Source organism: Papaver somniferum, chromosome 11, assembly GCF_003573695.1.
Source record: "Papaver somniferum cultivar HN1 chromosome 11, ASM357369v1, whole genome shotgun sequence".
NCBI classification, from domain to species: domain Eukaryota; kingdom Viridiplantae; phylum Streptophyta; class Magnoliopsida; order Ranunculales; family Papaveraceae; genus Papaver; species Papaver somniferum.
Window position 1 is genome coordinate 78,184,615 of NC_039368.1, and position 144,179 is coordinate 78,328,793.

Genomic DNA, 144,179 nt, shown 5'->3' on the forward strand with positions numbered 1-144,179 from the left:
TGACAGGCGCCGGAACCGTAAGATATACTTTCCTATTTCTTCTCCCATCCGCTTTCCGTTCTTTCTCAAGTCTATTGTCGTAATTTTCCTCTTGGCTGAATAGAATTTTCGAAGAAAGAGTGTGGACATAGTTTGCCAGGAATCCACGCTTTCTTTCTTTAGGTTGTCATACCAGGTGAACACCGTACCTGTGAGCGATTAGGGAAATTCTTTTAGGCATAACTTTCCGTCGGAGGCTGTATCATTCACTGCTGATAGGAATCGGCTAAGATGTTCCTTTGCATTCTCCTGTCTGTCATAAGTCTTGAATTTCGGAGAAGTGTAGTCCTCGGGATACTGGTATTCTCGGATGTTTGTTGGGTATGGACTTCTCACGCGACAATGGTTATCTTGTTTTACCAACTGATAATTCTTCTCCAAGTACCTCGCCATTTCTTCCTGGGACATTGTCGTTGTCTTGTTGTTTTTGTGCTCCTCGTTTTTCGTCATTTCTTCTGGAGTTTTTGGTCCTGCCATTACCGCTTGTGTTATCCAGTCTTCGATCTCCTGCCTTCTACATGAGATCTCCTCTAGTTCCTTTTGCATATTTTGCAGAGTTGGTGATGTTGATACATGAAAAATATTACCCCTTTAACCGGGTTAGTGTGCCCTCAAAGGGGAGGAAAGCTCAACATGAGACATGGGGACATAGGGAATAAATCCCAAGTCCACCAAGAAAGTGTCTATTAGATGTAAAGGACAAAGGAAGAATTAATAGGAAAGAATGAGGTTTTATTAGGGAAGGAATGACATTAGTAGTAATTAAAGAAGTTTAGGATATATGGCATGATGTCATAAAAGGAATGGGATTTTGTAAAGTTTGTATAAAGAAGGAAAAGGTACAATGGAAAAACAACTCTCTCTCTCTTACTATTCTTGGTAAAGTGAGGTCATTTGGCTAGATAGGACGGGTAGAACCTCAAACCTAAATTCACCCCTCAACATTTGGCGACCATACCCGGAGACTCGTGCTTAACTAACCATGACACACACAAGAGGCGCTAACTCAAGCGCGACAGAGAGTCCACCGAACATCCCGCCACTTAACACAGATGGAGAAAGAGTAGGGATAGTATCAGATCCCATCACACAAACAAAGAAGCCAGATGACGCGCGCGAAAAGGATAAGCAACAGGAAATCGAGGAAACACCATTCGCCCAACCTTCCCTCAAAGAGATCCAGGAGGAATTGGAAAACCACATACGAAGAGAGAAAGAATTTAGAAAACTCATGAAGGTAGCAAACGCCGAGAAGAATGCTAAAGACGCGGCGGAAGTCATAGAAGAAAAGGAAGAACCTATATCCATGACGCAAAAAGCGATGGCTAAGTACTTGGAAATGAACTACAGAATTTTCAAACAAGATAATTATGATTTCATGGCTAGCCCCTACTCCTCGGACATTACATAGTATCAATACCGGTAGGATTATATTTCACCAAAGTTCAAAGTCTACGACGGGCAAGGAAGTGCGAGGGAACACCTTAGTCGATTTATGTCTACCATGAACGACCGTGCATCGATCCGATGTAAAACTATGTCTAAAGGAATTTCCAAAGTCACTAACTGATACAGCGTTTACCTGGTACGATAACCTAAAGACGGGAAGCATTAGCTCATTGTCAACCATGTCCACTCTTTTCCTCGGAAAGTTTTATTCAGAAAAAAGGAATGTTACGACTATCGATCTAAGCAAATGCAACCAGCGCCCAGGCGAGGAAATAGGAAAATACATCACCGGATTCCGATTGCTCACTCTGGATTGCCATGAAAGGAGGAGCGCTAATGGAAATCTGTGCGGGGGAATGACTCCGTCCTTTAAGAAAAGCCTGGTCAATTTTCCGCTTCCCCACGTTCGTTGAGCTAGAAGAAGTGGCGGCAAGAATCGCCGATTGTGTTGAGGAACACAACTTAGATTATATCTGGCGCAACACAGTTAACACCATATCAAGTGTACCAAGAAACACACGCGCCAATAATAACCGAGAAGATTGGAGTACCCAGTCGCTTCCCTCACCTTTTAGCAAGGAACATATCATAGGTTTGTTAGAGCAGTGGATAGCAAATCAAGAAACTTAACTTCCGCCGACAAAGACGGATCTCAGCACCATTGACAAAAACGACGCCAGGTACTGTCACTTCCACCGAAGGATACAACACCCTACAATCGACTGTTATAAAATTTGGATAATGTTCCAGAAAAAGCTGGAGATAGGCGAGATCGATATTGGCAACCCGGAGAATGGTAAGGCGGTCTAGCACCAAGTCATGATGCTCTCCCATGATCCAAGTGGGGATGTTTGGAGGCCTTGGGAAGATAACGAGGAAGCATGTGAAGTCGAGACGGAGAACCCAGTGTTCGAGAATACATAATGCGTGGCTAATTACTTTGCAAAAATGGTGTTGGCTCAACAGTTCTTCGACTCCCTCGGTTTCAGTGAGAATCAGATCAAAGAAGCATCTAGAGCTATAACGGCTATTGCGGCAGGAAAGCCCTTTGGTATCCTTCCCAAAGAGGCAATCATGTTCAAAGACGAAGATATTTGCTACCCATGGGAGAACCTTAGGCCCTTATACTTGACAGCGTACATTAACAAGCAACACCTAAAAATAGCTTTTATAGATGGAGGCGCGTCCCTAAACTTAATTTTTATGCATACGCTAGACATCCTAGGTGTACAAAGATCCGCGATCAGAATGCGAGTCACAACAGTGAAAGGATTCAGACGACATGCTCAGAAAGCTATTGGGATCGTTAACTTGGTCATGAAGATCGGCCCTATCTGAGCACCCACGCCATTTTATATGCTAGAAGATGACACCACGTTCCACGTATTGCTAGGGCGAGGATGATTATCCATCACAAGGTAGTGTCGTCAACATACCACCAATGCGTCAAGACTAACATAGGAGGAAAGCAGTACCGGATTCCAGCCACTAGCAATCCTTTTGACCTAGAGGAAGCTTACATGGAGGACGCGATATTTTATGACGAACCTAAGGAAGCAGATGAAGTACCTGAAGTACAACTCATGCCGCTACCTAAATGGGAAGAAGAAGAACCGAAGCCATCAAAGTCTGTGTTTATCCCATCCAGGATGGTATTCCCATCCGAAAGAAATAGGAAGCAAAAGGAACAGCCCAGATTCCAGCGTTTCTCTAAGACAGATGGGGGGGTATGTATATCGATTATAGAAATTAACTGAGGGAGTGACCGCAGATGAACAAGATTGTGCAGAAATAGACAAAACGGAAGCTCCCTATGAAAGTATAGAACAAGGTTTGGCTGAGCTACCCTATAGCATGGTTAATGACGAGGAATTGCAAGATCAGCTTACAGATGCAACTACTAGAACCACAGAAGAATGAACGCCAGAGACCTTACCATAGATGGAATAGAAGAAATTGATATAGGAATGGAAGGAGACAAGCGCCCTATCATGATAAGCAAAAGCTTAGAAAAAGAAGAAAGGGAAGCACTAATCGCTCTACTGAGAGACTACAAAGATGTCTTCGCCTTAAACTATGATGAGATGCCAGGACTCGATAGAGAGCTCGTAGCTCACACCCTTGGAGTGTCACCTGAGTTCAAACCAGTAAAGAAAAGGAGTAGGGAGTGCCCCAGGGTCACGACTCTAGCAATAAAGGAAGGGGTGGAGCGCTTACTGAAGGCTAAATTCATCAAACCCATCCAACATCCGACCTGGTTAGCCAATATTGTGCATGTGACGATGAAAAATGGAAAGATCAGGTGTTGCGTTGACTATAAGGATCTAAACCGAGCGTGCCCAAAAGATGACTTACCCTTGCCTAATATCGATATGACGCTAGATGCGACGGGGGGAAAGTGGCGATTCTCCTTCATTTATGGCTTCAGTGGGTATAACCAGATAAAAATGGATCCGTCAGATGCAAAGAAGACGACGTTCCAAACTCCGTATGGAAATTTCTACTACGTAGTAATGCCATTTGGATGAAAAATGTGGGCACCACGTACCAACGTGCTATGACCTCCATATTCCATGATTTACTACATCAAACAGTAGAAGTTTACGTTGATGATATCATGGACAAGACGCAAGCAACCGAAAACCACGTCTCCCACCTAAAGACGGCTTTTGAGAGGTACAGAAAGTTCAAGCTAAAAATGAATCCTTTCAAGTGCGCCTTCGGCGTGGAATCGAGAAAGTTCTTAGGCTTTATGGTAACCAATGAAGGAATCCAGGTAGACTTGAGTAAAGTCGAGGAAATCATGACCATGGCTCCCCCAACAATTGCAAAGGAGTTACAAGCCTTCATTAGACGGATATCGTACATACGACGCTTCATACCGGGTTTAGCGCAACTATTGACTGCGTTCCTACCCTTACTAAAGAAGGGAGTGGATTTTGTATGGAGCGAGATAAAGTGCATCGCATTCGAAAAATTGAAGCAATGCCTTGTCATCCATAAGGTTTTCAAGCCGCCGATTAAAGGATCTCCCCTCTACCTTTACACGACGTTCACCAATTCGGCGATAGGTGCAATCCTGGCACAAGACATGGGAAGGGAAGATCTATCACCTATTTATTATGTCATTCGAGTCCTAAGGGACGCGTAGTTGAGATATCCGCACGTGGACCAAGCATGTCTAGCCTTTATCTACGCAACACAAAAACTGAGACCTTATCTCTTGACACATGAGACCATCGTGGTAGCCGCGGCAAACCCCGTAGTATATTTTCCGCCCAAACCTGTCCTAACCGGAAGGACTACTCGATGGATGCTATAACTGTCCAGATTCGAACTCAAATATCAACGACCCAAAGCAGCAAGAGGACAAGCGATCGCCGACTTAATGGCTATGTTTCCAGGAGAAGGGGACGATGAGGTACATGAATACTTACCTGGAGAAGTGGCAGTCGCGGATACTGACAAACCTTGGACCATGTTCATTGATGAGTCATCGTACGGTACCGTCGGGGGAGCCGGAGTAGTGTTTGAAGCCCCACAAGGACAGTTACTCTCGTATTCGTTTAAACTTGATTTCCCATGTAGTAATAACGTCGCCGAGTATGAATAATTAATCATAGGACTCCGAATGGCTAAGGAACTCAATCTAGGAAGTGTGGAATTTAAAGGTGATTCAAAGCTCGTGATAAATCAAGTGAATGGTGATTTATACGTCAAAGAACCACACCTAGCACCTTACCGGGCAGAGGCTCAAAGGTAGATGAATCAAACAGGGTCAAAGCTCGACCATACTAGCAGAGGTGGGAATAAACACGCAGACGCCTTGGAAACCTTAGCAAGCAAATTGAAATTAAACGATGAAGAAGAGGGTATGGTCACAATACGAAGAAAAGACCTACCCAGCACATGGAAAGAAGATTTGGCATTCGAAGAGGCAGACGAATGGAGGCGAATATATATCTAATACCTTACCAGGATGGACGAAGATCGGTTAATTCCCACTCAGGCCTTGAAACAGTTTGTAATGATCCAAGGGGCGTTATACTATAGAGCTGTCGGAGGATCACTCTCTAGGTGCGTGAATAAGAGGGAGGTAGAGAAATTACTCCAGGAATTACACATGGAGACTTGTGGACAAACTGGCTTTGTTCACCTGTACTTAAAACTTCATAGATTAGGGGTATACTGGCCAAGCATGTCCACACAAGCAACATCCCTCCAAGACAGTTGCGCTGACTGTCAGTTTCCACCACAATCGGAAGAGGTCTGTGCAGCCGAGGGAGTATATTGGAGAAAACCTTACATATATTTTATTAAACATGGAAAGTCTCCCAATGAAAGGCAAGCGTCTCACAAGATCCAAAAGAAATCTGCACGTTTCTTCAAACACGACGGCATCCTTTATCGAAGAAGCTATAACGGGGCCACACTACGATGCCTGTCAGATCATGAAGTAGCGGAGGTAATGACGCGGTCACATGACGCCGAGCATCAAGGAATGCGAAAGTTATTCCTCCAGCTTTATGAAGGTGGGTTTTACTGGCCAACCATGGAAAGAGATACCGCAGAACGTGTCCGCAAATGCTCGAGTTGCCAAACGCATGGAAATATAATCCAAGCGCCCCACACACAGCTACACAGCATAGTGACGCCATGGCCGTTTCATAGATGGGGGCTTGATCTTATAGGACCAATCAACCCAACGTCATTAAAGCGCCACAAATACATAATAAAGGCTACTGAGTACGCATCGAAATGGGTAGAAGTGATACCTCTCAAAGACTACGATGGAGCAACCGTGGCCGCGTTCATCAAAGAACATATCATTTATAGGTTTGGCGCACCCATGATAATTAGGGAAGATAATGCCAAGTCTTTTTTAAATAAGGATGTACTCGATTTGCTCCGCCAGTACAACATAAGGCTTCATATGTCGACCCTTTATTACCCAAAGGTAAATGGGCAGGCTGAGGCGACAAACAAGACGCTCATCCGAATCCTTAGAAGGAAAGTGCATGATCACCATATGGAGTGGCACCAACAGTTGCCGTTAGGACTCTGGGCATATAGAATCTCGAAGCATAGCTCCACCGAGGCATCACCCTATTCACTAGTCTACGGAAAAGACGCGATACTGCCGGCAGAGATAGCGATCCCATCGGAAAGAGTAGCGATGTTCAGTCACAGCACACCAGATGAGATAAGTCATTTCTCCCACCTGGATACGATAGAAGAACGAATAGCGTGTGCGGAACGATTCGCAGAAGCTTACAGGAAGCATGCAGCCAACTAGTATAACCAGAGCGTGAAGGAGAGAACCTTCAAGACAGACAACCTGGTACTAAAAATCGCCCCTCACGTACAAAGAAATGATAGCGCTGGTATTTTTTCCGTTAACTGGGAAGGCCTATTCAAAATAAGAAAAGTAGCAGAAAGTGGATACTATAAGCTCAGGCGCATGGACGAAACTAAGGTCAAAATGCCCATCAACGGTAAATGGCTGAAAAAATTCCATACATGATCCCCTAAATATATAAACATCTTTTTCAAGCAATAAAAGTAAGTTATCAATAGTGATGTGAATCTACAAAAGGTCTCAGGTTAGCCAAAGGCGCCTGGTCGACTGAAAAATCTACGAAAGGTCTCAGGTTATCCAAAGGCGCCTGATCGACTGACAAATCTACAAAAGGTATCAGGTTAGCCAAAGGCGCCTAATCGACTGACAAATCCACAAAAGGTCTCAGGTCATCCAAAGGCGCCTAATCGACTGACAAATCTACAAAAGGTCTCGGATCAGCCAAGGGCGCCTGATCGACTGACAAACCTAAAAAAGGTCTCGGGTCATCCAAAGGCGCCTGATCGACTGACAAATCTACAAAAGGTATTGGGTCATACAAAGGCGCCTAATCGAATGACAAATCTACAAAAGGTCTCGGGTCAGCCAAAGGCGCCTGATCGACTGACAAATATACAAAAGGTCCCAGGTCAGCAAAGGCGCAAGATCGACTGAAAAATCTGCAAAAGGTCTCAGGTTAGCCAAGGGCTCCTGATTGACTGACAAATCCAAGAAGATAATGCTAAGGCAAATCCAGAAGAGGGGGAGAATGGGCGTGTTTCACTAACGCCCACCTCACCCACCACCTTTTCAATAAAAAAGAGGGGGGGAGTAGGCGCGTTTCACTATCGCTCACCCCAACCAACACCCTTCCAATATAAAAGAGGGGGGAGTAGGCGTGTTCCACTAACGCCCACCCCACCCAACAACCTTTCAACAAAAAGTGGGGGGAGTAGGCGCTTTTCACTATCGCTCACCCCAACCAACACCCTTCCAATAAAAAAATAGGGGGGAGTAGGCGCGTTCCACTAACGCCCACCCCACCCAACAACCTTTCAACAAAAAGAGGGGTGCAATAGGCCGTTTCACTAACGCCCACCCCACCCAACACTTCTTCAATAAAAATAGGGGGAGTAGGCGCGTTTCACTAACGCCCACCCTACCCAACACCCTTTCAACAAAAATTGATGTGATTTATAGATAGTGGTAAAAGTGGTTCGATTCTCAGACTTGTGATGGATATTAATTAGACTTAAATCCTAATATTAAAATAGAAAACTCACTAAAAATTATAGCAAACTCAATCAAAGATGATATCAATACTAAAAGAAACACTGAGGCTAAGATTCCACTGTTTTCCAAGTTCAAAGTGATTAAACCAATACTTATATTTATGCAATTTTCTTGTTTAATTTGATTCTAAAATATTGCAACAAGTAGATTTTCAAAAGCAATAATTGTAAATACCAAGTATGAAGCATCAAAAGTCTTAAAACTGAGCATACTCTATCAAAATAGATCACAATCACTCAAATAAAAATCATATTCAATAATATTTCAAGGCAAATAATCATATAATTATTGCAAATAAAAAGATAAAATAGAATATACCACTTTTTGTTGGAAAAATAGCTTCCTCTATCGCCTCAGCAATGGGGTTGAGCTCCTCATACTAATCATGATCTCAAAATATGTGTTTGTTGCTCAAAAGATGGTTAAAAGAGTGAAAAGTAATAACACAGATTGTTTACAACAATGTATTGGTGTTGCAAAACAGCTGTTACAATGGAACTGTTACAGAAAAACTGTTGCTTTGTCACTGATTTAAGACTGCCCTGAACAGCTTAATGTCTTCAGCTGTTAAACAGCGGCACTTTTTTGCGACTGTCTACCGAGGGACAATGTTCTTCAGTTGTTCTTCTTCTTCAACAGCAACAGCAGCAGAAATAGAGTTTGGTAAAGCTCTGATTTCTTCTTCTCTGGCTCTCCTTAGGTTCCCAAACTCTCGACACCCCTTTTATATGACCCAAGACATCTATTTATATCAAAAATACCGATTAAATCTCTCCCAAATCTTCCAAAATCTCTTTCCTTCTCTTCACGACCAAGTTCCGACAATTTATTGTTTTAGGATTTCTACGCGTTTTTGAGCTTTTCTTTTTATTCTAAACTCTTCCTTAGATAGATAAAAATATTTGGGAAGGTTTACAGCGTTTTAATCACTCTAAAATTCCCTAAAACAGGTCACACACGTGACTTTCCATATTTTCTTGTTGTGAGAAAAACCTGTCGTTTGAGCCCATTCTAATCGATTTAAACACTCATATCAGATTCCTAGACTCATAAGGAGTCTATCCTATGAAAATCAGAGGTTTAATCGACCTCAAACTCCTCCAAATCACAATCACCAAAATTGTTCTTTAACTGCACTATTTTCCCGCCAATTTTCTGGTTTTTGAATGTTGAAGATGGTTGCCCCTTATCCAGAGTAGGGGTGCGATTAGCAGATGCCTGGAAATGGGATGCCCCTTAGTAATTAGGTTACCTCTTATTCAAAATGAGAGTCCGATAGCAAATGTCATCCGGGTGCTTTCCGACAACTTTTCGAGCCAATTTTTTCCAAAAATGTTTGTTAGCAAAAATACCTACAAATAAATAAAACACCATAATAAGTAGAAAAATGAGCCCTAAGAATATATAGAATCGAGACAAATCGGACACAAAAATGTGTCTATCAAATACCCCCAAACCTATTATTTGCTAGTCCTCGAGCAAAAATAAAATCCTAACTCATTGTCGCAGGCAACGTCGATTGCATTTAGCGTATGCAATAAGCCTTTAAACCCCTATGTGTCCCTAGTGGCGGAGTGTTGTCTCCGGAGGACTTACCATAGGTATACCCACAAAACCTTTTTACTCCAGACCTTAGCTATCTACACAGAACCTTGGAAGGCACTAAAGAATCTCCTTGGTCGACATACTTATTGACTACAGGAGGAAGTACCCTGATGTGAAATTCCAATTGTTGTACACGAGTTTGCACTCAAGCATATTAAAATTCATATGAAGTGACAGAGCTCTACTCAGATAGTTGCACTATGGACATCAATATCCGGAGTCGAAACTAATCACATGGATAGACCAAGAAGATGGATATAGAAAAACATAGATGTTTTTGATGTTTACTAGGTGAACGGTGTTTCTCATATCTGTCTGAAGGCCTCCGCCAAAATGAACCTGTCCTAATGGACTAAGATACTAGTCTGAATAATATCACTGGCATATACAAGGGAGCCAGTGATTGATAATCCTAACTCTAGGTCAACATAACTGGCATATACAAGGGTTCCAGTGGTCTGGTCTTTTTTTTTTTTGGTATCTCAATCACTCTAATTCACCCTAGCATTGGTAACAACTTGAATCGTGGGCCCACCTAATCACTTAGAGAAACATAGATTAAAAACAAAACAAAATAAAAACAGAAGTGAAAAGGACTCAACGAGATATGGTGAAACTATCATGTTATTTCTAACAACTGAGCTCTGTGCTTTTATGAATAGACTCTTTAGATGTTGCCATCTAGTCCGATTGGTTCCTCAACTCCTACAACGAAAATGCTTCCATCCACTTAGATTGGTTAGTGCCATCCTTAATAGGGATAAATTTCTAGGCTCTGGAGTTTAATTATTGCAACGAAAAGGTAACAAAAAGTTCTACCCCACCCCCAAACTTAAACCTAACATTGTCCTCAATGTTTCTAATCAAAGAACAGTACCAAAAATATAAGTAACGTGAGGAAATAGTAAAGAAAGAAATCGGAAAGATAGTACTTGGGTGAAGTGTAACCAAAAACCTACAAAAATATTATACAACATACAAAATCGCCTCGATGGTCAATCAAGGTAAACAGGGTCCTCCAGAGGGACCTCCTCAACATCACCTATAGGAAAAGGATCTAAAAAGGGCTTCAACCGCTGACCGTTAACCTTCGAAGAACTACTACCATCTGGTGTCTCAATCTCAACAGTGCCATGAGGAAAAACAGTACGGACCATAAAAGGACCGGTCCACCGAGAGCGCAACTTCCCGGGGAATAGATGCAAACGAGTGGCATACAGAAGAACTTTTTGACCTGGAGAAAATGACTTTCGTAAAATATTCCTATCATGCACAAGTTTCATTTTGTTCTTATAATCCTTAGCACTATCGTATGCATCTCTACGAATCTCGTCCAACTCATTGAGCTGGAGCTTTCTTTGAGCTCCTACCTTGTCAAGTGAAAAGTTTGATTTCTTAATAGCCCAATAGGCTCGATGTTCTAACTCAACAGGCAGGTGACATGCCTTTCCAAACACCAAACTATAAGGTGACATTCCAATGGGTGTCTTAAACGCAGTACGGTAAGCCCATAAGGCATCAGTAAGTCTCGACGACCAGTCTTTCCTATTTGGATTAACTGTTTTCTCTAGAATACGTTTAATTTCCCTATTGGAAACCTCTACCTGACCACTAGTCTGAAGGTGATATGGGGTTTCTACTTTAAGGGTAATACCGTATTGTTTCATTAAAAGAGAAAACGGTCTATTACAAAAGTGTGAACCTCCATCACTAATTAGCGCGGCGTACCAAAACGTGTAAGTATATTCTCTTTCAAAAACTGGACTACGACCCTGTGGTCATTCGTTTACACGGAACCGCCTCAACCCACTTAGACACATAGTCTACAGCGACAAGTATGTAAAGATAACCAAACGAAATAGGAAATGGACCCATAAAATCAATGCCCCACACATCAAAGACCTCAATCACTAAAATAGGGTTCAAAGGCATCATATTTCTACGGGAAATGGTTCCTAACTTCTGGCAACGCTCACAAGAAACACAATGACTATGGGAATCTTTAAACAACGAAGGCCAGTAAAATCCACACTGCAAAATCTTAGCAGCAGTCTTCTTAGCACTAAAATGACCCCCACATGCATGTTCATGACAAAAGGAGATAATACTAGACTGGTCACTCTCAGATACACATCTCCTAATAATCTGGTCCGGACAATACTTAAACAGATAAGGATCGTCCCAAAAGAAATGCTTAACCTCGGCTAAAAACCTAGAACGATCTTGCTTACCCCAATGTTGAGGGGTTCGACCAGTAACAAGATAATTCACTATATTTGCATACCAAGGTGATTGGGAAACAGAGAACAATTGTTCATCAGGAAAGCTATCCCTTATAGGAAGGGAATCACTAGGGGAACTAACAACTAGCCTAGACAAGTGTCTGCTACTACATTTTCTGCACCCTTTTTGTCTCTAATGTCTGGGGAAAATTCCTGTAACAATAGGATCCATCTAATCAATCTAGGTTTGGTATCCTTCTTAGATAAAAGGTATTTCAAAGCAGCATGATCTGTATAGATTATGATCTTAGAACCTAATAGGTAGGACCTAAACTTATCCAAGGCAAACACGATGGCTAAAAGTTCCTTCTCGGTAGTTGTGTAGTTCATTTGGGCATCATTCAGAGTTTTGCTAGCATAATAAATCACATGAAGTAATTTGTTTTCTCGTTGTCCTAAAACGACGCCTATAGCATAATCTGAAGAATCACACATAATCTCAAAGGGTAGGTTCCAGTTAGGTGCCTGGACTATCGGGGCAGTAGTGAGTAAAGTTTTAAGCTTCTCAAAAGCCTCTAAACAAGCATCATCAAAGACAAACTTAACATCTTTGCAAAAATTGCAAAGAGGTCTAGAAATCAAGCTAAAATCCTTAATGAATCGACGGTAAAAACCTGCATGCCCTAGGAATGACCTAATATCTTTTACGGTTTTTGGGACCTGTAAAGTCTTAATAAGGTCAACTTTGGCTTTGTCTACCTCTATACCCTTTGAAGAGACGATGTGCCCTAATACAATTCCTGATTTAACCATGAAATGGCATTTTTCCCAATTAAGCACTAAATTTTTTTCCTTACACCTAGTCAACACTAATGTCAAATGATGCAAGCACTCATCGAAAGATGAACCAAACACTGAAAAATCATCCATAAAGACCTCTAAGAACCGTTCTACCATATCAGAAAATATGCTCATCATACAACGCTGAAAAGTTGCAGGGGCATTACATAGCCCGAAAGGCATGCGTCTATACGCAAAGGTACCAAAGGGACAGGTAAAAGTGGTTTTCTCTTGGTCTTCTGGGGCAATAACGATCTGATTATAACCGGAGTAGCCATCTAAGAAGCAATAGTGACTATGTCCAGCTAATCGCTCTAGCATTTGGTCGATAAAAGGAAGGGGAAAGTGATCCTTCCTTGTGACCTTGTTCAATTTCCTATAGTCAATACACACACGCCATCCCGTGGTCACTCGGGTTGGGATTAATTCATTATTATCATTCTGGACTACAGTGATACCTGATTTCTTGGGGACAACCTGAACAGGGCTGACCCACTTACTGTCTGAAATTGGGTAAATAATACCCGCATCTAACAACTTAAGCACTTTTCGAACTACCTCTTTCATGTTAGGGTTCAGTCGACGTTGCATCTCCCTAGAAGGTTTGGAGTCTTCCTCTAAATGAATCTGATGCATACACAGTAGGACTTATACCCTTAATGTCTGCTATAGTCCACCCTAAAGCTTCCTTATTGTCTTGAAGTACATTTACTAGCCTACTTTCCTGATCACTATCCAAATTGGAAGCTACAATCACAGGTAAAGTCTCAGATGGGCCTAAAAACACATACTTTAGAGTATCGGGTAGTGGTTTAAGGTCCAACTTTGGGGGCTCTTCTAAAGAAGGAATTAGGGTAGTCTCAGAAACTGGTAACGGTTCGAACCTAGCTTTCCATCTATCAGTGTCTAACACAGGGGTAGAATCTAATAGAGCATTCACCTGTTCAATAGTGCTATCGTCGTCAAAATCTAAACCAAAATGGGATAGACAACTTTCTAATGGGTCTTCAGACAAGATGTTTGGTAATGACTCCTGAACTAAGGCTTCTATCATGTTCACCTCCTCAACACATGTGTCATCTAGCTCATGAGGTTGCTTACTGACATTAAAAATGTTCATCTCCATAGTCATATTACCAAAAGATAAACTCATCACACCATTTCGACAGTTAATGATCGCATTAGACGTAGCTAAAAATGGGCGACCTAAATCACAGGTATCTGGTTCTCTGGGTCAGGGACAGGTTGGGTATCTAGGACCACGAAATCCACTGGATAAATAAACTTGTCGACCTCAATAAGAACATCCTCGATAACACCTCGAGGGATTTTAACAGACCTATCAGCTAACTGCAGTGTCATCTGAATAGGTTTCATTTCACCAAGTCTTAGATGTAAGTATACATGGAATGGCAGTAAGTTCACACTGGCTCCTAAGTCAAGTAAAGCTTTTTGTACCTGGAAGTTACCTATTGTGCAAGCAATGGTAGGAGAACCTGGGTCTTTGTACTTTGGAGTTGTGGTGTTTTGAAAAAGGCTCTCTTATGGACGCTAAGTTTGCGCTTTCGCGTACACATATCCTTAAATAACTTGGCATAAGCAGGAATTTTCCTAATTGCATCTAATAAGGGAAGGTTTATGGTAACTTGCTTAAAAACCTTCACTATGTCATTAAAGTTCGATTCCTTCTTTGTTGGTACTAATAGCTGAGGAAATGGGGCTCTAGGACTAAAATCAGACCTTACAGGAACCGAATTCACATCATTAGAAACTTTAGCAGTCTCTTCAGCTACTGGTCCTGAGAGGTGAGATCCTGAGGGGTGAACTACAGTATGTTCACTATCGGGCATGGTTACCTTATTGTCTACAACTCTACCACTTCTAAGGGTTCTAACAGCATTCAATTGATTCGATGGTTTTGCACCTAATTCATGAACTCCTCTAGGGTTGGGTTGTGTTTGACTAGGAAACTTACCTTTTTCTCTCAAAGAATCACTTATCAGACCAACCTGGGTTTTTAACTCGGAAATAGCCTGACTATTTTCTTGTCCTATCCTGTTACTAGCTTGTAGACTCTGTTCTACGGATAACTGGAATTTTGCAGTTTGCTGAGTTAACAAGGCGAGAGATTCCTCTAAACTTAGGATTTTCTTATCTGACTGATTCTGAAACTGAGCTAGTCCTGAAGGATTCTTAGTATAGAAACCTGGGGGAGCATTAGAATTACTAAACTGACCTTGACTTTGGCCCTTAGACCACGAAAGGTTCGGATGGTTTCTCCAACCAGGATTATAGGTTTCTGAATATGGGTCAATCTTTTGACGGTTATCAAATCTAGTGTTATTATAAAGAGCATTGGCCTGCTCTTCAATATTCTGGCCTTCCCAAAAAGGCTCCACTCTACCACTAGTCTGGCCCACTTCTAAGGCTTCTAACCTTTTTGCTATAGCAGCATTTTGGCATCTGATTCATAGCCTCCTTCTACCCTATTAACGTTTCCTCTACTTAAAAGAATTGTTTTCTGGGGTGCCCTACTATTTTCCCATTGCTGGGTTTTTTCGGCGATTTCATTAAAAAATTCCATCGCCGCATCAACAGTTTGGTTTTCAAATCCACCAGTGCATAGAGACTCAACCATGGTCGTTGTGGAATAATCTAAACCCTCATAAAGGATCTGAACTAGCCTAACCTTTTCTAAACCATGATGAGGACACTGGGATAATAAAATTGAACCTTTCCAAATACCTATATAAAGATTCTCTCTTGTTGTGAAAATGTGCATATTTGCGTCCTAATAGACGATGTTTTGTGCCTAGGGAAAAACTTATTGAAAAAGGCATGTAAGTTGTTCATATGTCTCAATTGACTCGGAGTCCAAACTATACAGCCACGACTTGGCCTTATCTTTCAGGGAAAATGGGAATAACCTAAGTTTCAAAGCATCATCATCTAAGCCTCTAATTCTTAGAGTACTACAAATTTCCTCAAAATCCCTAACATGGTAATAAGGGTTTTCATTTTCTTTCCCTAAAAAGATTGGGAGCATCTGTAAGGTCCCAGGTTTCAGTTCATAGGGTGCCTCCGTTTCAGCTAACTTAATACACGAAGGACGGGTAGTCCTAGTTGGATTCAACAAAGCTTTCAAAGTTGCCATTTCTGGCGCTATCGGAGCAACATGGATTCTCTCCTCAGTCAAAGAACGTTCAAAAACAGACTCTTCAAAAGCCGGACTTTCTAGATTAAGGTAATCGAGACGCTTCGAACTACTAGGTTTTCTTTAACAAATCTACCTAGTGCGTCTCTTTTACGTTCAGGCATACAATAGAATTTTCTAAATTGGAAGGGTAAGCAAACACAGATCAAGGCCGACTCAACCAAATCAAACCTATTGATTTCTAGCAAACAAAAAGCATGATGGCTCCACTTAGATTGTTTCTAGACCAGCTTCTAATCCTTCGAACGGGAATTCGTTACAATTTAAGCAAACCCCTCTGGAATCAATCCGAGTTAACGTAAGTTGAATAGAGGCGAGGGAAGCTCGGTGGAGCTTTGATACCCAAGGCCTCACCGGTATTACAAGGCGGCGCAGTCACGCATTCAACTTACAGAAACCGTCACGAACTTCGAAGTATGCTTAAAAGAGTAACCAATATTTTTCGAATGACTTTCCTGTTAAGCTCGTTACCCTATCGGTCTCATTCTAGTCAAAATTTCAGGCTTAGGTTCGCGTAGGTTACGCGTTCTTAAAGCGGGCAAGAAGAGAACGGTGATGAAATCCGAACCCTTATCTTGTATGGACAGACCTTGCCCTTTACTAGAAAAATAAATGTACGTATTCAGTCCTCAACATATATGCATACGAAGGAGTCCAGTAACTCGCTGACAGGGGATTCGTGAGTGTTTAGAATCTTACCTCCCGTTCCAGACGGGGGATGAATCTGTTGTAGTCGACTCGGGCCACTGACTCCGATGTCTAGTGGACGAACCCAAGGTGCAGAGACAATATCATAATTGCCTTCCTTCTCTGCAAACAGCTTATATTTAAAGTACCCTTCCGTAGGGTAATAAAAAAAATGTCCCAAAGTCCAAAAGTCCAAAAAAATAAAGAAAAATTACAAAAATAATAAACCCTAATACAGTTTTTTTTTTTTAAATAAATAAATAAAATAAACAAACCCTAAATTAAAATTGTCTAAAAAATATTGTCTTCTTTTCTGTTCTTTTTGCTTTAATCTTTAGCTCCAAGTCTTTATGAAATCACCAAACTCCTTGGATCAATTTTCTTTATGATCCAGAACCTGTAGACACAAGATAAATACCCAAAAACACAAAAAAAAATAAAAACAAAAAAAAAGAATAAAAAATAAAATAAATCTAAGACCCTAAAAACAAGTCCGAGTCGGCGGCGCCAAAAATTGATGTGATTTGTAGATAGTGGTAAAAGTGGTTCGATTCTCAGACTTGTGAAGGATATTAATTAGACTTAAATCCTAATATTAAAATAGAAAACTCACTAAAAATTATAGCAAACTCAATCAAAGATGATATCAATACTAAAAGAAACACTGAGGCTAAGATTCCACTATTTTCCAAGTTCAAAGTGATTAAACCAATACTTATATTTATGCAATTTTCTTGTTTAATTTGATTCCAAAATATTGCAACAAGTAGATTTTCAAAAGTAATAATTGTAAATACCAAGTATGAAGCATCAAAAGTCTTAAAACTGAGCATATTCCATCAAAATAGATCACAATCACTCAAATAAAAATCATATTCAATAATATTTCAAGGCAAATAATCATATAATTATTGCAAATAAAAAGATAAAATAGAATATAGCACTTTTTGTTGGCCAAAAGAGTGTTGCGCAATCATTGCGATGAACAGTGAAGCAGGCATGTCAATCTTCTCCCCTAAACATACGTGTAGAAATTCCATTAAGACATAGTGAGGGGTACTTGGTTGAAGGTGCATATGCGGACTATGTATCAAGCAAGCTTCATAGCTTAGCCGTAAGAGTATAAATGATGCCTAAGGATCATTTATAGTTGCGTAGCCTTGCGAAGAGGGCATTTGATGTTTAGGCATGCCACACCGCGGACCCGATGATGCATAATCATTATGCATCTTTGACAGAATGGCCTACGGACCAGGACATTACCATTATTGCTAGGCTACGACCTTGCAATCGAGTTGGATTAAGTTCATGTCCCTTCGAGGATGAACTACAGCCTGTGCTTGATCCCTTTAGAGTAGGGAAGGGTACGTAGGCAGCCACAATGAGTTGCAGCATTGTCGGTCCAGCACGTTGTCGCTCATATCATCTAATTGCGAGATGATTGCGGAAGAGTGGCCACTCATATCATCTAAGATCGGTATCTCGATGCAAGAGATGGTTGTGGTCAAGCATGATGAGGCTTAGTTGCATGCCAGCAAGTGGATGTTCATACTTCCTATCAAGCAACAAAGAGCAAACTATAACCTATTTGGAGGCTAAAAACCCGAGTGTCGTAATTTATCTCAAGAGGAGTCCATTTTGATGGGAAACGGGCCAAAGATCAAAACATGTTGATATATACATCTACATGGTCACCAGCATATATCCAAATTCCATCGTTTAGGGCTTCAAATGGTTGTTTTTGTCGTTTTAGGAAAGTTCTTGTTTGCTTAATAAACCTTTTGCGGATCAAGGGTGAGTTGGAAAGGTATGGAAGCTAAGTTAGCTGCATCATGCTCCACGAGCATGCTTGTAAGGGCAGATGGACGTGCATTTTCCTAGCTTTAAGGCCCGAATTGTAGCTTCATCATGGCGCACCGGGGGAGTTACGGCCTGCGGAGCAACGCGCCAAAGGCGTAATTTTCCGGTTTGTCACAAATTAATAGGAAAGAATGAGGTTTTATTAGGGAAGGAATGGCATTAGTAGTAATTAAAGAATTTTAGGACACATGGCATGATGTCATAAAAGGAAGGGGCTTTTGGAAAGTCTATATAAAGAAGGACAAGGTACAATTGAAAGACAACTCTCTCTCTTACTATTCTTGGGTTACTCGCATGTTCTTCCTTTATGTTGTTACTGTCTCTCGGATTTGGGACCCATGTCCCTGTTGATGGTGGTTTTTAGCTTAGGGTTAAAATCGTAAAACCTTGCATCTGATGTGACGTCACTCTGTAAGAGAAAGGATCCATGAGTGTCAACCTCTTCACTGGCATATTTATTGAGCCGTTCAATATATTTACATGAAATTTTTCCAGACTGGTGCATGTAGCAACAATCCCCGATGCTCTATAAATTTCGGCGCCTTGCCTATATTACTTATTAATATGAGAACCACTAAGTACCTTTTTTGTGCTATGTTCCCCGCAAGAACCCTTAATATCGGTATGGCATGATGGCTTTGTGTTCACTCGCAGCAGAGTAGCACGGATCTCCAAGTACCAAAGTTAAGGCCCTTGCACAAAATACTCAGTTAGAAAGCGCACTGCACTCTGTAAATAAAGAATTTTGTGCTATCACATAGAATTCAATCAATTTTGTGATAACTCACAAAATCATGAACCTGACTAATTTACAAAGTTATGGTTTTTGCGTCGTGCGCAGTATATCAGACCTCGTCGGTCGAGACTATGCTTAAACAACTAAGCAATTAATCCGCTGTGGATTAGTAGGAGCAGGGTCCTACCAAAATCAGAATACAAAGAATAACGGATTTGCGGGGTAGGAGAAGCAATAAAATGGAGCGTGGCCACGCCATAGGCTATCCAGCGCCGCTTGGACACGCCCCATGCTACTCAACTAGCCCTTATTCCTTTATCGGTCAATCAGGTCGCATTAAACCTGCCACGCGCACCAAAAGGGTAGTCGTGCCCGTGCTTGGCCGGCCCACTACTTTCAGTGACCAATCAAGTTGCTCTAAACCTTCCATAGAGAGGTGAAAATTGTGTCAAGAGGTCGTCATACTAAGTTGGCTTTCCAAAACCATTCCAACATGCTAACGGCATGCCAAACATGCCAAAACAAGCATGCCAGGCGCACATGCCAAACGTCATGCCAAACGTACATGCCAAACGCGCCACTTACTGCGATAACATGCCAAAACTTTCCAACCCACTCTCTGTGCGTGACCAGCTTCACAACGGACTTCAATTTGGCTAGCCTAAACCCTAGGCACGGCCATGCTCTAGTGGCGGTGGAAGAAACCCTAATTTCTAATCGTAGCACAAAACTATGCCACCTCGGGGCCGTAACATGCCATATATGCTAATTAAGGTTTCGACATGCCAACCCCTAATTTAGGAAAATTTGCTGCGCCAAACGAGCAAAACGATGTTCCACAGAACATGGGGATCAATGTGGCCATTTAAACTGATGTTGCCACCCCACGTTTGAGTCTAACACCAACGTGCCAAAATTTCAGTGGCCATGGCTACGCCAGGTGCCACTTGCATCATCGTTCCGCTGGCATGCACAAACTATGCCAGCCATTATACCGTGCCACTAGCATGCACGAAATATGTCATCCATACCGCAATGCCGCTGGCATACACTAAAGGCTTCATCGTGCCACTATCAGGCGCCAACAGAAGGTAGCCATAATCAATGTCTACCCTTCCCCATGAGATGTGATCTCAGCCATCGAAGTGTTCCACCGAACTGACAAACTTGTGGCCAATTTTAGGCGACCAGCCAAGACGAGCCTAATGACATCACATGTTATTTTCCTACGGCAAGCTTCTTGATTTTAACTTGTCACACGTAGCAAAGTGCTACATGTTTTCCACGAAAACACTCGAGACATCAAACATGTCACAAACTGGGGAATACTCGTCCGGGTCTGGCGGTTTACAGCGTGCGGCATGCAATACGCCCGTTACAAGAAAGTGTCATAAAGTGGGGTGGTTAGTAATGGCAAGAAGTAATGGTGTAAATGGATCCTTCATTATGGAAGCATAATTTCTGACGTTACACGTTACTCCACTCTTCCACCACTCAATCGTTTTTCACTTCCTACAAGGTCAGGGTACGTTTTATTACGACTTGTATAAATAGGTTTCACCTATTTCCACCAGACAACAAGTTTCGGTCGGAGAACAGCATAGTATCCAGAAATCACCTGGTAGCTTTCCATTCTGATAGCTAGTTCTACTTTATGATACAAGTCATAAACAACCACACCTTCAGAATCAACGATTCTGGTCTCAACACTTTCTTCGCTTCCCTTCCTAATACCAACCATTCTCCTTCACTTTGTGACCGAAGCAAGCCTGGAACGACCATTTCTTGGTTTAGGCCAGGATTGTACAGATTGATCTCTCGAATCAAAAGTACTCACGTGCAGTACATTGTTTAGAGTTTAGACTCGTTTCTCATCTACACACACGAATTTACCAAAACCAGCAGAAATCGTTTTCACCCTCAAACAGTCCCACAGATCATTTGATAACACCTTGGACCGGTGTTTCTTCCTCGCTGTCTTCGTCTTCTATTGTTACTTCCTCTAAGTTAATGGGTCAGTCAGTCACTTGGTTTTCTACCGCACCAGAGTTAGCGCCTCCTGAGTTTGTCATGATGAGCTAGGAACGAGCCTCCGGGTGTGGTCGCCAAATGTTGAGGGGTGGTTTTAGTTTTTGTTCTACCTATCCTAGGTATACCAAGTGGCCTCACTATACCAAGAATAGTAAGAGAGAGAGAGTTGTCCTTCCATTGTACCTTGTCCTTCTTTATATAAACTTTCCCAAAGGTCCCTCCTTTTATGTCATCATGGCACTTGTCTTAAACCTCCTTAATTACTTTTAATGCCATTCCTTAATATAACCTCCTTCTTATTTGTTAATTCCTCCTTTGTCCTTTTTACCTCAAGGGTATTTCTTCATTGGACTTGGGGCTAGTCATGCCTAGTACTTCCGTTTCTCCTCTGGTTTCTTCTAATGGTTTGGAATTGGTCCTTCCTTTCTCTATTAGTGTTGGTTTTTACGTTGAGAGGTGCCTCAGATACGGTGCTGACTGTGTGACGCCAAGAAGGGTCTATGGGTATTTCTTCTATGTAGTCGGCAACCCTTTCATCCGCTTCTTCTAGCTCGACGAAGGTATGTAATCTAAAATTTATTAAACTCCCCTTGAAAGCTGGGATCATTCCTCGTACACAAATTTCGACGAGTGTTTCCTCACTGATGTCTTCGTGACAGTCTAGTGACAGGCGCCGGAACCGTAAGATATACTTTCCTATTTCTTCTCCCATCCGTTATCCGTTCTTTCTCAAGTCTATTGTCGTAATTTTCCTCTTGGCTGAATAGAATTTTCGAAGAAAGAGTGTGGACATAGTTTGCCAGGAATCCACGCTTTCTTTCTTTAGGTTGTCATACCAGGTGAACGCCGTACCTGTGAGCGATTAGGGAAATTCTTTTAGGCATAACTTTCCGTCGGAGGCTCTATCATTCACAGCTGATAGGAATCGGCTAAGATGTTCCTTAGCATTCCCCTGTCTGTCATAAGTCTTGAATTTCGGAGAAGTGTAGTCCTCGGGATACTGGTATTCTCGGATGTTTGTTGGGTATGGACTGCTCACGCGACAGTGGTTATCTTGTTTTACCAACTGATAATTCTTCTCCAAGTACCTCGCCATTTCTTCCTGGGACATTGTCGTTGTCTTGTTGTTTTTGTGCTCCTCGTTTTTCGTCGTTTCTTCTGGAGTTTTTGGTCCTGCCATTACCGCTTGTGTTATCCAGTCTTCGAGCTCCTGCCTTCTACATGAGCGCTCCTCTAGTTCCTTTTGCATATTTTGCAGAGTTGGTGATGTTGATACATGAAAAATATTACCCCTTTAACCGGATTAGTGTGCCCTCAAAGGGGAGGAAAGCTCAACATGAGACATGGGGACATAGGGACTAAAGCCCAAGTCTACCAAGAAAGTGTCTATTAGATGGAAAGGACAAAGGAGGAATTAATAGGAAAGAATGAGGTTTTATTAGGGAAGGAATGACATTAGTAGTAATTAAAGAAGTTTAGAACATATGGCATGATGTCATAAAAGGAATGGGCTTTTGTAAAGTTTGTAGAAAGAAGAAAAGGTACAATGGAAAACAACTCTCTCTCTTACTATTCTTGGTAAAGTGGGGTCATTTGGCTAGCTAGGACGGGTAGAACCTAAATTCACCCCTCAAAATTTGGCGACCATACCCGGAGACTCGTGCTTAGCTAACCATGACACACCCAGGAGGCGCTAACTCAAGCGCGACAGAGATTCCACCGAACATCCCGCCACTTAACACAGATGGAGAAAGAGTAGGGATAGTATCAGATCCCATCACACAAACAAAGAAGCCAGACGACGCGCGCGACCACACCCAAGTCCCCATATCTCACACTAGGTTTATCTCTCCCTTTAGGGGAACCCCTAGCCTGTTAAGGGGTTTCATTTTTCATGTATCAACATGTATCAAAAGTCTTCACTTCGGCTGAAGAAACTCTTAAGTTGTAAAGGACGTCAGCTAAGGGAATCAAGTGCGTAGAACCTTGCGAGGTTCAAGAGACATAAGGAACGCGACTGCGACTGAATTTCTTGGAGGGTATATTCGTTCTCAACCACATTCCAGTCCAAAGTCTGATAGTAGGCTAGTGTCATTTGGCGAGATTACTCATTTAACGAACATTTAATTACCCTAGTTAGACTGTATTGGACTCTAATTCATATGAAATTTAAATTTCTACTCGGGTGAGAGAAATTCACAATCGCTAGCGGTCGTTAGGAAAGAAATATAGATAAAAAGGTCAAAGTGATGGTATTTTGGGGAAAAAATAGAAAATGATAATACTTTGAAAATCCCTAGTTAGAACTTTACTTTCGTGACATTTAAAAACTTGTTTTTCCAATATAAAGAAACAAATCCCCAAAAAAATAATAATAGTAATAAGTCGGAAAAAAACATTAAGTTCTTCCAGGTCTTCTTAACCAAGAAAATAATAATAATAATAATTCAGAAGAAACACTCGGCTTTTCTAGGTCTTCTTAATTTTTTTGGTCGCGGATGAACAAAATGAGACACTAAAGAGTCTCTCAAGCCATTCAACGTCCCCGAGAGACGACTATCCTGGATATATAATCGTCTTAACTTCTTTAGCCTCCATAAAAATCACTTGGTAGATTCCCTGAACCATGATACGAGCGACTGGGAGATTCATTCGATGGTGGAACAATTGACAGCACCAACTCAAATTGATCATTTTACTAGAAAAGAGTTTTGAGATTTATTAAAGGATGAAATCACAAGCAAGAGGAGCGATGAAAAATATATACACAAAAAGAACAATAAGCCCGTCTAGCTCAGTTGGTAGAGCGCAAGGCTCTTAACCTTGTGGTCGTGTGTTCGAGCCCCACGGTGGGCGTGTAATTTTGATAACTGTATCTTGTTGGAAACTTTTGTCTATTAAGATGGGTGGTACTTGGTAGGTTCAATTCTTGTTATGGTTAAATTTTGATAATCTCGAACGTTCTTCCGCCAAACAATATATTGGATATTGCAATTACAGTTTATGTTTATGGCACTTAAACTTAAGAAGAATCTCCTAGCCTTGTAGGAGCTAGCCAATATTAGCCAGCCCACTAATTCGCATTCACATTTTGTCTTTCACTTGTGTCATTGTCCTTCTAAACTGGCCACTATTATGGTGTCCACTTGCATATTTTTCTTTCTTTTGTATATGGGACGGTTCCAAAATAACTCTACTGATAAAATTATTGCCATTTAAAATTGATCACCTTTTCACATTTGTGGATGTCAATCAATTTCTCTCTCGGAATAAATTTCACAAGTGACTTCGGTGGTTGAATCATTTCCATCATCAAAGGCATTTATCATAACCCCCAATGAGGCTTAAATCCAAAACACTTTGATAGAATTTGAGCTATGCATCCTTTGGAAAGAGCGAGCGCAATAAGAGTGGTAAGACAGACATCCACCATTCCGCATTTTGTTTTCACGCCTAGTAATAGCAGTTTCTCAATCATATCTCCTTTGAAGTTTTGACACAAACGGATATAGTTTTGGAAATATGGTGATGGCGATACAGTAGATGCATTTAATCAGTTGTTAGTTTTGGTAAGGTTACTTTACCGGCCATCCACTCAAAATATATCAGGCGCCCGCCTAAGCCTCAAAACCCTTTTTTCTTCTTTAAATACTCTCATTCTCCCTGTTCTCATTTCTCAAACCAAAAGTTAACGAGTTTCTTTCTTTCTTTCAGTCTTTGTTCATTAATGGCGACTGTTAACTTCTCGCCAGCTGCTACTAGATTCATAACTCTGCTTTTCTCGTTGGTCCTACTTTTATATGCCGGAGAAAGTGATATTCGGCTGAATTACTACTCGGAAAGTTGCCCAAGAGCTGAAGAAATCGTCAAGGAACAGGTTACCAAGTTGTACCATATACATGGTAATACCGCGGTTTCATGGGTCAGAAATTTGTTCCACGATTGCATGGTCAAGGTAACTAAATTAATTAGCAAACTTTCGCATTTCTGTTAATTTGATCGATCGCCGGTAATGAGAAACGTTTATTGCAGTCATGTGACGCGTCTCTTTTATTAGAGAACACGAAAGGTCTTGAGTCGGAGAAGATGTCTCCGAGGAGCTTCGGAATGAGGAATTTCAAATATATTAACACGATCAAACAAGCTGTGGACTGTTTCTTGTGCTGATATTATTGCTCTTTCCGCACGAGATGGTGCTGTTATGGTACTTAGCTAAGCTTTTGGATTAGAATTTGTACCTAATCGTGCATCTTTAAAAAAAATTATTAGCTCATGAGTCATGAATCTGTTTACAGTTGGGAGCTCCGCATATCGCCATGAAAACGGGGCGAAAAGATAGTACAGAGAGCTACGCAGGAGTCGTGGAGAAATTCATCCCTAACCATAATGACTCCATGTCATTTGTACTTTCTCAGTTTCAGTCGATCGGTATTGATGCTGAAGGAGTTGTGGCCTTGTTGGGTATGTCCAAAAATAGCATACAAGTTGAATTGCAAGTATTTATCGCATATTAATTTCTTTTCTTATTACGTTTTCTGTTGATCCAGGAGCTCATTCAGTTGGCAGAGTACATTGTACAAATCTTGTGCATAGACTCTACCCAGAAGTCGATCCTACGTTGGACCCTGATTACGCTCTTTATCTTAAAAACCGATGCCCGTCGCCTTATCCAGACCCACAAGCAGTTGAATATTCAAGAAATGACCGTAAAACACCTATGATCCTTGATAATATGTACTATAAAAACATATTGGAGCACAAGGGACTCTTGATAGTTGATCAACAATTGGTTTCTGATCCAAATACATCTCCTTTCGTAGAGAAGATGGCTTCAGATATGGGATACTTTCATGACCAGTTCTCCAGAGCACTTCTTTTGTTATCGGAGAATAATCCACTTACGGAGAATCAAGGGGAGGTACGAAAAGATTGTCGCTTTGTAAATTAAGTACTCCATATCCAAATGGAAGCAGAAGAACTTAACGATTTGGATACCAAAATATGTATGTATTCACAATAAACAATGATAAGCACAGTTTCATTTCCTTGGCTCCTTTGTGTGTGTTTATGTTGCTTTGAACAGAACCAGGTCATTTAGAAGTTTGCAGCACGGACAGCTAAAAGAATCAAAAGTTAGGCATGATTAGATTGAACCAGAACTGCATATCATTATCAGATTCTGACATTCATTTAACCAAAAGTTAAAATACCTGCACACAAGATCAACACCACATCAGCTTTGACCATTGAAAAATATCAAGAGCGATCCTGTAACGTGGACACTCTGGGTGTGATTGCCCATCATTAATTGGCCATCCAAATTGGACTGGTACACCAAAATTCAAAATCAGAGCAACTAGTTCTAGCTCTTGTAGAATAGGTGTTGTTTAGATAGTTTAAAGGAGGGTGCCGAATGGCCCGAATATGATACTTTAAGCCATTTATGTGCCAGCTCAGGTTCATGGTTCATACTTCAATTCAAAAGTCCAGTTGAAGTTCAGGTCCATAATATGAAATGTGACATGATTAATTCAGCAATTATCCGCTTATCCGCTTACGAATGTTTGTTAGGGGTGAGCAATAGATGGGTGGATGCGGATTTGGTGTCACCGGGATTTAAAATTTTCATCCACATTAAATCCATGACCTGTCGGATTTGACATCAACGGATGAGCGGTTTGGATCTGGATGGATTTGCGGATCTTGAAAAATTATAAATGAAAAAGAATATATGTTGAACATGAGTAATCCCGTCTTCGTTTCTGGAAAAGTTTTACTTTCACTTTTTCATTTTAGCCTAAAAATAAGCCAAATTGAAAAAAAATGAAAGTAACACTTTTCCAGAAACGGAGAGAGTATAACTTAGATAACTAAACATAAGTAATAAACATAACAAAAATAACACAACATCTTTCCGACAACCAAAATTACATTATTTATTGATATGAAAGCTTCCGATCAATCTATTTGGAATATCATTGAGGATCCTCAATGCTTCTCAATAGCAAAATATATATATTACCTACCAGAATTTTATAATAATCTTCATATATGTATAATACCAACATTATTTTTAGGTCCTGGTGTCCAACAGATGGACGACGTTTCACCGGCATCTAGGCGGTAAAAATGATCGGTTTAAAAATATAGCCGCATTTAATCATCGAGAAACGAATTGAATATTCACCCGCCTTAACGTGAATTGGTTTGAGTAAAATACACTGATTTGGATATTTTTACTCAACAGACTTGTTGGGCGCTCAATTCCACGATATGTGGCAACAGAAATTGGTGGGATCCCAATCTATTCCGCCATTGGTTAAGCTGTAGCATGGTCCAGGGTGCATTTTGAGGACCCATCTCATGTGTATTATGGTATAAACCATAGGCATTTCGCAGGGCCGGTCCGGAAGGGTAAGCAGGACAAACCCCAATTTGAGAACCATACTAAACTTAGCTAGGATCTGCAAATCGGGTGATCACTGAGTCAGCTCAGTTAAATTTTCTTTTTTAGATTTTGATCTTTTCTTGATTCTCTATGCATAATGTTTACACTACTAGATCATGATTATCTTGTTTTACATCTGTATTACTGTTTGAACCATGTCTCTAATAGTTTTCAACTAAGTTTTCTTACGCTCTTCTCTCCTGCTCCTCTTTTCTTTTATTTCTTCACTGTTTAATTTATCGTTCTATGGATTTCTAATTTTAGGGCGTGTATCATTCATCTTATCATGGGAAGCATCCAGTATTAGACTCTAGTCTCAAACATTCTCCTTCTTCTATTAGTTTGGAGATTACCGATTCAAGTATCGTCAACACAGTATGAAGCAGTTTCGCAACACATCTTGTTAAGGATGGAATTTCACAGTATGTACCAGTATTACTTTCTCTATCATGTGTGTGATTTAAATGATATCACCATGGTTCAGTCTCAGTATCAACCCATAGATTTTCTGAGTTTTTCTCAGATATGGTATCATTCTTTAGATCCAGTATCTTCAAAATTCAAAAGTTCAAACTTTCCCTTTTTATATTACCGTAATTGTTGGTCATCAAGTCACCTGCCGATAATTACTTCGCTGACTTGTTATTCCAATAGCTCAACCGAATCCATTTTTATGGTAAGATAATTTTCTATCAATTCCTTAGTTATGAAAAGATAATCTTCTTAACTTATTTAAAAGGAAAAGATAACTTGTTTATAACTAATTTTAGTTATATAAACCCTTCTTCGACTTCTTATAAAACAACAAAGTTGCAACCAAGCTTCTGTTCGAACCCATATCTTTCAATGGCCTCTTCTTAAAACTCTCAGATCTCAGCCATTACTGGGAAATATGCATAACACTCAGATCAGAGATATTTATGCTAGACAAATGATAAGAGCAGTTGGGGCTAAGTTAGCAATCACCAAATCTTCAGATTAATATGGTACTACTTTAATTGGGAAATTATTTGCAAAAGATCTTGTTGAGGAAGACATTGTTAGAAAGGAAGTTATTCTTCTGCGGAATATATTTAAGTCAAAGATATTAGTGCCATTGATAGAAACCTATTTCTATTCAAATTCCATACAGAAGAAGCTATGAATACTATCATAACCAGAGGACCATGGAATGTTCAGAAAAGCCATCTGAATTTATTAAAATATGATGATGTTTTTTCTGCAAAAGATTGGGTGTTCAAGTATCAAGATTGGGATGTTCAGTTCAAAAACCTGCTACCAGAACATCATTCTGTGGAAGTTGTAAGTGAAGCTATAGAAGAGTTGGGAGAGAAAATCTCAACAAATCCAGAAGACTTCAAACCAACTTTTGGGACTAGTATCTGTTAGAGCACTGCTCGGTCGAACTCGCATGCGTTGCTATCTCAAGCATGTTTGTCAATGTTAGTTATCAAAACTATAAGTCTTGATTTCTAGCCTATTTATAGATGTCTCGAACTAGGACATAGATTGTGTAGTTGAGGTTAGTTTTCACGGCGTTCATCATTTGAAGACGAAGAACTACTAAGGGGAGCTTGTGGAACTTCATCGACAAAAGGTGTGGAGACTGAAACTCATCTATCACTTGGAAAAGTCTATTTCTACTATATCTCCTATATTGAGACATAAGTCGTATTACGATATAATTTTCTATACAGACATTGAGATTTCGAGCTGAGTTTATCTCACTTACATATTTCTCGAAATATGTATTGGCAAGCTTTCTCTTCGACCAAGTTCATCTTATATCATGTGAAAATTTCCGAGTAACATTTTATATGGTTTGTGTGATATAATCATTTGGTGTTGTGTTGGAATGTTTCGTTATGATTATTTCAATAACTTGAAAATTGCGTTGATGCTAATAGTATGTGAAAAACGACTATTGTCATCCTCTAAGAAAGTTTCAATGATTGAAATAAGAGTTTAAAACACTTAACCATTATTGGATATGTCATGTTATGCACTCTTGCACATATGTAATCCATGTCCGGGAACCATAGTAAGCGCACCCGTTTGCGTACCTGTTGGTTTGCTAAATCCGGGAACTTAAGTATGCCTACCCGTTTGCGTACTGGCGTACAGGTTCATGTTCGAGAATTTCTGCTGGGATTGAAAGTTCGCATACTCGTTTGCGTACTGGAGAAACCCAATCTTAGTCCGGGTATTTCAAGTATGCGTACCCGGTTGCATACTTGAAAGTTAAAGTTCTAAAATCGGTTATGAACGTGAACATAAACATTTATATAATAAGGAATGCAATCTTTGCAAACCGTGGCTATAATGTTCATGATTGATTCGAGTGAATCAAACCATTTTGCTTCAATTGTGTTCTTGTATAATACTATGAGAATATAACAACTGAAAAACTCTTTAACTAGTTTCATTTGAGTCATTTGAACTAGTTATGGTTAAGATGAATAAGGTCCATATTAGAGTAATCATATGGCTAACCTCGGTTAACTATTTGTGAACCAACATAGTGTACACGTTTGGGTACGATTACATAAACCTAAATGAGGGTACATTTCATTTGTGTGTAACAAGCTAAGTTCGATCTAACAGTTGAAAGATATTAGCTTGGTTGAATCAGGTTTTCCATCTAACGGTGATATTGAATACTTTTTTACCAAGGTAACTTGGATTGCAAACCCTAATTTGAAAACCATATAAAGGAGAACTCTAGAAACTAGGAAAACTAATCCCCACACCTCTTGTGTGTTACTAGTTGCCTAAACTAGAGTCGATTCTCCTTTAACCTTAGGTTTTTATCGATACTTTGTAGGTTAACAACTTCAAAGACTTCATTGGGATTGTGAAGCCAGACCCAACTATTTTCTTTGTAGTTTCCTGTTCTGATCTTGCCCAATTCCATCGTATTGAGTACAATTGAAACAATTAACTCGAGATTAATTTCTCCGATAGGAAAGATAAAAGTATTCACAAACATCTTCGTCTCATCGTTTGTGATTCCACAATATCTTGTTTCGCTAGTCGATTAAGATTATTGTGAGGTGAATATAAGTCTGGTTTATCAATTGGTTCCTGTTCACCTTGATTTATCAAAAGACGAAACAAAAACTCTTGGTTATTTATGTGGGAGACAAATTTATTCAATCTATAGACTTTTCTGTGTGAGACAGATTTGTCTATCAACTCTTCGACTTTGGGTCGTAGCAACTCTTGGTTGTGAGTGAGACCAACTAAGGGAATCAAATGCGTAGTATCCTGCTGGGATCAAAGACGTGAGGAACGCAACTGTACCTTGAATCAGTATGAGATTTATTAGGGTTAAACTACAGTCCAGTACGAAGTTAATTGGTAGTAGGATAGACTCTGTAACGGCTTAATACAATGTGGTGTTCAATCTGGACTAGGTCCCGGGGTTTTTCTGTATTTGCGGTTTTCCTCGTTAACAAAATTCTGGTGTCTGTGTTATTTCTTTTTCGCATTATATTTTGTTATATAATTGAAATATCACAGGTTGTGCGTTAAGATCAATCAATTAAAATATCCAACCTTTGATTGTTGATTTACATTGATTGATAATTGAAGATTGGTCTTTGGTACCGCCCAAGTTACTCCTCTTATATTCAATCGGGCTCGCAGATTTCTATTTGTTGATTGCGGATTGAAATAAGAGTTAGAGATATTAAACTCTTTGATATACTTTTCTCTAGATTGAGTCTGACTGTCTAGTTGATTTTCTAGAAAGTATATTGGAGTAAGTCCTCTCAGATTTCCAAACGAATTGTTGGGTGGGGTTGTTAGACCCTCGCATTTTCAATTGGTATCAGAGCAGGCAAACATATTTAAGACCTTATAAGTCTGTGTTTGTAGCGATCTGATATGGACAGAAGTGTTATCTCTATAAACGTACCACCAGTCTTCGATGGCTCAAATTAGTTGTGGTGGAAAAATTTTATGCGTTCCTTTCTTCAAGCGCGTGATTTTCAATCATGGGTTTATATAGTTAATGGCTATGATGCTCCCGTTGTAGCAATAGGAAATGCGACTGTTCCAAAGGATATTGGTGCGTATGGCGCTGCTGAGATACTTGATGCAAAGCAAAACTCCGACGGTTTGAATGTCATCATACATGCCATTACCCCAGATCTTCATCACCATGTGACTACGTGCCCTCGGTCTATAGATGCTTGGAATATTTTAGAAACCGTATTTGAAGGTAATACCAGTGAAAAGGAATCTAGGCTTCAAAACCTAAATTCCGATTATGAAAACCTTCGTATGGAAGATGAAGATTCATTTGATGAGTTTAATCACAAAGTGTCTGAAACTGTTAATGCATCATTTGCATTGGGTAAGACTATTCCTGAAAAGGACATTGTGATAAAAATTCTTAGATCGTTGCCTTCTAGATACGATTCTAAGAAGCATGCCATCGTTGAAGGAAATAACCTTGATGCTCTCTCCAGAAATACGCTGGTCGGAAAGTTAAAGATCTTTGATCATGAGCATACATCCAAAATCGGAAAGGATGTTGCCTTCAAAGCACAAAAGAACACTAAATTACTTGATAAAAGTAAAGGTGTTTATATGTCTGAGGATGATCTTTCTGAGGCTTATTCATCAGATGAAGATATTGACAAATCAGTCTCTTTGATCACAAGACAGTTTAGAGATCTCTTATTGACGAGAAGCAAATTGTTTTCTAGAGACAAACCTAGGACATCAGTTAAACCTCACAATCGCATTCCTCCTAAAAACAGGGATGCTGACTGTTGATACATGAAAAATAATACCCCTTTATGGTATAAGGGTGCTCTTAAGAGGATAGGTAATCTTAGTATGATATATGGAAACTTGGGGACTAAGCCCATGTCCAATAAGAAAATACCCGTGAGGAAAGAAGAACAAGGAAGGGACTAATAAATAAGGAGGAGGTTATCCTAAGAAATGGCATTAGAGGTAATTAAGGAGGTTTAGGACATGTGTCATGATGACATAAAAGGAGGGACTTTTAGGAAAGTCTATATCAGAAAAGACAAGGTACAATGGAAAGGAAACTCTCTCTCTCTCCCTCTTACTATTCGTAGTAAAGTGAGGTCACTTAGTGAGACTAGGACGGGTAGAACCAAAACTAAATTCACCCCTCAACATTTGGAGACCACACCCAGATGCTCATGCCTATATCACCATAACACACCTAGGAGGCGCTAACTCAGGCGCGATGGGAAACCAAGTGACCAATCAACCTATCAACCTCGATGAGGTGACAATGGATGACGATGACAGTGAAGAAGAAACGCTATCCCAAGCTGTCAAACAAGCGGCGGGACATGGATCTCAAAATTGAGAGATAATAGCGACAAAGAGAAGAACGCGCTGGTGATCCATCCGCCAAAACCCATGTCACCAGATCTGCAGGACACGCAAAAGGAACTAGATGAGCGCTCACGAAGAATACAGTAGCTTGAAGACTGGATAGTACAAGCAGTAATAGCAAGGCAAAACACTCCCAAAGATATGACAAAAGTCGAAGAACACTAAAGCGACAAGACAACGGCGATGTCACAAGAAGAAATGTAGAAGTACTTAAAGCAAAATTATCATGTGGTAAAACAAGACAATCACTACCGCGTAAGCAGTCCATACCCGATAAACATCCGAGAATTCCAGTACCCCGAGGACTACACTTCTCTGAAATTCAAGACATATGACGGACAGGGGAACGCGCGAGAGCATCTCATCCAATTCCTATCAGCAAATAATGATAGAGCCTCCGATGGAAAATTATTCCTAAAAGAATTCCCCAAATCGCTCACAGGCACAACATTCACCTGGTATGACAACATAAAAGCAGAAAGTGTGGATTCCTGGCCAACTATGTCCACACTTTTTCTCGGGAAATTATATTTAGCTAAGAGGAAAATCATGGCAATAGACTTGAGCAAGAGCGGACAGCGGATGGGAGAAGAAATAGAAAAAAACATCTTACGGTTCCGATGCTTGGCACTAGATTGTCACGAAGATATCAATGAGGGAACGCTTGTTGAAATTTGTGTGCGTGGAATGATCCAGACTTTCAAGGGAAGCTTGATCAATTTCAGATTCCAGACCTTCGTTGAGCTAAAAGAAGCAGCTGAGAGGATCGCCGACTGCGTAGAAGAAACACCCATAGACCCTGTTTGGCGCTACACAGTTAATATCGTATCTAAGGCACCACGCAACGTAAGACCCAACACTAAAAGGGTGAAGAGAGATTAATTCCAAACCGTTAGTGGGATCCAGGGAAGAAACTGATGGACTAGGCGAGACTCAAACCCACCACCACCCCTGCCTTGCAGCAGGGAACATGTAATCGAACTAATGAATCAGTGGGTTATGGGAAAGGAAATCCAGCTGCCCCCGACAGTGGTAGACGTTAACAAGATGGAAAAAAACGCGACCAAGTACTGTCATTATCATCGGAGGTTTGGACACCCGACGGAAAAATATTTCGCTATAAGGAGCATATTCGAACGAAAGCGCGCCTATGGAGAGCTCGAGGAATCTAGGCAAGCGATTGAGAGTGGCCCCTTTCCTCGTCACTAAAGCTAAGGGAGGAGGAGAGGGAGGAGGAGTAGAGAGTATGAAAGATAAACTACAAATTGTAAACAGTCTTCCCCTTTTTCTACGGTAAGAATAAATTCTTTTTTTGGAATTCGTATGCAATGTGATGAAAAAGGTCACAGGAATGTCACCTGATCGACTGACAAATCTACAAAAGGATACGGGTATGCCAAAGGCGCCCGATCGGCTGACAAATCAACAAAAAGTCACAGGAACGCCAAAGGCGCCTGGTCGACTTACAAATCTACAAAAGGCTACGGGTATGCCAAAGGCGCCCGGTCGGCTGACAAATCTACAAAAGGTCACAGGAACGCCAAAGGCGCCTGATCGACTGACAAATCTACAAAAAGCTACGGGAATGCCAAAGGCGCCCGGTTGGCTGACAAATCTACAAAAGGTCACAGGAACGCCAAAGGCGCCTGATCGATTGACAAATCTACAAAAGGCTACGGGTATGCAAAAGGCGCCCGGTCGGCTGACAAATCTACAAAAGGTCACAGGAACGCCAAAGATGACTGATCGACTGACAAATCTACAAAAGGCTACGGGAATGCCAAAGGCACCCAGTTGGATGACAAATCTACAAAAGGTCACAGGAACGCCAAAAGCACCCAATCGACTGACAAATCTACAAAAGGTTACGGGCATGCCAAAGGCGTCCGAGACAAGTTTACAAAAGGTCACAGGAACGCCAAAGGTGCCTGATCGACTGACAAATATACAAAAGGATATGGGAATACCAAAGGCGCCAATTTGGCTGACATTTACAAAAGGCCAAGGGATTCCAAAGGCACCGAATTGGCTAACAAATTTACAAAAGGTTACGAGACTGCCGAAGGCACTCAATTGGAAAACAACTGTACAGAAGGCCACGGGAATAACGGGAACAACAAAAGGGGGAGTAGGCGCGTTCTATCAACGCTTTCCCATCCTACCGCATACTTCAAAAATAAGGGGTAGTAGGTGCGTTCTACCAACACCCGCCCATCCCACCGCTTCTGATTAAGAGAAGAAAGGGGGAGTAGGTGCATTCTATCAATGCCAAACATCATACCGCTTCCTTATGATAAAACAAAAGGGGGAATATGCTCTTCTATCAACACTTGCTCATCCCACCGCATAATTCAAAAAAGAAGAGGGGGTAGGCGCGTTCTATCAACACCCGCCCATCCCACCGCTTCTGATAAAGATAAGAAAAGGGGAGTAGGCGCGTTCTATCAACGCCCAACATCCCACCACTTCCTTCTGATAAAACAAAAGGGGGAATAGGCGTGTTCCATCAACGCCCAACATCCCACTGCTTCCTTCTGATAAAACAAAAGGGGGATTAGGCGCGTTCTATCAACGCTTGCACATCCCGCTGCATAGTTCTAAAAAAAAAAAGAAAAAGGGGGTAGTAAGCGCTTCACAAAAACGCTCACCCAACCACATATACCTCTCCAAAATCAAAAAAAAAAAGAGAGAAATATGAATAGTTGTTGCTTCATGAAACCAAGAATAACGAAAAACACCAACAACAAACTAATAATTAATCAAACACCATACTAATATCCCATAATTAATTAAAAAAAAAAACACAACAACACAACAAACACATCATCCTAAAAACAAGGTTCCAACATAACCAAAGGAATACAAAGGGAAAGACAACAGAAAAAGGAAGCGATTTAAGCAGGCTAAAGCTTAGCCAACTCCTGTCGCTTCTCCTCAAGCTCTGCACGAACTGTTTCCTCCGCGGTCGCGGCTCGTATCACTTCATCGTTAGCTACCTCAACATAAGCAAGCAATAGATTCAGCACCTCTTTCTTACTAGCAATCACCTCAGAACGCTTCTCCAACTCCCTCTATAGCTTGGAAATCTGACTCGTAAGATGGCCACGAGGGTCATTCCGACTCTTCACCTTTGCCAACAACTCTTCCAACCACATTATTGGAAACTGAACGTTGATTGTGGACCGCACGGCAGTCTCCCAGCCACGCATTATCACCGCGTCAATAGGGTTATCCCCTACACGTGTGAGTTAGTCGGTGACTTCAAAGAGATTCTTAGTCATATAGCACAGAATACGAACGTCCAGAAGACCCTCCTTCGCTATGTGACCACCACCACGCTCCACAATATCTCTATAAGTAGCGGCAAAAATGGTTGGAACCCAAAAGCCGTGAACGAGGGTGTGAGTGGAAGGATCTACTCCAGCCTCGGCAACACTCACTACCAAAGGGAAACGAAGTTGCACGTCCTCGGAGTTTTCTTGCACAACGGGGATGGCTGGTATGTCAGCAACAGGAACATCAGTCTGCTTCTCTGAAGGAGCAGAGGAACCACTACAATCCGTCCGAGCACGTTTAAAAGACCTATCGCCACTGGGGACTACGCGCCGCGCGCCATCCATATCAGGCTTAACAGTCCCCTTACGCTTCTTACCTGTATCCTAGCGCCAATGATGAAGCTTTAGCAAAAAAAAAAAAAGCACCAAAAAAAAAGAGCAAAAAGGGGGCATAAAGAGAGAAGGGACTAACGTCAGGAATCGACGAATCGGGAAGGATATCAGCGGTTTAGGACGAGACGCGGAAGAACTAGAAGACGACTCAGACTCACTAGTGGAGCCTGAAAAATGAGAGATGAGCACCATTGCGAAAAATAACTTAGATTTATTAAAAAAAAAGGGGGGGATAGGGAAAGAGAGGGGAAAGAAGAATGATAAAAATGAAGACATGTATTAAATAGGAGGTTACCCGCAGGATCATTAACGGTTAGTTCCACGTGGGATGAGGACCCACCAAAAACTGACCGGCTGGACCCAGATGGGCTCATTGATTGCAGAACGGCACTATGAGACACCGGAGGTTCGCCCCTAACACGGACAGTCTCAATCCGAAGAGGATGAACTGACGGTACGTGAGGGCTCGGAGATATCCAACCAGTCCCCCTGGGAAGACTGACACCAAGGTCCCTCAACTGCTCTACAAATGAGGGAGTCGGACTGCTACTCACACTCCCAGGAGGCTGTGACGCGCTTCTCCGATGACCCAGCTGAGGCTGTAAGGATGCGATGTTATCATAAGAACAAGGGCATGGGGAAGACAACTTAGCTGCCTCTCGCTTAGCCTTCTTTGCAAGGATCTTCTCAGTCCAATCACTCTCAGGCATATTCAGGTACTCTTCCATTACATAATAAGGGGCCTTCCACCCCACGCGATTGGAATGGGGAGCTTCCTGAGAAAGTGATTCCCGCCACTCATTTTATCAAAGAGAAAGGGGGCCACGATAAGTAACATACGAATGTAAAGCAAAGGAAAAAATAAGTACATGTGGTGCCAAAGGATTAGAAGATGGTCTCACTTCCATCCGAAGAGGCCTTGCGATCGGAAAACGACTTTAACCCCTTCTTCGGACTTGTGGACTCATGACCCTCAGGAGGAGCCCAAGAAGTCAATAAGGGCTCTAAAGGGCGACCTTTAGTAGCTAGAACAACGGTGCGCAACAGCTACGGCATCATCAAGTTTAATCCGGTCGGACACATGAAGCGCTCGAAGGTATTGAACAGGTAGATCACGAGGAGGAGACGATTCGCGCAAAAGAAAATTCAGATATCGATGACGTAAGAAATCATGGTACTCATGGGATCCTTCAGTAACTGCCAAAAGGCGCGCGGGGACAGTCTGCTTGAACGAAAAGTCGATCCCTCAATCAGACAGGGGTTTGGCCCCTTGAAGACAAAACGATCGAAACTAGCGACGATATCCCCAATATCAAAGCTTTCCCAAGGAGGGAACCTACGAGGAACCCCTTGATCAAACCCAACTTGTCGAGCTGCACTATCAGGATTGTAAGACATGGCGACAAACTTGCCAGCATGGAAACCAGGAAGATAGCCAGGCAACACGGCTATTTTCGAATCAAAATCCGCCCCCGCCAAAAGCTTTGTTGAACTAGCTCTGTGTCAAAAGGCGCAGTGAAATCATAATGTGCTGGACCCGATCAACCATCTTGATAAGGAAATGGTACAAAGTCTTTAGCCACGTCCAGATGCTTGGCAATATCGCCCTTGGGAATTTTCCCCTTGAGATTCCAAAGAGCCATTCGCGGGTAGCCGTAAATAACTGTAATACTCTTAACCGAGCCATCATCTTGTCTAACATCCTCCTCGCGGTGAATCGCTAGTTCATTAGGATCAGACGCGTATGGGGAAACATTCTACCAAGACCATTCTTGCATGAAAGAGGCCGAGATATAAGTCTCAATCTTGTGGGACGAACCTACTGTCTGAAGCTCTTGACAGAACAAATCTAGATGGCGATACAAGCCTCCTAAGAACATCGGCGCAGGCGGGAAAGAAACGCTGCGAGATAGCAACACCGCCATCGGCACGAGTTCACTCTTAATTAATGGTATCATAGGGACTGTACTCAAACACATCATGGCAAAGCCAAAATAGGATGAAAGCGGCTAACTCCGCACGAGGGTTTCTCTCTTTTCGCTTAGGAGGAATAAATTTTCCATCTACTAACCGTGAATCCCAATACTTGAGCCAAAGAGGGAAGGAAGCGCGGTGGTTGCTCTTGGTAACCTATTCAGGATCGGTCTCTGCTGAAGGAGCCGACGAGCCATGAATCTCCTCGTATGCACGAATAGAGCTAGTCAGCAGTCGCTCTCCCATTGGACGCGTTGAAGGAGTCTTCTTCTCTTCAACCCATGTGGCCTTCCCCTTCGCGGCGGACGAGGACGCCTCCTTCTTTCCAGCGCCAACAACCTTTTTGTCCTCTCCTTGTTTTGATGGCGCCTGGTCCTTCCTCACCAATTCACGTCGGGAAGCATCTTTACAATTCAACAGATAAGTGCATAACGTTTTATCCTCATTGTTCAACGCTCCATAAACAGCCACCTCGGCATACGAATGACTACCGTGGATAGGTAACTCTGTAATGGCGACAACATCCTCCAGAATGATGGTTGCTTCCCCCCCACGCCATTGTAGATGGTGGATTTTCGACAAAGGCTAAAATCATAAAATCACAATTGTACATACTCCTGATCCAGCAATCAGATGAGTATTGACGCTCATGTCTCTCATTGAAGCATGGAAGTTCATGCCGCAAGAACCTCTGACTGAGAATATTGTCTCTCAGAGCATATGCAGATGTGCAGTATCTCAACTGAGACAACGACATATCTCATAAATACTGAGCAATTTCAGTAATCACTTTTATATAGAATCGAATGATTGGACGGCTTCTAGACAGCTTGCCTTCTAGTATAGAGTGATAACGTCTTCAGGATGTAACAATGTTTTCCCTGACTATATAAGAGACATGTGTATAGAATCATTATGATTGGACGGCTCTAGACAGCTTGCCTGCTAGTATAGAGCGATAACGTCTTCAGGATGCAACAACGTGTTTTCCTTGATTATACTATACATAATAAATATGACGCTTCAACAAGCTCATATCGCTCAATCTTGAATAATTGATGCTCCTAGACAGCATGCCTGCTAGTATAGAGACATCAATTAATTATCTCTAATTGTTAACTGAATCTTCAGCAATATTCTACGATTTTTCGTAACATTTCATCACTTCAATTCGTGGTTCTTCCCAGCAGAATTCCACGGGCTAGTGATAAATGTTCAACATACGGGCATCTGAGCCGCTATCAAGTAAGCCCCGACCAAAATGGTGCAAGTGTACTCAGCAATAATGCACAAACGAGCATTCCAAAACACGAAGGAAGGATGAACCTATGCAAAATAGGAAGACAATAATAAATAATAAAATATTAATTGAGGCGCCAGGGGACTGGCCACGACACGACCGGCCCAGTCCCACACCCAATTTTATATTTTATCATATTTTTATTATTTTCCTTGATCTCATGAAAATCTCTTCATTTGAGCAAATATCCTTCGTTTCATGAAAACTCCTTAAATTCATGAAATTTTCTTCAAGTCATGAAAAATAATATAAAATTAAAGAAACTCGTGGACCGGGCCCTAGCCGGCTGGTCATGTCCTAGCCGGTCCCACACGCCTTTTATTTTATTATTATTATTTTTTATGTTTCCCACATCTTATGGAAACTCCTTGATTTCAACAAATTCCTTGGTTTCAACAAACTCCTTGGTTTTATGATATTTCCCTAAACTCATGAAAAATATGTAAAATTAGGGAGAAAACACACGGGACCAGGCTCATTGGCCGGCAGGCCATGCTCTAACCATGGCCGGTCCTACACACCCTTGTCTCATTATTTTAATATTATTTGTTTCCCTCATCTCATGGAAACTCCTTCACTTCAAGGAAACTCCCTAGTTTCAGCAAACTCCTTGATTTCATGATATTTCCCTAAAATCATGAAAATAATATAAAATTAGGGAAAGTGACATGGGACCGTTCCCATTGGCCGACCGGCCAAGCCTTGGCCATAGTCGGTCCCACACTTCATGACTCCCTATTTTATTATTATTATTTCCATAATCTCATGGAAATTCCTTAATCTCATGAAATTCCTCAGTTTCATGGTATTTCCCTCACATCAGGGAAAATACATCAAATTACATAAAATTAGGAAAGGTACTGCGGGACCGAGCTTGCTAGATGGTCGGCCATGCCTTAGTTGTGTCCGCTCCCATAACTTACAGTCCCCAATTTTATTAATTATTTTCATCATCTCATGAAGATTCCCCAGTTTCAGCAAAACCATGGATCCTTCATATTTTCTCAAAATGTTGCTCAAACGCGCATCAGAAAATATCGAAACTCTCAGGACTGAGACACAGACATTATGGTGACATGGGCATGTCTCCTTGACTGACCAAGGCTGGCCTTGAGGCTTGCAAAGAGCCGGTCCCACGTGTTTTAACAATTTTGACCTAATTTGCTCAATTGCTGGTACGAACTCTTCCCAAACAACTTGGAGTTTGCTCAAACGACCATCAGCTGGTCCCATGATCACCAAGGGCCGGTCTCATTCCCCCTTGGTTGGTCCCTCATCTCTCCATAATCAGGTTTTACCACCTGACGCTCACACGAGCACTATTTTAAAAAATGATTAAACCAGCATTTAATCATCTTTTCACCAACTAGTCTTCAGGAGACTTTGGTATTTTGCTCACTTGAGCATCTAGGAGCTACACGGTCGATTCATCATCTCATGTAGCCGGTCCCTCCTTCATATCATGAACAGTTTTCAATAAATTATCAATTCAACAATTGATCAAAATTAGGGTTTCGAATCCAGAGCTCTGCAAAAAACATAATTCTGAGCAGATTCAAACATTAACAATTTTACGTTAATCCCGTGGTCAACATTTTAATAATTATGCTCGGCTCAGATGCCATCATCTTAAATCAACATTTGCTCAAACGAGCAACATTTGTTCAAATGAGCAACATTTGTTCAAATGAGCAACATCTGCTCACACCAAAGAATATTTGTTCAATTATTAATATTCAACAATTCATCAAATGAGCAACATTCGCTCAAATGGACATATTTGTTCACGCTGAAGAATGTTGGTGCAACTATCAATATTCAATAATTCATCAAATGAGAAATATTTTCTCAGATTAAGGAATATTTATTCAACTATCAATATTCAACGATTCAGCAGCACAGTTTTCTCAAGTTATCAACATTTATTCGACAATGATATTTTCTGTCTCAGCAGACATGTTTGATTCATGAGTCTCATAACCTTTGCAAATTATGTTCAACTCCGCAATACAAGGACTCATAGTCCCATAAAGTGAGCAACTGACTAACTAAATACACGTCTGTCTTGCAGACTCCACATTCATGAGATATCAATCGTGTGATACGGGGGGATATTAACTAGAGTTTTGTTCTGGCGGTCTATGGCACGTGTGTTCATACACACGATGAGAATGTGAGCAAGTCGTGCAATCAGTTGGAGGAGTTAGCAAAGTAATGGGTGGAAAGTTAACCAAGTCTCCGCATGATGAGCAACTGGTTTCAACACGATTTTCCACTTCCCCACTCTTTGATTCCAGCAACTGTCACACTTCATGGGATCATGGTGTTTTCAATTCAGAAATATAAAAGGCCTCTGAATCATTACTGAAACAGACAAGAATTTCTCGACAAGTTCATACAGACAATGTTTCATCTACACGAACTCATTGTCTGAGAAATCACTCTCAACCGAGTAAAATTCAATCATTCAGAACTTTCTAACGCAGAATACACAACACACTTACAATCTCGATCACCATTGATCTCACACATTTCTCAGCTTCCCTCCTACAGATCAGCCCATCCTCTCTTGTCACCAAATTGATTCTGGAACGGCCATTGTCTTTGTTTAGGCTGGAGTCCTACAGATTGATCTCTCGAACTTAAAGCACTCCCTTCTTGCAGTGCATCTGTGTGAGGTTGAGCATTTGCTCGGTTCAAGGAGTCTCTGCACGGTCATCTCCTCAATTCCGTAAAAACCAGCAAATCGTTTTTCCCCATCTACAGATTGGCGACCACAGTGGGAGATTAATCTTTCGGTTGCAATCTCACGTTGTCACAAAGATGGCTGGTCTTAGGTCTGGGTTAGTTACGGGTTCCAACACAAACGACGCTAGCACTAGCAACAATAACAATGAGGATATCCCTGAAACCATTCCGTCCTCTAACACTGACGATGGTAATGTTATTCCTCCTTACTCTAACATTGAAGGTGATCCCTTGTTCGTCCGACACCCTGAGGAAGTCAGGGTGAATTCACCACCTAGCATGGATGATCTCATCAAGGTGCAAGAGACTCTTGCAATGAATCAAACTGACATGGTTGCAACACAGAAGGAGATATTTTAATTATTTCAAGACTCTCACTGACAAGATGTCATAAGAGACTCAAGGAAAAGGAAAATAAAAGGAAACATCCTCAGATACTGATCCGGAAGTAGTTCCAATTCATACAGTGGATGACAGCAAAGTCCGCAAAGCTGCAAACGATCCATCAGCAAAGGAATCATCAAATTTCATTACTATGGAAGATTTGGAACGCCTCCTGGAGAACCATGGAAAAGACAAGACATCACATGTCCACCGTCACCAGCCTCATACCCTGCTGCTACACAAAGGATTCCTCTTCCAAAAGGTTATACCTCTCCAACCTTCACTTTATATGACGGAACAGGCAATGCTCGGGAGCATGTTTCTCGGTTCCTGGAATCCTTGGGCGAACATGAGCATAACCATGTTGTTCGCCTCAAAGAATTTTCAAAATCCTTGAAAGGCAGAGCATATACCTGGTACAACAACATCGCACCGGGAAGTATCACCAGTTAGGGAGAAATGATTAATGCTTTCTAGAGAAAATATTTCTTCGTTTCAAAGCAAATCACCCTCTCTGATCTTGGAAGGATGTTTCAAAGGAGCAAAGAGCATCCTAATGATTATGTGAAAAGGTTCAGAGTTCAAGCCCTGGACTGTCATGATCCAAATGTCACAGAGCATCAACTTATAGACTTGTGCATCAATGGAAGGATCCCGATCTTCAGAGATTTACTGGAAAATCTATGGTTCCAGACCTTTTCAGAACTTCATGAAGCAGCTAAGAGATCAACAACTACCGCACCTTCTTTACTGGAGAGAGATAAAGCTACAAAAGCTTAAGAAACACGAGAAACTCGAGGTAGCATACGTTTGATCAACAAACAGTACAACCTCCAACCTTCCACAAACGTTGTTGCAGAAGGGAGAAAACGAAAATCCGAGCCACAACGCAAGCATGCTTCCTCAGCTCCTTCAAAAGCACAAAGGAAGGGTAATCAAACTCGGAATGCACAAGCTCAAACCCAGCACGGAAGCTGATCAAGCAGAAGCTGACTTACATTTTCCCATTGAAGAGGTGATCAAATTGTTAGAAGTCTGGATCCAGGGTGGTGCAATAATTCATCAATCATCCAACAAGTAACTGCAATATTTTGAAGCACATTTTCAAAGAGAAGGTTGATCCACAATAGCTTCAACTGGGGACTGAAGGAGTACACAAGAATCCTCTCCCAATCAGAACCTTTACACTCTCTGAACAACCTATCAAAGAGGCAGTTCAATCCTTGGTCGAACGTGAATTGCTCTATCTGTCTAAGGCACAAAGGAGAGACATGTTCACAGCACTGAACCACATCGTGTCAAGAAGTCCATTCCGGAGATACTTCTTAAGCCTCCAGCCACATATCAAGAGATGTACGACTGGGGACTTCTTATCACAGTCAATCTCAAAAGAAACGAATTTGGAAGAACGCTGATCGATGCTGGCACCACCATCAACAACATTCCACTAAAAACCATCAGGTCCACATGCATCACTCGACAAGAAGCTACTCATGCTCCTATCTCAATCAGAGACCTTGAAGGAACGCTCGGAAATACTTATGGCTACATGACTCTCAAAGTGAACATAAGTTCAACCTGGACAGAAACCAAGTTTCACATAATCGGGAAGATCCAGGATATGACATGTCCTTCAGAAGAGCGTGGATCCACGCTGAAAAGATGGGTACTTACAAAGCGCCTTTGGTTACACATCTCTCCGACGAAGAAAGTTCTGATCCAGAAGATTTGGAGGATGTTCCATCATCACAGCACTTGGAGGAATTTCGAACTTTGACGAGGTTGAAACAAGAACCTGCAAAATATGCATATACATTCATCAAAAGGTCCTGCACTCAGGCAAGTCTCATTCCTCCCATGTCTATGTCATTTATTTCCTCACATGCTATTATATCATGGGGACTCAATTCTGCTAGCAACTCTAGAAGACGTTATGAATGGTAACTTCACCGCATTAGTTTTTACCAACTGGTTGAATCTGACGTTTCTCCGAATCAAGCACTAAAACATTCATTACTGAGATGATGTCCAAACATGGCAAAGAACACTTTGGGCGTTTCTCCTGCAAGTCTGTGTGTTCCACAAAATCAGAAAGCTCTGATGTCTGCACAAGTGTCGAATCCCACCACCGCAATGAAAGTTATGCTAAATCAACAGAAGATACTCCAGGGCAGAGATGATCAAACCCCTAAGACATTCGATACTTAAGGAATGTACGCTTCAACGCTCAAGCATCTAAGAAGCCTTCAAATTGTACTCCCAATCAAATAGTACACCTTCGGTAATGGAGCATCTGGCTTCAGCACAAATATCTCGACGATGACACACTGATTCAACACCAGCGAAATCAAAGTGTAACTAAATTACAATCGTTAATTCTTCATTATCCCATGATAAAACTTCTGAACCAGATGCAACATCATTCATCCATGGATGGCACAAACTCCTTCAACATACACTGGGGACTTGATCTTTTTGGAATTTGCAATCTGATGTGATTCCATGAAACTTTATCAATGGAACCTCTCTACATTACAAGCCTTGCACGACCAAGGAACTTTTTCTCCTCACATCTAGAATGGAGACTGCTGATGTTATCTGCCACAACAACATCGATTCCCTGACGAGGCCACTTCACAGTAAAGTCATATTCAGGATAATTTGGGATGAAATCCTAGAACATCTTCATCTTATGACTGCTCAACTCACCAACTAGTTCGTGAATGTAAAAGGCTCACTGGATGAATGAGCAAAGGCTATATCGATAATCATGGTTCTATCCTTTTTCGGTCTCTGGTGCAACTCCAACCATAGTATCAGCATCAACAAGGATATGTGGAGGAACTCCGTTCATGGTCTCAGCATCGACAAGAATTTCTGGAGAAATTTCAATCGTGATCTAGCATCAACAAGGGTCTCAAGAGCAACATCCTCATGACAGGGCTTCATCAATTAACCATTCTATGAAGTATTGCTCGACGAAGCGGACTTCTCCAAGCACTAATGATTCATATCAAGATGTGTAGACCTGATAACATTCTCACATGAAAGTTTTCCCAAAGCTTGCACAACTGGTTGGCACAATCGAAAGTCTTCTACAAGATGTTCTCATCACCTCTACAAATGAGATACAACACACTTCTGACCATATGTTTACAAAAACGTACTAATAGGTGAGGAATGGGACAATGGTTCCTCAACGAAAGATGTTCTTCTATGTCTCTTCTATAACATATCAAAAGGGCACCTCAATCGCACATACAAGCTGAAAGATATGGCCTTTACCGTCAGGTCTACGAAATCTGAAAAATTTATACGGGATTACAAATTACAAATGTGCACGCTTCGTTGGCTGACCTCTACAACTCCAAATTGAGTGATTCTTGTCTCATGAGATAACTCAGTCTCTTAGCTTCAAAATTTAGGGTCAAGCATCAAATTCCGACGTTGTATGAGGTTCATGCAGCTTCCAGAGCATCCAATATGCAAGCAGAAATTCTTAGAGGAGATTCATAACTTCCACTGTCGATCGATGTCCACCAGGTTTTTCCACTAAGTCCTTCATCAAGGTACCTTCAACTTAGACCACCTAGGTCTTTACATCAATTTTTCTACCTAGGTCCCCTATCCAAGTCTTTCCAGAAGAAGAGAAAACGAAAAGGAGAGATTTAACAAAATACTGGGGACTGACAGTCTACTGATCATGATGATCAGTTTCACAGTCCGAGACCCGTGACACTAGACTCTCATGTGTTAATCATTCATCATAAAAGGAATGGTACCACCAAGAATGCAACCATGGTCATTACAAAACCCCCATCTTGAGAGCAACCTCAGTTATGGTCCCATGACCAGGGTTTCAGAAGTGAGGTTTCTACGACTGACAGAAACAAGATGGCACTGCAAGCACCATGCTCATGTATCAATCAAGGGGTCCTGATCTCAAATGAATAAATGATATTAAAATCCTTCACCAACCGTTCCAGACACAAGCGAATGGTCTAAAGACACAACATGAGTGTTTTACAACAATCTCGCATGAGATGATTTTACACTGTCACACACAAAGAAGCGAGCTGGGAGAAATTGGTGAAGAATCTATGTATGGGTCATATATAATTCTCTTAGTATGGATGTCCTCTACAACATATCCAAAATTCATAGCAATTGGAGAAACGAGCCAAAAGATGTGGCCAAAATATTGGACTACATACCAGCTGAAAAAATTTTGGAAGTCTCCTGGAAGTTTACTGATTCGTCAATTTCAGCCCTTAAACGTGTTCAAAAGCCGAAAATATTCTTTGGTAAAGCTTGGAAATTTTCTGAGGATGAAGAAACATGGGTAGATCACGAAAATCCGACATCGGACGAAGATTCTACAACATTTTCAATGAAGACCTGACTTCTGAATTATCTGATGACGAATTATGACGAAATTCATCATTCATCTACATCTGAATCAGAAGTTGCGCCTTCCGCGCGAGATCAGACTTCATCTTCAGCCGCTAGTCTCATTTTCTGAAACCGGCGGCGTTTTGCTGATAAGCTGCAAGCCTTTCATCTTCAGCTTTCCTTTTCAGTAATAACTCATCTCGTCCCTGCTTCTCTTCTGCATCCGCTAAGACTAAGAAAGCGTTGATTCCATCACGGAAGACTCCCAGATGATCGAGAGACATATAATGCATCAGCTTTCCAGCGTCTCTGAAAGTTTGATTCACCTCGGCATGAACATCTACAGAAGTCTTCATCTTTGACTTGATATTTCTGGAGCGTTCCCCGGAAGGGCCAGAAGAGTGGTTGTAACCAGAAGTCACCACTATCTAAGGCGAAAGACATGGATTCATGGATATACCAATAACAAACGCGTAACAAAATGGTAACAATCCAACTCTTACCTATTTAAAATTTCACTAGATGTAGTGATTATAACATTAGAATTTCGAAAACTTGCTCGTTCCCTCAAACCTGCAAAGACGAGCAAAATTCATTATTCAAAATCATGACTTGATTTTCATAAAACCGTGAACAACCCACGTGAATTTTAACATTCACTGGTTTTTCAAAAACTAGACAGATGTCCATTCTACAATTGTGAAAACTCACAGACATTATTTCACCATGTATAATGGTCTACTTTCAACAGTTGTTCAAAATCAAAACATCGGTTTTACAAAAATATATATATTTAACGTGAAACTCACGTAAGTTTGAAAAATAACATATATATATGTTTTTGCTCCCTCGCGCGAGCATCTGTCTTTGAAGCGAGAGTATATTTTCAAAGATTTCTGAAAGCTCGAAGATAAAAAAATTTCATGAAAGCTCATAAACAAAATTTTATTACTAACAGACGCACGTCTGTTCAAAAAAACATTCTCTCGTATGAGCATCCACCTTTGAAACGAGAGTTTATTCCACTTTGTGAAATCTCACGTATTTAAAAAATAAAATTTTGTTTTTCGTGAAAGCTCATAGACAAAAATTTTATCATTAGACTCAGGTCTATTTTGTTTTTTTCTTAAACTAACGAACGAACGAACGTCCGCACTAAAATGGATTCCTTTCTTGGGCCGGATCCATGAATCCTAAACCGACAAAGGTTCCATCACCAAATCACCGGTGCTACACCACTTTACGCTCGTTAGACAATGCTCTATCATGCCACTGAGATCTTCGTTCAAACCACGGTTCGCTCGTACAATCGAAAATCCGATAACATCTTATCTTACGACTAAGTTCAATTACTTATTTTGTTTATGACTAGAAAATGACCGTCCAGTGCTGACTGAGGAACATGACTGTCCCTCACTAAGCAGGGGACTTAATGTAGATGGTGGATTTTCGACAAAGGCTAAAATCATAAAACCACAGTTGTACATACTCCTGATCCAGCAAACAGATGAGTATTGAGGCTCATGTCTCTCATTAAAGCATGAAATTTCATGATGCAAGAACCTCTGACTGAGAATACTGTCTCTCAGAGCATATGCAGATGTGCGGTATCTCAACTAAGACAACGGCATATCTCATGAATACTGAGCAATTTCAGTAATCACTTTTATATAGAATCGAATGATTGGACGGCTCCTAGACAGCTTTCCTGCTAGTATAGAGTGATAACGTCTTCAGGATGTAACAATGTTTTCCCTGACTATGTAAGAGACATGTATATACAATCATTATGATTGGATGGCTCTAGACAGCTTGCGTGCTAGTATAGAGCGATAACGTCTTCAGGAGGCAACAACGTGTTTTCCTTGACTATACTATACATAGTAAATATGACGCTTCAACAAGCTCATATCGCTCAATCTTGAATAATTAATGCTCCTAGACAGCATGCCTGCTAGTATAGAGCCTTCAATTAATTATCTCTAATTGTTAACTGAATCTTCAGCAATATTCTACGATTTTTCGTAACATTTCGTCACTTCAATTCGTGGTTCTTCCCAGCATAATTCCACGGGTTAGTGATAAATGTTCAACATACGGGCATATGAGCCGCTATCGAGTAAGCCCCGACCAAAATGGTGCAAGTAATGCACAAACGAGCATTCCAAAACACGAAGGAACGATAAACCTATGCAAAATAGAAATAAAATAATAAATAATAAAATATTAATTGAGGCGCCAGGGGACTGGGCCCACCGGCCGGAAAGTCGTGTCATGGCCAGTCCCACACCCAATTTTATATTTTATCATATTTTTATTATTTTCCTTGATCTCATCAAAATCTCTTCATTTGAGCAAATATCCTTCGTTTCATGAAAACTCCTTAAATTCATGAAATTTCCTTCAAGTTATGAAAAATAATATAAAATTAGGGAAACTCGTGGGACCGGGCCCTAGCCGTCCGGTCATGCCCTAGCCGATCCCACATGCCCCTTATTTTATTATTATTATTTTTTATGTTTCCCACATCTTATGGAAACTCCTTGATTTCAACAAACTCCTTGGTTTTATGATATTTCCCTAAACTCATGAAAATTATGTAAAATTAGGGAGAAAACGCACGGGACCGGGCTCATTGGCCGACTGGCCATGCCCTAGCCGTGGCCGGTCCCATACCCCCTTGTCTAATTATTTTAATATTATTTGTTTCCCTCATCTCATGAAAACTCCTTCACTTCAAGGAAACTCCTTGATTTCATGATATTTCCCTAAAATCATGAAAATAATATAAAATTAGGGAAAGTGACATGGGACCGTGCCCATCGGCCGGCCGGCCATTCCTTGGCCATAGCCGGTCCCACACTTCATGACTCCCTATTTTATTATTATTATTATTTCCATAATCTCATGGAAGTTCTTTGTCTCATGAAATTCCTCAGTTTCATGGTATTTTCCTCACATCAGGGAAAATACATAAAATTGGGAAAGGTGTTGCGGGACCGAGATTGCTAGCTGGCCGGCCATGACCTAGTTGTGTCTGGTCCCACACCTTACAGTCCCCAATTTTATTAATTATTTTCATCATCTCATGAAAATTCCCCAGTTTCAGCAAAACCCTGGATAATTCATACTTTCTCAAAATGTTGCTCAAACGCGCATCAGAAAATATCGAAACTCCCAGGACTGAGACATGGACATTATGGTGACACGGGCATATCTCCTTGACCGACCAAGGATGGTCCTGAGGCTTGCAAAGAGCCGCTCCCACGTGTTTTAACAGTTTTGACCTAATTTGCTCAATTGCTGGTCCAAACTCTTCCCAAACAACTTGGAGTTTGCTCAAACGACCATCAGCTGGTCCAATGATCACCAAGGGCCGGTCTCATGCCCCCTTGGTCGGTCCCTCATCTCTCCATAATCAGGTTTTACTACCTGACGCTCACACGAGCACTATTTTAATAAATGATTAAATCAACATTTAATCATCTTTTCACCAACTAGTCTTCAGGAGACTTTGGTATTTTTCTCACTTGAGCATCTGGGAGCTACACGGTCGATTCATCATCCCATGTAGCCGGTCCCTCTTTCTTAGGTTTTCAATAAATCATCAATTAATCATCAATTCAGCAATTGATCAAAATTAGGGTTTCGAATCCAGAGCTCTACAAAAAACATAATTCTGAGCAGATTCAAACATTAACAATTTTACGTTGATCCCGTGGTCAACATTTTAATAATTATGCTTGGCTCAGATGCCAGCATCTTAAATCAACATTTGCTCAGACGAGCAACATTTGTTCAAATGAGCAACATCTGCTCACATCAAAGAATATTGGTTCAATTATTAATATTCAACAATTCATCAAATGAGCAACATTCGCTCAAATATACAATATTTGTTCACGCTGAAGAATGTTGGTTCAACTATCAATATTCAATAATTCATCAGATGAGCAACATTTGCTCAGATGAACAATATTTTCTCAAACTAAGGAATATTTTTCAACTATCAATATTCAACGATTCAGCAGCACAGGTTTCTCAGGTTATCAACATTTATTCGACAATGATATTTTCTGCCTCAGCAGACATGTTCGATTCATGATTCTCAGAACATTTGCAAATTATGTTCAACTCAGCAATACAATGACTCATAGTCCCATAAAGTCAGCAACTGACTAACTAAATACACGTCTGTCTTGCACACTCCACATTCATGAGATATCAATCGTGTCACATGGGGGGATATTAACTAGGTTTTCGGTATGGCGGTCTATGACACGTGTGTTCATACACACAATGATAATGTGAGCAAGTCGTGCAATCAGTTGGAGGAGTTAGCAAAGTAATGGGTGGAAAGTTAACCAAGTCTCCGCACGATGAGCAACTGGTTTCAACACGATTTTTCGCTTCCCCACTCTTTGACTCCAGCAACTGTCACACTTCATGAGATCATGGTGTTTTTAATTTAGCGATATAAAAGGCCTCTGAATCATGATTGAAACAGACAAGAATTTCTCGACAAGTTCATACAGACAATCTTTCGTCTACACGAACTCATCGTCTGAGCAATCACTCTTAACCGAGTAAAATTCAATCATTAAGAACTTTCTTACGCAGAATACACAACACACCTACAATCTCGATCACCATTGATCTCACACATTTCTCAGCTTCCCTACTATAGATCAGCCCATCCTCTCTTGTGACCGAATTGACTCTGGAATGGCCATTGTCTTGGTTTAGGCCGGAGACCTACAGATTGATCTCTCGAACTTAAAGCACTCCCTTCTTGCAGTGCATCTGTGTGAGGTTGAGAATTTGCTCGGTTCAAGAAGTCTCTGCATGGTCATCTCCTCAATTCCGTAAAAAATAGCAAATCGTTTTTCCCCATCTACAACTGTAAGAAGAGTATGAACATGAGGAGCCCAGCGGCAAAAGAGTTGTGTTGTGTCGCGCTTACATCTCTTAACTTCCCGTTTGAGAGATGAATTTATAGCTTCGTCAATACCTGCTCTACGGAGGGTGGATGCGTGACCAGGATTGGAACGTATATAGGATGCCCAGTACGGCCATATCAGATGGGTTTTTGACTTTGAGCGAATATCAATGATGGGAAGATCGTAATCACCATGATGAATAGCCATCCACGTTAAAACGCGAAAGCATCCACAGTCTCCGACTCGGGTTGCATAAGCCACCCGGGGGCAGAAGGATAAGGTAATACAAGAGGGTTTAGAAGGCAAGCGACCAAGATATTATCTAGAAAAAAACGCGCTTACCTCCGCGGAGATCCCTCAGCCTTAGCGCGCGTTTCAGATTGGGTCCGCTAGTAAACTCCACGATCATATATGACCTGCCATCCGCTGGAGGAGGTAGGAGAATTTCATCTTGCTCCGAGTACTCGGTCTCCTCAGAACATCTGCTCATGGCTCCTTCAGACTCATCAGATTCTTCAGACGAACTACTGGTAGAACTACTAGACATGGCGAGTATATGTGTATGTTTAAGAGGAAGGAAGAAGAAGAAGATAAGGGAAAAAAAACAAACCAACAGGTTTATATATAGAGAGCCTCAAGGCTTGAACGTGGCTGTTATACAGAGGGAGTGGTAACCGGCAGAAACTGAAAAGAAGAGGGAAAGTTTGAATGATGAAAGAACGTCAAACGTCACCCATGATCATGTAGTTAATAAAGAGGAAGGGGATCCTCACCCCGACTTCCTACAAAAAAAGGAGGGCGTTCGAAAAATTATATTACGACTGGGTCATTTAACAATTGACCCAATAGTCAGGGGACTAATATTGACATGAAAAATAATACCCCTTTATGGTATAAGGGTGCTCTTAAGAGGATATGTAAGCCTAGTATGAGATATAGGAACTTGGGGACTAAGCCCAAGTTCAATAAGAAAAGACCCATGAGGAAAGGAGGACAAGGAAGGGATTAATGAATAGGGAGGAGGTTATCCTAAGAAATGGCATTAGAGGTAATTAAGGAGGTTTAGGACATGTGTCATGATAACATAAATTGAGGGACTTTTAGGAAAGTCTATATAAGAAAGTACAAGGTACAATGGAAAAGCAACTCTCTCTCTTACCATTCCTGGTAAAGTGAGATCACTTAGTGAGACTAGGACGGGTAGAACCAAAACTAAATTCACCCCTCAACACTGATGATACTGATGACGAGGATATGCCACAATGCTTTAAATGTAAAGGTTTTGGTCATTTTGCAAATGAGTGTCCAAACCGTAGAAAATACACTGGGAACAAAGGTCTTGCTGCAACTCTTGATGAAATGTTTGATCACTATGATTCGAATGAAGACGAAAAATAAATTGTTGCGCTTCTTTGTGAAGATATTGATTTTGATAATTGTAGAAATACATACTTCAATCTTGATATTCTTTCAGAAGGAAACACAAGCAATCTAGAAGAGAAAATTGACCTTTCTATTGGAAACTCTCTGTCTGATTTTTCAGGTTCCACTATGTGTCTAGCAGCTTGCACATATCGGGCATCTGAATCATCTTATCCATTGACATGCTTTTATTGTTCACTCAAAGGTCATGAACTCTCAAAGTGTTTCAAGTACAAACACAAGATGAGATATGTTAATAAACTTCAACGAAGAGAAAATCGGCTAGAAAACAAGCTCAAACTTGTACAAAAAACAGTTGAGGTATGTAAGATTTTATCCTCTTTAAAGAAGTTAGTTTCCAAAGAGAAAACAAGACCACTAGAAAATAGAGTATGGTCTAAACATTTTGATAGACATGGTTCTATGAATTCCTTTCAAAAAGGTTGTGGTGGACAAATTGTTGTTCACCAGCACAACTTAATTGTGTTGTTTTGGTGCATCTTGTCTCATGTGCCTGATTAAAAGAGACAAGATTCTGCACACCTCATGCTTTAAGGAAAAAAAATGTTTTTGTTTTCTTAGATTTTCCGTGTGTTTTGTGAAATTGGAATTCTTTCATATTGGAAGGGACTTACCTATTTAATCAATAAAAGAGGGTTATTCTCGACAATTTTATTCTCTTTAGGGTTGTGAATGTGCGTGCGTGAACCTGTGTGGTTAAAGGTTCTGTAACCCTACATTCCTTTTCCTTCTCTGAAACTCTTTTCATCTTAAGACTGCCTGTTGAGTTTAAACTGTGATTTCCTCTCACAAACCCGTACTCGTATGGATACTCCAAGCATCATGTGTTCTGATGGAAAACATGTTAATATGATTGTTAATCCATCAATCATGAAGGAAAAATAGAAATCTCCGTTACCTCTAACTTTGAAAAGAAAAATAAGGAATGTGAGAAAGGCAAGAGTTGTTCCTTCAAATTCTTAGAAGTTTTCTGGTGTTGTTGAAGAGTTGAAGGAAACAAGGAAGGAGATTCATCAAATAAAGTCTTTTTTATGAGAACTCTTGAAATTCAGAAGGCCCTGGTTCGATATCATCAGCCTAGAAGGTTTGTTGGAATTGACTCCTTTCTTCACGAACCTTATGTACCTATGGCTATTAACGACAAGGAGTTCGGGGACGATAAAGAATTCTTCAGAGGCCTCAATGTCTAGTAACTTCTTATGAGAATTTATTTCTTGTGTTTTTAGAAGAATAACTAGGGTTTGGAATAGCCATTATTGTGAGTACAAATAGCTATGTCCAACATTTTCATCTTCGTGTTTTTAGATTTATTTATTTAAATTCTAAGTTCTTTGGAAGATGATGTTTGCAATTTTAATCTTTATGATTTTATATTGCAAATTGTTATGGGATATGTTGTTTATGTCCGTGAACCTGTGACTGTCCCATACTTGTTCAAAAGTTATCTCTATTATGTCGGTATGAAAGTATTGATAAGATAGAATGAACTTTTGACAAACAAAAGTTAAAACCTTTTATGTCATTATGGAAATTTTGATATAATAAAGGATGAACTTTTGTTTATAATGATTAAGTTTATTATATTTCATTGTGCAAATAGTGATGAAAAATAGAATGAATCATTGTGTATTCCACAGTATTGATCGATCTCCGATCCACATTTTTATGCACATACTGTGTTGCTCCGTAAGTTCTCTTATGTCGAGCATGACCAATTGAATTGATCATTTTTATGGTTGATTCAATTGAGATTTTTGGATTCAGATTCATGTGATTTGGTTATATCCAAAGAAATCCTTCTTTTCTTGTAAAAGAAAGGTCATCTTTGTTGTTCTTTCGGGAATGACATATTATGGAGAAGAGTTCTTAATTGAACTTGTGCTTAATTGCCAAATCCTTGTGGGGAGTGCGGATGTGGAATTTTAAAGGGTTATCTTGTATCTTTATAAACTCATTGATGAATGCATTTAGTTTCGTCTTTATGATTGCATCTAAATAAGTTGGTATGTTATTCTCTTTTGGTCATGAAGTATCTCTATGAAAATTTCATGAGGATCCCACTGGTTTTCGTACCTTTGCCTATTTATAATGACAAAAAGGGGGAGAATTAATATGTAGTTTCATACTACAAATACATATGGTTTACGGATCATTATATAAGGGGGAGTGGTTTTCATTTTGAGATGAAGTATTGACTAAGGAGGAGTGATACATATCACCATAGTATTGTTGTCAAAGTTGTGATACAATTGAACTTTGATGTTGTATAATAATACTATGACACTGTATAACAATGATTGAGAGCATTTGTTTTCTCATTATTATCGCTATGGATCTTCAACAACTATGATGCTGAGTTGAACACGTTTAGAATCATGGAGTACTTGGAAGTGACGAAGATTTCGAGTCGTATTGAAGATGCCAAGGAGATCAAGCATTTGGATGAGAAGCTACAAAGTTTTATTTATTTTGTAATCCATATGTATTGATAATTTTGTCACTAAAATTGAAAAAGGGGGAGATTGTTAGAGCACTGCTCGGTCGAACTCGCATGCATTGTTATATCAAGCATGTTTGTCAATGTTAATGATCAAAACTATAAGTCTTGATTTCTAGCCTATTTATAGATGTCTCGGACTAGGACATAGATTGTGTAGTTGAGCTTAGTTTTCACGGCGTTCATCATTTGAATACGAAGAACTAATAAGGGGAACTTATTTGGATACTGAAACTCATCTATCACTTGGAAAAGTGTAATTCTACTGTATCTTCTATATTGAGACATAAGTCGTATTATGATATAGTTTTCTATATAGACATTTAAAATTCCGATCTGAGTTTATCTTGCTAACATATTTGTCGAAATATGTGTTGGCAAGCTTTCGCTTCGACCAAGTTCATCTTATATCATGTGAAAATTTCCGAGTAACATCTTACATGGTTTGTGTGATATAATCATTTGGTGTTGTCTTGGAATGTTTCGTTATGATTATTTCAATAACTAGAAAATTGCTTTGATGCTAATAGTATGTGAAAAACAACTATTGTCATCCTCTAAGAAACTTTCAATGACTGAAATAAGAGTTTAGAACACTTAACAATTATTGGATATGTCATGTTATGCACTCTTGCACATATGTAATCCATGTCCGAGAGCCATAGTATGCGCACTCATTTGCGTACCCGTTGGTTTGATAAATTCGGGAACCTAAGTATGCGTTCCCGTTTTCGTACTGGCGTACAGGTTCATGTCCGAGAATTTATGCTGGGATTGAAAGTTCGCGTACCTGTTTGTGTACTGGCGAAACCCAATCTTAGTCCGGGTATTTCAAGTATGCGTACCCGTTTGCATATTTGAAGGTTAAAGTTCTAAAATCGGTTATGAACGCGAACATAAACATTTGTATAATAAGGAATGCAATCTTTGCAAACCGTGGCTATAATGTTCATGATTGATTCGAGCGAATCAAGCTGATTTTGCTTCAATTGTGTTATTGTATAATACTATGAGAATATAGCAGTTGAACAACTCTTTAACTAGTTTCATTTGAGTCATTTGAACTAGTTATAGTTAAGATGAATAAGGTCGATATGAGAGTAATCATGTGGCTAACCTCGGCAACTATCTGTGAACCAACATGGTGTACACGTTTGGGTACGGTTACATAAACCTAAATAAGGGTACATTTCATTTTTGTGTAACAAGCTAAGTTCGATCTAACGATTGAATGATATTAGCTTGGTTGGATCAGGTTTTTCATCTAACGGTGAATATTGAATGCTTTGTTACCAAGGTAACTTGGATTGCAAATCCTGATTTGAAAACTATATAAAGGAGAACTCTAACAACTGGGAAAACTAATCCCCACACCTCCTGTGTTACTAGTTGCATAAACGAGAGTCAATTCTCCTTTAACCTTAGGTTTCCATCGATACCCTGTAGGTTAATGACTTCAAAGACTTCATTGGGATTGTGAAGCCAGACCCAACTATTTTCTTTGTAGTTGCGTGTTCTAATCTTGCCCGATTCTATCGTATTGAGTACAATTGAAATAATTGACTCGAGATTAATTTACCCGATAGGCAAGATAAAAATATTCACAAACATCTTCTTCTCATCGTTTGTGATTCCACAATATCTTGTTTCGCTAGTCGATTAAGATTATTGTGAGGTGATTGATAATACTAGGCTTTTCTTCGGGAATATAAGTCTAGTTTATCAATTGGTGCCTGTTCACCTTGATTTATCAAAAGACGAAACAAAAACTCTTGGGTATTTTTATGGGATACGGATTTATTCAATATATAGATTTTGTGTGAGACAATTTTTTTTATCAAGTCTTCGACTTTGGGTCATCGTAACTTTTGGTTGTGGGTGAGATCAACTAAGGGAATCAAGTGCATAGTATCCTGCTAGGATCAGAGACGTAAGGAACACAACTGTACCTTGAATCAGTGTGATATTGATTAGGGTTCACCTACAGTCCAGTCGAAGTTAATTGGTAGTAGGCTAGAGTCTGTAGCGGCTTAATACAGTGTGTTCAATCTGGACTAGGTCCGGGGTTTTTATGCATTTGCGGTTTTCCTCGTTAACAAAATTCTGGTGTCTGTGTTATTTCTTTTCCGCATTATATTTTGTTATATAATTGAAATATCACAGGTTGTGTGTTAAGATCAATCAATTAGAATATCCAACCTTTGGTTGTTGATTTACATTGATTGGCACTTGAACATTGGTCTTTGGTACCGTTCAAGCTACTCCTCTTATATTGAATCGGGCTCGCATGTTTCTATTTGTTGATTGCGGATTGAATTAAGAGTTTGAGATATTAAACTCTTACATATACTTTTGTCTAGATTGAGTCGGACTGTCTAGTTGATTCTCTAGAAAGTATATTAGAGTAAGTCCTCTCAGATTGTCAAACGAATTGTTGGGTGTGGTTGTTATACCCACACATTTTCAATACCGTTGATCATAATGAAGATGAATGCCTCAATACAACAGATGATTTGATAATTTGAAGGTTCACTAATGAGAAGTATATTAATTATGTACATGAACTTGTTGCTGTATACGGGGTAGAGATTTGCAAAGATATTGACATCATGCCAGAGAAAATTTGTGAAGCTAGTCGGAAAAAAATCGCAGAAGAAGCTCAGCTTGAAGAACAACAAGAGGGGAATACAACAAGGAATAATAAAAGAACTAGAAGATACCAGAATGATGATGACAGTCATGGTGAGATCATGGAAAGTAATACTGGAACTCTGCCTTCCACCAATTGAAACGACGACATGGAACATGATCTGATTGAGGAAGTAAGTGAAAGAGCATGAGAGAATTCCCATGAGATGAATGAGGCCCCTAATAATCTGGTAATACCCTTTTACTTAAAAACTCTTTTATTTTCATTAAGTTTAAGTTTCGACTCAGCATTTATAGTAGTGTTTTATGTATTGCATTGTTTTATTCCGTTCACCATTCTAGTAGTAACTTGATACTTGTTTTATTCTGTTAACCATTCTAACAGTAATTTTTGTATCAAGTTAGGTCTGTTTAGTTTAGGCACAAATATGAAAATTCTAAGTTGGAATTGCTATGGTATCTTAGGCAAATACACTAAATATCATTTATTACACATAAATAAAACTCACTCCCCTGACATTATTTTTTTGTCTGAGACAAAAATTAATGATGATAGAATCATAAACATTACTAGCTTTCTCCAGATGCCAAACATATGTTATGTCCTATATCTGGGTCAAGATGGTGGTATTATCTTGCTATGGAAAAATGGTTTTTCTCTAAATTTTTTGAATTCCTCTGTCAATATGTTTCATGCTCTAGTTAAAAATGATCCTAATAAAGGGAAATGGTTCCTTTCCCGTGTCTATGGAACATCTTATAAAAATGACCAACCTAGTCAGTGGAAATATATTCAGGACTTAAGCTCATCTGTTAATATTCCTTGGGTTCTTTTAGGTGACCGAATATTACTATGAGTACAATGAAAGAAATACAAATTCAGAACCTATTTCTCCTGAAGTTCTAACGAGCATTAGAGACTCTAACTTGCATGATACGGTTATAGTGGAATCAGTTTACCTGGACCAGCAACAATCTTGGTACAGGTAAAATAAATCTAGACTTGACAGATTCCTAGTTAACAGTGAATGGATGCTTAACTATCCAGATGTTAAACTTTCTCATCTTCCCATAAAAGGGTCAGATCATGCCCCTATTATGTTATCCATGTATAACAAGTCTAGTAACTCAGGTAAATGTAGGAATTTTTGAGCACTGGTTGATAAATGTGCTTGTAAAAATGAAAACTTGTTTGCTTGGAAAACTAATCTTACAGGTTCTGCAGCCTATCTCTTAACTGATAAGCTTTTTAACACAATATATATTCTATCTAAGTTGAGCAAGGAAACATTTGGTCATATTCAAGAAAGAATCACTCATCTTCAAGAAGATCTAGTTCAACTTCAGGCTACTGACATTCAAGGTAGCAATACATAAGAAGTTAAGAAGCTTGAGATATAAATTGATAATCTTAATGAGATTCAAGCAAGTTATAATATGCAAAAATCCAGAGGTCATTTTATAATGATATTGACAGGAATTCAAAATATTTTCATACTAGAGTGAATCAAAGAAGAGCTAGGAAAAGAATTGATTCTTTACAGGCTCCTGATGTCTCTTGGTGTCATGATAGGAATTTTACGGAGAATGTCTTGATCACTCATTTCAAGAAGATCAGTTCTACTTCTCACCCAGTTGATTCCTTCCATTTTCTCCAACATATCCCATCTTGCATTACTGAGCAAGATAATGAGGCACTTATAAAAATTCCAGATGATACTGAAATATATGAAGCCTTCATGACAATGCAACCTTGGACCAGTCCAGGAACTGATGGTTTCGCACCATGATTTTATCAATATCAATGGTAGATAGTTAGTAAAGATGTGTGCAAAATGGTTAAGGCCTTCTTTAGTTTTGGATATTTTCTCAAGAAGATCAATAATCCTAGAATTTCTCTAATTCCTAAAGTCAATGGAGCTCATAAACCAAAAGATTTCAGGCCTATAGCTCTATGCAACACCATCTACAAGATTATCTCTAAAATTATTGTTTTTAGGCTCAAAAAACACATGGTTGATATGATATCTCCAATGCAATCATCATATGTTCCTGGCAGACTTATTTCAGAAAACATTTGTTTGGTTCAAGAACTTGTGAAAGCCATGAGGAAAAAAGGAGGTAGAACTGGCCATTTAGCTCTCAAAATGGACATATCCAAGACTTTTGATAGACTGGAGTGGGTTTTTTTGGATGAAGTTTTAAGACATTTTTTGGATGAGGCAACATTGCTTGTCTATGGGGCAACACTTCAAATCTTGAGAATATCACGAAAAATACCATGTTCCATAATTGAAAACTCTCTATAATCAAGCAGAGGGAACCTGTAAAGAAAATTAAGCTTCCACTAAAGAGAAAAACAAAGAGAAAAAGATAGAAATCTATAGAAGATAGGTAAAAACTCGATTAAAGTTTGATAAAACCAATTAAAGGAGATCGGATTTCCAAAAATTGAGAAGTTTCTAAAAGCAAAACCATAGAAGGATTAAACAAAACTTTCAGACAGTGGTGCTCTGAACTTTATAAAAGGAGACAAACAGTCAAAAAGGAAAAGATTAATTAAAAAAAGTAAAGGATTAATCATATCAGAATATGGAAGTGAAACAGAAGATTTTTGAAAAACAATTTTTATCTGAGTTGACTATATTCAGAGATAAATTCAAATTGATCCTAAATATTAGTTTTATTAAATATTATTTATTTCCGTTTATTTATTTTTGACTTATAATATTTTAAAATCAAATACAAAATTCATCTAAAGGATTTGCATCAGACAAGAAGCTTGTTGGGAGCCTAGCCGTAAACTGGGCTCCAACTTCTTTCTATACTACCACGCTTAACATATGGAAAACAAACTCTCTCATATGCACATTAGCATCATGACTAGCTACGTAGTTGCGAAAACGTTCCGTCGTGTCGACCCCAAGCTCACCAAAAGTAGTATAAGCCAAGGCTTCGAACCCGTGGTCTTGGGAGGTGCACTTTTCTAAATAGTTGGTGTTCTTACGAATAACAACATCCTTAATGGCGTGCCCCAAATCCAAATTGCGGCTATTACCTCCCGTAAAGGGCGAAACAATAGTCACATCCAAGCAAACATCACGAGCATTATTTTTTAAATCCGTAAATCCGGTTTTATCATTCGCTGGCTCATCTCATCGGTAATGGACTCGATGTGGATGACAATTTCAAACCACCATTTAGATGGACCCGATACTGGTGATAACAAATTCGTCCCCACTCCCCAGTATGGGCCGCAGAATATGGGGCCAAGACCTTATACCACCCATATGTATAAAGGAGCTATTCTGTCGTGCCTCTTCCTTCTGGTGAAACTCAGACGAAACGCGAGAGAAGAATAAGAATGATGATTGATTATTATTCAAAGTCAGAAGAGGAACTCAAGGCACAACAGGAATTCAAGGATTTTATGTAAGTTTATTGTTGTTCTTCAGAATTAGTCTTTTATCTTTTTATTATTCGATTGTTTATCATAAAAAATTGGGGTATTTGTAGGGTTTAATGTTATTATAGGGTTCTTGTTCATTAGTTGTTTGTTTATAATCAATTTGCTTCATGCTTCATATTTTTCCTTCCAGAAGAGCACAGATTAAAGAATTGAGGGATCGTGATCCTGCTGCAGCCGTGAAAAGAGATTAAAAGAGTCACGAGAGCAACTTGTAGATCTGAGGTAAATCTCTTGTTGTTCTTCAGAATTAGTTTTATCTTTTGTGACTAGGGTTTTTTCCTTGCTACAACCCTTGATTTTCCATTATTTATCATTAATTGTTGGGAGAATTTTCTGGGTTAAATGTTATTACATTAAATTTTCTTTGGTTATAATCAATTTGCTACATTCTTCATAATTTCAGGGATAAATTGACAAATCTTTTGAAGCAAGACTGGAAACAATTTAGAAATGTACACAAGGTTATTTCAGATTATGTGTTTCTTCTGAATAGCTATCCTTTCAAGCGTGATGAAATCTGGAGCGACGTATCTGTCGATTTGAACATACTAAAGGTACGTTGTTTTGTTTCCATTCTAGACACTAGTTTGATATGATAGTGAGGAGGTGTAAGTTTTGTTTACATGGTTTGTGTGCATCTTACTTTTAGGAACTGCTAGATAAATTGGAATACAAATCTGCTGAGGCCGAAAAAAACCACTACAAAGAGCAGTACACATTTCTCCGCTCTATCCAAAAAAGAGCTATGGTATATCTGTTGCTGTTATAATAAAAAGTTCCTTTTTTTGTTTTTGTTGATTTGCTTACTCTTCTTAATTTGGGCTTATAATAGATGCTTTGTAAGCTTGACCTTGCCTTACAGAATCGTCACAGTACCTTCACTCCAGATATGATTCGTTGTTTTCGGCAGATACTGGCGGGTGTGGATTTCAAATATATGTTGGAGTTCGCCGACCGTAAGTAAGAAGTATTGTCGACTGGACGAGCTAAAAAATATGGCAAAGAGGTTCATGTTTCGGAATTTAAAAGCGACGAAATAGAAGTTGACAACCCAAAGCTCGTTATAGATCAGTTCAAGGTATCCAACATATGTTTCCTATACATAATATAGAGTATATCTGATTCTCAATTTTTGGAGATGATCTCTAATCTTCCCAGACCTTTTTGGTCATCACAGGGTTATGAGGAAAAAGTAAATGAAGCCTCAAGTGAGATAAAGACTGGTGGCAATTTAAATGTTTACATTGACTCCCTGCCAGTATTGAAATCTGTTAAGCGCGTATTGTTACGACTGGAGCATATGTGTTTATTGAAACCTGATGATGACATCGAAGTAAATTCTAAGCGTATGTGTTTATGGAAACCTGATGATGACATCAAGGTAAATTTTCTTCTGGGCATGGTTATAGCGTATATGAACTTGAAATGGGAGCTTGTTGACTGAGTTATGTTTATGTCCACCATATGTAGTCGAGGAATGCCAAGAAATCCACCGCTCAATGCAACCAGACAGATAGCGCGAAGGTAAGTACTATTTCCCTGTTCTCGGCATGTTTATAACATTTATAACTCTAAACGGGACCTTCTTGACTGAATCTACGTGTGATCTGCTTTATGTTCTTTCCCATCACAGTTACTTTAAGAAAAGCCAAAATGTTGCTCAGAATGGCAAAACATCTAACAGATTTAAGGAGGTGCTGTCTTGTTTATGCTTTAATAGGCTTCGGCTATTGTTTGATAATAGTCTGGAACCTAGGATTGTTTCTGAAACCGTGGATTTTTAGACTCTTCTTGCTGTTCAGCATTGTTTATAGCATATATCAAGTTGGAACAGAAGCTAAATATATCGCTGCATCTGCAGCTACTTGACAAGCAGTTTGGGAGCGTCGTGTATTTACAGGCTTGCACCAAACTCAAGTTGTATGGTCAGAGATTTATTGTGACAACAAAGCTACAATTTTGATGGCGAAGATTCCATCATGTTTGTAGCATATATCAAGTTTAGTGCTGCTATAATTTGCCAGTCTTTAGTTATAGATTTAGACTAGAGCTGGCAAACGGGCGGGACGGGTCTGGCTTGTGACCAACCCGCGGGTTACGGGTTAATACAAGCCTGAGCTCGCGGGTTGAAATTCTTCACGGGTGGTCATTTATCTCACCCGTGCCCGTCCCGGGTAAAGCTCGCGGGTTCACGGGTGCTCACGGGTTACCTGGTTTTTGTTGAGTCAACTCGCCAGAAATCGATTTCTGGGCTATTTCCTTCCACATTCAGGGCATCTAAAGTTCCTTTCCTACAAGCTACAACCTAAGTATCTAACATTCATCCAATTCATTTGGTATATCAATTCAAAAACTCAAAATTGCAAAACTAAACAAATTAGTCTTCTTAAAGAAACACAGACACAGTCACACAGATACTATCATAGTATCATGCATTCATACTAGACTTACTTTACTAGTCATTAGTAGTTTACTTTAGTACTTAAGTACTTTAGTTACAGTTACGCAATACTTCATCAGTTCATGATGATAATTGATAAATAATGAAAATAAACTTCCGAGATCGAGACTGTAGATACCATTGTTTCTAATTTGTATCACCAAGTGCGACAATATCACAATATTAATAACCACTTCCTGCACAAAATATATATTGTGTGGTTAATCAAAATAAGTGTTAACTATCAAAAAAACATCTCCAATCTCTTTTCTATGCAATATTTGGAGATACTGGTAAGTGATAAAACATTCTCATATTCCATGTTTATCTTTGAGTTGCTCCAACTATTCAATATGAATCTGTAATTTCAAGAAAAAATAAACCAAACAAAAAAAAGATTCAAGTCAAAAACATGGAATTTGCATAATTACCCTGCTTTATATTGAAGAAGTACGCATACTAACTAGACGCATAAGAACTTACTTCCTCCACATCCTCCACTGCCCCATCCTCCACTGCGTCAGGTTCAAATCCTAATATATCTTCTTCAACGATCACATTGTCCTCATCCATATCTTCTTTTCCTATATGGATCATAATAAAACAATCAATGTTATAGATAAGATTTAGACACTCAACTAAATAAAATATTATTGATTTACTTACCAATTCCATATTCCCAATCACGAGTTGTTATTAACGCCTCAGCATTTTCAGGTAATAAGGAACTGCGAAATCGATCAATCACCCTTCCTCCAATGCTAAATGCAGATTCCGGTGCGACGGTTGAAATAGGAATTGACAAAATATCCCCTGTCATTCTTGAAAGTACTGGATATTGTTGTTCATGGTTCTTCCAATAGTTTAGGATGTCTAGTGAATTTAGACAACCTCTGTACGTCTCGCCAAGATATTCATCTAACTCTGACAAGTCAGTTAATACATTACCACCACGTTCCTGTGTTGCAACATATTCCTGTTGACAAGACACTAGATATCAAGACACAGAATGACAGAATCCAAAACAATCCAACAACCAATTCTTGGGTACATTCCTCATTCTATCATAAGTAATTACAATGACAAATAAACGATATATGGCATGCTCAGAGTTTACATTGACATATTAAATCTGGGTTCAAAGTTATCATCTTGTATTAAAAAAAAAAGAACATGTTTTGCAGACTTATACCAATCATGAAGAACTCAAATGAATCAAACTGAACATAAAAGTTGAAATTACCTGAAAAAAATCACTCCCTTCTTGGGCAGCAAAATTCCCACCATTTTGAACACTCAAATTCTGAGCAGCTGCACAACTGTTGGAAGCTCTTGAACTTGACAAGGTGTAATACTCATTAAAAAGTGCTTTTATATTACTATGCACTTTATTAACTTGACATTCTAATTCTCTCTCATCAGGATACAACTTGGAGTAAGTAAATTTCACAAAATTCATTTTCGATCTAGGATCTAACACAACTGCCATAGCTAATATAGGACTCAACTCCTTCCAGTAACTATCAAATTTTGCTTGCATCTCTTTTACCATGTTCCTAATGAATTCAATATTACTTCTGCTCTCTTTCTTTAGTAACACCTGAACTTGACAAATTCTTTCAAAATACAGATTGGAAGTAGGATACTTACTACCAGAAAAAACCTTTGTGAGTTCATGAAACACCTTGAGAAACTTTGTGACTACTTCAATTTGTTCTCATTCTTCATTAGTTGGACAGTCTTCATAGTCTGAATCCACCAACTTCAAATGAGAGAAAACTGGCTTATACAAGATACAACTGTCTAACATAAGATAAGTTGAATTCCACCTGCATAAAACAAACATTCAGTGAGTATCTAAAAAAACATTAATACAAATTATACAATTCTCCAACTTTGTAATTTATAACAGAATAGAAGTGGAATCCCACCTTGTCTTTACGTCTTGCCGAATACCCTTTTTCAGACCAGACATTCCTAAAGTTTCAACAATGTCCAAGAACTTTTGTTTTTTACTTGGGACTTTTTAAGGGACTTCACTGACGCTCGAATCTTAAGCACGGCTGGATCAATCTTCGTAAGTCCTTCTTTTACAATAAGAGCTAAGATATGAGCACAACAACGCACATGAAAGTTTTTCCATCGTTCAACAAGATCTTCTTTGCAACAAGTCTACTCTTCATAATTCCAGCACAAGCTCCGTTATTTGCAGCATTATCCAAGGTGATGTTGGATACCTTTTCTTCAATTCCCCAATCTTCTATCATTGCAAATAACTTAGAAGAAAGGTGTTCACCTGTTTGAGGTAGTAGAAAGGGGAATAAGTTAACATGAAATTATATTTAAGATAATAAAGAAATAAAATTAAGTGCTTTACCTGTATGAGGTGGTGGAAGGGGAGAGAAATTCAGAAGCTTCTTTTGCAATACCCAATCTTTATCAAGATAGTGCGCAGTTAAGCTTATATATCCAGTAGTTGTTACAGAAGTCCACATGTCTGATGTTAGACATATCCTACCTGTAAGGGTAAGTCATACACATTAGCACATCATATTAATCAATTACTCATACATAAAAGTATAAACAAATCATATGGGTCATTAGGATTTGAAATTTTGAATCATACCTGGAGCAAGTTTCAATCTGTTGCGAATAACTTCTTTTTGTGCTTTATGTTTCTTTACCACATCGGCTTTCCCAGTATTCCTTGATATTGGTTTAAAGTCATCATTTAAATAAGCACATATATCCCTAAACTCTTTCCACTCCACCAAAGCAAATGGAACATTTCTTGCAATGAGTAAAGCTGAGAACAAATCCCGTAATTTCATTTGATCAACCTTGCGTACACGGGTAGACAGCTGGCTATTTTGTGAAGCTAATATCATCTGCCCTACGTCCATAGACTGACGTTTAATGCACTTATGCCTTTTCATGGCTGAGGTTCCACCTCTTTGGCTTTCATATTTATATCCTACATTACAAGCCTTGCACACCCCCTTCGTTGTACCATCCTTATACTTAACGAGTTTAAAAAATTCCCAAACTTCGGATCTAAGTCTATTTTTCTTTCCACGTGCAACTTGTGCAGGTGCGGCAACATGGATCCTCATTCACAGAATCTAGCATCTCAACATCATCATCTTCATCATCAGCACTCATAACATCCTTGTAATGGTCTGGTTCTGGTAACTCTTGTTCTTGTACACTTGACATCCTGAAATGGATGGAGCGGCCACAAAGAACAAGTCAAAGAGTCATTCAGAAACATGAAAATTACATAAACAGAAATTGAAAAAATACATAGACAATGACATCCAACAAAACTATTATAGTACATGCATTTTCAAGTCACCCAAAACAATAGCATCTAACAAAACAAACAAATCAAACAAATCCCCTAAATCTCTGTAAAGAACATAAAAAATCTCAAGACCCACATGCCACAACAGTAAGAAATTTAATTCAGTTAAAACTGTCATTCCATGTTTCAACAAGAATTCATGTGATAAAAAAAAGATGGAGACACCAATAAGCAGTATTGCAGTAACATTGTAAGACTAAGAGTCTAAGACCCTGACTTAAATCAAGAATTGCATTATATGAAACAACATCTGGTCTGCAATTCCATTTCAACATCTGGTCTGCAATTCCAAATAACACTTTAGTTTTGATAATGATCCCAATTCCCAATACATGATTAAATGTAACATAAGATGGTAAAAATACTAAAAACTAATTGATCAACTAAAAACTTAACCAATAAACCAAAGTTACCAAACCACAAATTAGACGAAATTTGAGAATAATAAACCAAAACTAATTGATCCCAATTGTTAATATTCTTAAGGATTTCAACTAAAAACTTAACTATCCACAAATTAGACGAAATTGTGAATACCCATTGATTGGCTCACAGAAATCAAATCACCAAATCAACTAAAGCCTTTAAACCAAGCAAAACTAATGAGTAATAAAAAATTAAAGATAAGAAAAAACCCTTTTTTGTGGTAACTGGTAAGAACTGAAACATCATGAAATTAAGAAAATTAAAGATTACCTATCTTCACAGAATCACAATCACAAGTTCACAACACAACAATACTAAGAATATTAAAGATTTGTTGGGATTCCTATGTAAAACCCTAGATTCCTAGAAGAAGAAAATAAAGAAGAAAACAAAAATTAAAATCTGATTACCTGCTAGCCTTGAATCTTTAGATCAAATTAACTGCCTTTGATCTAGATCTAATAGTTCCTCAATTTGTTGTTCAGTTGTTCTGTGCGTCTGCGTCAGGAGACTGAAAGAATACTAAGAGTTATCAATTGGGTTATAAGCTGTCATACAAATACTAAGACTGAAAGAATAACGTAAAGATCTAAATTTTGTTATCAATCTATTGATACAAATCAATGATGACCGAGAATGCATAAGATTTGATGAAATAAGATAGCGAAGTTGGAACTTACTTTGAGATATTTGTCGATGATGGAAAGATATGAGAATGAGATGCAGCCTCAAGACTCAGGAGACTCTCTCTGAGTCAGGGAAGAAGAAAAAAAGAGGAAGAACCGAAGTCGAAGATAGGAAAGCTTAGGGTTTTCCCGTTTTATACGATGGAGATTTGGATGACACGTAACAAGCTACGTGTTTGAGTTTCAGCAGGGTATAAAACTACGGGTTACGGGCCAGACCGCGGGTTTCACGGTACGGGACGGGTTAACCCGTTTCTTCACAAGCCACTAATTATACAACCCGCGCCCGTCTTGTTTAGTTACCATCCGGAACGGATACGGGTTTTCACGGGACGGAACGGACCAACCCGCGGGTTTTGGCTCGGATTGCCAGCTCTAATTTAGACAGAGTATCCATCAGGGGTTATCTCTCTTTTTGCTTTGGAGCTTAATGCTTTTTGAAAATGTAATAGTTTGGCGGGTAGGCTTGCAAGTTTCTGCTTAGATACAGTCATATGACTTCTACTGAGAGGCATATTTGGTTTGCAAAAATATGTATTATTTTCAAAAACTTCATCATTGTTCAAAACACCCATTTTTATTTGAATAGAATGCATCAGTCTTCCCGCTTATTGAAATTGTCGATCAAATTTGAAATAAGATCTCGGGAAAAAGAATGACCATGGGTTAGTCGTTTTTGAATAACTTATCCAAAGAACTAATTGTTTTCATCAGGGAATGATCGTGAAATAATTTTTTAATCCATCACCCATCCCATGAAATTCAAAACCAATATCAAAACTTAAAATTCCCTCCACAAAACTTGAAAAGGCGGTAAATATTTCGCTCGATTTTTCGGGTTTGATTTCAATGAATATTTTATTTTAGAAACCAAATTGCAATTATATAATGAAATAATAACTCCAAAGGAGACGAATCTTCTAGTATGTTGTGCATTAAATCGCTAGTTGCCCGGTTTGAATCGTCTTGCTGTGTCAGCCCTAAGTTTAGTTACTTGACGACGTGAGAGTGCGGGAGAACTCACCACGTCGACGTCCGGAGCACACGTGCAACTTGCACAAGTTAGTGGTGACGTGATGACTCTTGTCCCTTAGTGAATTTGACTTGGCCCCATGGTTGAAAAACACCCACCTACTTGAAAGTTCGCCGTATTTACCAAAAAACCCATCTTATTACATTCAATTTACGTAAAGGTCTGTCACGTGTGAATGAGCCCGTGTTTATCTTTTTGTTTGATTTTCGTCACCCATGTGAAAGTGGGTGAGCCGCTGGATTTCGTCTTTGTTTTTATCATCGTCTCACTCTCTTGCGACACTAGCACCAGTGCAATCGCCATCAAGTGCGTCATAAATTTTAATAACGTGTGTCAGGAAGACCGACGTTCTAATTGGCTGTACTTGTAATCCTATAAATATAACATGTTCCATTTTCTGTAATCTAATGCGAACTGGACCTTTATTTACATGATGTATAAAGGGGTACCAATTGCTGATACTTTTTATATAGGACAAAAAATTCCACCGATTCTGACCATTTGATCGATGAAATGGTATCAACACTTAATAGGACTGGTATTCCCTTTATAAATCATGTTTATTTAGTTCGGAAATAAAAAGGAACCAAAATCGAATGAGAATCAAATGTAGAATCAAAAGTTTTTTCAGACTGAACCAGCTGTGAACCAGCTGAACTGAACTTAGCAAAGACACTTGATGCCCTTGACTAACTGAAATTAGGTTGCATGGTTATTATTACTGACACTTAATTTTTCCAGTTCAACACTTCAGTTACAAAACTAATAAAAAATTAGTATAAAATTGCGAGAAAACAACAAATCTAAGGACTAACAACAATTTCTTCCTTTTTATTTTTCAAGTTTGACTTCCGGTTTTGTTTTGTTCCTTGTAAACAGTGGAGTGCGAATTTATTAAAATGGTAAGATGTGAGTTATTTTGTAAAGCACGGAACTGTATTTTGATAAGTCAGGCGGGCGAGGACCGGTGAAGTTGATTTCCGTCACTTTCTCTTAGACAGAATTGGTTAGTTTATCTGTCGTCGGCGTCTAGGTGCCTCGCGAATATTTCAGTAGCCCGTCCGGGATCAAAGTAATACCGGTAATTACAAACCCTTCCGTTTTAAAAAGTTGAAGCTTTTTTTTTCCTTCGGTAATTTTAAAAACATAAATTCTCTTTGAACCCATAATTTGGATCATAGGGAAACCGTTCATTCAAGTGGGTGGGTCCCAATACCAGCACCCTCTGTTATTTCCAGTCCATCCATTGTGAGTAGACGGTTTTTTCATGGTTCAATTCTTCGGTTCATTTAGAACTGTTGTTTTAAAAATAAGACAATCATTTCTTTTTAAAATGGAAATGGTGGTGATATTCACAATTAAAATTTTGCTACAAAAAAGTAAAAATAAAAAATAATTTAAATTCGAAAATGCCTGGAAACTTCATTGTCATGAAAGCAACCAAAACATTTCTTCGAGGGGAAAATAAACTTTAATGCTAGGTATTTTTGAATGAAAAAGGTTGTCTATGAATTTTCTGATGGTTGGTATTCATCATTTAATAAGATAATTTACAGGCTTTTCTCTACAAAGAAGCATTAACGCACAGTGAATAAAAGAAAATTAAGACATGCGATTAATATTGTCGAGAAAATAAATACATGACTATGGAAATGATTCACTAAAATAAGTTTTCAGTATAAATATAATCGCCAATAACTGTACATGCTCCATGCTCTTCGACGATGTAAGAAGGATAAAACTTGTAAGTCGTGTGTTAAAACAATAACATACATTAAAATATCAAATTTTCAGGAGGCTATAAAAAAATATCTCCCAAATAAATATTCTTGATAAATTAGTTTTTAGGTAGGTTTTAGTAATATGGAGTGGCCAAACCACCCCAATTGGGTGAAGAAATCTCGATGAGAAAACCTTCTCCTGATCAATAACTGGGAATGTAACAAAAGAAAAATAATTGAATATCGAGAGAAATATAGACTAAAGATAATACTTAGAAAGATAATTTTATATTTTTACAGTGTCCAAGTGCTTTTGCATACTTTAGAAGCCCAACAAAGTTCAAAATATATGGAACAATAGTTGTCAATAGCCGTATAAGGTATTTGGATACCAAATGCAAAAGTCGACCCAAAAAATCAGAAGTAAAAACATTTTGCTTCACAAAAAGTAAGTAACTTTTATGTTTTCAGAAATCATCCTGAAACTAAGTGCTTAAACTAACTGTTGACTATTCTGCTTACAAAAATAAAAAAATAACTTCTTAAGTGATATCCAAACAGGCTATTAGAATATGTCGAGAACTCAAATAAATAGTTTCCAACGACCTTAAGATATGTCGAGAACTTAGACATTATACATATTACTCCATTTGTATAAAAAAAAAAGAAGAAGAAGTTTGTTTTATGTGTAAACTACTATCTTTTTGGAATGGAGGCAGTATAAAATTAAATTTGTTGCCGATTTTTATTTTTGGTTGTAGATTAGCAAAAAAAGAATGCCAGAAAACTTCGTTGCCATGAAAGCTATCAAGATATCTCCTCGGTGAAGAAAAGTGAAATCTAATGGCAGGTATTTTTCGAATAAAAAAGTCCATATATAAGTTTTCTGATGGTTGGTATTCATGCATCATGTATGATATTTTCTTTTTTTTTTCCCTGATAAATTCCATTTTATTATAGGATTCCAAATATTTCGATGTAAAATGGTAATTTATGTGTTTCTTGTAATAAATATTTACACCTGGTGAATAAAATATCACAAGTGTGATTTGCATTTTTGAGAAAATAAATATATGGATACCAACAAGATTCAAGGAAGTAAAATTCCAATAATCATACAAACTATCGACAATATTCTTTAGCGATGAAAATAGAATAGAAGTCCATGTACGCTAATACAATAACATGGGCTAAAAGTCAAATTTCTGAAAAGGTTATAATTTTTTTTCCTAAATATTCTTAAAAAGTAATTTTTAGGTAGGGTTTGAAATTATGAGGTGTTTAAAAGCTGGAGCACCACAAACCACCCCTAATTTCATTACTGACACTTGTATTTTTTTTGTAAGGTTTTTACTAATATGTTTTTATTTGGTTAATTAATAATTTTACAGTGCATACATTTTCCTCTGAGATATTGGCTCAAGCTTTCTCATTTACTTAAGATCATGAAATAGAAATTACAACTAGTATATATGACCTTGAATTACATTCAAAAATTATATCAATTCTCTGGATTAGATATACTTGAGCTATTCCACACTGCAGCCCCAAAGGAATACTAAGGTGTATATTATCGCAATCGACAACTAGTTGGGAAATTGCGGATTCCAAATTTCAGACGCTTTCCATGTTGCCAAACTCAAATAAGTTCTTGATCAGAAATGAATGAGATAAATCGGAACTTTAGCAACACTAGAAACCTTTTTTAGTTCCTAAATGTGATAGGAACTCTTCAAGCGCTTTTTAAGTTGGCTAGTAAAGGCACAATGAATGCTTGCAAAAGGTTCCAAAAATTTTACTGAATCATTCTGGTAGTCAATGATGTAGGAGCCTACTTGGAAAGTACCTTCCTGGTCCGCTTTTGTAAGCTGTTGAAACATAATATATGATCTGACACAGGTGCAATTGTTGAGAAGTAAGGGCATCCGCTTTTATGAGTCATCGAAACATGATACATGATCTGACACAAGTGCAATTGTTGAGAAGTAAGGGCATGGAGATCGAAATGTCCAACGCAGACCTAAGCCCCTTAAAAGGTAAAGTAAATTAGTGCTCAATTATTTTTCCGAATTATATTTTTAATTTCAGAAAAGTGATTTCATCCGACCTACTTTTAAACAAAAATTGAAAAAGAATGAAAATATCGCTTTTTCTAAATTAGAGATAATAAATTCTGCTCCTCCTCATTGTAGTGGCATCACCACTGTTTGGAAAAAATACATGTAATGCTAAATGTAACACTTTTATGCAATGCCATTTGCAGGAAAGATGACGAATCATCTCGACGGATTCCATAGTCACAAGTAGGCCTGCACACGGTTCGGTTCGGTGCGGTTATAGCTAAAACCGTTCACCTAACTGTGTTCGGTGCAGTTATCACAATTAAAACTGCAGCCGAACTGTTTAGTATTCGGTTCGGTTTTTAACCGCACCGTTACTATTCGATTACGGTTCGGTTTTCACCTATACCCTGCACTTGTACACAAAAACATTCTGAATTTCTAATAAACTGATGCTACATTCCATACTAAAGTCTTGACAAGATAACCATAGTCTAGAGAATAAAAACAGAGTTGAAGTTCACAAACAAATTGACCAAAGTCTTAAGTCTAAACATTAACCAAAAAGTCTGATGAAACCAAAGTAAAAAACCAAGTAGTATAAAGAGTTGCCAGTAAAAGAAAAAGAGTCATCCATTTGATCTTCATTTATCAAGTAGCAGACCAGTAAAAGATTGCAGTCCATCCATCTCTCAAGCCAATCATCCCTTAATCTTCATCCTTTCCCAAAATGTCTGCAATAAGAATGCAAAGAAGAAATATTCAAATATATTCAATGAAGTTTAATGATAAAAGGTATAAAAACTAACAGATAAAAGAAGATAACATTCATTCAAATTTCAAGTCAAAAGAGAAGAGATTCTATTACCATCTTCAATGTTGGAATTTTCATCTGGTACATAGTCACACAGAAAATCAAGAGAGATAGGTTTCTGCACCCAGCTTTGCGTACAGAGAAGTGCTTCAACTGTCCTGGCAGATAGCGAGCTTCTCCATGGGGTAAGAATGCGCTTTCCGGTACTGAATGCAGATTCTGATGCAACAGAAGACACTGGTATTGCCAAAATATCCTTCGCCATAAGTGATAGCACCTTGTACTTGGTACTATTAGCCTGCCACCATGCCAGAATATCAAACTCCCTGGTAGACGCTTCACAGTCATCAAGCAAATACCTTTCAAGTTCTGACTTTGGATGAGTACTATGAACATTCATTCTTCACCTTTTCTTCCTTGATTCAAACATATCCTCAATGTTCTCTTCTTGCACAGAAACAACCATGTCATCAACACCAGCAACAGCTGTTGACCCAATACCTAAGACATCAGAAAAATCAATAGTAAGTAATGATAAAAAGCAGATAAGCAATATTAAGTAATGAAATAATGATAATCAATAGTAAGTAATGATTTCACCTTCCTCTGCATTGGCATTTGAATACATGCTGGTGTACTCATCATAAAGTCTTCCCATATCTTGTTTCACAGCCTTCAAAACAGTTGTAACCCTGAAATCATCTTGCTCATAGAAACATTCCAGATCAAATTTCAAACCAGATTCTTTCTCCCGAGGATCAAACAACTTAGAAAATTACATAACAAAGTTCATATCTTCATAATCCCCCCAATATGCGTTATACTTCCGAAACATTATTTCTGCCATCCTAAAAATATGAGGATCTCGGTTTCCTATAGCTCTAAGACGAACCAACTGTTCATGGATCAATGCCAACTGCCATAGAAACTCATGTGAAGTAACCTGAACTGAAGCCGAGAACTTAACAGTAACATCAAAGAAGATTTTTAAACACTTAACAAGACACCTAGCATATGACCAGTCTGCAGCATAGGGAGCATGATGACGGGGCTTGTTTTTTTTCTTAATATTATTCTTTCTAGATACATCTACCTCACATTCAGATTCACTAGATGAACTAAGATAATAATCTTCATTATCAATTACAACAATATCATCATCGGTATTAGGTAAAGCTTCACTTTCAGATTCTTTGAAAATATACTTAGAACGAAAGCTCTTGTCCTCCATTTCTAACCTCTTAAATACCTTTTCATATGGAATGGCAGCTTCAAGCATGAGATACGTAGCATTCCACCCGGTCTTCACATCAAGAAAAACCATCTTCTTACAATCAATCTTCTAGAGAGCAGCACATTCTTTGAATTTGGCCAACCTAGAGGGAGAACCGGTAACAAACTTGATAACTGATCTGATCCTTCCAACTGACTTGTGATACAACAACACAATATCTTTGACAACAAGCGCAAGAACATGCGCAACACACCTTACCTGATAAGAATGGAACAAGGAAATATCATCAAAAAATCAGTAACAAGCACAAAGAAGTATAGAATAAACATATCAATAGAGCTAAGAAAAGTAATCATACCTGCATGTATTGAGCTCTCACTACTGCTCCTGTCCAATTGATGACACTGGTTTGAAGATACTCAATTGCGACAGTATTTGCACTGACATTGTCCAAAGTCACACCAAAAAGATCTTCTAGACCCCAATCCAGCAAACATTTCTCAAGCATTTCCCAATCTCCTCCCCAGTATGACCCTTGATCAAGCAAAACAGGATGATCCTCTTTTGAAGTTTCCAATGGATATCAATAAAGTGCACTGTCACACACATATAATTGAAGTTGTTTGGAGAGGTCCATGTATCAGTTGTAAGAGAGACTCTTTGTTTACTTTCCTTGAAGTATTTCTTCAACTTCTCTTTCTCATCTTTGTACATAATTAAAAGATCTCTGTAAATGGTCATCCTGCTTGGCACCTTGAATCTAGGTTCAAGCTGTTCACTGTATCTTCTAAACCCTTCTCCTTCTACAATTCTAAATGGCAGTTCATCTATGACGACAAACTCAGTCAATCTTCTTCTACACATATCCTTGTCATAACTTACAACAACCAGCTGTGATGACTGTCCAGGCCTTGGTGGTGGAAACACCAAACTCTTTTGTCCCTTGAGCTTCTTGTTGGGATTCTCTGGACATGTGGCTAAATGTGTTTTCATGCTGGAAGTTCCATTTCCTCTACTATGTGCTTGCAATTTCTTGTGACAATGCTTACACTGTGCTTTTTCTTCGCTGATCCTTGTAAAGTCATTCCAAACTTTTGATCTAGTTTTCCCCTTCTTCTTAGGTACAACTTCAGGTGCAGGGTCCTGTGTAGGTGTAGCCTGCTGTGTAGCTTGTGTTTCTTGAGTAGCATCAACTTGAGGTGTTATAGATAGTGTCACATCAGTAGAACCAGCTGCAGTGGATGGAAAGGGAGATGCATTTTCCATCTTGCAGCTTGATAATGAAGCTGAACTTGATCCAATCATTGCCCTGCCAAAGGTAAACAAGTTAGTTCTTACTTCTTAATACAAGCACACATATTTCTTAAAACAAGCAAGTTAGTTCTGATTCTGAACTTGATAATGAAACTGCACTTCATGTGAGTGACACTTCCTGCCATCTAACTCAATTTTAATTAAAAGCAAACAAAACAGTTCTATGCTGGTCCTGTGTCACTGCTTAAGATTATAGATAGATGTCAACTAGAAGAATGAACCAAAAACGAACCTTGGATGTAATAGGAGAGAATAAAAGTGATAGTCATTTGCTACCTAACTAAATAAAACAGTTCATATGCTCTAAGGAATTTTCTATGTAAAACTTGAAAACAAAAATAAAGTTGTGGCACAGGGTAGGCTTTAAATAAACCTAAACAGTTATCCTAACTCCTAAGATACACTCCACTTAGAGTTAGAAACTCCCCTAGTAAGGGTTTAATGGAGTTATACCCAAATTCAAAAAGAAACACAAATCAGAAGCCTACCTAATAAACTCATCAGTTTGATTTGAAGTGTCAAGTATGAACAGACCTTATAGAGTATGTTTAAATACATCTTTATCTTTAAACACAAAAAATTACACAAGCAAAATCTTAAGGAAAAATTAATCCCTTTTTCACACAGTCACAGATCATAAATCACTTCATTAATCAACAAAATTTTTTCAAAACATTTTACATCAAAACCAGAACAAGTCAAAATGAAGATTGAACAAGAGAGATAGGTTACCTGTAATCAGACTCCTTCCTTAAGAAATCTTTCGGACTCCTTCCTTGAATTCCTCCCCTTAACTCAACCAAAACCTAAAATAAAAAATCCATGACTGTAATCAGAAAAATAAGATTTGACAAAAGAAATTGATTGATAAACACAAAACAACAAGCAAACGATTTCGATAAAAGAAACCCTAAGTCCTAACAGAAGAATAATTAAAAAAAAAACCCTAGAAATTGAAAAACAAACAAATCAATCGAAACCCGTGACCTATTTACTTACTAGATAGAGCCATAGAGGTGGCGGTGCTCTTGATGGAGGTGGTGGTGGTCTGCTGTCTACTGGTGGTGGAGGCGACTGAGATGATTCAGGTGAAGGCTGAAGAGAAAATGAAGAGGGAGAGGAAGAGAAAGAGAAACGAAGAAGAGAAAATGACGAAGAGATTAGGGTTTCCAGAATATATATGGTGGAGGCTTTAATCTAGACGACTAGTATTAATCAGGATAAAAACTAATCGACGGTCCCTACTAATCGGTTGTTCGGTGCGGTTATGGGTGGAACCGTTCACCGAACCGTAAATCTAACGGTTATTAAAATGAAAACCGTGACCGACCGTTGGATCATCGGTTCGATGCGGTTTCGGTGCGGTTTGCGGTTTCGGTGCGGTTTGTGCGCAGCCCTAAGTCACAAGCTCACGCTCCAAGTTCCAAAAGCCTCCTCTCCATGTCTAAAAGAGCTGGCTGGCATTGTAGCTTCATGCCCCAACCCCAAGCAATACGGTCCCCGAATTTACTTTCCAAAAATAAATAAAAAGCCATATCTTTGATGGCCAGCACGTAGGCCAGCAATCCAGAACTGGGTCATACTGTCCCGTGACCACAGTAACCACAGTCAACAAAAACAAGGGCATAAACGTAATCACAGCCCCGAAAGTGAACACCTTGTAATTTACGAAGAAAGCAAAGGACATAACCGTAAATCAAAAAGAAAGGGGGAAATTAAATTAAAGAAAAAGTAAGATAGAGTAGAGAGAGAGATATAGAAAAAAAAAAAAAGGCAGAGAACAGAAGAGAGGAGGGATAATTTATGCAGCGGCCACAAAGAAGACGAAGAAGATTGAATTTTCTGATTAATGCCGCCGTGATATCACCACCACCACCACCACCAGAAGCAGCCTGTGATTGAAGAATTTATTAGGTTTTCTTTTGGTTTTTGTTTCCTTAATTTATTCTCTCATATTTATCTTATTTAGGGCACAAAAAAGGTTTAACAGTAGTTTGGATCTGGGATTAGAAACCTTGAAGGTGTTATTTAAAGGTGTGGGCAGATATTTTAATTTAGGGTTCATAGTATATAACTTAATGTTATTGGGGCGTTGACGAAGAACAATTAATTGTGTTGCCCCATGTTATAGAGGTAATTTATATTTCATGCCGCCGGAACCCTCAACTTGGGATCGAAAAGATTTCTTCAAAGAGAAGAAGTATGATAGATTGGATTCTGTAAATTCAAGATGGAGAGGCGGAGGAGGTGACCCTCATCTAGGAGGAGTTGGAGGACATAGAGGTGGGGATTTTACTCGATGGGGAGGTGGTAACGAGGATTTTCGAAGACCATTAGGTATGTTTGTTTGATAATTTGTTTGATTAATTTTTCTGGTTTTTTTTCTCTCTTTTTTCTGAGAAATTAGGGTTTCAAATTTAACTGAAATTTGATGGGCGGCGGGGGCAGTTGAGGTTGTTGACTCTCATGGGTTTAGTTGGATCTGCCCCTGCTATTGAAAACTACTGAAACCAACTGTTAATTGAAAATCTGGTTTTTGACTTTTTTTTCTTCTTCTTACTGTTAGAGATCTGGGTTTGTGTAGGAATACATGTTTTTGGTTTGGTTTGGTTTGTGCTTTCTAGAGATTGTTATGAAATTTGGCTTTGTTTAATTTGTTGTTGATTTTTGACTTTTTTTTTTTTTTTTTCTGTGTGAAGTTCATGGTAAGCAAGGTGGATATCAAATTTTTCCTGAGGAATCTGGTTATGGATGTACACCATCAAGGTCTAGTGAGAGGATGGTGGAAGATGAGAGTAGTTTCAGATCTTTTAGTTCTCGTGGGGGAGAGTCCAAGTATGGAAGAAGCAGCCGAGAAGTAAGAGGATCTATCATCCATGGGAGTCCACGAGAGTGGAGAGGACATCCACGGGAATCTGGAGGCGATGTCTCGTTTAACCCTTTTGGACGGCACCATGATTTAACTACTCAAAGGTCAGTCAGTGATATTATAACATCTCATCATCATTCTGATGCTGAAAATACTCTCTTGGATCCACATCCCTTCAGAGATGAGCATGATAAGATGGGTGGTTTGGATGCCTTGGGAACAGGCCACAGATATGAGAGAGACCATTCTTTGGGAGGATCGATCCCGTGGAAACGTTCAAAATGGAATCGTTCTAGCAGCTTATCTTCCAGAGGTTCGGGTTTCAGCCATTCAAGTAGCTCAAGGAGCATCAGAACAGATTCAGATGAAGGTAAGACTGAGTTGCATCCTGGAAGAGTGACTCCACTTCGCTCTCCTTCAGTGGAGACATCTGGTGATTTACCAACTTCTTTGAACGATGAAACATGTCCAAGGAAGAAACCACGGCTGGGATGGGGGCAAGGGTTGGCCAAGTATGAGAAACAGAAAGTTGAAGTCCCTGAACGGAAGCCTGCTGAAAACCCTGTTCAACAACCTGTTGAAAAACTTGTGGAGAAGTCTGTTGAAAAACCTGCAGAGAAGTTAGTTCAAAAATTTGTGGAGAAGTTTGTTGAGAAACCTGTAGAAAAACTTGTGGAGAACTCTGTTGAAGAACCTGTTGAGAAAACTGAGGAGAAGCCTGTCGAGAAGGAATTCTATGTAAGCAAACGGCTTAATCAATTCTATTTGTTGACCAAAAAGAAATGTGTTTCCAGTCTTTGTTTTTTTTTTTTTCGCATATTAACTTATGTTTGTTGGATACTCATCTTTTATCTCCTCTTTCCTTCTCTGCAGGAAGTGCTGAGGTCTACTGGAACACAGTCTGAGCAAGAGCTTGTTCTTGAAGATGCTTCAAGTCTAAAAGACTTGCCCGAGGAGTTGCCTGATGAGAATCCTGTTGAGAAATCTGCTGAGAAGCCTGACGAGAATCCTGTTGAGAAATCTGCCGAGAAGCCTGATGAGAATGCAAATAGCAAAAGACCCACTCCAACCATAGTAATAACAAGCTCTGATACGAGCCCTAGACTCACAGGCTTGTCAGAATGTTCATCTCCTCCAACACCATCTTCATTTGCTTGCAGCTCTTCCCAAGGTATGTTTTACTGTCTCTGAGAAAGTATCAACACAGTTTACACTTGCATTTTAGACATAAGAGCTTATTTGTTCTTCCTATAACTTATTGACTGTGTTTGGTGACTGAGCCCTGAACAAGGTTTTGCAGATCTTTTTTTGGGTGATATTAGTTTCTATGTCCCATGAATATCCTTCTAAATTGGAAATATATACTTTATCATGCACTGATGTTGAACAACTTTGGTTTCATTATACATGAAAGTCGGGCCTTTCACTTGTCAGCTAGAGAATGTTGTTTATTTCCATTGTATATTGGTTGTCACCGATGATTATTTGTCGTCTTCCAGGAGTGAATCCTTGTGTATTATATGAAGCTATCATATGAAGGCGCTGTTTGTCTATGCCATTTTGAACCACTCTAGTAATCCACTGAACTGTTGAACCAACTGAGTATGCGTTATATTTTGCTTAGTGACTTCAGTGAATCTATCTAACTTATTATTCTCACACGCTATCCATTAAGGATTCTGTGGTGGCATCCTATTATCACATGTAGCTTCCTGTACCCTTGTTTTTTATGGCAAGCTGGGCCTGTGAGGTGTAAGCCTTAGTGTTCCTGGTCGTTTGGCTTGTCAAAGAGTGTTGTGGGCTTGTGGCATATTTGATATGAGCAACATGTAGGAGTTATCTTTCTGATTAATATAAAACAGACTAACAGTTTAACTTCCTCATTATACATCTTAAAGTAGGGTTCCACAGTCCGTGCTTAAGTCCCATCCAGTACGATTATACCTTCAATTTTTTCTGTAATTTTTTGTAAGACAGATTTTCAAAAGGCTCCAAGGAACTCTTTTTTTTTTCTATTCCGTGGTCCCATGTTTGTTGCATAGATAAACTCAGCCATATTAGCTATTAATAATTAATGACATTTTATTTGAAATATTTGAACCTGTTTCTTTAGTTTCAGTTTGTGGCTTCGCCTAGCTTTTAAGCAATGCATTTGCTGAGAACTACTCCAATATGTGTCCCCATGTCACTATTGTATGACGTGGTTTACTTTCTAATTTATTGGACACCTGGTATTTACATGTTGCGTTCCTTGTGTGTGACTGTTGAGCCATTGTGTCAAAGTATCCATTTTAGGTTGTTGACATGTGATTTAACATTGATATGACATTCTTCTAAAATGTCATCAATCTCTCTTTTCAGTTTTTGTCTTTAAGTTTCTTTTGCTCTTATCAAGAAAACACCTACAACGTTTAATTTATAACGGGCTTTGGGCGATGCAGATTTCATTATGTTTAGCTTGTACATATATTACAGGAAAGATGTATAGGATAGTTCATTTCTCCCCCTCCCTTGTTCATTTAGTGTTTGTATCATGAGTTTTGAAGTTTGGAATGCTTTCCTTGTCCTTTTTTTTTTCCTTCCCGGTTATGGGCCTGCTTGGTTGTCCCCCCTGTTGCCTTCTCTTCAACAATTTTATCTGCTAACAGTGTCTTTGATGCTGGTAAGCTATATATATATATATTATATCTTTAGCGACTTTTGTCATGTGTTTGTGCTATTTTAATTTGTCTGTTAGCAGAATTAGTTTGTTGTACCTGGTGGAAATCTGTATGTGATTTATGGTTGTAGGATATTTTCTCGTCCATAAGGTTATTGCGTCATATTGACTCTACTCTATCTTCTGGGTCAATAATTCGTAGTACTTCAAATATGTCCTGTATGATATAACAATTTTAGGTTTCTGATTGTCACCCTGACATAGCGTTTCTGATTAGCAATTGTGGGTATTTGTTAACAGGTCCCGAGGATAAGCATCTCCTCAACTGTGAAAGAAATGATAATCAGACAAGTAGTTCAAGAGGTTCACCTAGTTGTGGATTTCTGAATTTTGTCGAGGGGTTTTCAGTAAATCTACAGCATCTAGAGCTTACTCCGCCTTTAAACTTGAACTCTCTGCTTAGTGATCTGACGCAACCAGAAGACGTGAACTCCGGGGATTCCAACTATTTGAGGTCTACTGTCATGAATAAGTTGCTTTTGCTAAAGAGTGAATTTTTGAAAGCAGTAGAAAAGACAGAAGGAGAAATTGATAAGTTCGAAAATGAACTCAAGCAATTGAATTCTGAACCTGATACAGTCAGTGTTAGTCCAGCCACAACTGATGCGTTGCAGCTAAATTCTGGAGTAAAATCTTATGAAGTAGTTGGTGCAGATTCTAAAGTTCTCCTGAAGCCATTGCAAGTTGTATCCTCAGATGATTTGCACTCAGAAAAGACCTTATGTGATGATATTATGAGAGAAAGTCATGCTGAAGTAGAGGATGAGATTGACAGTCCAGGATCTGCTACATCAAAGTTTGTTGAACAATCTACAGGGAAAACAGATTTTACATCACTTGCAAAGAAAGAGAAGCAGGGCAACTTTGTTGCTCTTGTTGAAGAATTAAGTTGCAGGTCGCCTGAAAAAAATAATTTGCCTTCCGCTGAGAAGAAGTCCAAGGATGAACTTTGTATTGGTGATACTAAATCAGTAAATGAAATGAGTACCTTCTGTGATGCTTCCTCTGAGTTGGTTGGACATAACCACGATCATGAGAAACTAGTTGAAGCAATTTTGGCAGCTAATAAGGATTCTGCAAGAAATGCTTGTGAGGTATTTAATAATTTATTGCCTGCTGATGGACCTGAACTTGAGAAACGGGAAGTGAATCTTGATTCATGCCAGCAGAACAATGTGATCCTTAAAGAAAAGGTCAGGGCGAGAATGCGTTTACAGCGATTCAAAGAGAGAGCCCTTACTCTCAAATACAGGGCACTTCAACACATGTGGAAAGAAGACATGCATTTGCTTTCAGTGAGGAAGTGTAAATTGAAGTCACAGAAACGAGTGGATTCCAGTTTGAAATTTTTACACAATGGGCAACAGAAGCATCGGTCATCCATCCGGTCTCGTTTCACTTCTCCTGGTATGAGCTTTGTTCATGCCTGCTATTGTATAAAGCTTTTTTTTACTGCCCTGTGATTTTCCATAATTTTATGTGATTATGCTACTCTCTCTCTTCTTCTTCTTCTTCTTTTTTTTTTTAAGCTTTTGCATCTTTATTTTTAAATTGTTGGATTGCCTTGTTTGTAAGACGTTTCTACTCTGCATCAGGTAATTCGACTTTAGTTCCGTCTGCAAATATCGTTGATTTTACCAGCAAACTTTTGTCAGATTCTCGAGTGAAGGTTCATCGATCTAGTCTGAAGATGCCAGCGTTAATTTTGGATGAGAAACAAAGGAAATCCTCAATGTTTGTTTCAAATAATGGCTTAGTTGAGGATCCTCTTTCCGTTGAGAAAGAAAGGGTTATGGTCAACCCATGGACCCCCGAAGAGAAGGAAGTATTTTTGGAGAAGCTTGCTGCTTTTGGGAAGGACTTCAATAGAATTGCTTCCTGTCTTACTCACAAGACCACGGCCGATTGCGTTGAGTTCTACTACAAGAACCATAAGTCAGAAAGTTTTGAAAAAATAAAGAAAAAGATGGATTCTAGAAAGCAAGTGGGAGATCTTCCAAATACGTACCTTATGACATCAGGTCAGAAGTGGAATCGTGAAGCAAATGCAGTGTCTCTTGATGTGTTGGGAGCAGCTTCAATGGTGGCATCTCATGCTGATGACAGTGAGAAGACTCAACAGTCCAGTGCTGGTAGGCCATTCTTGTTACGACATTGTGAGTATAAAGCGTCATCATCCTCTGATTTTGCCGCGGTTAGCAAGTCGAGCACTTCAGACATGTTGGGGAATGAGAGGGAAGTTGTAGCTGCAGATGTTTTGGCTGGCATCTGTGGTGCTTTGTCTTCTGAAGCAGTGAGTTCTTGTATCACAAGTTCCATAGACCACGTAGAGGGTTGTCTGGACTGGAAGTTCCGAAGGAGGAATTTGGTAGCTGATGATTGCTCTCTTACTCCTGAGGTTATGCAGAAAATTTATTGTCAAGAAGCCTGTTCAGATGAAAGCTGTGGGGAATTTGATTCTGTGGATTGGACAGATGAAGAGAAGTTGGTTTTTATTAGGGCCTTCAGGTCTTACAGTAAGAATTTTTCGAAGATCTCCAGGTGTGTTAGAACTAAATCAAGGGATCAGTGCAGAATATTCTTCAGTAAGGCTCGGAAGTCTCTTGGGCTGGATTTAATTCAGCCTGGGTCGGACAATGCAGGGACACTACTTAGTGATGATAATGGAGGAAGAAGTGACACAGAAGATGCTTGTGGTATGGAAATTGAGTCTGCAATATGCAGCCTTCAATACTGTACAAAGATGGATGTGGACTTACCGCTGTCTGTGGCAAACACTGATGATAAAGCATTAGAGCGTGATAAGACCACTCATACTCTTGCTGAACATCACAAATTATGTGACACGGAGCAATCAGATTATGGGGATAGTGATCCTAGGAGGGAAGTTCCAGATGATTTTCAGGCTATGGTCACGCCAGAAGGAAAAGTTATGGCAACCGAGAAGATTGTGCAGTGCAATGGAGTGGTGAAAGAAGCTACATTAAGTTGTGAGTTTCCTGTTCAAGCCCACGAAGGTGCTAGTTTTACTGCTGAAACTGTAAAAGAACATGGAGTTAGTCAGCCTGTTTCTCTACATGATGATACTGCACCAGCAGAACAACTCAAGGTCATCCCTGTGGCATCTGCTGAGATAACTGCAGAATCATCCATAAAGTTGCATAATGGTGGCGGAGATGGTCAATATGTGAAGGATGCTGGTGTAGATATTAAAAGCAATAGAAGTAGTGCGTATAGCAGTGTACCAGAATCTAAGATAAACGGAGTTGTCACCCCAGGCATTTGTCTGACTCCCAACTACCATAGCGAGAATTCTCGAGACCTGATTTCTTCTGGGCAGGCCCCTCCGGTCATGTTTTGGCAGCAGAAGGAGAATTTTCCATCCGTCTCAGCAAATTTGTGTCCGAGGGATTCCGTCTCTGCTCATTCTGAGGGCCATCTTGGGAAGTCCACGCCATCATCCACACTTAATTTTGAGAAAAGGAAGCGTCAGAGATCTGAAAATGATGATGCTTATCAGCCACAGTTATTAGGAAATGGCACACTGAACCAGGTTGAGTCCTCCCAGATTCTCAGAGGATACCCACTCAAGGTACTGAATAAGAAAGAGATCAATGGGGCTGCGGAGTCTAACCAGATTTTACATGGTCTTTATCATGATACAGGCGATGCTTTAAAAGCCCCAAGGTTGTTGTCTGAGATGCCACTTCTTGTTAGAGGTGGTCATGAGCAAAGATCAAGATCTCGTTCTCGTAGTAGTTCTGATACAGAAGAGCATTCTCGTAGGAATGGTGATGTGAAACTCTTTGGCCAGATTCTTAGCCATCCGTCGCCTGTTCCATTGTCATCTCCACTGACTACAAATCAGTTGACTGACAGTAAGATTGAAACCCCTAAATTGAGCAGTAGCAAGTCATCATCCAACTTGAAGCTCATCAATGGTCATGCGAATGAAGGAGTTCCTTCGCCGTTGAAGCATGATGCAACAGGCAATCATTATGGAGCTAGTGAATACCCTATGCGGAGTTACGGTTTCTGGGATGGTAACAAAATACAGATGGGACTTCCGTCTATACCACCTGATTCTGCCATTTTGTTTTCAAAATATCCGACAGTAGCATTTAGTGATTTCTCTACCACATCTTCATGTGTTGATAAGCAGCAGCAGACAATGTTGAAGAGTAAGGACCGGAATTTGGGAAGTGTATCAGTTTATCCGACGAAGGATGTTGTTAGTAGTGCTAGTAGTCATCATCATAACAATAGTAGCAGTAGTAATAATAATAGTAGTAGGGGTTTGGCAGATTATCGTAAGGTGTACAGAAGCCATGATGGTTCCAAGGATGTGATGAAGCAAAGGAATGATATGTTCCCCCAGTTACAGAAAGCAAATGGGTGTGAAAACTTGCAGCAGCAGCAAATTCAAGGGAGAGGTGTGGTGGGAATGTTGAACGTGATGGGTGGTGGTGGGATCCTTGTGGGAGGGGTTTCAGATCCCGTTGCGGCCATAAAAATGCATTACGCAGCCTCCACTGCAGAACGATATGGTGGGCAGGTTGGGAGTGTGATGATGATGAGAGAAGAGGATCCGTGTTGGAGAGGAGGGGACATAGGCAGGTAGCAGGGGGAGAAACGCTGAAACTTTTCAGTAGTAGGGTTTTTGGATCTGGTGGGGTTGGATGGCCGTGGTGAGGCATCATGTTGCTCGACAACGTGTATATACTCGCACGACTCTTGTATATTAGTGTTTTTTTTGTAACCTTCAAAAAATAGGAAGAGATGTTTCTTTCATATTCTGTTTCTTTTTTTTTTGGGAGTCCATTCTTTTGTCTGAAAGTGCTTGTACTAGTCAGTATATGCAATATTTGTTGTATCTTGTAGATTATGAAAGGTGATATGATGGAAAAAAACTACAGAATAGGAAGAAGTTTGGGAGAGGAGAAAGAAAGAAGTGTTGCTTAAAAAGGAGTTATTTATTTAATAATTTTAGCATTTTCACTCTCTATCATCTGGTATTAATCTTCTATCTGTGCTTTGTTTTATCATTTTCACTGTTTTGCATTGAGCCAGTCAGTCAGTCAGTCAGCATGTGCATCCACACAGCCAGATCGTTCTCACGTTACCGTAGAATGTGGATGGATTGATGGGCGCATGACTGTGAAGAACAGATGACGAGTCCCCACCAGTTATGGTACCACCACCACCAACTTGTGAGCTTGGATAGTGTTGAATCTGACCTCTCTCTCTACACATTCCATTCTAAACAGTGGATATCTCCCAGGATATTTTCGGAAACAAAATACTAGTGAATAACAGCAATTACAGGTAACCGTTGCAAAAGGTGATGTAGTGCTACACACAGGAAAGAGATGTAATGTTAGTTGGTGGAACTGCAAACGAGAAAAGTATAGCCTTAATAACTATAGCTGATAATACTGAAGAGAAGTTGAGAGAGATGGTCAAGTAAGTGGACTCGGATTCAGTGGGATGTTGATGCGATGGAGAAATAAATAAAAACTTACAAGAGTTGGTGGCTGCTGCTGTCTGACTTGTTTTAAATAGTGTAGTTATTTACTGTTCTTGAATCCAGAATGAAAAAGGAGGTTTAACTGTCGGTCTGGTTTGTAAGACTGTAACAATTTTTTTTATGTTCTAAAACTTATCTGCCTCTCTGATCTCTCAATTGAATATTATCAGCCGAGGCGTCATCATCGCCTACAGAGATGTGTCATTTACGAGATCAGCAGCACTACAAGTAGAATGTATGCTAGTTACATTACATGACTCGGTCTGAAACTAAATTCCCATCTGAAACGAACTTTGTATTCAATTTGTATTTTGGGTAATAGAAAATGTCAATTTGAGACCTGATTTGAATGATTGTTTTATGTTGCGGGTCGGCAAGTTTTTTACAGTGATCCGATCCTCCTGACAAAGAAATTTACTGTTAAGTTTGGAGAAAAGATAAGAAGCAAAAGGAGGAGGATTATGAAAGTCCTCACGACCACGTGATCCTAGAGAAAGGAAGAGGATGAAGAGACACTTAAAGTGACACACACACATACACAGAAAAAAGCCACCAACACAGCCGACCTAAATGAAAGAAACTTAAACAACCAACTTATCCACGAATGACTCGTGAATGAATGAACTGAAGCACATTGAGGGGCCTAGCCTAGTAGTCCATAGGGCCGGAGGACAATTGTACGCGTAAAGCACACTCTGAGTGTACTACACGCACCCACCACCACTACTACCAACTCACAACATTACACTACTACTACTACTACTCATCAGCATCATACTCGTACACTTGTGATTGTGTGTTCTTCTCGCAGCCATCTATGTACTCATTTGGCGCAATTTATATCCTTGATGAGCTGTTTTTACACTCCAATTTATATAGGTTTAGCCAATAATATATGACATCAATTCCGAGTGAATTGAAAATTCATTAACGGCAAAGTTTTTATTAAAAAACTGCTTTTGTTTTTTTGGAACGGCCAGAACAGTTATGCTTAAGTATCCGAAAACGATAATAAGATTCGTGGAATAGTTATTTCCGAGTCTCCGAGTTCTGAAAACTATTCCCGTCTTTGGAACAGCCAAAGCACGTCCGATTAAGTTGCCAAACACCGTAATAAATTCCTCGAGATTTTATTTCTAACTTCTGAAAAACTATTTTTATTTTTTGGAGAAGCCAAGGCACTTATGCTAAAACCGCCAAACACACTAATAAGGTTCCTCAAATTTTTGTGCTGACTGTTATTTCCGATTTCTGAAAAACTATTTCCATCTCCGAAACAGCAGAAACACTTCTACTTTGAGTCGCCGAACATACTAACGAGGCTCCTCACTCAATTATTAGTGAAAAACAAAAACAAACCAAGTCATTACTTACGCATTACATTAGCAGCACTTTCTCATCTCCCATTGTTGCTGACTAAACTCACGTGTATCAAACTTCGCATTTTCTCATTCTTAATTCATTCTCACTCTCTCTATCTCTTCTGACTCCAAAACAAAGAGTCTATTCTTTCTCTCTCCAAAGATTTAACCGTTCGAATAGACACGTGTCATCAACCCACCACCTGTCTTCATCACTCTGCTGCTTCGGATCCTTTTTCCATCCTCCTCCTCTTCCTTTTCATCTCCATCATCATCATTTATCTCTCTCTCTCTCTCTCTCTGCAATTCCTTGAGCTCATCATCTCTCTGCAACTAATGGGTTCTCAAAGAATTTGACAATGTTGAAACCCATTATCCTCATCCCTCAATTACTAGTAGTACTAGCTTTAGTTCTAGTCCATGCTACTAGTAAGAGTGATTCTTCAAGTACAGTATTTGATTTCGGTACATTATCATTAACAAGTTTGAAGTTATTAGGAGATGCACATCTTAACAATGGAACAATTAGTCTATCACTTGATCTCCCTGTTCCTAATTCTGGTTCTGGGAGACTTCTTTACAGTAAACCAGTTAGATTCAAACAGGAACCAGGAAAAACACCTAATTTCTTAACTTTCTCATCATTCTTCACATTCTCTGTTAAGAATCTAAACCCATCATCAATTGGTGGTGGATTAGCTTTTGTGATATCTTCAGATGATCAAACAATTGGTGATGCTGGTGGGTTTCTTGGGTTGTTGAATAATCAAGATAAAGAGAAAATTTCTGGGATTTCTTCTTTTACTACTGCTTCTTCTTTTTTTGTTGCAGTTGAGTTTGATACATTAATGGATGTTGAGTTTAATGATATTAATGGGAATCATGTGGGTTTGGATCTAAATGATTTGGTTTCTACTCCAGTTGGTGATTTGGGTTCTATTGATATTGATATTAAAAGTGGGGATTTGATTAATGCTTGGATTGAATATGATGGTGAAACTAAAGTTTTTAATGTCTCTGTTTCTTATTCTACTCTTCATCCAGTTGATCCATTGTTATCATTCCATCTTGATTTGGACCAGTATGTCAATGATTTCATGTTTGTGGGTTTTTCTGCTTCAACTCAAGGAAGTACAGAGATTCATACAATTGATTGGTGGAGTTTCTCTTCTTCATTCCACGGAAAATCTGATTCTAATTCTAGTCCTGCTCCTCTCTCTGGTCCTGGTGCTGGTGTTGGTGCAATTTCATCAGCAGCACCACCACCACCACCACCACCAAGGACTAGTTTTTATGTACCGATTGAGAATTCTTCTAATCCATCATCAACACCACCTTCATTGCCTCCTTCAGATACTGAAAACCATGAATCTTCATCAAATTGTCATAACCAGCTATGTAAAAAAGGTCCTGGTGCAGTTGCAGGTGTAGTAACAGCAAGTGCATTTGTTTTTGTGATATTTGCAGGTGTTTTGATATGGGTTTTCTCTAAAAAGTTCAAATCAGTGAAGAAATCTGAGTATTTGACATCAGAAATCATTAGAACTCCTAGAGAATTCAGCTACAAAGACCTGAAATTGGCAACCAGGACATTTAGTCCTGTGAGAGTTATTGGTCATGGTGCATTTGGTACAGTTTATAAAGGCATACTTCCAGAGACAGGACAATTGGTTGCTGTTAAAAAGTGCAGTCATAATGGTGGTCAAGGGAAAGAAGAATTTCTATCAGAGTTGTCAATAATCGGAACATTAAGGCATAGAAATCTTCTAAGCCTTCAAGGATGGTGTCATGAGAAAGGTGAAATCTTACTTGTTTATGATTTTATGGCTAATGGGAGTTTAGATAAAGCATTGTTTGAGTCAAGATTTGTGTTGCAATGGATTCAAAGAAGGAAAATTCTTATTGGTGTTGCATCTGCATTGGCTTATTTACACCAAGAATGCGAGAACCAGGTTATTCATAGAGATGTTAAGACTAGTAACATTATGCTTGATGAAGGGTTTAATGGAAAACTAGGTGATTTCGGTTTAGCGCGACAAGTTGAACATGATAAATCTCCTGTTGCAACTGTAACTGCAGGCACAATGGGGTATTTGGCTCCTGAATATCTCTTAACTGGTAAAGCTACCGAGAAGACGGATGTTTTTAGTTTTGGTGCTGTAATTCTTGAGGTTGCAACAGGGAGAAGACCCATTCAGAAAGAAGCTAACAACAATGTAGGTGGTGGTGGTAAAAATGGCGGCGGTAGTAGTAATTTGGTGGATTGGGTATGGAGTTTACATAGAGAAGAAAGGCTGGTCAGTGCAGGTGATCTTAGGCTTGGTACTGAGTTTGATATAGAAGAAATGAGGAAAATTCTTTTGGTGGGTCTAGTTTGTTCACATCCTGACCAACATTCTAGACCTACAATGAGATCAGTTGTGCAAATGCTTGTTGGTGAAACTGCAGTACCCATTGTTCCAAAATCAAAACCTTCAATGGGTTTTAGTACTGATCATCTTTTGATGACATTACAAGATAGTGTTTCTGACTTTAACGATGATGAGAATGAGATGATGTTGAATAGGATTTCTACTTCTTCTGATGAAAACAGTTTTGATGGCATTTTGCAGGTTTGAAATGAAGTGGTTGTGGTTTTTTTTTTACTGGACATCCTTCTCAAGTTAATTACTGCAGTCAGTGTAGTGTTTAGGTTATTATTTATTCATTTATTTGTGACTGTAAAAACACAATAACATGAAGGGAAAAGAAAGAAGAAGAAGCTAATGTATGTAATTTATAAAAATGTATCATCTTTTCTATAGCAACAAAGTTGTGGACTTTTTTCATGTTATGTCAATGAATGGTAAAAAGCAAGGAACAATTTGAACCCACAAACCTAATCATATCTCCAAGGATATCCTACCAAATTCTAAATTCTTTCTGCAATGCATCCATGTATATAGTTCCTCTAGGATGGTTGTTAGGCACCAACATCAATGGGGATTTGCAAGTCAAGTGTAATTGATAGCAAAAATTATAGCAAGAAAGGTTAGGTGCATATGATGCTAGAAGAGCTCTTTGTTATCTTCTTTTTGGATTTGTATGCAGAAAAGGTGGGTGGTTGCCTTCACAATAATCTTATCATATGCATTCACAAGTGAAAAGAGTTTGAGTATAGAATTGGTAAAGTAGGACAAAGAAAAAAGGGACAATAGGGGTTGTGAAATTAAGAAAGCAAGAATTTCTTTGTCTTTATTTATTCAAGTCTTTTCAGATGAGTTTGGTGGAAAAGTGTTGCTAATTAATCCAAGAAAGGACCATTTCATCTGTGACAGCCCCTTTCTCCAACATTGTCAATATACTCCATCGATTCAAAATGGCCGTAGCATTGAAATTTCTTAGTCTCGTGATCTACTGAACTGTTTTAGCAAAAATGAGTGAAATTCTAAACACGTGGATACGTAAGTTTTCTCGAATAATCTCCCGAGTCACGATAATTTCATACTTTTTTTGTGTGTGTGTGTGAAAAGATCCTGGAGCAACCTTATTGGTTTATTATGTTCAAGTTCCAAGTCTCAAAAAGCCAGTATATATATATTTGACATTTTTCATAAAATCCAGAACCATTTTTCAACTCTACAGAAATTAACAAGAAAATTATTCTTCTTGATTATGATAATTTCAGAGCTTAATTTTGTTTGTTAGGAGAACCGACATTGCAGGTTGTCGGTAACGTTTGATACTCGATTGTGTTAACCCAAGTTGAAGGTAGTGTTGCATAACCTTGATTGCAGTGGCAGGGATGGTACACCATCATCAAATCATTTTCATGATTTAACAAAAGTCCAATTTTAGTTAAACATTGCTGCTGCAAGATTCCGTGTGTTCCATCGAGAGAATTGAGATATGAATTTTTTCTTTGGTTTTATCTCATTTCTCTACTGGACTGATAGCTACAGTGGGAATTGGCCATAGATTTTTTCTTTCAAGGGAATAAGTTTTCTTGTCCTTGGGGAAACGAACTAAGTTAGGGTTTCAACACGTGAATGTCTTTAGTTGTTTGTATTCTAATGTTTGTAACCTGTTTGTTATAAGGTTTGAAGAAATCAATCATCATCGACAATAAATCAACAATAACCCTTCCATCAATCAAACCTAAAAAAAAATAAAAACAAACAAATCTTATTCTCTAATTCTAATCAACGACCCAAAATCAATCTATCTATCGCAAATGAGATTGAAATATGCTAATTTTTCTCCATCAAACTCGAAAAAAACTATTTCAGAATCAGTTATGGTTGGCTTTTACGTTTTCAGAAGCCAACCGTAACTCGTTACAGTTGGATTTAATGAGTTACGGTTGGTTCAGAAAAACCAAATATATCAGTTACAGTTGGATTTAATGTGTTACGATTGGTTACGAAAAACCAAAAACATGGATTACAGTTGGCTTCGTAGAAAAATAAATAAAAAAATCGTAACTTTTTACGTTTTTGATAAAAGGCTTTTAGAATTATTTACTAGTGACCCTATTTTATCTTATTATAGCAGCCTCTTTAATAGATTCATCAGCCCCATAACAGATTACATTCTAATTTACTGGCTAGTGTGAATTTTTCAACTCCTTGCTCCTTCTAGGATAGAAGTCTTTGATATTTGATGAGAATCTCATAAAAAAGAAATATATATATTTTTAATATTTTGGTTATGAGGTCGATTTTGAGTCACTAACTAAATTTTTACATGACAAATTCTGGGTCATAGGGCATATCCAGAATTTGAATGTAACAATGGTACAATATAAGTATTAGGTCTTCATGCAAATTTGGGATCGTAGGAATTAAAAAGCTAATTCTTTATTGCAGAACGCAAACTAAAAGATAGCAAGACTACAAAAGATACTAGAGAAAATAATGCTTGAAAGCAACTTACATGACTATTTATAGATATAATTGTAACAGAAATCTAAAAACGTGTCATATTTTTTAGCAGCCAGTACAACGACTAAGAAAACCGACAGATATTACTTGTAGATAATGACTACAAACTAGTTCATTGGAAAAACTAACCCATGGACTTGTATTCATATGAACATAAAATGTCTAGATTGAGTTTTAAAACTCCAACAACCCCCCTAAAACTCAAACTTACTTGACACCGCGAACTCCCAGTTTCTCATTTATCTCGTAAAATACATCAACACCTAACAACTTTGTGAAGATATGTCACACCAATATTTTTCGCATGACGCATGCTCAAAGATGCGTCATTGGTTTGAGATGAAGCTTCATCTCAAACTTACTTTGCATAGTAAGAGGAACATTGGTGTAGGGCTAATAACACACCACTATGGTGCAGTGCATGGGTTACATTGGCCTGAAAATACTGCACCATCATAGTGAAACACGCTAGTTGAGTGGATGGCCTAGAAAAAAGTAACACTTTGTGGTGCATCAGGCCAGAGCAGGCTCGTCGAGGCAATGTAGCACCATCATGATTCATGGCCAACATTGAAGTTGGCATACATGCCATAAAGGGAACACAAACATCATGACGCATTATTCGAAAATACATGGCAACGTCCATGACTAGTGAAGCAAGCACATCAAAGTCTTCCATAACTTTAAGTTGTAAAAATGTCAATAAAACATATATAAGGAGGGGAAGTTGGTTGAAGTGCATGTAGCGAAGGTGTGCCTAAAGCTTCAATAGCTCAGTCTATATGATGGCGAAACATCATTTTGGCGTGTGGCTTGGTCATGAGAGATTTTAAATGCTTAAGCATCAAAGTTATGGCGCTGCGAACTAGTGGTGCGCCACCATGGCGCAACACGACGGAATGGTCAATGATGCACATTCTTGCGCATTATATGCAAATGACCCTTTGGCCTATACGAACTAGTTCTACTGCTTGGATTTGGATTTACATTACGAATTGGATTTAGTTATTTGTCCATTTGAGGATGAACTACGGTCTGTGCTTGATCCCTTCAAGGTACGTAAGCCCACAATGAGTTGCTGCATTGATGGTCCAATACCTTGTCGCTCATATCATCTAATTGTGAGGTGATTTCCACGTAATAGTAACACAGAATCTGAAGATCACATCTTAATTCATTGCAAAGTGGCACACAAGGTTTGGTCTTCATTAACTCCAGATAAAGATTGGGCATGGGCTTTTCCTAGTACTATGTATGCCTTAGCTCAATCTTGGCCGAGTAGCTACACTTCTGACAATTCTTGGAAAATTATATGGAATTTAATTCCAGCAGCGATTATTTGGACTCTATGGAATGAGAGAAATTATCGAATTTTTGAAGAAAAGTACAACTTCAAGACAGATGGAGATCTATGTGATAATGCTAAGGTTCTTGTTCTCTCTTGGGCTGCTGCGGCTGGAAACAGAATCCATGCAAATTTTTCACACACCATTATAAACTGCGCATCTGTATTTCACTAGTTGCAATGTTTGTTTTTTTATTTTTCTTCACTACCTCTAGTAGTGTTATTGTACATTCTTTCTCTTTTTAATACATCTTTCTTCCTATCAAAAAACCCTCGACAGCTTCAAGAATAAGTTCTGAGTCTTCCGACCCAAACTGCAACATGATTCATTCTTTTTGTCTAGAACTATTGGACTAATCTAAATACTTGAAGGCATAGATAAATAAATCTCCCATTAATATTAAAACATAATTTGGTCCTATGTGTCTGTCATGTACTTTACTAAGTTTGTTATTGGTCCATGTGGCATGTATGTGCTGGACACAGACTGGCCAGTGTGGTGTCTGTCTTTAAATAGAGATTCCTACATCTCTTGTATGTAACATTCTATTCATTTAATACAACTCATAAATTCTTACCACTATGGTATCAGAAGAAGAGCTTCCGCACACCGCCGTTAATGGTATTTTTCAGATCTAAAATTTTTCATTACCAGAGTTTACTTTAGATTTTTTATCATTCTTCTTTCTGCTACTGATTCAGTAACCTTCTTCATCCTCATCAGTGTCTCTTCTTTTATCTTTTATCTCTCATTACGATTGCAAATACTCCTATTCATTACGAATCAAGAATCACCAATGTTCTTCTCAATCAAATCTCTGTTATTATTTCTTATAAACTCAAAGAGGACAACTATCTCACTTGGAAATCTTTATTATTTCCTCTTCTCAGGAGATACAAGGTTCTTGGATTTCGTGATGGTTCTCTACAATGTCCATCTTATATGGTTGATAATATTGAAATCTAGGATACACACTGTGACATGATGATGATACAACACTCATTCTCTGGATCCAATCCTTCATCTCTGACTCGGCTATAGATTATGTTGTTGGTGCTGATTCGACAAAGGATCTATGAGAGACAATCGAATCAAGTTTTGCTAGAAGTTCATCTACTCATTCTATACAACTACGTTTAAAACTTCAATCTCTCAAGATTGGTTCAGGTACGGTCTCTAATTTTCTTAGTGAAATCAAGAAAGTCACGGATGAATTATTTGCTACTGGATCCAGAATAGCAGATGATGAGTTAGATATTTTTAGAGCACTACTCGGTCGAAATCGCAAGCGTTGCTATCTCAAGCTTGTTTGTCAAGTTTAGTTTCCAAAACTATAAGTCTTAATTTCTAGTTTACTTATAGCTAAGTATCGGACTAGGATAGTAAGTGTAGTTGAGCTCTAGACTACACGAAGTTCATCATGCAAATACGAAGAAATACTCAAGGAACTGGTGGAACTTCATCGACAAAAAGGTATGTGGAGACTTGAACTTATCCATCACCCAAAAATCTATCTACTCTATCTCCTATCTTGAGACAAAAGTCGTATTGCTATATAGACTTCAATTATACACATTTGTTATTTAGAGTCGAGTTTATCTCGCTTATCTATTTCTTGAAATATGTGTTGGTAAGCTTTTGCTTTGGCCAAGTTCATATTTACTCGTGACGAAAGTCATGTTGGTTATTTCAATATCTTGAAAATCGCTTTGATGAAAAATAGTTTGTGAATAACAACTATATAACATCCTCTAAGAATGTATCAATGATTGAAATAAGAGTCTAGAATATGTAACCATCTTTGATTATAAACATAGTGTGTTTTCACATTTGTGTAAAAGTCCAAAACCGGGAACCGAAAGTATGCGTACCCCTACGGGTACTGTCGGTTGTTGGAAATCCGGGACTGTATGCGTACCCGTACGCGTACTGGCGGAAAGTTCACGTCCGTGAATTTTTGCTGGAGTTTGAAAGTGAAAACCAAACTCAATCTGGTTACTTAAGTACGCGTACCCGTTTGCATACTTAGGTAGGTTACTTTCTAAAATCGGTTTGTTCATGAACTAAAACATTTATATATTAAGGATGCAATCTTTGCAAACCGTGGCTATAATGTTCATGAATCGATTCGAGTGAATCAAAACCGATTTTGCTTCGATTGTGTCTAGGCCTGTCAATGGAAATCCGTTAACCGTTAGCCGAATCCGATTACCCGGTTGCCGTTACGTTTAGTTCCATTATATCCGTTATCCGTTACCGATAATGTAGCGGTTAATTTTATCCGACGGTGACGGCAACGAAAGACCTATTTCCGTTAGCCTTAGTTCCGTTAACCGCTAACGTGTGCCTAGCACGTGTAACATTCATCTATACCTAGGTTACTATACTCGAATGAACATCATTTTCATCTTCTTCTGTTCTTCAACTCACAAACGGGAGAAGAAAAACTCACCCTTCAGTCGATTAGAAAACTAGGGTCATCTCCTTCCTTTCAATTCGAGCAAAATCATCATCTTCATTCGATTAGAAAACTAGGGTTATCTTGTACTTTTTATTTCGAGTTTAATTTCAATCCTAAAAACTAAATTTTCAATTTAGGGTTTCTGAAAATTGAAATTAGGGTTTTCAATTCGTGAAATTAATCATGACCCAAAGCGAAAGAGGAGCATCCAATTGCGTTGGTTCATTAAAAAGAAGTCATCCCTCTCAATCACTTTCAGTTGCATCTGAATTACCTTCTGCATCTCAAGTTCAACAATCAGGAATTCAATGAACACCTGTTGCTGTTGCAACAGAAGAAGCAGTAGAAGAAATAGAAGTAGATGAAGATCCAATTATAGCTGAAGCAAAGAAGAAACTGCGTGCAGTAAGGTCTGATGTTTGGGATGATTTTGAAAGGTTAACTGAAAAGAAGATGGTAAAAGGTAAGGAGATTGGGATACTTGTAGCTAAATGCAAACATTGTAATAAGAGAATGACTGCACCCAGTAGCCAAGGAACCAGCAAATTGCATTACCATGCCAAAACTTGCCAAAAAAAGCCTGCAAACAAGAAAGGACAAACAAAGATTACTACAGTCAGAACAGGTAATGCACAAACTAAGCTTGCTAATTGGAAGTATGATGCTGATGCTACTAGGATACTAGTTGCCAAAATGATTGCTAAACATGGTTATCCAATCACTATAGTTGAGCATCCATATTTTGTTGAGTTTGTGAAGTCTTTAAATCCTGCTGCTAAACTTTACACTAGGAATACAGTTAGGGAAGATATCATGAAACTAAGAACTGAGTTCAAAAAATAATTACAAGACCAATTTGAGACAATTACATCTAAGTGTAGTTTAACAACAGATATGTGGTCATGTAAGCATACAAAGGATGGTTATTGCTGTGTGACAATGCATTACATAGAAATCATTATTTCTCTAATAAACTTGTTTTAGTTGTTTTTGGAAGAATAAGCTCTTATGGATAATTGGCTCGAAAAAGTGTTATTTGCACCCGGAGGACACGTGTTATTTGGACTCTCAATGTTGGTTAAGGGATACCTCAATTACTAAGGGGCACCTCAATGGATAAGGGGAACCTTCCTTACAATTTACACCTCATAAGGCAAGTGCTAAAGGGACGCCCGTACAGGATTAGGGGGAGGACATCTTCTTCCCAAATTCAAATTCTGCAAATTGGCGGGAATTTCTGGCAGCAGCGAACCAGATTAAGGTTCGGGTTTTGGAGTTATTCTAGGGAGATTCAACCGAAGAATATGGCTGGGATGGACTTGGATTGACTGAACATGGATGATAACTCTATTCGATTCAATCAGTTTGGGACGGATATCGAATTTGAAGATAAAACAGGAAAAACTTAGTGTCACCTGCGATATTCCCTGTATTGATTTTGGGCAAGATTTGGTTGGATTTCTCTCTTGGTTTGGTTATATACCATCATGTTATATCACAACAGGATTGGTAAGTGCTTTGAATTTAATCATAGGGGAAGATTTCACGGAATCTCGTTAAACATGGAAGGCTTTTGTTCTTGGGTTACTGTGAGTTGTATATGGAATGTTTGAGGATCAAAGAGGGAGTATATCTTCTCTGTTAATGTTTTGCTCTATCTTTGGAAGGATTGACAGCTCAAAGACGCATGCAGAAGGTGTAAATCTCACGAATGGCAGGATTGAAGAAAACATGGGAGCTGGAGATATTCACGGGATTTACATGAGCTAGAGAAAGTTTTCGTGTGACTACAGCGTGGTTGACGTTGTCTGAGTCTTGCGGAATCAGATTAAACGCAATGCAGAGAAGAATAAAGAAATATTTCGAGTGAAGAATTATACCAAGTTATGACGATATTATGTGGAGTTATGAGGATTTATTCTCGGTCCAATTGGGTATATAAAGGCCGCTGGAATCACATAAGAGGATATAGAGAGTTTGGGGGAGTTAGCAGAGACGAGAGAGTAAAGAAAATCAAGTTGCAGAAATTTATGTTGCTGCTGCTGTTCTAAGAACACGAAGAACGTAAGGCTGAGAAAGCCATGGTATTTTATTTATTGAGCGATAATTGCTGAAGAATAAATAATTGAGCCTTATAATATGAATTCGGTGGAATCCTAGTACCAGTAACTCTCGCTTTTTTTTACATTAATTTTGTGTATATTTTTATTTTTATTAAATCTTTAAATTTAATCTTCACAAGTCATAGAGTTCGAATCCTATTTAACACAACAATTAGAAAATATTGGAACAGTAACAAAGTATTCAATATTCACCGTTAAATGAAAATCTGATTAGGCTCAAGCTAATATCTTTCAACCGTTAGATCGAACTTAGCTTGTTACACAAAAATGAAAAGTGACTTCATTTAGATATGAGTAACCGTACCTAAACGTGTACACCTTTGTTGGCTCAACAATAGTTAACCGAAGTTAGCCATATGAACACTTTCATATCAACCTCATTTATCTTAACCATAACTAGTTCAAATGACTCAAAATAAACTAGTTACAGAGTTGTTCAATTGTTTATATTCTCATAGAAGTATACAAGACACAATTAAAGCGAAATTGATTTTGGTTCACTCGAATCAAGTCATGAACATTATAGACATGGTTTGCAAAATATTGCATTCCTTATTATATAAATGTATTAGTTCATGAACAAACCAATTTTAGAACATAATCCACTCAAGTACGCAAACGGGTACGCATACCTTAGTGGCCGGACTAAGTTTGGGTTCGGCAGTATGCGAACGGGTACGCATACCACCAAACTCAGTAAAGTCCCGAAACTTGAACCTCACGCCAGTACGGGTACTTAGTTCCCGAACCTCTACTAAACCAATCACTACGCGTACGGGTATGCATTCCATAGTTCTCGGACTTGGATCGCACATACGCAGGTACGCATACTGTGCTTATATCCAATAGTTCTAAACTCTCATATCAACCATTGAAACATTCTTGGAAGACGACAATAGCTGTCTCACACAAACTATTAGCTTTAAAGCAATTTTCAAGTGATCGAATGATCAATACGAAACATTCGAGTCTACATCAAATGACTGTCTCACACAAATCATGTAAGATGTTACAAGGCGATTTTCACATGATAATCTTTTGACTTTCGTCAAGAATATAAGATGAACTTGGTTAAAGCAAAAGCTTACCAACACATATTTCGAGAAATATGTAAGCGAATTAAACTCGGCTCGAAATATCAAATGTGCATAATTGAAGTCTATATAGCTATACTATTTTTGTCTCAAATAGGAGATAGAGTAGATAGACTTTTGAGTGATATCTGAGTTCAAGTCTCCACATACCTTTTGTTGATGAAGTTCCACAAGCTCCCCTTAGTAGTTCTTCGTTTTCAATCGATGAACGCCATGAAGTCTAATGCTCAACTACACTTTCTATCCTAATCCGAGACTTAGCTATAAGTAGACTAGAAATCAAAACTTATAGCTTTGCCAACTAAACTTGACAAACAAGCTTAAGATAGCAACGCTTGCGAATTCGACCGAGCAGTGCTCTAACAATCTTCCCCTTTGTCAATTTTAGTGACAAAACTATGAATACATACGGATTACAAAATAAATAAACTTTGTAGCTTCTCATCCAAATGCTTGGTTTCCTTGGTTCTTTAACATTAATCGAAATCTTCGTCACTTCCAATTACTCCAGTGATTCTAAACGTGTTCAACTCAGCATCATAGTTGTTGAAGAATCGTAGCTATAATAATAAGAAAACAGTTGCTCTCAATCATTGTTATCCTTTGTCGAAAATCCACCATCTACAACGTGCATGTTCATTGTCCCAATCACAGGTTTCATAATTGACTGGTACCAGTTGACATACTCCGCTTCACTAATATCCAACCTTGTATTTAGTTCATACCTATCCCAACCGGTTATTCTCAGCCGATAAAAATCTGATGCAGAGGTTTGCATCTGTTGTAGCGGGTTAATTGCAAGGAAAAAATACGGTTTAGTCCAAAATCTCATCCAAATGTACTAATTAGTCCTGACCCATTCAACTAGGTACTGTGCTATCACCACAAAGAATGCAACAATTATCCATATTCATACCTTTTCGATGCAACATATCTATTGAATTAAGCTTTCCATGAATTGCACACCACATCAGAAAATTTATTTTTGGAGGAATACATAACTACCAAACAAACTTCCAGGGAAAGTCTTCTACACCATCTTCCACAGTCATTGTTGTGTATAACGATTTGACAGAAAATACTCCAGATGTACCCATATTCCAACGTCTAGTGTCAGGAAGATTGTCCAACATAGGTGGAGTAGATCCAGTAACCAGGAGAAGAGAGGCTAACAAGTTGACTTCAGAGTTGGATAATACTCTTTTGAAGTCAAATTTCCATGCACCTTCTGCAGATATATGATCTGCAACACTGCCATCTTTTACTCTATCTAGCTTAAAAAGCATTTAGAACTTTTCATCTAAACTCGAGTCACCGACCCACATATCATGCCAGAAGGAAATCTGTGAACCAGAATGAAGACATAAATTAGAGTTTGAAGAAATCCAATGATTCATTTCAACAATTGTCTTCCAACAAGAGACAGCAAGTGTGATGTCCTTACTTTGGCAGGGACCCAGTAAGAGAAAGAAGAACCATATTTTTCCTCAATTATTTTGTACCAAAGATGAGATTTTTTCTGACCAAATCTCCAGCACCATTTAGCTAATAATGCTTGGTTCATTACTCTCAAGTTTAGAACACCCAAACCACATTTTTCTTTTGCAGAACAGACTAAGTCCCAATTTACCAGATGAGAGACTTTTGAATCAGAATTCTTTCCCTACAAGAAGTTTCTCATCTTCTTCTCTAAGATGTTAATGACTAAGATAGGAGACTTGAACAAGGAGAAATAAAACATGGGCAAAGAGGTTAAAATGCATTTGAGAAGAGCTAATTTACATCCTTTAGACAATTTTCCTTATCTCCACATAGAAAGTCTGGCTTCAAACTTCTCAATTATGGGATCCCAGATATATTTGTAAGTTCTTCTTTCTTCAATGTAATCAAAACAATGAAGAATAGAGAATATATTTGTAAGTTCTTCTTTCTTATTGTCCACAAAGAAGATGGTGTCATCAGCATAGTATAAATGACTTACTACTAAACCATTTTGAGATACGTTGAAACCATTGAAAAGATGTAAGCTTGCTGCTCTGTATAGATACCTTCATAATCCTTCCATTGCAACATTGAAGAGTAAAAGTGATCAAGGACAACCTTTTCTGACACCTTTAGAACTACTAAAATGCCCAAAAGAAGACCCATTTATTAACACTGAGAAGGTAGCTGTTGAATAACAGAATTTTACCCATTTGCACCACTTCCTACTGAAACTCATATACGGTAAAATATCCTCCAAATACTTCCAATTTACCCTATCAAAAGTCTTCTCAAGGTCAATTTTGAAAATCAAACCAGCTTTGCCTGACTTGAGTCTAGAATCAACTAGCTCATTTGCAATTAGAGTGCCACCAATTAACTGCCTTCCTTCAACATAGGCACATTAAACATGAGAGATGAGTTTTGGCATTACTAATTTCATTCTAGATGCAAGGACTTTGGAAATAATCTTATACATGCTTTTAAGAAGACAAATTGGGTTGCAATCTTTCACCGTTTCCACATAATCTGTTTTGGGTACCGAAGTTGTGAAAGTAGAATTATGTCTAGAGTCAATATAGTCATACTCACAGAATTCAATTATAGTTGCCATGATGTCTTTCTTGATAAAACTCCAACACCTCAAAGAAAACACGATAGGGTACCCATCTGGTCCAGGTGTCTTGTCTTGTCCCAAATCCTTGAAGCTGTCGAGGTCATCGAGGATATCTGTTACAGATCTCACGGTGGTAGAGGACAAACCACACCTTGTAGAACATGGTCATGTTACATGTAAGTACTTAAAACATTGTTGCTTGGTGTTAGTGTACATCTCTGTCCGTCTCCTTACTGCTAAAGATCTTTGACATTGACCATAATATATAGGGCTACGGATTAGAGAATCAGAGATGCCTAAACCTATGAACTCATCAAAGTGGGGTAAAAAATTGGAAATACGTCCTATTTTCACTAATTTGTTTGGGGATCTATCCCATAACGAAAAAAATTAAGAAATCTATCCTAGAGAGAGGGAAAAAAACAGTTGAGTGCTTAGTATCCCACATGTGTGGACTTGCACATGTGATCGACTGACATTTTAACCCTTAAGTTTTGGATGAGCGACAGTCTACAAGCATAAACGTGTTTGGCTTCCGATGGTCGAGTGAGAGTTAAGTATCTGCTCTGTAAATCAGAGAAATCGAGAGAAACATTAAGTTTTGAGAGTGAAAATTAAACCGGGAACCGTCAAATCCTCATGTAATATTTGGAGCATCTCCAGCGTATATCATAGGGTACATTTTATCCTTGATATCAAATGTATTCACGGAAACTCCCTATATTTCAAGAAGCTTGCTTATTAGGTGGGGATCATACTTGAAAATAGAACCAAACTTGCTAGATATTAATGGCTTTGAGCAATTGCTAAAATGCTGGAATCGTTAAGCTTGATTAACTTACCTCATAAATAAACCTCAACATTACTTGGCTGGATTTTCGTCACAAATTTCCTATTAATGGTGCTAGCAGCAACAATTAGAGTCCGTAGGAGTTCCAGTTGCAGTAGATGCAGTATGAGTTCTATGTCCTATTGAATCCATAGGAGTTTCAATATCTTCCGAAGGTACTTGTCCATCAGCGTGGTAAAATCTGGATCCAATGATTTTGCTGTATTTGCAATCAAATATCGTATATTTAAAACCATATTTTGATCATACAGAATTTTGAAAAATGAACCACAAATAGAAAGTAACACTAGTTGAGATCGATATCCTTGTTGCAAGTAAAATTTGATGGAGTTTGGCAAATGCCCTTCCACTCTTTAGGTGCTGGACCAAATCCTTCATCACTGAAGCTTTCAGATTCAGGCATATCATATGGCTCGGAAAGGCGATGCAAGATATGATTGTTTCCATACTCGATGAGGCGAGTTGCATTCCATTCCTTGGATGCTCATACTTTTATCGAGTTGTTCGACGTAGGCATCTACCAATGATGCATTGCGCATGGCCAGGAAAGTAAGCTATATCAGTATGCAAGATAGCGGAGCTTGCATAAGCCATTGACATCATAAGGATGATGCAAGGATAATAGGCCATGAGTGTTGGAGCACTGCTCTGTCGAACTCGTAAGCATTGCTATCTCAAGCTTGTTTGGTGATCAAAACTATAAGTCTTGATTTCTAGTCTACTTATAGCTATGTCTCGGATTATGATAGAATGTGTAGTTGAGCTTTAGACTTCACGACGTTCATCGATTAAAGACGAAGATCTACTGAGGAAAGCTTTAAGGAACTTCATCAACAAAAGGTATGTGGAGGATAAAACTTATCTATTACTCAGAAGTTTATTCTATTTTATCTCCTACTGAGACTAAGTCGTATAAATATATAGACTTTTACATTATACACATTTGATATTTCGAGCTGAGTTAAACTTGCTTATATCTTTCTCGAAATATGTGTTGGAAAGCCTTTTGCTTTAACTAAGTTCATCATTGTTCTTGACGAGTTTAGTTGGAAACAATTTATTTGTTGGAAACTAAATAATGAGTAAAAAGATGACCCTGTGAAAATCGATTTGTAACATCTTACATGATTTGTGTGAGACAGTCATTTTATGTAGACTCGGAATGTTTCGTATTAATCATTCGATCACTTGAAAATTAGTTATAAGCTAATAGTTTGTGTAAGACAGCTATTGTCATCTTTTAAGGATGTTTCAATGATTGAAATGTGATTTTCGAACAAATAACCATTGTCTGGATATAACACAGTATGCATACCAGTATGCAAACTTTTGTAGTATGATTCAGGTTCGGGAACCAAGTTTGCATACCGTTACGCGAATGGTTTCACCTGACTCCGGTACGACAGTATGCATGCCCGTTCGCAAACTGTCGGATATGACCAAAGTCTGGAACTTAAGTTTGCATGCCGTTTGGAAACTAAGTTGGCTTATGTTCTAAAATCGGTTAAGTGTGATTTCATACTCATGAAAAAATACATTTATAAATGAAGGAATGCAATCTTTGCAAACCCTGGCTAAATGTTCATGAATTGATTCTTTTGAATCAAATCCTATTTTGCTTCAATTGTGTCTTGTATACTTCTATGAGAACATAAAAAATTGAACAACTATATGATTAACACAAGTAGATTCATTTGATTATCATTTGATCTATAAGTATTAGATGAATGTGATTAATACAAAAGTGTTCATATGGTTAACTTCGGTTAACTATTGTTGAGCCAATACAATATACATGTTTAGGTACGATTACCCATATCTAAATGAAGGTATATTTCAATTGTGTGTAACAATCTAAGACCATCTAACGGTGTAGACATATTGCTTTGTTTTTAAGCAAACTTAGCCCGAGTCTTAAATCAGGATTTCATCTAATGGTGAATATTGATTGCTTTGTTTGAAAGCTATCAAACCCTGATTTGAAAACTATATAAGGGAAAACTCTAGCAACTGGAAAATCTAATCCCCACACCTCTTGTGTGATACTAGTTGCGACTAGAGTCGATTCTCCTTTAACCTAGGTTTTTCTTAAAACCATTATAGGTTAACGACTTAAAGACTTCATTGAGATTCTGAAGCCAGACCCAACTATTTTCTTTGTAGTTGCGTGTTATGATCTTAGTTGCTCTATCGTATTGAGTACTGTCTTCTCTAATATTTGCTTGGGATATATCTCCTATAGGTAAGATATAGAAAGTAATCACAAAGCTATTCGTCTCATTCTTTGTGACTCCATAACAACTTGTTCTACTACCATATAGTTAAGTTATTGTGAGGTGATTTATATTTCTAGGATGTTCTTCGGGAATATAAGAACGAATTGTCAATTAGTTCCTGTTCACCTTCATTTATCAAAAGGCAGAACACAAACTTTGTAGGTATTTCTTTGAGAGACAGATTTATCTATCATAATAGACTTTTCTGTGGGAGACAGATTCTTTTTTATAAAGTCTTCGACTTTGGGTCATAACAAATCTTAGTTGTGGGTGAGATAAGATAAGGGAATCAAGTGTGTAGAGTCCTGCTGGGATTCAGAGGCGTAAGAAACGAGACTATACCTTAATCAGTGTGAGACTTGGTTAGGGCTAAACTAAATTCCAGTCTGAAGTTAACTTGTAGTAGGCTAGTTTCTGTAATGGCTTAATACAGTGTGGTGTTCAAATCTGGACTAGGTCCCGAGGTTTTTCAGCGTTTGCGGTTTCCTCATTAATAAAACTTATGGTGTCTGTTTTATTTCTTTTATGCATTATATTTTATATATAGTTGAAATATCACCGGTTGTGCGTAGTTCAATCAATTGGTAAATCCAACCTTTGGTTGTTGATTGAAATTGATTGACACTTGAACATTGGTCTTTGGTATCGTTCAAGTTGTTTCTCATGATTATCTGGCGGACGGATTCTGTCCATTTGATTTACTAATTACATTGAGAACAAAGATATAACTCTTGGATATATTTCCTTGATTGAGTCTGATTGTCTAGTTGATTCTCTTGGAATTATATTGGAGTTAGTCCATACAGATTTCCGAACGAAATATTGGTTGTGGTTGTTAGACCCCCTCTTTTTCAATGAGCCTGAAGACTGATGCACCCTTGGCCCGAGCAAGATCAGGGCATGCTTTCAGCAATGCCTAATCCAAGTAGGGAAGTGAGAATGGGCTGAAATTTCCTATGTGCAAGTCCAAGGCATGTCGTATGCCTGGACAAGACTCGGAAACTAGTGATGCATGTGAAAATAAATCGGCAATAGCCTTTACGACTTTAAACCCTTCGCAAAACAAGGGTAAGTTTAAGGAAACATGCTTGTAAGGGAGAATGAATCTGCATTTTCCTAGCGCGAAGAGAATTTTTAAGGCCCGGATTATAGCATCAGAGTTGCGCATTAGGAAGTTATGGTCTGCACGCCTTTGCGCTAGGCGTAATTTTCAGTCCTTCACATGACTTTTGCGCCATGATCTTAGCACTTACAAAAGTCCATTTTTTTTTAGCCATAAGATCCTAGATGTAATGAAACTTGATAACAATATGTTTACTTCTGTCATGAAACACATGATTTCTTATAAAAGATGACCTGTTATCGCAATAAATCGTTGTTTGAGAATCCTGTTATTGTAAACCATTGAGTAAGCAACACAACCAGACTGCTTGAGAAGCACATGAATCTGCAGCCATATATTAAGCTTTCGTAGTTTAAAGAGCGACAACTTGTTGCTTCTTCGATGACCAAGATACAACACCAAACCGAAGGTGCTCTTCTATCTTCCAAATCTCCCGCCCAATCACTATTACTATATCCCACCAAATTACAAGTTTTAGATGAATTATAAACTAAACCATGATTTTGAATAGCTTTATTATAATGCAGAATGCGTTAATCAGCTTGCAAATGATGTTGACTTCGTGTCTCCGTAAAACGACTAATGAATCCAACTCCAAATAGTATATCAGGTCGTGAATTGGTTAAATAACGAAGACTTCCAATTAGGCTCCATTAGTTAGAGGCATTAAAGTTCTTCATTTCCAACTCTTCTCAAGTGAAACCTTGCTTCAACTGGTGTCGATCCTAATGGGATTAAAAGATTTTATCTTGAATCTCTTTGTAATATCTCTGTCATACGCTTATCTTGAGAAATAAACACCCTCATTTCTCTGCATAAATTCAAGACCAATGAAGAAAAATATAAGCGACATATTTGTCATCTCATTCTTAAATTCAGAAGCATCTACATGAATTATTTCTTGTAAAAATGAGATCATCCACAGAAAAACACACAACAAACATTGTACCATGCATATCAGACTTGACATATAATGTGTGTCCATAAGGGCATTTAAAAAAACCATGCTTTGGGATATATGAATCTATATGGGTGTACCATGCCGACGTTGCTTGTTTGATTCCATATAAATCTTTGGTTAATTTTAAATTTATATTCATGACCTTGCTTGATATAACCAGGTGGTTGATCTACATAATCTTCTTCTTCCAGATTTCCATTTTAAAATGCCGACTTGACATCCATTTCATAAATTGACCGTTGCTTTTGTGAAACCATATCAATAACCATGTGTATATTGTCAATTCTAGAAACAAGTGAAAATACTTCATCATAATCAACCCTTGTTTTCTATTTATAACCTTTACCAACCTGTCGAGCATTCTATTTTTCAACCTAGATGTTTTTATTGTACTTTTTATACCTGTTTGACGCTGGTGGATTTATTTTTTGCGAAATGAATTTAGATGGATTGTATTATTATTCTCTAAGGATTGAATATCGATATCCATAGCGTGTACCCACCCATCATCCTGTGATGCTTCGTCAAAAGTAAGAGGATGATAAGTTGTTGAATATTCAATAAATGACCTTGAAACACCTACCATCCTTGATAATATGTACTATAAAAAGATAGTAGAATACAAGGGACTCTTGTTAGATGATAAGATATTAGTTTCTGATGAATATACATCTCATTTCGTTGATAAGACGGCTTCCTAAATGGGATACTTTCACGACTGGTTCTCAAGGGAACTTTTTCTATTATCGGAAAATAATCCACTTAGGGACAATCAAGGGGAGGTCTGAAAAGTTTGTCACCATGTAAATCAATACTCTATCTGAAGGAAGAGATTTAGTGATTTGGATATCAAAATATGTATATATATATATATTCAAAATAAGCATGAATAATCAATTTGATAAAAATGGTTTCATACTTTCATTTCCTTGGTTCCTTTAGTGTTTTATATGTTTGCTTCTAACATGATAATAAACCGAGTCATTTAGTTTGAGATTCACTATCAGAGAGTGTTGTGGATATCGTGAAATGTTGATTAGGTATGCATAATTAGATTAAAACAAAACTGCATATATATTCATTATCAGATTTAGACATTCACCAAAAGAGAAAAGAACTGCTCGATCGGGTGGGAGACTAACTAATAATATGATATTAAGTACATGAAAATAACATATCAACTTTCATCACTGAAAAAAATGCAAAAGGGTTCCTATAATATGGACAAACTAGGTGTGATAATTAGCCAGCCTAGAATAAAATATATTTGAGCGATAAAGTATGTTTAACACCCATATTGGAAGATCTTTTTTTTGGCGATTCTAGGGTTTCATTCCCGACTCTCATCCTCATTCTTCCTCTAATCTTGATCCTTCGACAATGGTAGTTTTCTCCATGGAATTTCTTGAACCCAGTTTCTCATCATAGAACGGTGAGTAGAGTACCATCGGAAACTTCAAAACCTCCAAGTTCTGGAAATTGCTAGGTCGTCACCTAATCTTAGTTTAACATATGTACTTATGGATATGCAGATTTATTTTTGTGTAGTTGATCTACCTAAACCTTATTTGAAAGGCAATTACATCTCAGAAAGGTCTTGAGAATTTAAAAAAATGTTTGATAGGGAAATAAACTCTTCCATAGGGGTCACAACCTCTTAAAACCGTTGGTCTTTACAAATACTCAAACTTATTTCGCCTGCGAACATCATATGGAGCATAACACCTATCATAAGAGGTTTTTTATATTTCAAATTTCCGGCGGAAGATGAGGTTCTTCATGTTCGTGCAGCGGGAGCAGTGCGTCTAACACCAGGGATGATTCATCTATGGACATGCTCCGTCCCTAAATAGATGACCTATTCGTATTTAAATTTTTCCCATTAATTGATGGCCTATATCATTAAATAAGGGGATATTTCTAAAACCACCATTTTAATTGATTATTGTTTGAAATTGCGGAGGTCTAACAACCACACCCAACAATTCGTTTGGTAATCTGAGAGGAATTACTTCATTACACTTTCTAGAGAATCAACTGGACAGTCAGACTCAATCTAGAATAAAGTATATCAAAGATTTTAATATCTCTAACTCTTAATTCAATCCGCAATCAGCAAATAGAAATCTGAAAGCCCGATTGAATAAGATGAGCAACTTGAACGGTACCAAATACCAATGTTCAAGTGTCAATCAATATAAATCAACAACCAAAGGTTGGATATTCTAATTGATTGATCTTAACGCACAACCTGTGATATTTCAATTATATAACAAAATATAATGCGGAAAAGAAATAACACAGACACCAGAATTTTGTTAACGAGGAAACCGCAAATGCAGAAAAACCCCGGGACCTAGTCCAGATTGAACACCACACTGTATTAAGCCGCTAAAGACATTATCCTACTACCAATTAACTTCGAAATGGACTGTAGTTGAACCTTAATCAATCTCAGACTGATTCAAGGTACAATTGCGCTCCTTACGTCTCTGATCCCAGCAGGATACTATGCACTTGATTCCCTTAGCTGATCTCACCCACAACCAAAAGTTGCTACGACCCAAAGTCGAAGACTTGATAGACAAATATGTCTCACATAGAAAAGCCTATATGATTGAATAAATCTGTCTCCCACAGAAATACCCAAGAGTTTTTGTTTCGTCTTTTGATAAATCAAGGTGAACAAGAACCAATTGATAAACCGGACTTACATTCCCGAAGAACAACCTATAATTATCAATCACCTCACAATAAACTTAATCGACTAGCGAAACAAGTTATTGTGGAATCACAAACGATGAGACGAAGTGTTTGTGATTACTTTTCTATCTTGCCTATCAGAGTATAAAACCTCGAGCCAATTATTTCAATTTTACTCAACACGATAGAAACAACAAGATCAGATCACGCAACTACAAAGATAATAGTTGAGTCTGGCTTCACAATCCCAATGAAGTCTTCAAGTCGTTAACCTACAGGGTCTTGAGAAGAAACCTAAGGTTAAAGGAGAATCGACTCTAGTTATGCAACTAGTAACACACATGAGGTGTGGGGATTAGGTTTCCTAGTTGATAGAGTTCTCCTTTATATAGTTTTCAAATCAGGGTTTGCAATCCAAGTTACCTTGGTAACAAAGCATTCAATATTCACAGTTAGATAAAAAACCTGATTCAACTAAGCTAATATCTTTCAACCGTTAGATCGAACTTATCTTGTTACACACAAATGAAATGTACCCTTATTTAGGTTTACGTAACCGTACCTAAATGTGTACACCATGTTGGTTCAGAAATAGTTAACCAAGGTTAGCCATATGATTACTCTCATATCAACCTTATTCATATCAATCATAACTAGTTCAAATGACTCAAATGAAACTAGTTAAAGAGTTGTTCAATTGTTATAGAAAACAAAATTGAAATCAAATCAGTTTGATTCACTTTAATCAATCATGAGCATTATAGCCACGGTTTGCAAATATTGCATTCCTTATGATTTAAATGTTTAAGTCCATGAACTGACTGATTTGACAAAGTAACCAGCTTAAGTATGTGTACGGGTATGCGTACTTAAGCAACCGGATTTGAGTTTGTTAAGTTTCCAAACTCAGCAGAAATTTTCGGTTCGAAAACTTCCGCCAGTATGCCTACGGGTACGCATACTTAAGGTGACTAGTTTAGGAGTTTGTAGTTCCCAAACTCAGCAGATATTTTTGGTTCAAAAACTTCCGCCAGTATGCGTATAGGTACGCATACTTATCTTGTATCCTTCACCAATTTGGTATACACACATATGCATACACTTGGTTCCCGGTTTATGGGTTTATAAACTAATGTGCTAACATACTATATATGCTTATATCCAAACATGGTTACATTCTCAACTCTTTATTTAAATCATTGAAACATTCTTCTATAATGACAACAGCCGTTTTCACACACTATTAACATCAAATCAATTTTCAAGACATTGAAATAATCATTATCGAAATATTCCAAGCCTACATCAAATGATTGTATCACACAAACCATGTAAGATGTTACTCGGAAATTTTCTCATGATATAAGATGAACTTGGTCGAAGCGAAAGCTTATCAACACATATTTCGAGAAATATGTAAGCGAGATATACTCAGCTCGAAATCTCAAATGTGTATAGGGAAAACTATATCGTAACACGACTTATGTCTCAATATAGGAGATAGTAGAAATAGACTTTCCAAGTGATAGATGAGTTCAAGTCTCCACATACCTTTTATCGACGATGTTCCACAAGATCCCCTTAGTAGTCCTTCGTCTTCAAATGATGAACTTTGTGAAATTTAAGCTTAACTTCCTAGTCCGAGACATCTATAAATAGGCTAGAAATCAAGACTTATAGTTTTGATCACTAACATTGACAAACATGCTTGAGATAGCAACGCATGTGAGTTCGACGGAGCAGTGCTCTAACAATCTCCCCCTTTTTCAATTTTAGTGACAAAACTATCAATACATATGGATTATAAAATAGATAGAAAATGTAGCTTCTCATCCAAATGCTTGATCTCCTTGGCATCTTCAACGTGACTCGAAATCTTCGTCACTTCCAAGTACTCCATGATCCTAAAGGTAGTAATTCAGCATCACAGTTGTTGAAGATCCGTAGCGATAACAATGAGAAAACAAAATGCTCTCAACCATTATTATACGATGTCATAGTATTATTACCCAACATCAAAGTTCAATTGTATCACAACTTTGACAACAATACTATGGTGATATGTATCACTCCCTCTTAGTAAATACTTCATCTCAACATGAAAACCACTCCCCCTTAAATAATGATCCGTAAACCATATGTATTTGTAGTATCACACTACACATTAATTCTCCCCCTTTTTGTCAATATAAATTAGCAAAGGTAAGAAAACTAGTGGGATCCTCGTGAAATTTTCACAGAGATAGTTTATGACCAAAAGAGAATACCATATCAATTTATTTAGATGCCATCATAAAGCCGAAGCTAAATGCATTCCTCAAGGAGTTTATAAAGATACAAGATAACCCCTAATATTCCATAGCCGCACTCCCCACAAATATTTGGCAATTAAGCACAAGTTCAAAATGAACTCTCCCCCATAAAATCTCATTCCCAAAAGAACAACAAAGGCGATCTTACTTTCGCAAGAAAAGAAGGATTTCTTTGGACAAAATCAAATCACATGAAAACATGAATTTGAATCCAAAGTATTCAATTGAATTATCCATAAAAGAATTCATGATTAATCCAATCGAAATGCACGATTAAATTAATCACAAGAAAACTCATAATTAATTCAATCGGAATTATACAACTAAATTAACCACAAGAAAGTGATCAATTCAATTGGACATGCTCGTCATAAGAGAACTTACAGAGCAACAACTAAAATAACCAAAAGAGAATGATAAATTTAGTTGGTCATGCTCAAACATATTGAACCTTATGGAGCAACACAGTATATGCACAAAAATGTGGATCAGAGATCGACCAATACTGTGGAATAAAAAAGGATTCATTCTATTTTCCATCACTATTTGCACAATGACATATAATAGACTTAATCCTTGTAAACAAAAGTTTTATCCTTTCTTCCATCAAACCAATGACATAAAAAGGCTTTGACTTTTGTAATATCAAAAGTTCATTCTATCTTCTATCAATACATTCATATCGACATAATACAGATAACTTTTGAACAAGTATTAAAACTTCTCATGGATGCAATACTTTTAGCATGAAGAAAATCATTCAAAGATAAATAAAGAGTTATTATAATCCTTAGAGTATCACTTAACAAAAGAAGTTTAACAACAGAAAAAGAAGGAACTAAGCTTGATTGCAATTATATTTCTCAGCAATCTTACAAACATGTTCAGTTAATTCAGGATGAATTCCCAACACGTAGATCAGTTGTGTCTGTAGACACTCGATTCTTTCATTAAGAAGATTGTCTTCATAAATGACTGGCTTCTTCATCTTGTTGATGTATGTCTGGGATAGAGGAGAAGCATAACCAGTGCAGGTGCCAATAGTTTTAACCTTAAATTGACTGCAGATTCTACTGATAAGACATGGGAACCCAAGATTATTTTTCTGCGAAACCAGATGAATCATCTGACGAATAATCAGACCACAAAAATCAATCTCTTCACTGGAGATAATATAGCAAACCATCTCAGCAAGGATTATGCTCCATAGATTCTTATCAAGTGTATTGAGAATCATATTTGCAACAACCAATTTACCGAAGACTTTCAAATGAAAGATAATGTTGTCAACAAACAACTTTCCCCCAGACCACGATTAACTTCTATTTAGAAGCAATTCAGATAGCTGACCCTGAGTTGATTTGTGATTCTCAGGTTGGGGAATTGCAAATGAGCGATCAAGTGATAAGTTCAAAAAATATGCAATCACTTCATGATTTACCTCAAATGTTATGCCTCCAACCATTGTCTTGAAGCAACAACTGATTCTGTTGGCAGCATGCAGGTTAGCATAAAACTAGCAAGTCATCTCAGGATAAGAAGATCCAACCCCATTCATGTTGGTTCATAAACTGGTGAGACTCGGGTTCGCTAATAGTACGATCATAAACCCTTTCTATCACAAACTTCCCTTTAAGAAACTTGACATATTTATTCCTAGCAAGAAGACTAGTAAAGCTAGTTTGAAGAACAAGGTCATAAAAGGCTGTAAAACTGTTAGAGCATTGCTCGGTTGAACCCACCAAGCGTTGGTATGTCAAGTTTGGTTGTCATATTTTAGTGAATCAAAACTCATGTTAAGAGTCGCATGATTATTTACTAGAGTTAAACTTCTTATAGGTTAGCTTGAAAGTATTAGGATATGAGACATTACAAGTATTGCGAAGTCTTGAAGATGTGAAGAAGCAAGGAGCTACAACGACAACAATCATCCTTCCACTTGAGGTTAGTGATATTTGACTTGAAATATTTCATTCCCTAACGTATCTTTCAAGTCGTGCATATTGAAAACATAACTGCGAAGCATATTTGAACTCTAGATATACATAGTATTAAGGAATACAATACGAAGTTTATTTCTTAACCATTAAACTTTGTAGATAAGACATCTCCATAATCATTTGAATTCTATTGTGATTATGTATGGGTATAAGGTGAGGATTTCATCCTAGGGAACAATGTTTACATGTGTTCTAAGGAAGTAATTTCATAAGCTTGTTTGTGGACCGAAAAGGAAATTGTCGGGAGTTATTCATTTTGTTATTCATTGCATATCTTATGAACAACCAATATGTGTGATAGAGTATAACCGCTCACAACTTGTTGTGTTCTTGGTAGAACTATTCACAAAGTCCTGACTTTTGTATTGGTATAACTTTTATTAGTAAAACCAATCTTAATTAATCACCTGGTATGATCGGATTGTATGTGCCTTGGGGAAAGGGAACCTATCCTTCTTGGGGGTAGGGAACCGATCCTAGTGAGGGAAAGGGAACTGAACCTAAGGGGTGCAGTGCAATAGGGAACCGATCCTTGTATGGGGTGCAACAAGGTTTATAGCAGAAAAGGAAACCGATCCTATGGACATGTGCAACACATATGAGTTTAATACCATATATATGTGGGGAACCGATCCTAGTACCTAGTCAACCGAATCTTTGGGAAGCTAGTGTGACTATGCGTAGTACTCACATAGAGGTAGAACCGAAACTTGTTTTAGTGGAACCGTAAACATGATTGTGATTGATTTTTGGTTTGATCAATCACATAGTTTTTGAAAGTCAGATGAACCAATTCTAAACTTGTTTGGAAGTGTGGCAAATCAGTTTCAAGGTTGTAAGTGTGAAATAGAACTTATAAAGTAAAGATGTCGACCAACTTTGAACTCGTGCTGTGAATGTTTATTTCTATAATTGTTCAAAGATATTCCTTAAAGGATAATGGAAGAGAATCCCAGGATCGAAACATAAGTAGTTTAAGAATCTTTCAATTAAGGTTATTAATTTAACTTTGTAGGGAAATTATGGAATTAGTAATGTGCATTTACTAATTAGATTTTCCGAGAGATTTCGATTGTATTTTTGGACAGAGCATTTCCAGGAATTATGAAAACCTAATCTGTGCATTTATGAATATCTTGAGAATATTTTCGGTTCTGGAAATTCCTTGGTGTCCAAACTTCCTTGTCTATAGATACACGAAGTTTGCATTTATAGCAAACTAATCCTTCGTAACAACAAACTTCCTATTTTGTCTTTGTTACTGGTGTAGCCGCCTATCTGAGAGGATAGTAATCTAATTAGGTGAAATCTCTTACGGCTGCTCGTTTTAAAGTCTTGTTTGGGATTGAGAAGCTCTATCGCGACCCGTGCTGATATTTTTCAATGATGTTGTAGTAATAAGTTCGTTGAGACTTGTGAAAGCAAAATATTTTAGACTTGTAAAACTTAAAATAGAAAACTTATTGCAAAATTGATTTCAAGATATTAAAAGTAACCAAGACACTAGATTCCACTATTACACATGAATGAACGATACCAAATATGTTTCAAAACTCTAATTATCCTTTAAGTCTTTTATTTCTCAATTCACACATAATCAAACATATTCCCAAATATTAATTGTATTCCCTAAGAATAGACTATCAGTCAATTAAACAAAGTATAACCTATCAAATTGAATCACAAGTAATTAAGAAAATTATGTGAACATTTAGAACTCCGAAAAAGCGGTGATTGAATGAATTATAAATTGTAAATTAGAGAAAATAAAATTGTTACCAATCATTCATGCATAGATAGCTTCATCCATTGCCTTGGTTGCGCGAGAATTATCTCATCATCATGGAAACACGCTCAAAATTCATTTTTATTGCTCAAAGGGTGTTTACAAAGATGAAATGGGAGAAACAATGATAAAACAGTGATTTTCTTTTCTCTCCCAAAAACTCTCCCAAATGTGCTCTCTAGCTCTCTATTTATACACACAAATACACATCACTCAAATATATTCTTCCATAACTCCAAAATCTTCTTCTTTTTAATTAAAAATATCTTCAGAATTTTTCCTTCTCTTTATTCTATATATTTCTTTACTAAACCCATATCTTCTTTAATTCGCAGAATAAAATCCAAGATAAAATCTTTTAAGGATATCTTTCTTGTTTAATACAAGATAACTTCCTTTTTCTTCAAAACTTCATGTTTGTAAGGCAAGAAGATATTCTTATCTTAAAGATAATAAATCCTTTACCGTTGAAACCAAATTTCCCGCCAATTTTTTCTTTTCAAATCAAGGAAGAAGATGGAGCCCCCTTAACCAGTAATGGGATGCGATTAGCAGTTGGTTCCCTGGGGTGCCCCTTGTCCAAAACTGAGATTCCGAATAACATGTGTCCTCCGGGGGTCCAAATAGCACTTTTTGAACAACTTTTTCCACACAAGTGTATTTCTCCAAAAACACCTTCACAAACATAAAAACACCATAATAAGTACAATATCAAGCACTAGCAATAGAGACACTGAGGACAATTCAGACACAAAAATGTGTCTATCAAATACCTCCAAACTTATTATTTTCTAGTCCTCGAGCAAATCTAATATAAAATGTCTACACTTAGCACGTGCAGCAAGCCGTTGAACCGCTAGGTGGCCCTAGCGGCGGAGTGTTGTCTCCGGAGGGTTTATCAGAGGTGTACCCACAAAACCTTTACTCCATACCCTAGCTATCTACGCTGAACCTTGGAAGGCACTAAAGAATCTCCTTGGTTGGCATACAATCATTGACTATAGGAGGAAGTACCCTGATGCGAAATTCCAATTGCTGTACACGAGTTTGCACTCAGCATACTAAAATTCATATATAAGTGACAAAGCTCTACTCAGATATTTTCTAGACATCATAACCGGAGTCAACCAATCATATGGAAAATTAAGAAGATGGATAAAGAGAAAATAGATGGTAAAAGTGAACGGTGTTTCCCATATCTGTCTGAATGCCTCAGCCAAAATGAACCTATCCTAATGGACTGAGATACCGGTCTGACTAATATCAACACAACTGGAATATACAAGGGGATCAGTGGTCGATAAACCTAACTCTAGGTCAACACAACTAGCATATACAAGGGCACCAGTGGTCGACTTTATTGAATTTATTCCGGTTGATCTGATGGTCTGGTCTCAATTTTTTTTTTTTTTGGTATCTCAATCACCCTAACTCACCCTAGCAAAGGTAACAACTTGAATTGTGTGCCCCATCAAGTCACTTAAAAAATAAAAACAGAAGGGATTAGGATTCAACGATTTATGGCGAAACTACCATGTTTTTTTTTTAATTCTAACACCTGAGCTCTGTGCTTTTATAAATAGACTCTTTAGATATTTCCATCTAATCAGATTGGTTCCTCAACTCCTACAACCAAGATGTTCCCATCCACTTAGATTGGTTAGTGCCAACCTTAATAAGCATAAATTTCTAGGCTCTGGAGTTTATTTATTGCAACTAAAAGCTAACAAAAAGTTTCTTCCCTACCCCAAACTTAAATCTAACATTGTCTTCAATGTTTCTAATGAAAGAGCAATTCCAAAAAGCAAAGTAACATAAGGAATCAGTAAAGAGAGAAGTCGGAAAGATAGTACCTGGGTGAAGAAAGAAATCAAAAACTAATATACAACATACAATTGCTTCGATGGTCAATCAAGGGTAAACAGGGTCCTCCAGAGGGACCTCCTCAACATCACATGTAGGAAAGGGCTCTAAAAAGGGTTTCAATATCTGACTGTTAACCTTCGAAGAACTACTACCATCTGGTGTCTCGATCTCAACAGCTCCATGCGGAAAGACAGTGCGAACAATAAAAGGACCCGTCCACCGAGACCGTAACTTCCCAGGGAAAAGATGCAAGCGGGTATCATACAGAAGAACTTTTTGACCTGGAGAAAATGACTTTCTTAAAATATTCTTATCATGAACAAGTTTCATTTTGTTCTTATACTCTTTCGCACTATCGTAAGCATCTATACGAATCTCTTCCAACTCATTGAGCTGGAGTTTCCTATGGGCTCCTGCCTTGTCAAGTGAAAAATTTAGCTGCTTAACAGCCCAATAAGATCTATGTTCTAACTCAACAAGTAAATGACATGCCTTTCCATAGACAAGCCGATAAGGCGATATTCTAATATGGGTCTTAAACGCAGTACGGTAAGCCCATAAGGCATCAGTAAGCATAGGCGACCAGTGTTTCCGATTAGGATTAACTGTTTTCTCTAATATACGCTTTATCTCCCTATTGGAAACCTCTACCTGACCACTAGTCTATGGATGATATGGGGTAGCTATCTTATGTGTAATACCATATTTCTTCATCAAAAGCCTAAAAGGTCTATTACAAAAGTGCGACCCTCCATCACTAATTATAGCTCGCGGTGTACCAAAACGTGTAATATTTTCAAGAACTCAATCACAACCCTATGGTCATTAGTCTTACACGCAATCGCCCCAATCCACTTAGAGACATAGGCTACAGCGACAAGGATGTATAAGTTACCAAAAGAATTAGGAAACGGACCCATAAAGTCAATACCCCACACATCAAAGACCCCAACAACTAAAATGGGGTTCAAGGGCATCATGTTCATATGGGAAATGCTTCCTAATTTTTGGCAACACTCACAAGTAACATAGTGACTATGGGAGTCTTTAAACAACGAAGGCAAATAGAATCCACACTGCAATATCTTAGCAGCAGTCTTCTTAGCACTAAAGTGACCCCCATAAGCATGATCATGATAAAAGGAAATAATACTGGACTGGTCACTCTCAGGTATACATCTCCTAATAATCTGGTACGGACAATACTTAAACAAATAAGGATCATCCCAAAATAAGTGCTTCACCTCCGCTAAAAACCTAGAACGATCTTGTTTACCCCAATGTTGGGGCATTCGACCAGTAGCAAGATAATTCACTATATTCGCACACCAAGGTGCTTGGGTAACAAAGAACAGTTGTTTATCAGGAAAACTATCCCTAACAGGAGGAGAATCATTAAGGGTATCCACAACAAGCCTAGACAAGTGGTCTGCTACTACATTTTCTGCACCTTTTTTTATCTCTAACGTCTAAGGAAAATTCATGCAACAATAGGATCCATCTAATCAATCTAGGTTTAGTATCCTTCTTGGAAAGAAGATACTTCAAAGCAGCATGATCAGTAAAGATTATGACCTTAGAACCTAAGATATAGGATCTAAACTTGTCTAAGGCAAACACAATAGCTAATAGTTCCTTCTCCGTAGTGGTATAATTCAACTGGGCATCATTCAGAGTTTTGCTAGCATAGTAAATCACATGAAGTAACTTACTTTCTCGCTGACCTAGCACAACACCAATAGCATAATCTGAAGCATCACACATGATCTCAAAGCGTAGGTTCCAGTTGGGTGCCTGGACTATGGGGGCGGTAGTGAGTAAAGTCTTAAGCTTCTCAAAAGCCTCTAAACAAGCATCATCAAAGACAAACTTAACGTCTTTTGCAAGCAAATTGCAAAGAGGTCTGGAAATCAAGTTAAAATCCTTAATGAATCGACGATAAAAACCTGCATTCCCTAAGAATGACCTAATATCTCTTACGGTTTTTGGGACCTATAAAGTTTTAATAAGGTCAACTTTGGCTCTGTATACCTCTATACCCTTCGAAGATACGATATGCCCTAGAACAATTCCTGAACGAACCATGAAGTGACATTTCTCCCAATTAAGCACTAAATTCTTTTCCTTACACCTAGTCAAAACTAATGACAAATGATGCAAGCACTCATCGAAAGACGAACCAAACACTGAAAAATCATCCATAAAGACCTCTAAGAACCGTTCTACCATGTCAGAAAATATGCTCAACATACAACGCTGAAAGGTCGCAGGGGCATTACATAGCCCGAAAGGCATGCGTCTATACGCAAAGGTACCAAAGGGACAGGTAAAAGTGGTTTTCTCTTGGTCTTCTGGGGCAATAACAACCTGATTATAACCGCAGTATCCATCTAAAAAGCAATAATGGCTACGTCCAGCTAATCTCTCTAGCATTTGGTCGATGAAGGGAAGGGGAAAGTGGTCCTTCCTAGTGACCTTGTTCAATTTCCTATAGTCAATACAGACACGCCAACCCGTGGTCACCCGGGTTGGGATTAACTCATTGTTATCATTCTGGACTACAGTAATACCGATTTCTTGGGAACAACCTGAACGGGGCTGACCCACTTACTGTCTGAAATGGGGTAGATAATGCCTGCATCTAACAGCTTAAGAACCTCGGTTCGAACTACTTCTTTCATATTAGGGTTCAGTCGACGTTGCATCTCCCTAGAAGGTTTGGTGTCACTCTCTAAATAGATATGATGCATACAATCAGTAGGACTTATACCCTTAATGTCTGCTATGGTCCACCCTAAAGCTTCCTTGTTATTCTGAAGGACAGTCACTAGCCTACTTTCCTGATCACTATCCAAGTCGGATGCTATAATCACAGGTAAAGTTTCAGATGGGCCTAAAAACACATACTTCAGGGAATCTGGTAATGGTTTAAGGTCCAACTTAGGAGGCTTTTCTAACGAAGGAACTAGGGTAGACTCAGAAACGGGTAGAGGTTCGAACTTAGGTTTCCAGCCATTACTAGTGTCTATCAAAGGGGTTGAATCTAACAAAGCATTCACCTCATTAATCACATCGTCATCATCAAAATCAATCCCAAAGTGGGCTAGGCATTTCTCTAATGGATCTTCTAACAAAGTGTTTGGTAATGACTCCTCGACTAATGTTCCTATCATGTTCACCTCTTCTATGTTCGAGTCATCTAGTTCAGAGGGTAGCTTACTAATATTAAAAATGTTCAGCTCAATAGTCATATTACCAAAAGACAAATTCATAATACCATTTCGACAGTTAATGATCGCATTGGATGTAGCTAAAAACGGGCGACCTAAAATCACTGGTATTTGGTTCTCTGGGTCAGGGACAGGTTGGGTATCTAGGATAACAAAATCCACTGGATAAATAAACTTGTCGACCTCAATAAGAACGTCCTCGATCACACACGAGGAATTTTAACGGACCTATCAGCTAACTGAAGTGTCATCTGGGTAGGTTTCATCTCACCAAGTCCTAGCTTAAGGTACACATGGTATGGCAGTAAGTTCACACTGGCTCCTAAGTCAAGCAAAGCTTTCTCGACACGGTTTACCTATTGTGCAAGAAATAGTAGGGGACCCTGGGTCTTTATACTTAGGAGTAGTGGTATTCTGAATAATAGAACTCACATGACTAGCTAGGAAGGCTTTCTTCTGGACACTAAGTTTTCGCTTTCGCGTACACATATCCTTAAGAAACTTGGCATAAGCGGGAATCTGCTTAATCGCATCTAACAATGGGAGGTTGATAGTAACCTGCTTAAAAACCTCCAATATATCATTAAAGTTGGACTCCCTCTTAGTTGGAACTAGCAGCTGGGGGAACGGGGCTCTGGGAACAAAGCCGGGCTCAGCAGGACCCTCATTGGTCTCTTTGGAGACTCTATCAGTCTCCTCATTTTCTGGCTCAGAAGGGTGAACTACAACATGTTCACTATCAGGCATGGCAACCTTATTGTCAACTTTCTTTCCACTCCTAAGGGTTGTTATAGAATTCACATGATTGTACGATTTCTCTCCTTTAGGGTTAGGATCAGTTTGACTAGGGAATCTTCCATCTTCTCTTTCACTAAGAAACTTAGCTATTTGGCCGACTTGAAGTTCTAAGTTAGCAAGAGACTGGGAATTATTCTTAAAATTCTGCCTGGTTTCTTCTTGAAAACCACAGTGGTTCTTTGATAACATCTCATGGTTCTTTGCTAACATAGTAAGGGTTTCTTCTAAGGTGGAGATCTTTTTCTCATTCTGAAACTGGGGTTGACCTGAAGAGTTCTTAGCATAACCAAAACCTGGGGAGGCTGAGAATTACTAGACTGTCCTTGATTCTGACCCTTAGACCAAGAAAAATTAGGATGGTTTCTCCAACCAGGGTTGTAAGTCTCTGAGTATGGGTCAAACTTCTGTCGGTTCTCAAACCTAGCATTGTTATAGACACATGGGCTTGCTCTTCACTAACCTGACCTTCCCAAAACGAGTTATTGGGTTCTACTCCACAACTAGACACTTGAGAGGCTCTAAACCTATCATCAGGTTCAACAAGAGACCTATGTTTAGGATGATTCAATTCCAAAGCTTCTAACCTTCTAGACAAAGCAGCAAACTTAGCATCAGACCCGAAGCTTGTATCTACCACATTGGTGCTACTTCTATTGACCAAGAGTCTTTTGGGGGGTTCAACACAAGACTCCCACTGTTGGGATTTTTCAGGACAACTCCTAAGAAGGTGAAAGCATCATCAACACTTTTACTAGTGAACTCACCAGCGCACATAGACTCAACCATGGCTTTGGTTGAATAGTCTAAACCATCATAAATAATCTCTACGAGTTTCATTATCAAATCCATGGTGAGGACACTGGGATAGGAGATCATTGAATCTCTCTAAGAACCTAAAAGAGACTCTCTCTTGTTGCACACTAGCACTAATTTTCTGCCTAACAGTTTTATGCTTAGGGTAGAATTTCATATAGAAAGCAGCAATAAGTTCCTGCCATGTTTCAATGGATTCAGATGGTAGGTTGTTCAGCCAGGTCTTGGCTTTATCTCTCAAGGAAAAGGGAAACATCTTAAGTTTCAAGACTTCATCAGTAAGGTCTTTTATTCTAATTGTCCCACAAATTTCCTCAAAGTCCCTAATATGAAAATAAGGGTTCTCATCATCTTTCCCTAAGAATATAGGGATCATCTGAAGAATACTAGGTTTTATCTCGAAATTAGCCGTAGTGGCTGGCAATTTAATGCACGAAGCTCGGGTGGACCTAGTTGGGAACATGTAATCTTTCAAAGTTCCATGCTGGCACAACTGAAGTACTAGGGGTATTTTCCTCACGAAGAGACAGATTCTCAAAACTGAAGTTTCCAAAAACAGGGCTCTCAAAAGAAGAGTCTTCGATCTCCCCGCTTTCACAAGAAGAACTACTAGGTTTATCACTAATCAAACGACCTAGAGTGTTTCTTTTCCAAGCCCGCTCATTAATAACCTTGGGAATACACTAGAGAAACAAAAGAAAAAGAAAGAAATCCTAAAAGGAAGGGAAGTTCTATGCAAACAAAAACAAGGCTGACTCCACCAAAGTAAACCTAAAGATTTCTAGCAAACAAAAAGCATGATGGCTCCACTTAGATTGTTACTAGACCAGTTTCTAATCCTTCGAAAGGGAATTCGTTACAACTTAAGCAAACTCCTCTGGAATCAATCCGAGTTTAAGTAAGTTGAATCGAGACGAGGGAAGCTCAATGGAGCTTTGATACCCAAGGCCTCACCGGCGTTACAAGGCGGCGTATTCAACTCACAGAAACCATCATGAACTTTGAAGCATGCTTAAAAGAGTAACCAATATTTTTCGAATGACTTTCCTATTAAGCTCGTTACCCTATAGGTCTCGTTCTAGTCAAATTGTAGGCTTAGGTTCGCGTTTGGTTTCGTTTTCCTAAGGCGGGCAAGAAGGGAACGGTGATGAAATCCGAACCCTTATCTTGTATGGCCAGTCCTTGCCCTTTACTAGGAAATTAAAGCAGCCATTTTCAAATCCTCAGCATATGCAATCGAGGGAATATAGTAACTCGCTAACATGGGATTCTCGAGTGTTTCGACAAACTTACCTCCCGTACCAGACAGGGGATGAACCGCTGAAGTCAAATCGGGCCACGACTCCTATGTCATGTACGAACCCGAGAGGCCGAGGCGATATCGTAATCGCCGTCCTTCACTGCAAACAATTTATATTTAAACTACCCTTCTGTAGGGTTTAAAAAAAAAAGTCCCAAAGTCCACAGTCCAAAGTCCGAAAATAAAGTCCAAAAGAAAAAGATAATCTGAAAGAAATTCTAAAAAAAATATTGTTTCTCTCTCTCTCTCTTTTTTTTTTAATTAATTTTTATTCTCCTTTCCTTTCGCTCCTTTCGCTTTGCTTTTACTCCAAATCTTTAAGTATTCACCGAAAGCTTTGGCAAATTTTTCTTTCGCTCCAAATTCCAAAATCTGTAAGGAAAAGACAAAAACCAAAACGTAAAGAAGAACAAATAAAATAAAAATGAAAAAACAAATAAAAACCTAAAAAAAAAATTGCTGATATTTTTCAATAATGTTGTAGTAATAAGTTCATTGAGACTTGTGAAAGCAAAAGATTTTAGACTTATAAAACTTAAAAATAGAAAACTTATTGCAAAATTGATTTCAAGATATTAAAAGTAACCAAGACACTAGATTCCACTATTACACATGAATGAACGATACCAAATATGTTTCAAAACTCTAACTATCCTTTAAGTCCTTTATTTCTTAATTTACACATAATCAAACATATTCCCAAATATTAATTGTATTCCCGAAGAATAGACTATCAATAAATTAAACAAAGTATAATCTATCAAATTGAATCACAAGTAATTAAGAAAATTATGTGAACATTTAGAACTCCGCAAAAGCGGTGATTGAATGAATTATAAATTGTAAATTAGAGAAAATAAAATTGTTACCAATCATTCATGCATATATAGCTTCATCCATTGCCTTAGTTGGACGAGAATTAGCTCATCATCATGGAAACACGCTCAAAATTCATTTTTATTTCTCAAAGGGTGTTTACAAAGATGAAATGAGAGCAACAATGATAAAACAATGATTTTATTTTCTCTCCCAAAAACTCTCACCAAATGTGCTCTCTAGCTCTCTATTTATACACACAAATACACATCACTCAAATATATTCTTCAATAACTCCAAAATCTTCTTCTTTTTAATTAAAAATATCTTCAGAATTTTTCCTTCTCTTTATTCTATATATTTCTTTACTAAACCCATATATTCTTTAATTCGCAGAATAAAATCCAAGACAAAATCTTCTAAGGATTTCTTTCTTGTTTAACACAGGATAACTTCCTTTTTCTTCAAAACTTCATGTTTGTAAGGCAAGAAGATATTCTTATCTTAAAGATAATAAATCCTTTAACGTAGAATCCAAATTTCCCGCCAATTTTTCTTTTCAAATCAAGGAAGAATATGGAGCCCCCTTAATCAGTAATGGGGTGCGATTAGCAGTTGGTTCCCTTGGGTGCCCCTTATCAGTTAGGTGCTAACATGTGTCATCCGGGGGTCCAAATAGCACTTTTTGAGCAACTTTTTCCACACAAGTGTATTTCTCCAAAAACACCTACACAAACATAAAAACACCATAATAAGTACAAAATCAAGCACTAGCAATAGAGACACTGAGGACAATTCAGACACAAAAATGTGTCTATCAACCCGTTGGTGGGAAACTAGATAATTGCGGTTTATCTTTGTTTTCGATTGATTTGATTGACTAGCGGTGGTTGAAATCTGATTGCACCTAGTTTGTTTATTCTTGAGAATCTTCTCTATAAGATTCACTCAAACTAGTTCAGAGTTTCGACAGTGATCTTTAGACTGTTGTTAGTTCTAAAGACAAACTTGTGATAATCCATTGTTAACAGACTCCGTTCTGTGCGTGGTTGATCACAAGAGATTCAAGTGATTGTGTGCAGGTGTTTATTGAAGATTTAAGAATATTTGAAGACAAAGAAGATATTGAAGATCTGACTTGGGTTTTATAATCTTTGGTGTGCACCATACTTGTTTGGGAAAAGAGGATCCAATTAATAATCGATTTATCCTTGTGGTAGATTGGATTGATTAATTGAGTAGATCGGCATCAACACGATTCTTCGGATTAAAGGTGTTGTTGGCTTAATCTTAACCGATTACCTTTGGGTGATTGAACATAAGATAGATCTAGACCCGACGAAGGAGTTTATGTTGAGATAAACGGAAGAGCCTTTGTCTGACTCATATCACTTGGTTGAATAGAGTTGATACCAAACAGATTTCTTGTTCCTTTACTGTTTGGAATACGAACCAAAGGGATTGTTCCAAGTACGTAACTTATTCACAATTCGGATGCGTGGGAATACAGATGGAACTAGGTATACTATAGAGTTAGGTACTTGGTCTCAACTATACGAAGTTAGGTGTAATTTTGTGTAGCGGCTTAATCCTGAGAGTATTCAATTATGTACTAGGTCCCGAGGTTTTTCTGCATTTGCGGTTTCCTCGTTAACAAAATCTTGTTGTGTTATTTACTTTTATTTTCCGCATTATAATTGTTTTATTATAATTAAAGTAAATTACACAAACGCTAATTCATATTTACTTGATAAGCAATCCTATTGTGTTTGGTTAAGTCCGAACCTTTATATCAAGTAAACATACTTCGTTGTTGTATTGTCTCGATCTCGTATCCATAGACGATCACACGAAGTGTAAACCTATTAGTTGTATTGTGTCGACTCAGTCCATAGACAATCACTTTCGGATAAAGGATTTATAGGTAGGAAAAGTTTCAGCTTGAGGTATATTTGGGTACCCTCGCCTTTTCAAAAAAATCTAAACCACTTTCATCAGCTTCAAACTCATTATCACTATCTAAGTTTCGATTGAGTTGAGAACTTGAACTTTCACCACGGCTTAACCTTTTCATAGAAGCCATTTTTGAACCCAAACACAACAGAGAGGATGAACAACTTACTTGGTTCGTGAACTATTGTTGATGGTGGAGTTCCAAACCGGTGACCAAAGTGAGAAACGTTCTTGACCCAACATGCAAAAGCTTCTTCTGATTTTGAACTGTGAAGAGAAGGTGAAAAGAACGAAGTAGAGAAGAAAAATTTCTCTTTTAATGTGTCAATCAGTGAACTTGAGCTGGTTCGAGTGCGTTCTGGAATTAAAACATATGAGAACTAAGTTTAAGTAGAGTCCTCCACGCGTGTGCAAGAGGGACTTGTTTGGAAAACCAAGAAGTATTTGGAATATAAACTCAACAAATAACCCTCTTGAGATGAGACCCGTGGACACAAGGACACAGTGGATGACATCCATGAGAGGGTATCTTTCCAGCAACTCTTACAACCTCCAAAAAAGAGTGAAACCCAGAACATTATTTTTCTAATTTTATCAAAGAATTTCAAGAGAGCCCAAAGTAAATTGAGTTTCTGTTTTCCTGTTTTCCATCTTATAAGGAACAACTTCAGCAGATAGTTTTTAGTACAGTAGGGGGAAACCCTTTTGACAAAAAGAGACATCCTGACTTCTTTAAAAGAGACGATACTACTACTATCTTGATATGAATTATCAGGGATTGAGAAATGAATTGATTCATGCTTTGAGGTGATATACTCAGATGACTGAGATTTAAACTCTTCTTTCAAATCATTTAGTTTGTTACAACTAATTGGATTACCCAGAGGAGGAGCAATGCTCTCACTGGTTAGTAAATCAATGTCGACCTCAACATAAATGTTATTCATCATAACTTGATTTATCTTGTCAAGATAATCGTGTTCTTTCTGGAGATATGACTCAACATCAGACGATAAGCTTTCAAGTTTCTTTTTAATTCCTGAAAAAACTTCAATGGATTTTAGACCTGGTGGAGGTTTGGATAGAATTTCTTCTATAGATTTAATTAAATCAGACATGGAAGCAACTTCTGGAATCCCTGGATCTGGTGGTGCATTTATTGAGATATCACTTATGTCCATATCAGATCGCTACAAACACATACTTGTAAGGTCCTTAACGTGTTTGCCTTCTCTGATACCACTTGAAAATGCGGGGGTCTAACAACCACACCCAACAATTCGTTTGGCAATATGAGAGGAATTACTCCAATACACTTTCTAGAGAATTAACTAGACAGTCAGACTCAATCTAGAATAAAGTATATCAAAGATTTTAATATCTCTAACTCTTAATTCAATCCGCAATCAGCAAATAGAAACCTGCGAGCCCGATTGAATAAGAGGAGTAACTTGAACGGCACCAAAGACCAATGTTCAGGCGCCAATCAATGTAAATCAACAACCAAAGGTTGGATATTCTAATTGATTGATCTTAACGCACAACCTGTGATATTTCAATTATATAAAAAAATATAATGCGGAAAAGAAATAACACAGACACCATAATTTTGTTAACGAGGAAACCGCTAATGCATAAAAACCCCGGGACCTAGTCCAGATTGAACACTACACTGTATTAAGCCGCTACAGACACTAGCCTACTACCAATTAACTTCGGACTGGACTGTAGTTGAACCCTAATCAATCTCACACTAATTCAAGGTACAATTGCGCTTCTTACGTCTCTGATCCCAGCAGGATACTACGCACTTGATTCCCTTAGCTGATCTCACCCACAACCAAGAGTTTCTACGACCCAAAGTCGAAGACTTGATAGACAAATATGTCTCACATAGAAAAGCCTATATGATTGAATAAATCTGTCTCCCACAGAAATACCCAAGAGTTTTTGTTTCGTCTTTTGATAAATCAAGGTGAACAAGAACCAATTGATAAACCGGACTTACATTCCCGAAGAACAACCTATAATTATCAATCACCTCACAATAAACTTAATCGACTAGCGAAACAAGTTATTGTGGAATCACAAACGATGAGACGAAGTGTTTGTGATTACTTTTCTATCTTGCCTATCAGAGTATAAAACCTCGAGCCAATTATTTCAATTTTACTCAACACGATAGAAACAACAAGATCAGATCACGCAACTACAAAGATAATAGTTGAGTCTGGCTTCACAATCCCAATGAAGTCTTCAAGTCGTTAACCTACAGGGTCTTGAGAAGAAACCTAAGGTTAAAGGAGAATCGACTCTAGTTATGCAACTAGTAACACACATGAGGTGTGGGGATTAGGTTTCCTAGTTGATAGAGTTCTCCTTTATATAGTTTTCAAATCAGGGTTTGCAATCCAAGTTACCTTGGTAACAAAGCATTCAATATTCACAGTTAGATAAAAAACCTGATTCAACTAAGCTAATATCTTTCAACCGTTAGATCGAACTTATCTTGTTACACACAAATGAAATGTACCCTCATTTAGGTTTATGTAACTGTACCTAAACGTGTACACCATGTTGGTTCACAACTAGTTAACCAAGGTTAGCCATATAATTACTCCCATATCAACCTTATTCATCTCAATCATAACTAGTTCAAATGACTCAAATGAAACTAGTTAAAGAGTTGTTCAATTGTTATAAAAAACACAATTGAAATCAAATCGGTTTGATTCACTTGAATCAATCATGAACATTATAACCACGTTTTGCAAAGATTCTATTCCTTATAATTTAAATGTTTAAGTCCATGAACTGACCGATTTGACAAAATAACCAGCTTAAGTATGCGTACGGGTATGCGTACTTAAGTAACCGGATTTGAGTTTGTTAAGTTTCCAAACTCAGCAGAAATTTTCGGTTCGAAAACTTCCGTCAGTATGCGTACGGGTAGTTATACTTAAGGTGACTAGTTTAGGAGTTTGTAATTCCCAAACTCAGCAGATATTTTCGGTTCGAAAATTGTTAGAGCATAGGTCGGTTGAACCCACCAAGCGTTGATATGTCAAGTTTGGTTGTCATATTTTAGTGAATCAAAACTCATGTTAAGAGTCGCTTGATTATGTACTAGAGTAAACTTCGTATAGGTTAGCTTGAAAGTATTAGGATATGAGACTTTACAAGTATTGCTAAGACTTGAAGATGTGAAGAAGCAAGGAGCTACAACGACAATATCATCCTTCCATTTGAGGTTAGTGATATTTGACTTGAACTGTTTCAATCCCTAACGTATATTTCAAGTCGTGCATATTGAAAACGAAACTTCGAAGCATGATTGAACTCTAGATAGACATAGTATTAAGGAATACAATACGAGGTTTATTTCTTAACCATTAAACATTGTAGATAAGACATCGACATAATCGTTTAAAATGCTATTGTGATTATGTGTGGGTATGAGGTGAAGATTTCATCCTAAGGAACAATGTTTTACATGTGTTCTAAGGAAGTAATTTCATGAACTTGGTTTGTGAATCGAAAATGAAATCGCCAGGTGTTATTGGCATTGTTATTCATTGCATATCTTGTGAACAACCAATATGTGTGATTGATATAACCGTTCGTGACTTGTTTCTGTTCTTGGTAAAACTATTCAAAAAGGACTGACTTATGTATTGGTATGACTTTTATTGGTGAAACCGATCTTAAGTAATCACCTGATATGGTATGATCGAGTTTGTGATTTTATGTCTGACCAAATATGGGTAAAGGGGAGCCGACCCTAGTAATAGGTGCAGGATATCACAAAGGGGAATCGATCCTTGTATGAGGTGCAACAAGTTTATAGCAGAAAGGGGAACCGATCATATGGACATGTGCAACACGTTTTTAGGCAAAGGGGAACTGATCATATGAACATGTGCATCAAGTACAAGTTAGACACTATATATATGTGGGGAACCGATCCTAGTACCTAGTCAACCGAATTTTGGAAAGCTAGTGTGACTGTGCACAATACTCACATGGAGGTAGAACCGAAACTTGTTCTGGTAGAACCGTTACACCCATGATTTGTGATTGAATGTTCTTTGATCAATTACACAGTTCTTAAAAGTCAAATGAACCAATTCTAAACTTGTTTGGAAGTGTGGAAAATCGGTTTCAAGGTTGTAAGTATGAAAGAGGACTTACAAAGTAAGGATGTCGACATACTTTTAACACGTGCTGTGAAAGTTAATCTTTAATTGTTCAAAGTTAATCTTTAATTGTAAAAGAGGATCCAACTATTACTTTGGTAAGTTGGATCGGCATCAACACAATTATTTGGATTAAGTGTGTTGATTGAAAAATCTTAACGATTACTTTGGTAATTGAACATAAGATACATCTAAGGACCCGACGAAGGAGTTTATGTTAAGATAAACAGAAGAGCCTTTGTCCGACTCATATCACTTGGTTGAAGAAAGTTGATATCAAACAGATTTGTTGTTCCTTTACTGTTTGGAATACGAACCAAAGTTCCAAGTACGTGACTTAATCATAAGTTGGAGGCGTAGGAATACAGACAGAACTAGGTTAACTATAGGTTTAGTTGCTTGGTCTCAACTATACGAAGTTAGGTTATTTTGTATAGCGTCTTAATCCTGAGAGTACTCAATTTTGTACAAGGTCCCGGGAATTTTCTGCATTTGCGGTTTCCTAGTTAAAAAAATCTTGCTATGTCATTTACTTTTATTTTCCGCATTATAATTGTTTTATTATAATTAAAGTAAATTACACAAAACCTTAATTTCTATTTACTTGATAAGTAATCCTATTGTGTTTGGTTAAGTCCAAACCTTTTTTATCAAGTAAACATACTTTGTTATTGTATTGTCTCGATCTCGTATCCGTAGACGATCACATGAACTGTGACCGATTAGTTGCATTGTCTCGACTCAGTCCATAGACAATCACTTTCAGATAAAGGACTTATAGGTAGGAAAAGTTTTAGATTGAGGTATATTTGGGGTACCCTCGTATTTTCAAAAACTTCCGCCAGTATGCGTACGGGTACGCATACTTATCTTGTCTCCTTCACCAATTTGGTATGCACACATAAGCATACACTTGGTTCTCGGTTTATGGATTTATACACTAATGTGCTAACATATTATATATGCTTATATCCAAACATGGTTATATTCTCAACTCTTTATTTCAATCATTGAAACATTCTTCTATAATGATAATAGCCGTTTTCACACACTATTAGCATCAAAGCAAGTTTCAAGATATTAAAATAATCATTATCAAAACATTCCAAGCCTACATCAAATGATTGTATCACACAAACCATGTAAGATGTTATTTGACAATTTTCTCATGATATAAGATGAACTTGGTCGAAGCGAAAGATTACCAACATATATTTCGATAAATATGTAAGTGAGATATACTCAGCTCGAAATATCAAATGTGTATAGAGAAAACTATACCGTAACATGACTTATATCTCAATATAGAAGATAATAGAAATAGACTTTCCAAGTAATAGATGAGTTCAAGTCTCCACATACCTTTTGTCGAAGAAGTTCCACAAGCTCCCCTTAGTAGTTCTTCGTCTTCAAAGGATGAACTCTGTGAAATCTAAGCTCAATTACACTATCTATTCCTAGTCCGAGACATCTATAAATAGGCTAGAAATCAAGACTTATAGTTTTGATCACTAACATTGACAAACATGCTTGAGATAGCAACGCATGCGAGTTCGACCGAGCAGTGCTCTAACATTGTTAGTATAAGAAGTATGTATAATTTGAAAGCCATGTTTATATTCATTATGTGGGTGTTTTAAAATACTTTTCGATAGTATAAAATTTATGAATATCTGTGGCATAGTTTGAGAGATATTTATTTCTAAATTTTACTAAATATTATCCATAAGGGTATAATTGTAAAAAAATATCATGAAAATGTGGGGAGTACCAATATACACCACCAACTTTTTCTTAAGCAACCTGTATGGACTAAACTCGAATTCAATTCCGAGAGTTCAACTTAATGAATCTAAATCAAAGAATTATACGAAGAGCTTATATCTCTTTCTCTCGCAAACAGAAAGTTTATAGAACCAAATCCGTGGACCTGATTATGTGTGAGAGTACTTGGATGATCTAAAAAATCAATATCCAAGAATCAATCAAGTCGTATCCAACAAACAAGAATGGATATATCTACTTTGATTAATTTAACTGGAACCTGTGACATTTAAATTATAAAGATAAAAAATATAATGCAGAAAAAGAAATAACACAAACACCATAAATTTTGTTAACAAGGAAACCCCAATTGCAGAAAATCCCAGGACCTAGTCCATATTTGAACACCAAATTATAGCATACCATTAGAACTTCATACTGGAATGTAGTTGAGACCGAATCAAACCGTCACGGCAATTCAGTTACAGTTGCGCTCCTTACGCCTCTTGAATTGCAGTAGGACAGTGCACAAATTATTCGCTTAGATAACATCTTTATAGCCTAAGAGTTGCTTCAACTCAACTGAAGAATTTAAACCATCTTTCTCCCACGGATAATTCTATTTGTGATTTCCATTCTGATCAAAGATCAAAGTGACGTAGAAAATTGATTACGATAGACAAAGTTTAAAAAACCTCAAAATCCGGTCTTATGACTCCCGAAAAGCAGCCTAGATTATTATTCACCTCACAAGTCGAAACTTGTGGGATCACAAAGTCTAATATGAAGATACTTTGTTATTTCTATCTATCTTGTTTGAGTGAGTGACTCAACAATCAAAACAAGATCAGGATACTCAAACTATCAACATTACCTGGATTCACGAATCCCCAGGTGAAGTCTTTTTAGTCGTTAAACCTCATAAGGGTTTGAAGGAGAGGATGACTCTAGTTTACAACTAGGAAACACAGGAATAATATCAGGGATTCAAAGATCCCAGCTGTTAGAGGTTTTCATTTTATAGACTTTTAAGGACAAGGTTGCTTTAGGTTTAAGCTAAGATAGATTTGGAACCAAGCAATCACCGTTAGATGAAAAACTTGACTTGATATTAACATAACAGAATATACACTCTGGTTAGGATGGACCGTAACCGAACCGTGTACAATGACTAGTTCATGTAGGTTAGCCGAAACTATCCAATTGAACGATAAGCTTAACCATTTTCATATAACACTTTGAGACTTTTCTTGAATCACACATATGATAAAAAAATGTCTAGATTGTGTTTTTAGAGAGTTGTTCAAATGCTGATTATCTCGTAGAAATAATATTGATGCATCTGAAAATATTCGATAGTGTAAGTACGTGTACTGTATCCATTTGTTAATGTCTTTGTCATAATACGTGTTCCGGGTATGGATAGCCTTAAGGAAAATAACGATTTCAGGAACTCACAGATCTTTTATGGTTTGTATATCGGGTATGCATACTGTTTTCGGTAGCAAAACCAACAAATCTTTTCCGTTTTTCATGTTGGGTATCCGTACCGTTCCTGGTTCACGAATCACAGACTTTTTGTGGCGTCGATACCGGATATGCGTACCACAAAGTCAGTGCCGAACTATAGCCGGTACGTGTACTGCGGATACGGACTTACAACAGTTCTCCCAGTATGTGAATTGGTATGCATATGCAGATTAACAGTAGTTCTATCTCTCCCTAATAATCAATATGAAACATTCCCAAGTAACATCAATGACACATACCACTGTTCCAGGATATTTTCAAATGATTAAATCCTGAATCATAATTTAAGTCATGAACAATAACTTGTTCTTAACCAAATTCATCAAGTATGAACAAATGTTCTTAAGCTTATATAGTCATATTTCGAGAAGATATTCAAGATAATTAAGCTTATATAGTCATATTTCGAGAAGATATTCAAGATAAACTTAACTCGAAATTTCTATTGTGCATGTACTGTCTAATTTAGTCATGCGACAATGTCTCAAAGATAGAAAGGTGAAAACTTGAGAAATAGGTGGTTCAATCTTCACTTACCTTTTGATATTGAAGTTCTCCAATGATCCTGTTGATCTTCGCCTTCAAATGGTTGGACGCAGTGATATCCGAATCTCAACTACACACTTCTATCCTAATCCGAGACTGACTAAATGTAGATTAGAAATCAAGACACAGTTTTGACAACTAAATTTGACAACAAGCTCGAGAAAGAAATCCTTGTGAGTTCGACCGAGCAATGCTATAACATTTAAAAATAGTCATATCTCCTCATTGCCTTAAGAATTATGCAAACTTGAACTAGGTCATCTATTTAGGGATGGCGGGAGTATATTTTAATCCGAAAAACCAAAATCAAATGCTTGCTCAAGTTTGGGTTGAATATTTTGAATTGGGGTTTGGATACTATAGAAACAAAAAAATTATTTGAGATTGCCAGCGCTGTTGGTACTCCGATGAGAGTTGATGATGCCATTTTGTCTCATTGATTTGTACCCATTTTCCGAGTACTGGTTGAATTTTATTTAGCCGAGACTTTGCGTGAAGGAATCCTACTTGAAAGAGCGGGTTCTGCCTTTTTGGTACCAGTGTTGTACGAAAAAATGCCTGCATTTACGCGTAATAGGATATGTTCAATAAGATTATAATACGAAAATGGGAAATCATGCACAATTGGCTCATACCAAGATAATTAATCCATAAAGCAAAAAGTCTACGTACCCAAAGACCTCCGGTCTACAGGTGTTAAGTATGGTGGGAAAAATCGTACCACCAATATAACGGAGGAAATAATTATAAATGCGAGCATTGGTGGTGAATCAAGCAGTGATGCTATAATTAATACGAAGGAACATATAATGGTGAGGGGATCTAGTGGAGACGGTGAAGCTTCCGCACTAGTTTATGAAACTCCCATCAATCTGAGACGAGCTGAACAAACAATTAAGTGAATGATAGGGAACATGTGGTTAACATGGAAATTGTCGATGATGTTTTAGTTAAGGTAGAGATCGTAGCTATGAATTCTCCGAGAAGTGAAATTATAGTTAAGGTGGGTATACTTAGTGTCAATAGTGTTCGACTTGCATTTGTTGAGTAAACATCGCTTCAAGCAGCTAACCAAGCCATTGAAGAATTAGCAACAAATGTTGCTAACAGAAGATCTCCAATTACCACTAGTCCTGTTAGTAACATTGTTAGTACTATGACTCCCTTTTATTTGAAAGGAACTCGTTGGGCAGACTTATTTGAGGAGGTACATGAAATTTATTCACAAATAACAAGAAACAAAGAATGGTTCTCCTCCCACAAGCTGAACAAGAAACAAAGAATGGTTTCCAGTGTAGATACTAATAGATTTAATATACTATCCATGTATATAAATGATAAGAAATATGATGATTATCCAGTATTTTCATCATCGCCGAGCCTAGAGAACATGGTGATTGAAGACACTCCTTCTCCTCCATCAGATGATTTTAATCCAGTTTTCCGCAAGATGTCAAAACAAGAAATTTACATGAAATGTTTTGAAAAGAATTATCAGATGAAATGCTTTACATGAGATTATTGACGTAATTTCTCATTTTTCTGACTCTTGTGTTTTTCTTTTATTTTTTTCTTTTTATTATAAAAAAAAGGCGCCGCAAAGGCTTTCTTTAAGAAAAGAATCAAATACAAGGTACAATGTCGATAGAGGGCAACCTAATAACAAGTTGCGCTCCAACACCTTTTTGGATAGCAACAGCTACCCTGTGAAAAATAGAACCACCTATCTTGTAGTTAGCATCATAGTTAGCAAGGAAATTTCTTAATCTATTAAAAAAAAAACAAAATCATCCCATAATTCTCCCAAAGTTCCAAAACTCCAAAACCGAGACCATGAGTCGTGCACTTGTCTAAGTATTTGGCCCTTCTGTGGCTAATGGCTGCGGATATAGCACGTCCAGGTGTGAAGTTGAGGAGTCCTCCTCCTGAGAAGGGTGAGATGCCAGTAACATCCAAACATGTATCTTGACCATTTTCCCAGTCGTAAACCATGATGTCTGCCAGCTTTGAAGTGGTACCATCAGCCAAGAAACTTAACGCAACCTCCTTCCTTGCTGCAACACTATCTCTATAACATATATCCATAACAACATCTCGAACTAGATCATGTCTAAATTTACCTCCAACTCCGTTTGCACAATGGATTACATGGTCGCCGAAGACATCCATATCATGGTTGCAACATGGGTAAGAACTGTCCTCACCAAATAAAGGCACACCCAACATGTACTGAAGTATAGATGTTTGATTAAGTTCATCTATGGGTATTGATTTCAAAAAATCCAAGGCATGAACCACTTTATTACTTTGCCAGAGAGGTGCGTCCCTTATTGTTATTATTATTATTATTATTATTATTATTATTATTATTATTTTATTTTTTTTATGGAAAGGGGCCACGAAGGCTTTTAATAAAAAAAAGAAACATACGAAAATTTACAATGATTTGGCAGAGAGACGCGCGACAAGTTGGGCCACAATGCACAAAAGATTCATTACATGGCGGTAGTAGGAAGCCGAGCTACGATCTGGGCGCCTATACCTTTTTGAATAATAATACCTAGTCTATGAAATAAAGAATTACCAAATTTAAGATTAGCGTCATTATTAACTAGGAAGTTTCTTAATCTCCTTAGAAGCAAAACTAAGTCTTCTCCCAACTCTCCTAGGATAGAAAAGGCTAGAGCTTTGAACCCATAGCCAGGGCAGCACATGTATCTAAATATTTGTTACATTTGCGGCTCACAGCGGCATTGATTGCATGGCCCAGGGTAAAACTACGGGTTTTGGCAGTGGTGAATGGCGAGACTCCTGTGACGTCAAAACATACATCTTTGCCATCTTCCCAGTTGTGGATGAAAATTTCCGCCAATTTAAGATCTTTTGCATCCGTAGACCGCAATCCTAGGGAGACTTATTTCCTTTCCGGTATCCCTGCCTTGTGGAAGATATCTATGATACCGTCTCGTGCCATATCATGTCTGAACTTCAAACCCATCTCACTTGCACAATGGACTGCATGGTCTGCATAGATGTCCATAGGTTTTCCACATACAGAGCAGGAACTGTCAGCTTCAAAAAATGGTATGGCTAACCTGTACATGAGAATGAAACGAAACTGCCGCGGTCCAACTGTTTGGTTCAACCCACTAATAGGTACAACCTTGAGGAAGTCCATTGCATGTTCTCTCCAATTACATTGCCAGATATGTGTTTCTCGGTCACTCAGGTTGAAGCAAAGTGGAATGTTCTCTTTGACAGCAAAAAGTATAACATCGCCAGTGATTTCATGGGATGGGGGGCGATATTGTTAATGCTGAAGTTGGAGGACGATAAAACACAAGCTTGCATGTAAGTGTGAAGAGCATGATCATACCTGGGGCTCAGATCAGATGGAGATGGGCATTGTAAAATAGCATCTTGCAAGTATGTAGTTTGTGTGTAAGAAGCCAAGAAACAATATTTGGAGGTGTCTGCCATTGTGTATATGTCGAAGCCACCATATTTGAGTGGCAAGGTAGCCATTCTTTGTTGTACCAGGCCAAATACTGCCTCATCACCAACTGTCAGTCGTCGCATATATTGAAGAAGATAATTGTCGTACCGACTGATGGCTTCCTGTAATGCATTACGGCTAGTAGTGCGGAGTGAGAAGTAGAGTCTCGAAACACTAGTGCAGTTTCGAAGCAAAAGTAATTCAGACTGTGGGTCTTTTAGCTACTGTACTTTCTCCATTAACTGGACAGTTTTATCCACCCTGATTAGAACAATATCACTGCAAAATTGAGCATCTAAGCTGACAGGTCCGCCTAGCAGTTTTACTCCCCTCGATGATCTGCCAATGTCTGCTGGAAAAACACCTTCTTGACAGGACCTTGGATCCGGTGATGGCCAGAAAATTTCAGTCTTTTTGAAGTTTACATGTAAGCCCCGTTTAGGTCCTTCGGACTGTATGAGTTTTAGTGCCTTAGCCACTTCCAGTGTATCACCTGCAATGGTACCGTCATCCAGGTACCATGCATGAAAATCCAAATTGCATTGTGTGGAAATCATGTTGAAAAGAGGCTGTAGGGTTAGTGCAAATAATAAGGGACCAAGAGGGTCTCCCTGTTGTACACCTTGAGTAGAAAATAGGATAGAGTCGTTGTAATATATCCTAGATGGCTGGGAATAACAAAACTCTACCCATCGAGCAATATCAGGGTAACGTGTCCTAACTTCTCTGATTAACGCAGTTCTATCAACAAGATTGAAGGCATTGCTAAAATCAATGAGAATCATTGTACTTGTGTTACACGCACCTTTAATTTCCAGCAGTCTATTAGATGCATGTAATATACATTCTCCACCACATGGTACTCCGATGCCAAATTGATGTGTGCCTAAGTAAGAAGCCAACTGTTTACATGCTGTAGTGGCAGCCAGTTTTGAGCAAAGCCGCCTCCATATTGTCCCAACTGCAATTGGCCTTAGTCCTCCTGGATTAAGTAATGGGGTTAGAGGAGCGCTTGCTATGTATTCACCGAGAATAGGAGGACATTTGCCGCCGAGCCACAAATTGATTACCCCTGTCATCGACTTTAGGAGTTCTTCACTCACTGCTGCTGCAGGGCCACTTAAGGCATCTAACAGATGTTTCGCCCTAAGGCAGTCTCGACCACTTGAGGTGCCTTTAGGGAATCTCTTGATGGCAGCTAAAACTTGTGCAGTATCCACTGATAGAGCAGCAGCAGGGACATATTCAGTTGGGATGTATGGTGGTGGAGCATAAGGGTGCTTAGATTGAAGTTCATACAATGTTTCAGGCGTAGATGATGCTATGCCGTAACCCAATTTCTTTCTACAGGCATCCAAATTAGTATTCTTCTTTTTCCTCTTACTGGACTACCCTTGTTTGGTACTTTGGATGGAAGATGTAAACAGTTGCTGAGCCAAGTTTATGCATCCATTAGACTCCCTCTACTGAGCCAGAGATTGGTTAATTGTTGCAGTTTGAAGCTTCCTGCGATTGCTAGAGCGTTCTTCAGATGAGTTCTTTGGCTTGTAGAGGTTTAACGTGCATACAGGGAGCAATGAAAGTTGGAGCCATGCATCCATGCTATTGGGATTTGCAAGTACTGCATCCAAGGTAGCTTTAAGGGTACGGGAAAAATTCAATCTGCACTATGGGGGTATACATACAACAGTAGGTCTGTGCTTCTGATAGATGCTGTTGAGTAACTCCACCGTGAGACCACTATCCTGGATTATCTGAGAAGCAGTGTGTGTATAAGCCATATCACTTGATTCCCCTTGGGGTTTCTCAACACCATGAATTAAAAAAGTAACCCTGCCTTCATTGTATGGACCAAGAATTGCATCACTCGGTTGATGATTGCTACATGGCTTCTTCCAGGCATGGACATGTAAGCATTGGATGCACAACCACATCTGCATGGCACTCAGACTTTTCTCCCATGCAAGATAATAGTCAATGTTATTATGGATTCTATTTCGGCATTTTCCCTTGTCTCTTTCTATTGGGAAGTGCTTAGCATGAATATGTTTGTAAATCGCAATCTTGGCATACCCTCTGCCTGCAACACCACCAATGTACCCATCATAATTCTTAAATGGACAAGGGATTTTGTCACTCTGCGACAACGTTGATGGGTATGTTGATGGCCCTTGAGAAGATGTGGACTGAGAAGATGGTGGAGGATGTACATCTTCTGCAGCAGAATAAGTGGATGATCTGGTTCTCGTCATGACACAGGGATGAAAGAAAAACACGCAATACAATTAGGAATTAAGGAATAGGAAAATAAGGTTTCAAATTAGGCAAACATCCTCAGTTGAAAACTTAAAGTACCATTCATCAAAACACTAATTAGAGACCAGGGAAGTAGCTTGACTGGAACTTAAACCCAAAGAAAACCAACTGCTTCTGCAAACCACCACTGCAGTAAATCCCTTGCTACTTCTTGAAGGCCCTCAGAATAATGCTTCTATAGGATACCAAATACACTAAAGGCTCAAAACAAACAAGTTTGACTACTGTTGTCTCAAAGAAAGAAGGTGAAGAATTGGAATTACTACGCCCCCTAATTTTGTTAAACCTGCACAAAACCTTGAATTCCAATACAACCACACCTAATTATGTAACAATAACCACTCACATAGAAAAATTCAAAACCAAAATTCGAAATACAAACTACACCTTCAAAGAAATCTGCTACAACAAACACCTATACAGATAGGGGAAAAAAAAGAAAACACTTACTGAAGAACTTCAGTTTATGAAACACCACTTCCTTGCACCACTGAGGATTCAGAGATATCAATCCTCAAAACCCCAAAACAACTCCCTTCACAAAGGATAAACTTCAGAGCTAGTGAAACTTCTCCCACAATGCAGAACTTGCAACACTAATGATGAAGAACTAGTAGCTTTAAACTCCCCTAGCACCACAGAAGATGGAGAACTAGTACAGTATACTATCCACAGTTCTACAATCAACGTAAAACCCACTTCCTGAACTCCTGTTATAGCCAATCGAAGAACCCACAATTCAGATGCTCCACAATTGCACAAAGAAAACCCCAATTCAGAATCTACAAACACTCTTAAATTCGAATTCACAAAACCCTAG

At 38.3% G+C, this 144,179-nt stretch overlaps 4 protein-coding genes, 1 long non-coding RNA gene, 1 other non-coding gene and 1 pseudogene across 12 annotated transcripts; 5 read left to right on the forward strand and 2 right to left on the reverse strand.

Annotated features, from left to right (window-relative positions):
• The first annotated feature begins 24,097 nt into the window (after nt 1-24,097).
• TRNAK-CUU lies at nt 24,098-24,170 on the forward strand. The gene has a single exon. It is a non-coding gene; the product is annotated as a tRNA-Lys (tRNA).
• An 821-nt stretch (nt 24,171-24,991) lies between these two features.
• LOC113323715 lies at nt 24,992-26,413 on the forward strand (annotated as a pseudogene).
• Nucleotides 26,414-62,471: 36,058 nt separating this feature from the next.
• On the forward strand, nt 62,472-70,130 carry LOC113324055. 5 transcript variants are annotated; one of them, XR_003347914.1, is made up of 8 exons: nt 62,472-62,574; nt 62,742-62,833; nt 63,015-63,165; nt 63,261-63,359; nt 63,522-63,689; nt 63,789-63,992; nt 64,082-64,135; nt 69,327-70,130. It is a non-coding gene; the product is annotated as an uncharacterized LOC113324055 (long non-coding RNA). The 5 variants fall into 5 exon arrangements; XR_003347911.1 differs by lacking the exon at nt 69,327-70,130 and adding an exon at nt 64,245-64,559; XR_003347912.1 differs by lacking the exon at nt 69,327-70,130 and having other exon boundaries at nt 63,474-63,689; nt 64,082-64,237.
• On the reverse strand, nt 64,848-67,063 carry LOC113324053 (zinc finger BED domain-containing protein DAYSLEEPER-like). 3 transcript variants are annotated; one of them, XM_026572393.1, is made up of 4 exons: nt 66,983-67,063; nt 66,295-66,880; nt 65,718-66,027; nt 64,848-65,635 (listed from the first exon to the last, which is right to left on the reverse strand). In XM_026572393.1, exons 2-4 carry the CDS (start codon nt 66,601-66,603, stop codon nt 65,511-65,513), a joined length of 744 nt encoding a protein of 247 aa, XP_026428178.1. In that variant the 5' UTR covers nt 66,604-66,880; nt 66,983-67,063; the 3' UTR covers nt 64,848-65,510. The 3 variants fall into 3 exon arrangements, with proteins under 3 accessions (XP_026428178.1, XP_026428179.1, XP_026428177.1); XM_026572394.1 differs by having other exon boundaries at nt 64,848-65,410; nt 65,535-65,635; nt 66,295-67,045; XM_026572392.1 differs by having other exon boundaries at nt 66,295-67,045.
• Nucleotides 67,081-68,122, reverse strand: LOC113324054 (zinc finger BED domain-containing protein DAYSLEEPER-like). Its single transcript, XM_026572395.1, has 3 exons — nt 67,678-68,122; nt 67,429-67,569; nt 67,081-67,347 (listed from the first exon to the last, which is right to left on the reverse strand). Exons 1-3 carry the CDS (start codon nt 67,985-67,987, stop codon nt 67,154-67,156), a joined length of 645 nt encoding a protein of 214 aa, XP_026428180.1. The 5' UTR covers nt 67,988-68,122; the 3' UTR covers nt 67,081-67,153.
• A 9,327-nt stretch (nt 70,131-79,457) lies between the features above and the next one.
• LOC113322861 lies at nt 79,458-88,296 on the forward strand. Its single transcript, XM_026571035.1, has 5 exons — nt 79,458-80,040; nt 80,403-81,310; nt 81,446-81,743; nt 83,532-84,698; nt 84,887-88,296. Exons 1-5 carry the CDS (start codon nt 79,851-79,853, stop codon nt 87,910-87,912), a joined length of 5,589 nt encoding a protein of 1,862 aa, XP_026426820.1. The 5' UTR covers nt 79,458-79,850; the 3' UTR covers nt 87,913-88,296.
• A 2,166-nt stretch (nt 88,297-90,462) lies between these two features.
• On the forward strand, nt 90,463-93,018 carry LOC113322862 (L-type lectin-domain containing receptor kinase VIII.1-like). Its single transcript, XM_026571036.1, has one exon. The coding sequence runs from the start codon at nt 90,539-90,541 to the stop codon at nt 92,795-92,797; it is 2,259 nt and encodes a 752-aa protein (XP_026426821.1). The 5' UTR covers nt 90,463-90,538; the 3' UTR covers nt 92,798-93,018.
• Nucleotides 93,019-144,179: the final 51,161 nt, after the last annotated feature.

Bases quoted from the DNA above. Each gene is read 5' to 3' on its own strand.
- LOC113324053 (XM_026572393.1), bottom strand. From the start codon at position 66,603: ATGGTAAAAGAGATGCAAGCAAAATTTGATAGTTACTGGAAGGAGTTG. The intron at 66,028-66,294 runs GTAATTTCAACT...TCTTGTCAACAG, and splicing joins AAGGGAGTGATTTTTTTCAG to GAATATGTTGCAACACAGGA. The intron at 65,636-65,717 runs GTAAGTAAATCA...TGATCCATATAG, and splicing joins TGATTGGGAATATGGAATTG to GAAAAGAAGATATGGATGAG.
- LOC113324054 (XM_026572395.1), bottom strand. From the start codon at position 67,987: ATGAAAAGGCATAAGTGCATTAAACGTCAGTCTATGGACGTAGGGCAG. The intron at 67,570-67,677 runs GTATGATTCAAA...TTACCCTTACAG, and splicing joins CAGATTGAAACTTGCTCCAG to GTAGGATATGTCTAACATCA. The intron at 67,348-67,428 runs GTAAAGCACTTA...TACCTCAAACAG, and splicing joins CCTTCCACCACCTCATACAG to GTGAACACCTTTCTTCTAAG.
- LOC113322861 (XM_026571035.1), top strand. From the start codon at position 79,851: ATGCCGCCGGAACCCTCAACTTGGGATCGAAAAGATTTCTTCAAAGAG. The intron at 80,041-80,402 runs GTATGTTTGTTT...TTCTGTGTGAAG, and splicing joins GGATTTTCGAAGACCATTAG to TTCATGGTAAGCAAGGTGGA. The intron at 81,311-81,445 runs GTAAGCAAACGG...CCTTCTCTGCAG, and splicing joins CTGTCGAGAAGGAATTCTAT to GAAGTGCTGAGGTCTACTGG.
- LOC113322862 (XM_026571036.1), top strand. From the start codon at position 90,539: ATGTTGAAACCCATTATCCTCATCCCTCAATTACTAGTAGTACTAGCT.